Source organism: Echiichthys vipera (assembly GCF_963691815.1).
Source record: "Echiichthys vipera genome assembly, chromosome: 20".
Lineage (NCBI taxonomy): Eukaryota > Metazoa > Chordata > Actinopteri > Perciformes > Trachinidae > Echiichthys > Echiichthys vipera.
Window position 1 is genome coordinate 16,218,111 of NC_139845.1, and position 134,437 is coordinate 16,352,547.

At 41.0% G+C, this 134,437-nt stretch overlaps 9 protein-coding genes across 9 annotated transcripts; 4 read left to right on the forward strand and 5 right to left on the reverse strand.

The window, feature by feature from the left end:
- Positions 1-800: 800 nt before the first annotated feature.
- Positions 801-10,324, reverse strand: bcat1 (branched chain amino-acid transaminase 1, cytosolic; the record flags this gene model as incomplete). The annotated part of the gene is made up of 10 exons (XM_083935186.1): positions 801-839; positions 4,095-4,163; positions 4,793-4,933; positions 5,038-5,123; positions 5,243-5,385; positions 6,561-6,718; positions 6,821-6,940; positions 7,195-7,305; positions 7,966-8,160; positions 10,295-10,324. 10 exons carry the CDS (start codon positions 10,322-10,324, stop codon positions 801-803), a joined length of 1,092 nt encoding a protein of 363 aa, XP_083791312.1.
- A 3,293-nt stretch (positions 10,325-13,617) lies between these two features.
- lrmp (lymphoid-restricted membrane protein) lies at positions 13,618-44,454 on the forward strand (the record flags this gene model as incomplete). Its single annotated transcript, XM_083935097.1, has 40 exons — positions 13,618-14,296; positions 15,430-15,531; positions 16,582-16,762; positions 21,055-21,116; positions 21,241-21,316; positions 21,643-21,801; positions 21,886-22,003; positions 22,289-22,339; positions 22,519-22,596; positions 22,839-22,895; positions 23,132-23,191; positions 23,933-23,997; positions 24,267-24,360; positions 24,867-25,013; positions 25,655-25,756; positions 26,428-26,579; positions 27,404-27,515; positions 28,413-28,656; positions 29,723-29,775; positions 31,229-31,328; positions 32,767-32,944; positions 33,817-33,893; positions 34,385-34,398; positions 35,981-36,027; positions 36,172-36,260; positions 36,397-36,590; positions 37,498-37,582; positions 37,706-37,754; positions 37,852-37,879; positions 39,094-39,234; positions 39,745-39,879; positions 40,027-40,174; positions 40,470-40,516; positions 40,640-40,708; positions 41,225-41,283; positions 41,579-41,677; positions 42,651-42,779; positions 43,397-43,423; positions 44,010-44,164; positions 44,281-44,454. The coding sequence occupies 40 exons, from the start codon at positions 13,618-13,620 to the stop codon at positions 44,421-44,423; spliced, it is 4,605 nt and encodes a 1,534-aa protein (XP_083791223.1). The 3' UTR covers positions 44,424-44,454.
- A 957-nt stretch (positions 44,455-45,411) lies between these two features.
- On the reverse strand, positions 45,412-51,386 carry dnai7 (dynein axonemal intermediate chain 7; the record flags this gene model as incomplete). Its single annotated transcript, XM_083935098.1, has 16 exons — positions 45,412-45,687; positions 45,795-45,908; positions 46,599-46,757; positions 46,853-47,067; positions 47,145-47,304; positions 47,392-47,561; positions 47,781-47,871; positions 47,949-48,099; positions 48,230-48,388; positions 48,528-48,631; positions 48,765-48,899; positions 49,825-49,962; positions 50,109-50,213; positions 50,295-50,383; positions 50,645-50,729; positions 51,333-51,386. 16 exons carry the CDS (start codon positions 51,384-51,386, stop codon positions 45,412-45,414), a joined length of 2,205 nt encoding a protein of 734 aa, XP_083791224.1.
- Positions 51,387-51,424: 38 nt separating this feature from the next.
- lyrm5a (LYR motif containing 5a) lies at positions 51,425-53,033 on the forward strand. The gene is made up of 3 exons (XM_083935156.1): positions 51,425-51,544; positions 52,239-52,311; positions 52,407-53,033. The coding sequence occupies exons 2-3, from the start codon at positions 52,267-52,269 to the stop codon at positions 52,617-52,619; spliced, it is 258 nt and encodes an 85-aa protein (XP_083791282.1). The 5' UTR covers positions 51,425-51,544; positions 52,239-52,266; the 3' UTR covers positions 52,620-53,033.
- Positions 53,034-55,107: 2,074 nt separating this feature from the next.
- slc5a8 (solute carrier family 5 member 8) lies at positions 55,108-61,379 on the reverse strand (the record flags this gene model as incomplete). Its single annotated transcript, XM_083935099.1, is given in 18 exon segments — positions 55,108-55,130; positions 55,133-55,238; positions 55,325-55,413; positions 56,140-56,243; positions 56,596-56,810; positions 57,014-57,100; positions 57,176-57,243; positions 57,331-57,440; positions 57,635-57,723; positions 57,925-58,054; positions 58,328-58,468; positions 58,746-58,861; positions 59,199-59,237; positions 59,665-59,732; positions 59,845-59,896; positions 59,999-60,064; positions 60,730-60,849; positions 61,146-61,379. Coding segments are annotated over 18 exon segments (1,857 nt in total).
- Positions 61,380-63,698: 2,319 nt separating this feature from the next.
- On the forward strand, positions 63,699-84,460 carry utp20 (UTP20 small subunit processome component; the record flags this gene model as incomplete). Its single annotated transcript, XM_083935211.1, has 61 exons — positions 63,699-63,749; positions 64,029-64,109; positions 64,204-64,270; positions 64,407-64,539; positions 64,627-64,815; positions 64,950-65,031; positions 65,351-65,488; positions 65,687-65,842; positions 65,987-66,130; positions 66,227-66,361; positions 66,523-66,600; positions 66,691-66,869; positions 67,026-67,175; positions 67,361-67,449; positions 68,053-68,162; positions 68,363-68,509; positions 68,662-68,724; positions 68,824-68,991; positions 69,431-69,507; positions 69,744-69,823; positions 70,044-70,299; positions 70,393-70,581; positions 70,843-70,933; positions 71,195-71,280; positions 71,787-71,912; positions 72,785-72,951; positions 73,225-73,433; positions 73,939-74,082; positions 74,176-74,255; positions 74,369-74,604; positions 74,716-74,860; positions 74,975-75,062; positions 75,304-75,447; positions 76,183-76,236; positions 76,369-76,521; positions 76,671-76,826; positions 76,931-77,071; positions 77,197-77,334; positions 77,423-77,562; positions 77,697-77,779; positions 77,905-78,239; positions 78,338-78,477; positions 78,624-78,780; positions 78,880-78,978; positions 79,108-79,275; positions 79,364-79,530; positions 79,623-79,770; positions 79,862-79,978; positions 80,090-80,260; positions 80,423-80,554; positions 80,720-80,830; positions 80,933-81,082; positions 81,245-81,427; positions 81,506-81,637; positions 81,720-81,852; positions 81,957-82,141; positions 82,236-82,307; positions 82,399-82,716; positions 83,448-83,574; positions 83,987-84,132; positions 84,221-84,460. 61 exons carry the CDS (start codon positions 63,699-63,701, stop codon positions 84,374-84,376), a joined length of 8,490 nt encoding a protein of 2,829 aa, XP_083791337.1. The 3' UTR covers positions 84,377-84,460.
- Positions 84,461-84,749: 289 nt separating this feature from the next.
- Positions 84,750-89,335, reverse strand: arl1 (ADP-ribosylation factor-like 1). The gene is made up of 6 exons (XM_083934883.1): positions 89,261-89,335; positions 88,348-88,485; positions 87,234-87,315; positions 86,674-86,785; positions 86,232-86,410; positions 84,750-85,960 (listed from the first exon to the last, which is right to left on the reverse strand). The coding sequence occupies exons 1-6, from the start codon at positions 89,262-89,264 to the stop codon at positions 85,930-85,932; spliced, it is 546 nt and encodes a 181-aa protein (XP_083791009.1). The 5' UTR covers positions 89,265-89,335; the 3' UTR covers positions 84,750-85,929.
- Positions 89,336-91,006: 1,671 nt separating this feature from the next.
- Positions 91,007-100,408, forward strand: LOC310962311 (DENN domain-containing protein 11-like; the record flags this gene model as incomplete). The annotated part of the gene is made up of 9 exons (XM_083934724.1): positions 91,007-91,406; positions 93,574-93,673; positions 93,907-94,065; positions 97,749-97,905; positions 98,000-98,138; positions 98,311-98,442; positions 98,570-98,720; positions 99,647-99,715; positions 100,144-100,408. The coding sequence occupies 9 exons, from the start codon at positions 91,007-91,009 to the stop codon at positions 100,337-100,339; spliced, it is 1,503 nt and encodes a 500-aa protein (XP_083790850.1). The 3' UTR covers positions 100,340-100,408.
- A 2,332-nt stretch (positions 100,409-102,740) lies between these two features.
- Positions 102,741-109,058, reverse strand: LOC310962710 (FYVE, RhoGEF and PH domain-containing protein 4-like). Its single transcript, XM_083935250.1, has 14 exons — positions 108,793-109,058; positions 108,190-108,655; positions 107,903-108,048; positions 107,309-107,465; positions 107,072-107,210; positions 106,844-106,902; positions 105,973-106,116; positions 105,572-105,744; positions 105,258-105,288; positions 105,085-105,168; positions 104,852-104,977; positions 104,605-104,748; positions 104,355-104,495; positions 102,741-103,195 (listed from the first exon to the last, which is right to left on the reverse strand). The coding sequence occupies exons 1-14, from the start codon at positions 108,933-108,935 to the stop codon at positions 102,929-102,931; spliced, it is 2,220 nt and encodes a 739-aa protein (XP_083791376.1). The 5' UTR covers positions 108,936-109,058; the 3' UTR covers positions 102,741-102,928.
- Positions 109,059-134,437: the final 25,379 nt, after the last annotated feature.

The window sequence follows — 134,437 nt, forward strand, 5'->3', positions numbered from 1 at the left end:
AACATTGCAGCATATGGAAGGTCCCTTTGAAATAAGTGCAATGCTCAGCTGAGCATGACCACAAAAAACTTTGGGCCATTCCATTATGGTTTTGATTGTGTTTGATGTTCTCACTGAAAGCAAAGTTTGCTAAGGCATGGCCGTTGATTTTAAATGTTTCAAATGTTTCTTTTTAGTAACACTAACCAAAATTTTGAGACTCATACATGTTCAGTGAAGCTGGAAAGACTATTATAGAACCGCACAAGTTGAAAATGACATTTCAGCCCCAAAATAAATGAAATAGATAAATAAATCAACTTTGAGACAACGCACATTATAAATTCGTGTTTTCATGCCGTACTCGCATGAAGACATGCTTTGAAGTCCCATTTTGGCTGCGTTACAACTCTTAAATAAGCAACATGAAATTCTCTGTGACTATTACACCTCACACATTTCATATTTTCATATTTAATCCAAGCTGTTGGTCGTAAAGCAGCAGAATGAGCCATGGTGGTTGGGTTATTGTAAGTTATTGTGCAGTATTGCATGAGACATTAGCCTACTTTTGTTAATTACTTTGGACAGTTGTGTGTTTGTCATTAATTAAGCCTATAAGGAGGTAAAGTGGGGTGACATACTCGCCGCAGAGCCAGCATTGCAGTAAGTCTACAAATATTGCACATACATTGTTATACATTGTTTTTTTTTAATTCATGTACATGTACAGTAGTCTTTGGTTGTTGCATAATAGTGTTCTTCTTGGACAAACACTGGTCATCGTGCATGGGTGCGTGTCCCAGGCTTCTGCATCACTGCTACACCAGCATAGTCCAGTCGCTGGGCGTGCGTCCGTACTGTGAGAAAACAAAGGGTCACAAAAAGGTTACAAGAGAGACTACAGGGCCAGAGCAGTAACAAAAATCTAATGTTGCTAAGCACTAAACTTCTCTCGCACACCACCGCCACCGCCGCCTAATTGCCAGCAAAACACAAATCAAAAAATGAAATCAAATATCCGTAAGCAAATCTGCAAACTCAGCCACCAACAGAACACAACACAACAGAGCGAAGGAACTATAATAAAAATCAAAACAAAATGTTCCCCAATCCGTGACAGCCGCAGAGACAAATCCAATTATTTGCGTCTCATGTTGCAAATTTGTTCTAATGGTCGAAGTGAGAAAGTAAATAAACGCCTGCGAAGGGGAAACAAAAGAATGTGATTTCTAATTAACTTGAAAGAGGAACAGCAGGGCGACTTAGTAAACCCATCTTTCATCTGCTGCCTCAGACCACTCGTTTGTTTGTTGCACAATGTTGTCTTCAAGAGGCGCGCGAGGAGGAGCGTGTGTGTGAGTGTGTGTGTGTGGGGGGGATAACACTGCAATGCTTCCCTCCAAATGAAATGTCAACAGATTTAACAGCGCCGCGGAAGGAGCGCAGCGTTTTTCAGTGTTTTGTCGATTTTATTGTTCATTAAGCTTCACTGCCGCCCATATCCCCCACCACCACCACCAAATCTTCCTCCTCCTCCTCCTCTCCCACTTGTTCCAGGCTTCATTTGCAGCATCTTGGCTTTGAAGATCACGAAAGGCTGAGGCAATAATTGGGTTTGTGCAATTACAGCGAGCTTAATGAGAGAATTCAGGAGTTTGTCTTGCCCCTATCTCCACACTCCACCACTAGGCCGGCAACTGTCTCTCTCTTACATCCTCTCTCTCTCTCTCCCTCTCTGAAGTACCGTTGATGAAGGAAGATGTTATCGGATATCAGATGCGGTTAACACACATCATGCATGCACACGAGGCCTGGATGATGGAGAGAGCAGATATGCTAATCGCCTGACCAGGAAGTTTACAAAAACAAACACATGCAGCGCAGAAAGTAAACGAGCAAGAGGGAGAGACAAAGCAAAAGAAAAGAGGACAAAAGTCACTAGTTGAGGAGATCAAAGTGTTTAGAGGACGTATAGATCAGGAAGATTAAAAAGAAATGACACCTAAAGGCCAAAGGTCATATAATTTAGACGTGTGAGCCCGCAGGGCAACATGATGCATCATCTGCTTGTCTTCAAAACAACTAAGCACTGACCTTTATTTCTGCCCAAGGAATATTTGGGAAAACCAGACATTTGCAGATTTTAACCCTTTTGTTCAGCTGAGTTCAAGAATTTCAAACCATTGACTATGTGATTAATTTCTATAAGCTTCACTGTCTGCAGTTAAGTCAGTAAGTAAATGTACAAGTAATTGGCACACTTCATGGACTTTTATGGCTCCTTTCTAGTCTTCTGACCACTCAAGGTGCTTTTTACACTACTTGTCACATTCACCCATTCACACAGACGTTCATACACTAATGGCAGAGGCTTGCTGCCCATCATCTAATGTAATGTTATCATTAAACCACATTCACCTGCTCATGCGCAGCACAGGGAGCAATTTGGGGTTTCAGCATCTTGCCCAAGGACACTTCGAGACTGATCATTCGAATGGAGGACGGCCCACACTACCTCTGAGCCACAGCCTGCATTTAAAATGCTACTTGACTAAAAGTACCAAAATATTATCTGGAAGATATAAAGTCTTAGTACACACTCTTTAACTCACCAGTAAGGGGAGCAACGGTGCAATTCGTTAAGTAAAAATGTTGATCCAGTACTCAGTTTAGTCACAGATTTATTCAACTCCACAGCGACACAATTATCAATTATAATTTTTACACTTTTCTTTTGTAATCTTAAAATGCTCTTAATAAGTGTATGGCACAATAAAATGTAAAAAAAATTCACCAGGTGTTGAAACTCCAAAATATTCTATTCTCATATATTTCTGATTAAAGTCTGACCAATCATTTTATCCAGTCTGAATAAAACTACTTGCCGAGGGTGGGACTTTGGAGGGAGGTGGAGAAATTCATGTTCAAAGTTTTACTAAATGCTGTGCGACATGCCAGAAAGGTAAGAATTGCTTTATTAAAAAGACTGAAGACGTTATTAACGGGGTCTCTGTCTTTCAAAAAAATGACAGCTTTGACTTACGTTTCAAGGACAGATAACACTTAACCTAAGGATTTTTGAGCTTGAGCTCTGGTGCAGGTGATCTAAAGGAACATTTAAGTTTTCTATCGAGTGTTGTTGTTTGGAATTTAGTTACACCGCCTCCATGTTGTAATTTGTTGTCACGCTTGACTGGAAATGCAGAGAGATTTGGTGTACACAGTAGGCCGTACCGGGACTTTCTTAGCCCGATAATGATCTCAACCATATGTTTCCCACTACATGTTAGAAAATAAGGAGCGCATTCAAGCTCGTACCCCGTCCCCTACTAATAATAGGCTCATTACACAGCACAATAAGGGAAAGTCAGCGAAACATTACACGCTCATTAACTCAAATTTAGCCTTCAGCAAAGAAAATTATGAATCTGTTTAAACCTGTAGTGCAGCATAGAGTGCAGAGGTGGCATGTTTGTAGGCCATGTACAATATTACCATGTCATTACTCATTACCTAATACGATATTTCACTTATGTACTTGCAGGCAATATAATGCATGCAGTGGGTGTACAATGAGGGCCAGTGGGGGGTTTGTTTAAAAAATAACAACTTAATACTTTTATCTAATTGAGTTACATATTATCCACTCAGATAACAGTCCAGGAGGCCTAATGCAATTATGAGAATGCAAGAAATAATATTTGGAGGGAATATTTGTTTTTGTTAGGTCTTGCCTCTGATGGACCGTATTTTCAATTCAGCAGCAAGTCAACATTTCTATTCATTTTGCTTTTTTTAAAATGTCTTTACCGTTGGGTAGTAAATCTGTGAACACTAACAAGGCAGACATGTGACGGTATACATGTTCAACGCATTGTCTATTTTTTTCCACAATCACATCACTCTATGTATAACTCAAAGAGACCTGAGGGTGACAGGAGTAGAAAGAACCCAGATGTTTAACCAGCTGTTACAGAGATCAGAGATAAGGGAAACATCTGTGTGTGTGTGTGTGTGTGTGTGTGTGTGTGTGTGTGTGTGTGTGTGTGTGTGTGTGTGTGTGTGTGTGTGTGTGTGTGTGTGTGTGTGTGTGTGTGTGTGCATTCACCAACCTGTATATCCTTGAGTTCCTCTGCTATCCGTGAAGTCAGCTGTGAGTCCTGACAGGGGATATGCAAGTTCTAAACACACACACACACACACACACACACACACACACACACACACACACACACACACACACACACACACACACACACACACACACACACAATTTTAATAATTGAATCGTCTCTGTGAATGAACTTGTTTCAACATAAATCGTGGGAACATGGAGAATATTAAGTAAATATATTGTGATATTAAAACAAGTAGCCACAGGGTTCTGATGACCTTTTAAAGATGGAGCTGTCCATGTGATCACAAGAGACCCAGAGCCTCGGTCTTTAAAGCACTAAGCTTCTAAAAGTTTAGAAACTATTCACATATAACAACTTTGTATTAAAGCATACTTCTTTTTAATACAAAAAATGTCATCAAATATAGACAGTATAACATTTTAGAGTGACACTGAATGAAAGGAGGCTTTAGAAACAAAGTCCAACTACTTTAAAGTTATTTCATTAAAGGGATAGTTCAGCATTTTTAAGTGGGGTTGTATGAGCTACTTAATCCATAGTCAGTGTGGAAGATGACGGTTAGCACGCTGCCAGTTTGGAGAAGCAGACTTTAGCTTTAAATATCCATATGGTGAAATCAGACAGGTTTAAATACATGCAGTGTCTTCAGTTTGTCTGCTGCTCTCTCTTACCTCTCCCTGGTAATGTATGTGTCCAATGGGACAGACCGTGGCGGCAGTACCGGAGCCAAACAACTCTATGACCCGCTGCTGCTTCAAAGCATAGCACAGCTGGCTCATGGTCAGGTAGCGCTCTGTCACCTTAACTGCACCCTGGGCACAGAAGAGAGCGGAAGATCCAGAGGACATGTGATGACCAATATAGTGTAGTATATTAATCCATGAATATTAACCTTGATAGTTTTTGTCTTCCTCACCCATTCCCTGGCTAGTTCCAGGATGCTCTGTCGGGTTATACCTGGTAGTATGATGCCGTCTAAAGGTGGAGTTGCAAGTTCTTCCTCTTAAAATGAAAAAGTAGAACAAAATATGACTAACACTAATAAGTGTTAAGGATAGCTGGGAAAAAAATTGATTACTGATTACTGGAATACACTTCATTATCGTGGTAGTGCAACTCACCTCCATCCTCATTGATCCAGTACAGGAAGAGGTTCATGGTTCCTGCCTCAGTGATCTGGTGGTCCTCTCCGTACAGCCACAGCACCTGCTGACACCCATGTTCACATGCGTCATACTGGGCACGCAAAGAACATCCATAGTTCCTGCAGAAATCCAAAGCAACAAACACAATCACTCAATCACAATTAAAACAATTTTACCTTCTTTCCCCCAAAAGAAATCACCTAATGTGTGTGTGTGTGTGTGTGTGTGTGTGTGTGTGTGTGTGTGTGTGTGTGTGTGTGTGTGTGTGTGTGTGTGTGTGTATGTGTGCGTGTTTGTGTGCGTGTGCGTGTGCATGCATGTTTGAGAACTGTTTTATGTCTTTAAATACAGTGAAAAAGCGAACACAAGAATATTGTTTGCACTTATAATGCAGAACAGTCAGAAGCTTGATTGTTCTGCAACTTTCACACCCAAAGTTGAGTGCACCGATTACATTACATTTCATTTCACTGACGCTTTTATCCAAAGCGACTTCCAATAAGTGCATTGAACCCTAATGGTACAAAACCCAGAAAAGCTCAAATTAAGTAAGTGCGCTAGCTTCCAATAAGCCAAACTACAGCATGCTACATATAAGTGCAGGATGTAAGTGCAATAATTTTTTTAATTGGTTTTAATTCATTCAAATAAATTATCATCATGTGTTTTTAGCCTGCTGCGGAAGATGTGTAGACTTTCTGCTGTTCGGATGTCGATGGGGAGCTTGTTCCACCATTTGGGAGCCAGGACAGCAAACAGTCATGACTTAGTCAAAAAATAAATAAATGTATCAGTTGAGTGACTAGTTGTCCCTCGCAGTGAGGGAGCAGCAAGCCGATTGGCTGATGATGCAGAGCGGAGTGGGCGAGCTGGGGTGTAGGGTTTAATCATATTCTTAATGTAACCTGTGCTTGATGTTTGAGTAGCAGGGTAGGCATGCACCGTGCTACCATCAATACCTCGTTCAGGTTTTATGCTCCACATATCTGAAACAAACTCCCAGAAAACTGCAGGTCTGCTGCAACTGTCAACTCTTTGCAATCAAGACTGTAGACTTTCGTGTTTGCCGCTGCCTTTCAGTATAATTTCCAAATTATTAATTGCTAATACTGCACTGTAACTTCTATCCCTTTGATATTCTTGACTTTATTATCCCCAGCTTTTCACAAGTGTGAGAGAACTTATGTAGGTGAAGACCAATCGAGCTTCTGCATTCTGGATGAGCTGCAGGGGTCAGATGAATGAGTATCAGGCAATAAAAAGTAAAACATTCATATAGTATGTGTCGACCCACCCTCCCATCTTGCAGTCTCCAGTTCCTCCTTTCCAGGCCCTTGTGTACTTTGGGTCTGCCCACGTTGACAGGACCCTGTCATCGCTGAAGTAAGAGCCCACTTGACACAAGATCACATACAGCAAGGCATTGTCAGGCTTCTTAAGACCCAGAGAAGCCTACCGTGGACACATAAACACATACCAATGTATTGGTAATGTAATTTAATTAAAACGAATGCACCATTTGCCTTCACATATCATTCTCACTATCCTCCTTACCTCAGTGCCAATAAATGTTGGTCTGATATACAGACTGGCTGAGTCTGAGTGAGGAGCCCAGTCCTGGTCAATCTCTACCAGTCGCCTAATACACTCCAGAAACTCAGACTTATCAAAGGCCTGGATGAGGGAGGAAGAGAGATAGAGAGAGAGAAAGATAAGGAGAGTGGATGCTGAGTGGGAGAACAAAAAAAATAGGCAGGGGCAACTGCACAGGCGTCAACACACAGGTGGTTATTTGAATTTGTAAGCTACGAACTTATCAGTTACCATAACCGTGTCTTTTAATCGAAACCTGAACCCGAACATAAGTGAAAAGAATAGTGGGTAACTTTGGGACAGGTGCATCTATTCATTCCTCATGATCATCTTACAGGTAGACAAGCTCTTTCAGCAGAGATGGCCATTCGGTTCAAGTTCAGCATCGGTCTGAAGATACGCAGTCGGTTGTCGTCTCCACGATACGCCTTCATCCCTTCAAACAGCTGGTGAGATAGGAAGAGAAGAGGGTTAAGATCAGGGCTGTAATCAACCACTTCTTATGAGCTCATCTAGGAAACTAGGAACTAAGCCCATGAAATAAAGTGTTACAGGTTAACGTCCCAAAATTAAGGTCTAAAAATGTTCTTTCAAAACCATCTCCATGCTGCCGGGAATACACTTCTGGAGGAGAAATACAAAATGATTATTTTTCTAAGTAAAAGAAGTATCGCAAGCGTCACATAGTTAATCGCATTTTAACACTGCAAATAGCTGTAAAATACTTACCATGTGTTACCAGGACCTTGTGACCTCAGCGCCTTCAGCACTGGTTGACATCTTAGTTGGGTTAGGTTTGGTTTCTATGTATTTAAACCCACATTCTGTGTGCAGGAATGTGATATTATTTTTTAAAATTAAATTTAAAACATTTCGCAAGTTGTTTACCTTTATATTTACTTGATCTTTGCCGAATGTAGTTTGATCTTTTCGTGTTTCAAATATATTGAAAACTTCCCCCAAACTTAAATTTTTCCCTAACCTGTCTAAACTCCTTGTACTGCATTAAGACCATCTCCTGACAGAATGCAACATGAGACAACATTGATCCCTTTTAGCTAAGGAAAGGTATAAAAAAAAGTTTGAATGCTTCATAGTCAGTGTACCTGTATGCCGTAATGTAGTGACGAACAGGCTGGGTGGAGTGACAGGTTTCCAAAGGGCTTGATGTGCGGAGCTTTCCAACCCTCGCTCGCATTCCACTCTATGGTCAGCATGTGGTCAGTGAAGACGCTACCGAAGGTGAACACTTTCTGTTTGGTCTTTAGTGTAGAGGACAGCTGGATAACCAGGTCAGCTGCCTGTTTAAAGAACAGCAGAGAAAAAGGGACATCAAAAGAAAAGGTATACAAAGTTTGGGGTCGATTCCCACGAGAGACACACTTCTACCTTCTCTGGTAGGATCTCCACAGATGCCATCAGTCGAAATGAACTCATTAAGTGCGCCCACTATGCAAAGCACTAATTGTTATCCATCAGATTTGTTATTCTGCCTTCTTCTCATTTGATTTTGTTGCACTACTGCATAAACATTGTGTGTCTTCATGGGGACTGGTATGCTATGATTCCCATCTATAGTGTTCACTGAAATTTAGGAATGGGAATTGATAAGATTTTATTTCTACCAATGCCAGTATCAGTTCTGCTTATTTGTCCAATTCTTTATCGATTCCTAATCAATTTTCTGAAAATGAAATGAAAGAATATTCCATAATCCTTTTTGTTTGTTTGTTTGTTTTTGTTTACAACCTTTGTGATCCAATCTATCGCTCTTGGGGCCTCACCACTTCATCACACTTCAACATGTTAACGTGATTCTAAATGTATTTAAAGTGGGCACAGGACTCAGGACTGAATAATCCTTTTGGTAGCAAGTGAGCAAAAAAAGAGACAGTTTCAGATTTTATTACAATGGTTGCATATCGTTCGACGGTGCAGGGTGCTGACCAAAAGTCTCACTGTCTCGCATGATGTCTGCTTTTCATCATCAGATCATCAAATTTCTATCAAATGATTTCTCTTTAGGAGTTGGTAGAGAACAAAAGCCCATTCAACTTGTTGCCTGTTATTCCAATTCTTTTCCAATCTGTGTTTGTCCAGCAGGGGTTGCTGTAACATTGGTTGTCAGCCATGTTAATTCAAAGATTGCCTTAAGCACTGAGTCACAGCTAATCTCTCACTGTGCATACTCACCAGACCAGTGACACGGTAATCAGTGAAACTAAGACATACAGAAAGGAACTGTAATCAAAAAACAGGGGGCTACTTTATGTATATCTGCAGTGGCACTCGCTTACTCAACTACCCCATATAGAAGTCAAAGGTCATAGTTAGATACAGAGTAGAATAACATCCTATTAGCATGGAGAGAGGGCTGCTTTATGTCCCCATGCTTCCTTATGGTGCTGCAGTAACAGCAGGTTGTGAAACATGTGTCATATTTGTCAAGTGCTGTCCATTCCTGCTGTTCTGCAAGAATGAGTTATGCCATCCTTCATTTCAAGAGATACTTAATTTGAGTTTGCAATCTGCTACAGTTGGCTGGGATTAGACTGGCTGTTTATCCTGTCCCTTCTGGTGCAGAAGGTTACCTGCACCATAATCCTAGATTACAGTGCTGGAAAGTGGCGGGCGACCACAGTACAACACCTTGTGAAAGAATTTTTTCTACTCTAGTTCATTTTTTCTCAACATCTCTGTCTTTTCAGTAGTATCAATTTCCCATATACATATTAACACACTGGTTATATTTCTTACTGTTCCTTTTTTAAAATCCATCTTCTCCATTAATGTTTATCCACATTCTCCAAGACGAAGCCAACACTCATCCTTGTGAGTGTGTGTCTGCACATGTCCACCCTAATCTCTACCTGAGCCTGCTGTCTACTGCTCATGCATTCAGGGTTAGAAAACAAGCAAAGCTCCAGCTGCTTAGCGTGAGCTGGGAAAGTGGATTCCGCTCAGCAGACTGCACCGGGGAGAAGAGGAGGACGAGTGCAGGAGTGGACACTGATCGTTCTCTGCCTCTAAAATAAAATGGCGACAATGTGGACGTTATTCTGTTTGAAGAGACGTCAAGTGCTGAATGAAATGCCTTAGAAAAGGCTCACTCAGGTTGACGCCAAGTGGTGGATTCTATTTTCATGTGTTTATTTTCACAATAAAATCACCGTTGGATGACTGTAACTCTCAAGGCCTTTCAGTGCTGCTCATGGCAACATGAGGACAAGAAGCACTGCTGGAATATCTTCTATGTGGAGCAACAGGAGGGGAGTTTAAGTATCAGGAAGCCAAGGAATCATCAAGATGCTGCAGCTGGAGCAGCTACTGAGGGTAGGTGTCCTTAAACCATTATGGCATTTTAGATTAGGTTAGCATACCATGCACTCTACAAACCAAACCTTCAGAAAGCACTTGAATAACTTATTTCAGTACCTTAAAGCTTGGAATGCTGTTGTTGGCCATTGAAATGCTGGAAATGTAGCTGCTTCCCTGAAACAAATGTTGACAGTATAAATAGACTGTGTACAACAAACGTAAGCAAACTGTACCAATTGTATGACTAAACAAATTTGTGTTAACATTGCATCAAGAAGGTGTTATATTGGGATATAACCTGAAGACCAGGATCATGTCAATACAGTGTTTGTTTGCGCAATAAGCTTGCAATGCCATTCCTCACTGAGTTAGTTTCAGTAATTCAGTGTATAGTTTATTTTGGCAATATGTCAACTGTTGTGTAGGCTATGCCATCACTTTGTATAAGGAATGACAAAAGATATTTTTAAATGCAGGAGTTGACGAATGAATGAATGAATTATTTTTTTTAATTCCATGTCTGGTCATGTAGTCATGTATCCCATACAGGATTATACAGACAGTTCAATATGTTCAAAACAGCAAACAACAAAAACTAAGCCTTCCTGCGTACATCCACCACAACAAAAAATAAGCAGAAAAATATGAATATAGAAATAAAAAATAGAATATATAACACATAAAACAGAATAGGATATGTAGGCCTTGGTCTATGACTGGACAATATGGCCAACATTTTCTGTCACGATAAAGGTGATTTAATATCTCAATAACGATGTACAGTGTTTCACGATACAGCATGCTTTCTCGTAATTTATTGAATAGATTAATGGATGATGAAATAACCATGATTAAGCCTATTTTGCATAATCATGTGTGCATTCAATTTAAAATGAGTATGTTCTTCTTTTATTAAGAATAAAGTGCACAATATGAGCTCAAAATGTTTCACATGAGTTAGTGTGTGCTTTTTTTTGCCAATTTTGATGACGTAATTGAAATTCAGGATATCTCGATATGATAATAATCCACATACAATAGAGGCTTTGAGTAGGCCCATGTGTCCAAAAGCATCCATTTGAATACAATAATTATTAATATTGTGTACTTACACTCACTGCCGGATTACAGCACGACCTGCGTCACCAATCTTTATCCCTAACGCACACTTCATGTAGGAGCCAGATAAATTACCTTCAGAGCAGCAGAGATGTCTGTCCCGAAGGTTGCTGTGCTGAAAGCTAGACTGGCTGGGCACCTTCGGATCTTTCCTGCTAAACAGCTTAGTGTTTGCTCAGGTTGAAACCAGTTCCATTACTGTGTTGTCATGACACACTTGTAAATGAACCCAATTAATTTTTCAGCACCCATGACCTGGTGACACTGAACTGCGACGAAGTAGACAGTGACTCAATATCCCTGTGTAAAAGGGAGTGGGTTGAATGTGTCTTTATTTTATCTACAGACTATCACTGCAGTATAGAACTCTGTGTGTGTGTGTGTTTTGAGGACTAGTTATTCCAAAATCAAACATAAATAAATGAATATGCCATTTAATGCACCAACATTATTGAATGAATTGACTGATCAACGTGAGAAACTGATATCATTTCTGTTTTGATTAGATTCTTTATTAATTTATATTTGTATTGATTCCCCTAGTTATGTTTTACTGTCATTTAAATGTTCCCTTTCATATATTTATTTGTTTATTTATATCTGCATTTATTTTTAAATGTACTGTATGCGTTTTGCTTTTTATTAACAAATCAATTCTTTCATTTTTTTTCTGTATTATTTTCTTTTTACATTTCTGTATGGATCTCTTCGCCATTATGCAAATGATGGGGCTGTGTTTAAAGTGTGTTGTGGGGTAAGCTTTTGTCCCATTGGTTGGTCGGTCAGAAGATGTTAATGAGCGCATCATTTGCATTATAATTTGCATAAGAAGATTTGTTAAAAAGTAATGTATAAAGAAATGCACGATAAATAGATAAATTAATCAATTAACAAGAGAAGAAAATGAAACACATTTAAAATAAATGCAAACATTTATAAAACAGAAACACATTTAAAAATGAAAAAATGAAATAGGGAAGTAAATAAAGAGGGGAATGAATACAAGGTAAATCAATAATATTATAATATTAATTTGGTACGTTTATTGGCATATTAATTTATTTTTGGCAGGTTCAGGCCTCCATAGGTCGGGTAACTGTAGCTGAGACACTAAAGGGGGACAGACTATACTTAGGGACAGCCATTTTGATCGGTTTCTTGGACTTAAATACTCAACATACCCCCATACACGTGAGGGGGTCCCGTAGCCTGTTGACCTGGGTGTTGTATCCCCTGCAGGCCGCAGGGAGGGGGTGCTGCCTCATTTTTAGACCCGTGAACATCCATTTAGTTTCAACTCTTTCTGTCTCGAGCGCCCGCTGAGCTCCAAACTACCTGTGCGCGCGCTCTGGACGTGTGTGTGTGTGTTTATGTGTGTGTGTCTGCACTGTTGGACAAACATTTCGTCGTGGATATTTACCCCTACAAACGTAACGAGGTAACGGATACATTTTCCGGGAGCCCAAGGCTATTTGAGAGAGTAGCCTAAGGTGGGGTTTTGTAGATTTGGTTGTCAGTTGTGTGTGTGTGTGTGGGTGTGTGTGTATATATTTATTTGTATGCAAATATATTTGCGCTCGAGCAGCTGAGGATTTCATTTCGTGTAAATGTGACGCTCACTGTCGCTTTCAGCCTCTACATCTTTTAAAAGATTACCTTTGTTTTGCATTTTGTCAAAGAGTTGCCCATTTAAAAAAATGTAGCTTACTGTGTATGTAGCTTATTTATTTCAACGGCAGGGAGTTTTGCTAATCAATCAGTCAATCAAGTTGGTACGCTGTTGGATCAATTTGCTCGTTTGCACACCTGGAGCCTACGCAGGGGATGCTTTGTATTTGAACACCTTTTGCTATGATTTTAATCACATCTTTAATGTGTGCACTGGTTTGCATGGATAGTGTTCAGGGAGCTTATACCCATCTGTCCCTGTTTTCTTCCCCATTTTGTTCACTCCTTTTTGCCTCTTGTTTGTTTTTTCTTTTTTACAGTTCTCATGTCTGTGATAGGCACAGAAACTAATAATAACTATTTGGCATTGGGTGGCTTGTGTGATCCCATAGCTGTGTATTTTTCACGTCAGGCTACTCCACATTTCAGTTTCCACATTGCAGGTCTACTTGCTCATTTTCCGCCTCAACCTTGAACTTTATTCAACCGGGGGAAAGCAGTCCTATACAAACTTTCTTTAGATTTCTATGTTCCGTTGTCTCCATTTTTACAAACTTTGCATGCAATCAACAACATATTTCTGCTTCCCTCTGCTCAGACTTCAGCCTCTCCTATAGCCAGGAAGCCAGCACTGCAACCCTGCCATCAGCAGCATGGACTATTACACGCCCCAGTCCAGTCGTCGCCACAACCCTGTGGACAGCATCTGCCGCAAACTGCAGACCATTCAGTGGCGCGGTGACCGAGAGCCCAATTCACCTTTTCAGATTCCCAAACTCTCCTCCAGCAATTACGACAGCCCTCAGAGCGGCCTCCGGCGTAACCTGGAAACCATCCTGAAGAAAGGGACCCTCCACAGAGACGAAGTGGAGAAGGAGAAAGTGAAGGAGAAGGGGAAAGACATGGGTATGCCAAGTTCTGCAGCTTCTCAGAGGAGCAGCCTGGGTCCCTCTGTTCCTCCATCTTCCATCCCGGCATACACTCCCTCCATGCCAACTAACGTCACATACACTATCACTAGCACTCTGGGTGAGAGGAGAGGTGCTGATGGAAGTGACTTAAGTCAAGTTAGGACATGGCAGAGATATTGTTCGACGCCCAGAGGCCAGACCAAAGACTCCCCTTACTTTACGTTCACGCGAGGACCCCAGCCGGTGCAGCCAGAGAGCGAGAGGCCGAGCAGGAGCCCGCCTCTGAGTCGTACCTTCACCCCAAACCACACCACCCTCTCCTACAACCTCAACTTCTGCTCAGCGGACACGGGGAACTCGACGGAGTGTGATTTGCCCTACCCAGCTCTGGTTGTGAAAAGACTGTCCATGGGAGATGGAGGTAGGGCTGCTTCATTCATTCTTTATTTGGGTCCCCATTAGCTGCCACTAACGTAGCAGAGAACACATAAACATAACCTATAAACAAGACATATAACACAAATGAAAAGTCTCAATGAAAAAAACATCTTCAAGACAAATGAAAGTCAAGTGAAATAAAACAAACACAAAGGGTTTTTTAATGACTAGTGCTTCAAGTGAAATTTATTTTTCATATAATAAATAAACATCACATCACATTGCACTGCTGCAGCTGCTGGCCAGCTGGGATGTGCAGGTTGTTGTAGAAGCGTACTTGCAGCAAACACACAGCAGATTAAGCGTGAAAGTTAATTCTTGACCGTGGAAACGGCAGTTTGTCATAAAAATGTAACTTACAAGCTTGCAGCTACATCACGTGGTTTGAAACAGATGGAGTCTTCTGTTTGCTGAACAAACTCCATCCATAAGAATCCGTAAGAGTGCTGGATGAAAAAGCTCACAGTGGTCCTTGGGTTACTGTAGGAGTTATTTGTGAAACAAAATGGATCATTTGATCTAAATCTGAATTTAGTCTGCTGTTATATTGGCACCAGCAAGAAATGCTTGAAATGCTGATTTCTGGACACAAGTTTTAGGTTGTGGACTGGAAGTTTTGTGTCTTGGGAGGAAGGTAATGTTTTTATCACCCCAAACAATGGTAATCTGGTGGTAAAATTTGGGAAAAGGCCTAAAAACATGAAAATCTCACATCTCGGCCTGTGTTAAAGAGAAAAATTGATTTCCAAAGGGCTTCAGAACTCCAAGGGCCCCCAAAACTCCAGGAAGTAAACAAAACAAAAGTGCCTTAAATTGGCTTCTGCCCTGTCTTGGTGTCAGTATGCAGTTCAAACCCTATTTAACATATGTTTAATCACTGTAACATGAAAAATAGAGGTCATTGTACAGGGAACGTGATGAACAAAGGTTGGAGGGCCCTGAGGCTAGTAATTAGTTTTAGCCCCAATCTAACTTGCCTTATGTAACTTCGTAGGGCATGGTGCGTCTGGTCATCACACTGTTGTGTCTTTACGGCGAATGTGTCATGTGCTTGCTTTGCTACGTAACTCTGTGTTTGGTGTGTTTGTGTTCCATATTCATGCTGGGGATCTTCAGTGGCCTCTGATAACAGGAAAGAGAATATGGCAGAAATCAGCCTCATCTGTGAGGAGAATCTGCTCGATACCATCTTCCATGCCTGTGACACCAAGCGCAGAGGTACGGTCAGCTCACACACACTTCAGTCTTCCTGCAAGCTGAATACGGCAGCCTAGTGAGGAATTTTAAGTTGTCATTGAGCATAGCATGACTTTTTTTTTTTTCTTTTCTGTGTAGAGGGCAGAAGTAATTCCTTTAACTCCCAACAGTCACACAGTATTCTCATTGTTCGTGTCCCCGTGCCTCCGAGCATTTGCAACACAGTATCTTCCATTTTTCTCTCAAGTTTTCTTATCAGTTCAGAGTGTTTTCTCAACATCTTAAATGCTTTTCTGGAGTGAGCCATCTTATGCAGCAGAGGTATGAGATATGTTATCTTTAAAGACGTACAAGGGATCTTTTTTGAACCATTTTTGTTGTTTTCCCTTCACCTCTGCATCTGATTGTTGATCTCTTCTGTTATCTTTTTGCTCTTCAGGCGTTAAGTCTGTATTTTGCTTTGGCGTCTGTCGTCTTTGGGTTAATATTATTTCAAATCTTTTTTTTTTAGGTCATCCCCTTTTCATAGATATATTGAAAATGACAAATAGAATATGCTAAAATAATTGTGTAGGTATTCAGTTAATAATGGGTCTGATTGAACTCAACAACTGTCAGATTTGTCATGTCTGTCTCATTTGTGTTGTGTTGTTTATTGAATTCAACAGTTTTGAGGAACAGAACCACATGTAAATCTGTGGAAATAGTAGAAGACAGTACGTGGAGCATTGCCTGTTGTTTGGTTTTAGTGAGATATGATCATAGAAAGCCTTTTTTGTCAGAGGAGATAAGGTTAGTCCACAATTCAAACTACTGTTGTGATGACTGAAGGCTGTTGAGCTTTTTAAAAAGTGAAGTCTGCATTGAGAAATGTGTGAAACCAACTGCAAAAAGTTAATCATTATTCTTACCGTCACTATGGTAACTGCCATTTCTGCCTTCACCTATAACCGAACACAGACAAAAAGGTTGAGGAGAAGTGCCCAACATATCACACGGGACGATGGTAAAAGTATCTAAAGATTAGAGAATATTTCTCTTTAGTGTCTCTGTGTTACTGTCATTTTCCAGGTAAAGTGTACGTGTCTCACATTGTGGACTACCTGCGGCACACCACCAGTCGCACCTCAGAAGACAGTGGACTAGAGGACCTTTGCAACATGCTCGATCCAGAACAAAAAGATGTCTCTATTGACCTTGATACATACCACGCTGTCATGAAGGAGTGGATCGATGACTGCCGCAACAACGGGTACTGAAAAGCAGACATTATGATTACGGGTTTGATGCCTTTTTTGCATATTATCCTTTATTTACAGGGCGGGTAGCTTGGTGAGTGAACATCCTGGAACATCTGGGCCCTGTTTTCAGAAAGCAGGCTCAACAAACTGAGCCTGAGCCTATACTCTGAGTTGATCTATCCTGAGATGGGAAACTTTGGGGTTCCAGAACAGTTGATCAGACTAAGTTCAATCAACACAGAGTAGGGTTCAGTTCAGTTCAGTTTATTTTCAGACATTTCAGACAAAGACATTTCATGACAAACACAAAAAAATGTATAAGGTCTGAAAAAAGGGAATAGGCAGAAGCTAAGCTTATAACGCCTAAGGAGAACCTGGGTGAACCTGAGCATAAAAAACATCATCAATAAAGCTCCGATACTACAATTCACCATAGCAACAGGTAACCAAAAGAGAGCCTCCATATCCAAATTTATCTTTCAAACTCACTAATCCTGCTTTCTGAAACCGGGCCCTGAAGTCAAGCTTTCGTTTGCAAGTATTCATCCAGCTCAAGGGTCTTAAAGTGAAATTCCGGCATAAAATCATCCCAGGGTCTTTTTCGGCAAATACACTCATCAAATAAGCCATTGAGACAAGTTTTTCCTGTGTAACAACTATTAATGGAGAAATCACGGACAGTCGCTAATAGAAATTAAAATAATGTAATGTGGCTAACACTAATAGCTGATAGCTCGGGACAGCACGGTGAACGCATTAAAACGGCTTTTTGAACCACTAATACTGTTCATGATAACGCCAAACATTTGCAGTAGCATGATGAGAGTCCTTGCACATAAAACGAAGCACCAACAATGTAGTTGGTGAACCTGGAGTTTATTAAGAGTGTTTTGAAAGACTTAGCAACTGGCTCCAGTGGCAGCTCCTCATAGTAAAGTCCATTCAAGTCGATTACCAAATGCAATCCAAAGCGAAGGAGCTCTTTGGTGTTTCTGTTAATGTGTAGGGACTCTTATCATGCTACTGCAGCGGTTTGGTGTTATCGTGAGCAGTATTATTGGTTAAAAAAGCCATTTCATTGCCAATCAATGTTAGCTGCATTCGGCTGTTAGCGACTGTCCGGGATATCTCCGTTAACAGTTGTTATACAAAAAATTGTCTCGATGGCTTATTTGAGGAGTGTATTTGCCGAAAAAGACCCTGGGATGATTTTACGGCGGAATTTCACTTTAAACAGGATACTGAATCCATATCCACACGTTCTGTTCTAAAGAACGAACAGTGCACGTTGTGACCTTCATGGCTGTGGATGGAGGACAAACTTAAAATCTCTTTTAGGCTGTCACTAGATTATCATAAATAATCAATAGTGGATACATTGTTGGATAAGATATAAGAATTCTGCCGGCGACCACATCTTCTGGTGAGGTTTTTTGTCTTGAGGGTACCTAAATTGTAGATGTGAGAGTGGAAGATGACCTTTCAAAAAACTTAAGTGTAAAAAATGAGCTCATAGGCGGAACCATGGGAAATAAACAGTTTGTGCAGTTATTGTTTCAGGTTTTTGTGAAAGTGAGTGGGGAACAAAAGGTGAGATGCCTTTTTTCTTGCAATTCTAGTGCCACTATGACTGGATTTCAGGTCACAGTGTTGCATTTTTGACAGATATTTTCTTACAATCTGCACCATTACTAAATGATTTGTTAAATATGCTCCACCTGTTCTCTCTTTCCTCCTACACATGTGTAGTAACAGTTTCCTTCCTCTTTAACATGGCATGAAAAGGACTGGTGAAGACAGCTTGCACAGTCTTCACCAGTCCTGTGCTTTCGCTTTAGCCTTTCAAGGAAGAGTCACTCATATACTCAATATGTTTGAGTTATGCAAGTAGATATTGTGTAGGTGTGTTGTGCATCACATGAGAGATTACTGGTGAGAATGTTTCCTCAATAGTTTCAGCTGTGTGGTCTGTTTAGGTCTATGTGAAATGTGCATTTGACATCTCTGGTCTAGTTTATGATTCAAATGGAAGATAAAAAATTGAAAGTAAAAATATTTGATATTATATACTATATAAGTTTATCTCTTTTGCCTGTGGTTACATTTTGAGATCCGTTAGCGAGAGCGAGAGATGATGCCTTAGTCATTATGTTCTGGTGTTTAAAAACTGGCCTGATGTGTGGGCTGTAAATGAAGCAAAAGATTTGATACTTTAAAGCTGCAACTGCCTGCGTCAACTGTGGGTGAAGACACGCTTATATAGACAGTATTTAGCGGCTGGCCATAAAGTCACTAGTATAACTGAAATAAGTGGGCCTGTGCACCAGTCAGCAAGCTCTATTTGCTGTACTGGTTTGTACATCGTGTAGATGATGAGTTTAGGACTGAGCAGAGAGGTGACTTTTCTCAGTACTAAAAATAACCCAGTACCAAGTAGTATCGCAGTACCTACTTACTCTTTTTGGTTTGTATGGTTTGCACCCTAACGTTTAAATGCACTTATTGGAAGTCGCTTTGGAAACAAGCGTTGACTAAATGAAATGTAGTGTAGTATCTACAAAACAATCACTATCTGCATGGTCTTGGTCGCAGCCAATGACCACAATTATTCTTCAATTTGATGCAACGCGTGCTTGGCTCACGACCAAAGCTGCTACAACCGATAAAGTCTGCCGTGGTGAAGTCGAGTGCTGTGTATTATGTCTAAAATTATATTGCCCAAATGATACTTCACTGTACAGTAAGTCAAATATGTAAAAGCTGCGACATCGATGTTGGTATTGTTAATGTAGTGAGAACTACCACGCTTTACACATACACACTCTCAAAGTGAAAACAATACCAGCACTTCTGTTGCAGCTGTTGGAAAAGGTATCATATGAAGTACTCTATTCATATTGGTATCACTTCAAAGCTTATGTATGTTTTTGTCATATTTTCTGAAATCGTCACTATATCCTGATAGCATTCATCTATCTCTTTCTAACCCATGCATCCTAACTCTGCAACAGACACTCTCCTCTCGCGTCTCTGTCGCATTAGTTCACAGTGGGTTTGCAAGTCCTCCCCAGCCCCGTGGTTGTCTGACTCAGTGCGTGCTGAGAGAGAAAATATACGGGCATCAGAAAGGAAATGGCAGAAATCAAAACACCCTGATGACCTGCTTACCTATCATCTCTTCTCTCCTCCTTCACTGCCTACATCTCTGCTCCCAAAAATTCTTTCTATCAGACTAAAATTCAATCTCTCTCTACACCAACTCCCTTAGTCCTGTTATTCATTAACATTGATTGCCCTATCACAGCTATGCTGATGACACCCAACTTAGTCTCTCTTACCCCCAGTCTGACATACTCGCAGCAGAACGGATCTGCCTGTCTGACTGACATTTCTCAATGGCTGTCTGCACACCATCTCAAACTCAGCCTAGACAAGACAGAGTTGCTTTTCCTTCCTGGAAAAGGCTGACCCACCCAACCATACTATCATCCATGTGGTGTAGCCCCCACCGAGACTGCAAGGAACCTTGGTGTGACAGTTGACGATCAACTCTCCCTTACCGCCAACATTGCTGCAACAGCCCGATCCCCCTTGACTACTGTAACTCTCTCCTGGCTAGTCTCCTTGCCTGTGACATCCGACCTCTGCAGCTCATCCAGAATGCAGTGGCTCGACTGGTCTTCAACCTACCTAAGTTCTCTCACACTACATCGCTCCTCCACTCCCTTCCCTGACTTCCTCTCGCTGCTCACATCCGTTTCAAGACTAGCACTTGCTTATTGTGCTACTAACGGATCAGGCCCAGCTTACATCCAGGACGTTTTGCTGTCCTTACTCCCAAATGGTGGACCTGCACCTTGGCAAAGAAGATGATTTAAAATTTAAAAAAAGCACATATACAGTATGTGGCACTCTATATATAGGCTTATTTGAAGCTACCACGCTTACTTAAAAACTTGCTCTTCTGATTTGTACCCTAATTGTTGAATGCATTTATTGGAAGTCGCTTTCGACAAAAGCGCCAGCTAAATGTAATGTAATTACATGAGAAATGTGTTCCTCTGCCTCCACCTGGTGCTGCTAATGAAATCTGAAAGATTCCAGCATGACCAACCTTAAATAACCGATCAGAGCCGAGCAGTGTCAATGACATGCTCATAAATCCCACTGTCAAATGGTGCCGCGCTGATCACATGTGATGAAAGACACTGTTTCTGTATCGCCCAAAGTGTTTTCAGAAACAATCTTGAAAAAAAAATGATTTTGCACAGTTTGATTGTTTGATTTCCCCATTGTCTCTCAGGGAAGAGCCATCAGATGACTTCGCTCAGGAGGACTCTGTGAAATTCAGAGACAGCCTGTCTGGTGAGTGTGCTTATAATCACTCGTATGTTTGCTTTTCATTTCCTTGTATTGTACACGCATCTGATTTTTAATGATGCCTGGAGCTTTAATCATTTCTATCTGTTTTTGCATCTGTGTGTTTTAGCCAAGAGGTCCATGTTGCTAAACATGACTTCTGGAAGCTTGGAGGCCTTCGGAGGGGAGGCATCCAGAGCTGAATTGTAAGTGATGTGTGTGAATTGGTGAGAGTGTGTCCACGTTTGTATCAATAAGCGATACCATACCTTTTTTATTTTGTATTTGCCACCCACGCCTGCCCTTGATCTATAACACTCGGTTGATTTAGCCTGTATGCAGGGATTTAATTAATAATTTATGAGGAGGGAGCTTTTATCCTGCACTTGTTTGGTCAGTGTACGACAGAACGTTCCAAGCCAAAAGTGTGAGAGTTGACACTTAGCTGCAAGTTGGATGTTAAGAGGCAGTGCTGAGGTCTGGTGGTCCCAATCTATCCCATGCCTGTGTGTGTGTGTTTTTCTCTCCTCAGTGAGACATCAGAGCTGGTGTATTGTGTCAGTGACCTTCAGATGAGCAACCAAAAGCTCCAGGAGGAGGTGAAGAAGCTGAAGCAGACGGTGGAGGGCATGGAGGACAGCAACCAGAAGCTGGCAGAGGAGAATGAGGAACTGCGCAATCAGGCCAGGGTGTAAGATGTACTTTAAGGCAAATGCACGCCACAGATTTATTGTAGCACGCTGGGGTTTGTTGACTTGCCCCCCCTCTCCCACAGTAACCAGCAGCTGGCCCAGAAGGAGAAGATGCTGAAGGAGGAGGTGGAGGAGATGAAGGCCACTCTGAGCTGTACGGAGGAAGGCAGAGCTCGCGCCACTGCACACAGCAAAGATGTGGTCAGTCAAACACAGGCAGAGGATCTACAGTATAAAAATGCCTTTGCATGTTTAAGTGCATGCAGGTGTAAAGTGTCTGCTGTTTTGTTTTTGTTCAATGAAAAATGAACATGCTTGGAATTCAACGTAGCCTTGCAAAGCTGGAAAATGGATGTTCTTTTCCAAACTTTACAATATACGTATGTTTGGTAGACTTTCTTTCTAACAAGCTGTCAAACTATAGCAGGGCAGAAAACTGAGCATGTGTTTTCATAGTTGCTATTGATTGATTTTTCTTCTTTTCAGGAGAGAGAGAACCAGAGTCTCATTGCCAAGATTGTTTCTCTTCAGGATGAGGTACTTCACCGTCCAAAAACAACTTTGTCAGATGAGTTGACCATAAAATATGTTGCATTGACATCACAGCGAATCAGTTACTCACCCATTCATGGATAATTCAGAGAGTATTTTGCTACAAGTTTCTTCATAAAAGGATGTGACCAGCTGCCCTAACTCCCCTCTTGATGGCTCTGCAGAACTTCAAGGTCACCATGGAGATGGACGAGCTTCAGAGGAGAATAACGGAGCTGTGTGACATTAACACTGACCTTCAGGTACCTTTTACTGTCTGTCTATTATCATTTTTAGATTTTGCTCTACTCTCTTCTCTGCACCTTCATACTTTCCTAACTGTCATCTTATTCTTTCTTCCTCGCCCTCTTTCATTTTTGAGTGTATATCCGCCTTTTTTCCTCACAATGTGACTTGTAAATCTGTCTCAGGCACATCAGAATTACTGTGTCGACCATGCTACAATTGTGCTGTGCTTTCTTTATGTCCCTTCCCCTGTCCTCAGGTGCAAATTCACTCTTTTGATGCTGTCATAAATGAAAAGGAAGCTTTGATGCTAGAGGTTAGTGCCTTATTTTTTTATTATCCATTTTACTGTAGCTGTAAAGCTGCTTGTTCCAGCTCTGACCATTCTATGCATAAAAGACCTTGAATCCGTTCAGCTAACTGGTTCAGTGCAAACCCCTGTAAAGTCTTATTCACTTCAGCTTTCAATCTGCAGATGAAGGGAACTAACTCTTTTCTTTTTTTCTCTCTACAAAACTCAACTGTTCTTGTGTCGTTTACCTCCTTTTACAGAAGAGCAGACAGATAAATGAGCTTAAGTCAGCAGTGGAGGAATATTCCTCCATCACAGAGGTCAGTGTGTTGAACTTCATCATTATTTCAGTTGATTGATTGATTGAAATGTTTATTCTTTTATATGTAAATGAAATTAAAACGGAGAACAAACTATTCAAATAATAATAATAAAGCAAAATAATTGTACCATTGCATGCAGACAAAAAAGACATTCAATGTATATATTTGAAAAAAGAGTGGGAGGAAGGAAATTATTTAATCCCACCCCTTTTCAATAATACATATTTCATTATTTATAATGTTTATAATAATTATGATTCATAGCTTATATTTACTTTATTGCAATATATTAATTAATTTTAGCATATTTATCCTACATCTTAGTGTACAATTGAAGGAATCATATAATACAAAATAATATTGAGCTGTAGTTGATATGAGAAAACATTAACAATGAATAAATAAATACAGTAAGCACCTGTGATAGTCAAACATCTTCATTCCTGTACCTTGTGAATATCATCTCTCTGTACCTCAAATGTTAAATATGATATAATTATGCATATCAGATGTCTTCATTCAAAAATGTTTCAAGCTAAATGTGATTGTTCTAATTTCACACAGGTAAAACATCAATATTGCCATGTCGGCACTTTAACTGTGCCGACAACACTCTGCTGCGTCCAGTGTGTTTGTACAATTATCAGCATATTTGGTTTGGGAAATGAAACACCTGCTGTCCTTCAACACTTTTTGTAGTGGACTGAGTCATGTTGGTTTCTCTGTTGTTGATTCCAGCTGCTGAGGGCAGACAAGAGCAAGCTGGAGAGCCAGATGCAGATGATCCACCCAGACCTGTCTGGGTAGGTGAACCAAGAATAACCTAGGAGGGAAGGGGTTGAGGGACAACTTAGAAGAAAACAGACATTAGCCACCACTTCTTTTTTCACACTATTGATTTATGGTAGAGAAACCCTCTAAATTACAAACTATATCTTATTGAAAAGCAGATTTAATTTTGTTTTCTGGTCTGCAACTTTGGGCGAGATTTTTCCATTATTGCCTTTTCTTATGTATGTCTTCGTAACTTGTTTGTATCTAACCTCTCCAACCCCGACCTCCTGTCTCACAGGACTGGTTTGTCTCTGTCGGTGGCCTACAGGTTGAACCAGAGCAGCTCAGGATCACTACAGACAGAACTGGCTCTGGCACAGTCACCACTGGAGGTCAGCACTCCCTTACCACTGTCTTGCTCTCATTCTCATATCTCTTGTTCACCTGTTCGTCCGTCTCTAGTTTTGTCTTACATTCTGACATTTATCTTTTTTTCTCTCTGTAAACACCATTTGAGTTTCTAGTCTTTTATTTTTGACAGCGTTCATGGCTGCTGCTTCTCTTGGAACAACTAGAACATGCCTTACATAGATACAGCATTCACACCAACCTACAACTTCAAAAGACACAGCTAGTTTTACAATGCTGTACAATCACAATTTATAGTGCCCTTGAGCCCCAGCTGCAGTTCTGAGAAGTTTTATGTCTGCAAGCAAGTGATAAATCTCTAAAGATTTTTCTTTCAGAAACTCTATTCCTCACATATTTCACAATACAATGTAGTTCTTCACATGCTGTGTACTTTCCACACTCCATCCTCTCTGATTATAATTAGACTGATGGAAAGTGATACAAGTCTTTACTTGTTTGTGTAAATATATTGCTATATCTGATGCAGGCACCCCATGGAGTTGACCATTTGCCCATCACTATGAGCGTAGCCTCCCCCTTGGATGAGACACTGGACAGGGAAGTGCTACTGATGCTGCAGGGACCCAATCCTGATCACATGGCTCTGGAGTTCAAGAGCCTTCTAAATAAACTGGTAAGCCCTGAGTTGCACTTCCCCCTGTACTTTTGTGATTGTAGTTGACAACTGTCCCAAGTTTCTCTAGTATAAAATGTTTGACTTGTAAATGCCTTTGGTCCAACACAAAATCAGCATGGCATCAGTTGCAACATGTGTACAAATATTTATTTTTTTCTTGTACTATAATGTAGATTTTTTAACTTTAAGAAATGCCTGTGAATCCCAATAAATTAATATTTTGCTGATTATATTCCTGAGCTGAATGTGTCCGCAATGAACAGTGTTTGGTTTAAAGTGGTTTTAAAACAGCAAAGTATCCCGTTAAGTGAGATGCTATCATTTTTGGATGTATTTACATAGTCTCTCCTTTGCAGATATACTTCAATACTGTTGAGTTAGAGTAACTGTTGATGTCAACTTAAAGGTCATCTTAAAGTTTGTCAAATTAAGTTACTACCAGGTTAAGATTGCATAGGCTCACATATGAGCGCAGAACAATTACAGCAGTATGATGTAACATCTTAATGGGTGCATGCATGTAAACCTTGTTTCTGTCTGAAGAAATTCAGTCTTATGATGTGCATAAGACAATTTCAATTCTTGACTTTCCATCGTAAAAGTATTTCGTTCTCATGACATGCTTCTTTGTCTCTCAGAAAAGAGATTTCAGGGAAGAAGCCGACTCTGTCTTGTATACAGCTGGAGGCTTGCTGGACGGCGGTGCGCAGCCAGCGGGCAACGCAGAGACCAGCCTCCAGGTCAGACGCACTTTCGCAGACATGTTAAAATGTTGTGGCCAATGTCAGCCTACCAACAGCACTTGATGTAAGCCTAAGAAAAGTTGGAATTTCATGGTGTACTGCAGTAGTCCTATATGTTTAGATGTGCATGAGGGCTGATTTCCGGCTGAAAAGGGCCACCTCAATACTTAAAAAAAAAAATATACGTGTGTATATAACATGAATTGATGTAATATCTATCCTTCTCTCAGTCCACCTGTGGTACTCGTTTATATTTATCACTGCCTATCTGCTTGCCTTCCCACACACTATCTCTCCTCTCTGGAGATCTCTCACTTATATAACACTCCAGCAGGCCCCATCCAAGCAGTGCTGTTTAGTGAGCGTGTTGTACCATGAAATCTCTCTCTTTCTCGCTCTCTCTCTCTCTCTCTCCCCCTTCCTGCATTGTTGCTACTCTGCATTCATTAGCCACGTACTGCCATACAGCAGTAAACATAGCAAATGAGACAGAAATCATTAGTGGAGCAGAGCTGTACCAGTGCAAGTCTACCTTCTGTTGGTTCTCCGATGTGCCGACTGGCGTGGAAAGATTTTGTTTCAGTTAGGCGTCAAAACTGTTTGGAGCCGTAAAAGACACCTACCTGTTCAGGCCACGCGGCTGACCCCCGACCTTGTCTCACCAACAGACGGCACAGGCCGAGCTGGAAGCGAGGAGGGCAGACTGGGCCCTCAGCCTAGACCAGCTGGCCCAGTACACAGACTCGCTGGAGAAGGAGCTGATCAAAATGGCCAGTAACATGAGGAGGTCCCGCACTGAGATCCTGCACCTATCAGTCAGGTGAGCAAAGCTTTGTTGTCTGTAATCTCTCTCTGCAGTCAAATGTTGTGTGAGCTGCTGAAGTGAATGATGTTGTTAGAGAACCCCTGCAAATTTGGGTACCTGTGCTCTGCAGTGCTCTGTCTCAGTTGGCCAGTCAGTGGTGCTGAGTGGGGGAGAGACCTGTCAATTATTCGGACCTCAATGACCCCCAAAGGGCCCGCCTCACTAGGTCTGGATCTGTGCCAACTCTGGACTTCACTCTGACTCTGTGATGGGTTTGCCTTGAATTGTGTGTGTGTGTGTCTGTCTGTTTTTATGTGTGTTCATGGAGACGGCCATCCCCTTCACATATATAACGGAGCTAGAGTGGTTAAGTATGAGAACAGAGAGGGAGAACAGGTCAGGCTGTCCATCTTGGATTTACTGGTGCTTAGTTGCCAGGGTGAACTCAGGAACTATAATATTGTTTGGTAGAAAAAGAAAATTGAAGAGGGCTTATTGGAGATATAGTTCTACCTCATGCTCCGGAGTGTTTGAGAAGTAGACTGAGAATAGAGGGTCAGGCTGGGTCTGGATCTACAAAACCGTGAAGTGAAGTTACTGGGCCAGTCGAAGAACTGGCGCTGGTCACCCTGGGCAACAGAATGGGACACTGCATGGGCCTGCGGATTGGGTACAGTATGTCCACTGTACTGTTTTCTAGGAACTCTGTGCATGTGTTTTTCCAACTCTCTGGACAGTTAGAATGCTTTGATAATCTGGGTGTTTCTTCCACATTTCTCTTTAAGAACTTAATCCCTCAGCTGTTTTTAATTAGCTTTTTTTTGTATTGCTGCACACAGGGTGCAGGAGCAGGAGAACCAGAAGCGACAGCTGTGTGAAGAGCTGGAACAGCTAAAGACACCTCAGGACAGCAGAGAGGCCTCATGCCAGACACCTGCACCAGAGGAAGAGGTGAGAGGAAGGGGAGGATAGGCCAATGGGGCTTCAATCTATTAACCTATATTTAATTAACAACAGCAGCCGCCTTCTTCTACTTGTCTCAGAAGTAATATTTTAATCTCAGTCTGTAGTCACTATGTATTAGTTTTAGAATCTTCAATAAAATGTACACCTGGGCTGCGAGCAAATGTCACCTACAATGTTTAATTGTACACTGTGTGTGTGAACATTGGATACTGGAGGCTTCACTGGGAGAGCAGTGACAGAGCTCATATTGTAAGCAGACAGATGGAGTATCTGGTAGAGGAGAGTTGAGTGCGAGTTGGCGGCTCAAGTGGACATGTGCACCCACACACGCAGAATCACATTCGACCACACACCTACGCACTGCTCCTAGCACAAAATGCACTGACACACGCTTGAACATTTTGATTACAGCACCATTGTTTTAACCGCAAAATACAATGAGGTTGGTGCTGACGTAGGTAGATTTGCATACAGTGACAAATAATAAAGTTCTTACTTTAAAGTAATTTCTTCAGTATGCATCTGGATCCGGGGAGAACCACTAAAATATGTCGCTTATATTCATTAATAACAAAAAATAGAAAAAAAAGAAATGAAATGATGAATTGTGATTTTGCTGACAGCTTTTTTAATTTGTTGTGATTTTTCTTTCTGCACAGTTTATTATTATTATTTTTTTTTTTACCTGAAAATGCTTGTGGGTGAGCTCAGTACTTTTTCTCAGTGAATTTTCAACTATGGTGACGGTCACTGCTAAACTTGAACCTCATCACCTCCAGTTGGCTAATGCCACAGTGGGATTTTACAATCCATTTTCATCTCACTTTGCACTCTTTTATTTGAGACCTCTTCTTTCCATTTCATTTTTTTTTCTTTTTTTAGCCCGGAGATGACTTGGACTGGGATGAGGAATTTGCCCTTCAAGACTTCCTGAAGAACGAGTTAGCAGAGAGGAATAGCAGAGAGGAGGGCGGGCGAACGGACAGAGGTGAAGAAGAGGACGGGGATGAGAAGTGGACCGTAGTGGACACCGCTGGAGAGGGGAAAGTGAGGGACACATCCACTCCTCTGTCTGCCCTCTCTAGGGAGGCCAATCCTGGGCATGGTACGGCAGGAGAGGGTCAAGGTGAGTGTGGATGCGAAGGTGGACATAACAACCAGTTCAACTACTAAGGATTTAAATCTTGTTTTTAATTTGCTTTCAACAGATGAGGGCCCTGATCTGATGGAACACTTTTTAGCAGCCTGTGGCAGGAATTCAAAACAGTTTTCAATGATACTAAAGTCTTTTGCTTCCTGCTTTTACTTTGCTGAGCACATTGGGTTTTACCGCTCTATGCATTGAGTCTGTCCGTCTGATTTTGGCGCCCAAACCTCCTGATTGCAATTTGCAAAACACAATATCTGATCATGGCCTAAATCTTCAAATTGTCAGGAAAAGTTTGGAACTGAGGAGTCTTCCTTGAGCCTTTTCAATCCAGTATACACTAGAATTAGCCCAAAGCTAACAGGAACCTCATAAAGCAAAGCCAAATGGGCCTAAATACAGTAATTATGTAGCCCCATTCTGACCCCTTCTCACCCTGTTCCTACTTCTAGATCCAACATGGTGGAAACGAGCATTGAGCTATAGGGTGTGTGCGCTTGTGCGTGCGTGTGTGGTTGTGTGTCGCTCATCCCCCCTTGAACCTCCAGTACATACTCACTCTAAGGATACACACACTCTGAGGCCCTTGGCAGTAGACCCCTGCCTTCTAGGGTTGTTGTGGCCCTGGCCTTATAAAGAGGGCTTGTGTGTGCATCCTTAAGGACCTTGTATGGCCAGGTGTACGACCATCTGAGGCCATGAAGTGAGCTCAGTAATCCCCCATTCCTCTGCCTGCATGAGTGGCTGGCAGGCAGAGAGCAAGAAAACGAGTGTGAATGTGGTCATTAACGCCACCTTAGCCATGCATGGTATTTTAACCTCAGTCTGTCCCTCCTTCAACTCAGTGCCTTGCATAATAGACGGTCTGACCTTTTTTGGTTGTTTTTGGATGGCTATTAACCCCTGTAGATGAATTTAACAAGAGTCTAAGCTTTTAGTGAACAGCTCCTTTGTTTTGTCCTTTTCCCAACCTCCTCTGTCCTCCTTTCATATTCTCTTTTGGATTCACATTTTATTTTTATCTTCTTCCTCATATCTGTTACAGACTCTACAGCCTGCACTGAATCAGAGCAACAAGTGAATTGTCAGCCATTGCAGGTAAATTGAATAGGGACATTAGATTTATGTATCGTATAATAGTATATAATAAAGTATCAAAGTGTATTCAAAGTCTATCTTGAACATAATAGGTCTCCTTCTCAGTGGATTGTATCTGACTGAAATCTTAAAACTGTAACTGTTTAAAGGAAAGAACTACTCATCTTTAGCATGAAGATTTGAATCCTATAGTTTAACTGAATGTAACTTTCAAGTTGAAATGGAGTTTAAAGTGCTTTTTAGTGAAAATAAATTCCTGTCAAACAGATATTTGTGGCCCGAGCCGCACTGTTGATCACCTCCTTGACTCTGAGCCTGCTCAGAGGCCAACATTAGAGGACTGTTGTGGTGTGAGAGATGTGTCTCTGAAAGAAGGAAGCATGACCGTAACAAAACAGATTTGGTCTAAACTTACCTTGGCATGATGCATTTAAAAAGATCTTTGCTGTTTCTGGGAAATATAATTCTGTACTTCCGTTGTTGTGGTGGGAAGGAAGTAGGAAGTTTTTAAAGTTACAAATAGCATCTTCCATGGGGGTTAGAGTGATCTTTATACTAAATATTACAGAACCTCTTTTTTCAAAAACCTTTTTAATAATAATTTCAACCAAAAAGTGCTGTGTGTGTGTGTGTGTATACATATATATATTTTCCCTTACAGTAGCTGGTCACTTTTTTAAATTTCACTACTGTATGACAACTAGCTTGAAACTTACAGGGGATGTGTAATTCATCCCAGTGTGCTTTTAGTCTGCCTTTTCATCACATTGTCTTTCTTTAACTCTTTCTACCATTTGCCTACCAAATAGCACTTCACATATGATTATTCACAGCCTCTGCTCACAGGCAGCAGTCTGCATTCTTGTGCTGAAGCTGTCCACTTCCTTATATAGAATGACAGTGATGAAACGTTCAGGTCACACTGGGGTAAACGGGATAAGGGCTTGCTGTTATTGGCAAAAGAAGGGATTATGTGCTGGAATTTGAAGAAAAATATAGTCCAACAACACAAACTTGCACTAAACATATATCTTCACATTACTGAGCTATGATCTCAATGTCTTTTTACTCTCTAATTTTGGATCTTATGTATTCTACTCAATGCTTTATTAATGTCATGACTGCAAGGGTTTTAAAACTGATTTAAACACTCCCATCATTGCTGCGGCCAGCATGAAAGTGATTTTTGCTTTTGAATTCCTATGAAGATGACAGTAATTGGAGGTCTTTCCAACAATCCATCACTGATGGAACAGATGCTTTGTGCTGTCTGTCAGCTGTTAGATTTTGTTGACTCCTTATGCAATGTCTTCTCATCTAACAAGGATTTGTTTCTATTGACTGATTGTGGGCCTGCTGTTTGGTACATAGTTGATGTGTGTTGCTTATTTGATCTTTTCACCCCTTTCTGTTTTTGAATATTTAGAATTTTCAAATGTGTTTGTGTTTCCAGGAGGAGGCAACAGTGCCATTGAGCACCCACTCACAAGCTGTCAGCCTTAGACACCCAGAGGCGGATGCTCTCCCTGATCCGTCCCACTCGGAGAACAACAGTAAGACCTCCGCCTCCCTCTCTCTCTCTCCTTCTCTTTAATTCACACGATGTGGCTCACACTATCTCTCTGTTTCGCTGTCTTCTTCCTGAACTGTCAGCCAGTTGCCCTACTGTGTTCATTTACAACTTTAACAAAGAGTGAGTCATTTCCTGACTCACTTGGTATGTATACTTGAAGAGAAAACTTTACTAAATCTTGCAAGATAAAGGTCAAACTCTACCAACCTCCACAGTATGAACATCACCACAGCATTCTAAGACTAGCAAAATAAATAAAAGGAACAATAACAATACAAGTAAGCTATAAATTCAACAAAAAAAATGGGCTGTGTCATTGTTGAGACCAGGTGAGCAAATGCATGTGAGTGTATATGTGTGTTTACATGGAGGGGAGCTAAGCCCTGGGTTTGTCAGTGAGGATACAGTAAGGATACCTGTGTATATGCTTGCACCCTAGCAAGCAGATTACAGGTATACTAATCCATAACTCATGTTGAGTGAGCTGACTTCCACTGTTGAATAAGCAGTAGGCCTATCCTACCCAGCATGACAGAAGTCTGGACCCATTCAGCATGTATAGAGGAAACTGTCATTCAGGGTGGATGGATCCTCCAATCAGAATTAGCAAATGCAAAATCCTGTACCTTAAGACAGTACCATAAGACATGAGCTAATGTGCTGCCAACAGGGCACTTAGATCACTTTTAAGCTTAACCCTATACAGTCTTGAGGTCGTCCAATACATTCTGTTAATCATCTTAAACTGAATGAACTTGGTGCGAACATTGTGAAATGCATTTTATATTGCCTAGGATGTTGGCCTATTTTTCTTTAAATGTAGTTCCAAAATCTGTTTCCCACAGTTTTCAAGGAACTATGTGGTATATTTGTGCAATAGCATAGAGTATAAAAGTGACGCTTCATGGCCCCTACCGAAGCTTGAAATAATAAAGGAATCAGTGCATTTGGGCCGAGGGGCTTTTAAAAGTTCCTCTCAGCAAACTATGGATTTGAACATACTGCCAGTATTGTTTGTCTAAGTTAAATTTGGCATATACGTACAAAGGCAAGGATTGTACTATATGCTAGCTTGTGTCCAGGAAGTTGGTCAGTTATTAAATATAATTTGTTTTTATTGAATATTTATCCTTGTCATTTAAATTACATGGAGAAAGAAAGTTTTTTTAGATGTTATAAAATGGGTTAAAATAATATCTCTCTACAATAAATAAAATATTACAGCTAATGTATGCCATTTACATGCAGGTCACACTAAACTTACTGCATGTTTTATGGTGTTGTCAAAATGTACCCTGGGAAATGTAGTAAATAATTGTAATACATTACAACAGCTGATAACTCAAGAACCTGTTACCCTGGTAGTGCATTGACCATTACACATGGATATCACACTGATTCTTCTCTCGTCTCCACAGATGCAGAGGCTCTGGAGACTGCTGAGCCTCCCTCCTGTGGTCCAGCCCAAAATCTGAGCGACTCACCTGAACAGGACCATACGGTCACACATAGTAACACCCCTCCCACAACAGCCCAGGAGGTTCCTCCCAACAGCACATCACCTGGATCAGATGAGACCATTACTCAGACTGAGAGGTGAATAAATATTGTATTTGTATTGTATTGTTGTATTATTTGACTGTGTATGTAATCAGACTATACGGCTGCATTTCTCCTTGCGGAAATAACAATAGCATATTGCAAAACTAGAGTAGTTTGTTTGAGTCACATCAGAAGAATATACAAAAATATATATGCGACTAAGCCGTGAATATGCTTTCACTCTATTTCTGGACAGTGGATTTTCCAAAGGTGACGCAGCAGTTCTTCCATCATATGCGTTCTGGATCATTCTCACTAACCATGACACATCTGACATATTTAATGTCTGACAAAACAGGATTTACCAAAACAAAGAATGCTGTAAACAAGGGCCCAAAAGAAAACAGGATGTTTACTCACTACAGATGACGCATCAGCTGGTGAACTAGCTGTTTAATAGCATTAATTACTAATGAGATGGTTCTCTATTTTTGGTCTTTTTAATAAGTTTATGCCCTTCCATAGTCAGGCCACTAATTACGACACAGCCTAACCCCATTTCCTGACTCATTTTCATAGCAGTAAAAATGATCCTAGCTAGATTGAAAGGCAATAGGTGTTAGACACAGTTGAAGTCACCATTTTGTTGACTTTAGTCATTTCCCTATGACTTGGCCCGTATTTGCTAGTCAAATGGGTGGTTTCCTCCCTGTGGGAGGAGTGTGTAGGCTAATTAGTATCTCTACAGCCATGCTTTGCATAGGCACAGTCCACCTACAAATATACAAAGGCTGTTCCTCATCTCTTACAGTTCCATACTGTTAAAGTTGTCATTATTAAACAGAAAACCTATCTAATGTACAAATTAAGAATGAGAAAATGGCTAGTACTTGACAATTGACCTTTGACCTTTCACCTGTGGTCAGCGCCCAGCCGACCATTGTGGACCACAGGGAAGAAGAAGAGAAAGAAGGCGAGGCGGATTCCAGCACAGGAGCCATGAGTATTTCTAAGGTTAGTAGCAGAGTAGAAGTATTTTAATGCGTAAGGGAATACAACTTCCTCTATTCTCTTAGCACCAGCTTCTCATTGCTTCCCCTTCCTCTTTTTGACCCTCTCTGTCTATTTCTCTCACTGCATGTGTTTTTGAGCTGAGTGAGAGTAGATGTGTTTTTAAAGCGGGTGGTGGTGGGGGGTAGAGCAGGGGCTGGCTTTCCTTCAATGAGGCTGCGAGGGAGTCCTCGCCCTTGGCAAGGAGGAGAGCGAGGGCATGATCAGACAATCAGGCAGCCATCTTTCTACTGAATGCTCAAGCCTACTGTATGACTTAGGGAGGATGGGCTTTCCATGAACTTTGTTGCCAAAGGAGGCAAGCACTAAATACTTTTCAATATAAGTCAAGTTAACTGCAGTAGTGCTTCACAAAAGGTAATAAAGGAATATATCAATTCAGAGCAGATCATCAATTAAGAGAAGAAATGGGATGATGAAAAGACTTAATATTTGTGGTAAGTACTAACTTAATCAACAAGTTGTGGTGTTTGATTAGCACTCTGAAAACAACAGATATTCAAGTTAGAATTATATCAAACTGACAATTTAAGGTTTTATCAAAATTGTCAGTTTTCTGTCCATTGACTTACCGATTGTGATTACATCCAGTTATATAAAATCATTATGTTCCAAAGACCATTAGCAAAGGCCTTGACACATTTTATTTGACTGTATCTTTTGTCTGTCTGGACCAATTAGTGTTTACAATGAGTTGCTTTGATGTGTGGTCTATACAATAAAGATGCTTCATGGTAATTATGCCCAGCTGCAGATGGGTTTGCAGTGTTTTCGTGTCAGAGGCTCACTTGTTGTTGTGATGCTGTATTACCAAAGTCTGGTTTCCATCCTGCTGAGAGGTCGATCAGCTTGGTTTATTTAGTATCCTTCCTGCTGAGAGAGAGTCTGAGGAAGCTAGGAAAGGCTGGCGGTGGTGTGTGTGTATGTGTGGTACATCAATAAAAGAACCCTGCTCCAGAAAGGTTTGTATGATTTAAGACTCTGGGTTTAATCTGCCAGCAAAAAGGAGTCAAATTTCTTTTGAACAATATAATTTGGATATATTCAAATAGTAGTTTTGTTTGCTTGTAAGTAAAGATCTTTTCATAGGAACTCTCTCTATATTTATGTTAGAGGCAGGCTGTATAGACAGTGCATTATTCCACTATTAATATTTTTAAGTTATACAACATAGGATTGCATAAACTCATGTTTGTCCCAGTGAAAGAAATGGAGTGAAATTCAAAAGTTTGAAGTCAGTTTTTTTTGTGATTTTACTACATATTAACTATTGACATAACTAAGATGTTGTCCAGGGATATGATTATGCAGGAATAAACGTTGTTATGGATTGTCATGGTTTTATTTATCAAAGAAAAACTTGATGATTTCAACCTTTTTTGATTATAGGAATACCGTTGAATAAACAATGAGTTGGGTTTGAATCTGATACCAGTTAATGGTGCTGTGAAGAAGTAAAAGCAGCAGTTTTCTTTTGCTTCACCGTTTCTCCAGATTCTAAACGACATTGAAGTTTCCTTAGGTTTTATATTCAGTGAAAAGGTAAGGCAGCCCTCTCCTATTTTGAAACGGGTAAAAAACGGATATTATGCACACACTCGTTACACAATATCCCATTGCGTTGCTCTGAGCGCTCACCTTGCTCCATTGTGCGTGTGTGTTTTTTCAAATGACTGTGTATGCACGCAGTCCACCTCCACTACTTAGCACTGCGCCAGTGTTAACGTGTTCTCTGAGCACCCCTCTCAGCAACACACACACACACACACGTACAGAGCTGCAGGGCTCTCCATGAAGCAACACATTATATAAGGAATCAGTCCAATCGTTCTCTTCGTCACACTGTACAGCTTAGATAGCATTTCACTGCCATGGGACAGGTACGTTACATGTATGTGAAAGCCTGTGTGTCTTTTAATCATTGACAATTTCTTGTAATGTGGGGCAGAAAAATGTGCTGCAAGGCCATCTGTCTTTTTCTCACCCCGTCCCTGCTCCTTTTACTTTTGTCCATCACAGAGCCTGAGCAGGAACCCGTCGGTAGACAGATCAGCAGCGGAGGACAGGTGAGAGTCAACTGTTAGCTCAGGGAACCTTTTGAACTCACAGGGTTTTCAACCTGCGTTACTATCCAACAGCGTTATTTTCATTAGGACATTAAGGTTTAGATGAGTTTTTTGCAAATGCTGTATACTGTATGTGTGTTCCAGCACGTGTCTGCTACCTGTGTTGGTTGAAGAGGAGGAGAGTGTGCAGGACTCTACAGCCGAGGTGCCAACAGTAGCCGGCAGCATGGAAGGTAGGAAGGAAAAATTCAAATCTGTGCGCATGAAGATGAAGAGAGAGAACTTGATATTTCTAAGCAGACTGTTTGTTTACGCCGTCTTACATCTACATGTAACTTTGACCACCCACACACCAACGCTTTCTTCCAGGAACAGACCAGCTCATCAGAAGCGGAGCGACACCCATCTCCGACAGCAGTTCTTCTCAGCCAGGATCGACCTTCACACCTGCCAGCCAATCGGGGAGCGGCATGGGCAGTGTGACCTCTGACCCCAGCCAATTGGAGGATATTGCAGCCAAGAGGGACTCCCTCCCCCTCTGTGGCAAAAATAAGAGGCAACTGGTAAGACCTGCTCTACTCCCACTTTCTTCTCTACTGACTGTTGATTAGTAGCTGCACATATAATGTTGACAAAGATTTAAAGTCTTTTGTCACTTTTACTGTGTAAATCAGTGTCATACTGTAAACTATGGACTGTTGTTGCTTTAATTTTTTATTTTTTACTTGAATACAAGGTAGCAGTCAAATTTTATAGCAAATCTAGTCTTTATTTTCATCATAACTTACATCTACTACCAGACCATAAATGGAGTTCAGAACAGAGTTGGTATGCAAAATAAACAGTTGTCACTGAGTAAAAATAGCCATCCTTATACATAAGAGAGATGATTACAAAAATAGCTTTTTATTTTCTTTACAATTAATCATTTTTATTCATGATTTGTTTTTCTTTTCTTTTTTTTAGTCTTTTGTGACACTTGTTATATTCTTAGTTTAATCTTAGCTTAAAAGAAGCTCAGACTGGATTTGATGAAACACCAGGCTCAAGTTGAATGGAGCTGGTGTCCATGAGATTCAATTTCAGTGATAAGATTGTGCCATCTTCATTCAGCATGACATTGCAACCTGAAGAGAAATGCTGTTTTTCCAGCTATGTGAGTGTTTTGTGTGTGTGTGTGTTTGTATGCAAGAGAAAGGAGGAGTGCATAGTGTCATTTAGCTCCACTCAGGATCAGATCATTTACAATTAAGAGCCAGCTACACTTGCAAGCTGCTTCAAATCTTCATATTTCACCTTTCCACCTTATTATGTAAAAAGCGTTGGAGAATGGAGAGTAAGGAGGGAGCGTGTGAGCGGAGCAATATGGATGTTGAGGGCAATGTTAGCATGGAGAGATCAGAGTTGAAAGGAGTTCAGGAGGGGGAGAATGAGCAGAGAGAGGCAGTAATGCTTGTCGGGACCTTGCAGGAGCTGTCACATAGCATGGAGGCCATCGAGGAGCACACGGTTCAGGAGGACCAAAGTGAGACCAGTGTGGCCACTGAGAAGGAGGGTAAGAGAATATATTTATAGTATATATAATAATTATCACCTGTCTTTTGATACCAAATTTAATTCCAATTTTAAAACTGGGTATTTCATGTCAGACACCTGCTTATCATTCCCTTTTTTTTAGCTGAGACTTCAATGATCTCGGACACCAGTGGCACGACCAAAGAGAACAGGTAATAGAAATTAACTTTTAACTTAATACTTGAATTCACAATCATCCATGTGTGCGTGTAACAAAACATGTCCTCATTGTTGTCTCTTTATCTGCAGCCTGTCACCTAATGACAAGGAGATTGAGGTATGTATACGGTTAGATCAGAGCTGTATTCTCTAATTAGTAACGCAAACAACTGTTGTGTTAAGCCCAGTTCAGACCAAAGATTGGCAACAAGACGAGTTGAAACATGCAAGTACTTGCAGGTCTGCAACGTTCTGAAAAGCTGCCGGTTAACATCAGTAAGACGAGACGGTGTATCATCTCCATAGCAACACCCCTCTGTACTTCCGTTCTAAATTCTGACTTTTCAGGCTTTTTTTGTAGCTGGATTTAATTTGTAGCATCATAAAATATAAATGAGGACAGAGATAGTGAGATACTTGCTACAGTTGCATTTCTAGTAGTGATGAAACGGCGAGAATACCGTTTTATTTCCTTGATTCACTGCTTTGTTCTCAATTACCGCGGTCCCTCTGAGTGTTTAGGTCTAGCTCGACTGAACTTCTCTGTCTCTCTCTTGCTTTCGCTCTCTCGCGCGCGCTCGTTGAGCCTCGGTCCAAAACTGCCATATCGACCAGCTTGACATTACAAGTGTCTTTGCCAGCAGACTTTTGTACGAGCTCATTGGCTGCCGTACGTTCCAAAACCAGCTGCTGGAAACTTGCGGCAACAACATCAGCTGGTTTGAGACGAGACGGGTCAGTTCACACCGCTCCAACGTTTACCTGCAACATTCTAAAACGGTGTCGTCTCATCGTTTGTTTGAACTGGTCTTTAAGAACACTTTTTGTTGTAGAAATGGGAAACTTAACTTCTGGGGTTAAGTTGTGCTTTGAAAGAAGATTTTAGAAGCCACATTTGAATCTGTATTACTATCAATCTCTGTATTCAAAATTAGAATCTATACATCCAACCTCTCATGAGTTACAAGTTGGGTCATTCTTTTCTTGCACAGCCGTTTGTCCTTTTGTGTGCATACATTAGAAATATACAAATCCACAGTTAGTTAACCTGTTAGTGAGTTTACACACTACCCTCACAACAAGCATTCACATAGACTGTTAAGGAATCACTTTGTTAATGCACTGATGGGATTCTCTTGATATGTGAGGGTTTTCTACAGAGAAGTGGTGTGACTTTTTCACCAGCAAAAAAATGCTGTCTTTGATAGGGGAAAACTCTTAGCCTAATCAAACAAGGAAACAATAGAATTGGTCATCCTATCTGCAGTTGGCACAATATAATGCGTCCAGCAGTCAGTGCCAGGAGTCAAGTGTCATTCTTCATGTTTTCAGGCAGAGTTCCAGCGTCTGGCTTTAGGCTTCAAGTGTGACATGTTCACCCTGGAGAAGAGACTTCGACTCGAGGAGAGATCACGTGACCTAGCGGAGGAGAATGTCCGCAGGGAAGTGTCTAGCTGCCAGGGCTTACTGCAGGTCAGTGTGCATGTGTGGGGAACCTTCCTGCTTTCTGTGGAGGGAGAACTTGCTTAAGAATATTTGTAGCGCTTTTGTGCAGCTCCTTTTTATAATACTATAATTTGTCCCGCGCACCTTTTTGAGAGTAAACTAAAGTTCAGCTGCATGAATTTTGCAAACAGTAGAGATGGACATCTTCCGAACGGAACTGATGAAGCCTCTTAGATAAGAGGTTAAACGTCTTCCTAGACAAATAACCAAGTCCAGTTGCTTTTGACGGAAATTGCTTTAGGGATAACGATGACCTGGACAAATGAGAACATTCACAGGCATAATGAAAGCTCTACAGCTTTCTAGTTGTTTAGATACAAAAATATGGATAAGAACCGAATAAGCCGTGGGTTAGTGAGTGTAAAATTCTATATACAATTATTTCTCTTAAGGCGCAGTCCTGATTTTTTTTTCTTTTCCCCCTTCCTGTTTGTGTCTCTCGCCAACTCTCTCCTTTTCCTTTTTCTCTCCTCCCAGGCTCTGACACCTCTGTGTGAGGACGACAGCCAGTCCATGGAGATCATCCAGAGGCTCCAGAAGAACCTTGACATCCTCATCCAGTCCATGACCAGGGTGTCCAGTCGCTCTGAGATGCTAGGAGCTATTCACCAGGTGGGATAATGTGTGTGCGTGTGCGGTGTGATTTAAAAATATGAGCTACACTCAATTTTTATTCCTGCACCAACAACGATACAAACACTACTGTCTGGTGATTTGAATTCTGTTTTCTAAATGGAGCCTTGTGTACGCAAATGTCAGGAGAGTCGTATCGGTAAGGCTGTGGAGGTGATGATCCAACATGTGGAGAACCTGAGGAGAATGTATACCAAGGAGCATGCTGAGCTGCTGGAGCTAAGAGAGGCACTCATGCAGAACGAAAGGTCGTTTGGATCACAAACTGAAAGAGGTAGAAAAAGGGTTACATACTGTGAAGGTACAGTACATTTTTAGAATCTTGTTACAGTAAACTGTCACTGTTATTCTGACATTTTTAGATTTGACAGAAAATACTGTAATAATAGCATCCACTATCACAATTTCCTTCTAGAAAAATGAAATGTTATGGTTGTGGTAATGGCTAAAAGACTCTTGAGATACAGTATTGGTATTTGAATGTATTTTCTTGTGCCGATATTATATAAGATAACATGAACTTTATTGATCCCACACCATATTGGTAACTAAACCGCCCCTCTTTCCAGACGACTTCCGTGGCAAGAAGCAGCCAACGCAGTACTATGGTACTAAGGTCAGCTGAAGCTAGGTTACATATGATCTCATCATTCTCCTTTACTCAGGACTAATGTTGTTCATAATCTGTGTTTATAAAAGAAATAAATCCTTTTTTTTTTTATTCCCCCCTTCGCAACAGCCGTCAACTCGGCGGGTTAGCATAGCAGGAATCCCCCGCTCTGGTGGAGGCAACTTGAACTTTGACATGGTGAGGACGATGCTGCCATGACTTTTGTCCCAACAAAAGAGACCAGATGAGATTATGCTTAGCGCCCTTTTGGTTTTGTCAGTGAGAGAGATTTTTGCACTCATAATATAATTTCCAAAAGCATGCTTTGCTAAAAAAAGTCAGCATCCTAGTTGCAGTGTAGATTGCTCCAAAGGTTGATGGAAAATTTTTATCCTCAGTTTCCAATGTATATCTTTTCATAAACCGATTGATTGCCTCCCCCATAATAAGATACCCACTTTTAAAAGATTTTAATGCTATAATTTCCATGTTCTCAGGATTGCTCTCAGTGTCACCTACATAAAGTGCAGGTCAAAGCATGAAATACATTAGAGGTTATAGTTATGGCTCATCAATGTAAAATGGAGGACAGGCTTTAGTATTGTGAAAAATGGATCCAGGTTTAAAATATTTGTTGTTATGCTTCATGTTGAGCAAAGTAAGTTCTTTGTTTTAATGAATCCTGACTCAAATTGTTTGATTTTCCCACCAAAGTCCAAAACACAAGACTGCTCAGAGGCTGAAACGGAGAGACTGACCAGGCGATCTCCATGGTAGGTATCTGTACGTGTGTTGATGTGTGGGTTAAATCTGGCTGGATAATAACGTAGAGCGATGTCAAACAAGATGTACTCTGTATTTGAAGTTGGAGAGTGCGCTTAAATTACAAATAAGAGGAAGGTTTAAATGACTCTAAACACACCAGCATTGTTTCTGGTGTGCAAGAAACTACTGGCTGTGGCTGTCTTTCTCAAGCCACCAAAGCTTGCTGTATCATGACACTGATGTGTGACATGTATCATGGGATGTTGTTGTGTTATGCCCCTATGTGATAATGATGGTTTCCAGGAATATGCCAGGGAAGAACACTGCGCGCCCCCCACTAAAGCGCTTTGTTAGCTCTGGGGCCTGGGTTGACACTGAAGAGCCCTCTCTCTTGATGAAGGGGTAAGACATGCCAAGATGAAGCGTACCAGGCTGGCTGTGTCACATACGTTTTTCACCATGGCCCCAGATGCATAAAGATGGCAGCTTTTTGGGGTAACATCATTACCACTGACGCTGAAAAAGACGGGGATCTTTCAGTCCATTTACTTCTGTTGTGGTCACATTTACATTACATATCACTTTGCAGTGGATTGAATATTTTAAATAATTTTTAAAATGCCATCTTCACAGGGTAAAACAGAGATTGTGACCAACTCTTAACTGGAAAAAATATCAGAAAATTATTTTTGGGAGTGGTAAATGATTGACAGAAAGCAGTGTAACATAATGCAGCACTAATACACAAAAAAGTGTAATTATATGGCAAACCTAAAATCTGAACAATGCATTTTTTATTACTAATAGCTGTAACTACAGTGACTGACTCTTAAACTCGTAAACAATGATGACATCAGAGCTCACAGCAGCTGTCTTTCATGCATCTGGTCGCTCCTGGCATGGGGAAGTGTTTATCAGAAGCAAATCTCGCACGTTTTCTCTGTATAAAATGTAAAGTTGGAGGCTTGGTTTTCTATTTTTTTGGTTCATCAAGTAACTTTCAAGTGTTTGGATGAGCAGACTAGAATTGACCCTATTTGACTAGCTATAGCTGAAACTGAAGCTTAGACATTAATGAAGCACTTCTAATGCTCTCCAAATATCTGAAAGGTTGTGAAATTGCTTTGTGTGTTCATGATATGATATTGGAGCATGTAAGTTGAGTTGCTGGGCACACATCGTTGGAGGGATCTCTAGAAAAAAAAAAACCTTTGTGTACTGCAGGGGGGTTAATTAGTGAAAGTTTGTCGGCTGCATATGCATGAAATGTGCACTTGTGCATGTGCACATGCAGAATATGTGTGGTTATGTAGCCTTGCTTGTATTTGCAACTGATGAGTGTGTTTGTGAATGCCTGATCCACGCATGCCCACAGGACGGCCTACGACAACACCGACTGCCAGTCGGAGGACGAGCAGAAGGAGGAGCCTGTGGCAGAGAGGAGGAGGTCCAGTCTCAGTGAGCTGGGCAGTAAACTCACCTCCCTCATTCTGCCCCACAAGACGTTAGTCCAACCAAATACCCACCACTAGCCTAATGCAGCACTACTTTCTGCCAGAAAAGCAAAGAGGCTAGCTGCATAGTGGAAGAGTTCATTATTTAGCTTTATTGAGGTTCTAGTTTTAATTTAATTTAAATTTGGTTTTCTGCTGGAGACTTCACCTTTGGTATGTGATCTCTTGTAAGAGCAAGCATTGTGTATATACAGTAGAACCTCCTAAGTAATGAAACTCTTTCATTATATGGGTCTGTGCTGGACTAGCTTCTTCTTTGCTCCAGTTCAGCAGCTTTTAATCAGGTTAACAACGTTTTACTGGAAAAGGCCAGAAATCAATCCTTTCCTTCTACTGTTAACTGTCTTGAGATCAGTGTATCTCAGTGTGACATGGGATTCTGGAAGCTGATTTGCAGTGTGCAGCTAACAAAGCATCTATCTGATCAACTAATTCATCTTTTCCCCGGCTTTTAGAATTCTCTCATTTACTAACATGTTCTGCTGCCTTAACATTTTCCTGTGCAAACTACTACATTTGGACTATTTCCTTTTATTTTTGTGGGGTGAGCAGATCATGCAGTGTTCTGAACTGTCCTTTCCTTTTTTCCTCCCACCACATTGCTCAGGAGTCAGGATGAGCTGTTTGTAATGCTGTAAGTGTGTAGAGAGAAGAGTCCAAAGTGGAAGTGCTTGTGGATTCTGTCTAAAAAAGCATGTATAAGGCCTGTATTTATCAAGTAGGAGTGCCAGTCAGAGGCCACTCCTGACCTCGCACTGCCTCTCTTAATGACTGTAGAGTGATTTGAAGCAGCGCTCCTACTGTTGACAAATTCCAGGCCAAAATGATCATCTGCCTTTGCCTTACCAGTTGATGCTCAAATCCACCCCTATCCAACTGCTATTAACTGTGCTGCTGACAGCTTTTTCATAATGCTGATGTGTATGGCTCTGCATCTTTGAAACTGTTTGAGACAGGTGGTAACATGCGCTTAATTGAAGCCAATTTCAGATTGCAGCTAATCAACTGCCTTCCATCTGTTGCATTAGTTACCACAAATGACCCACAGGTTTGACTAAAAAGGATTTGATGGTGACTTATTTCCTTCCCTATGAGTCATTTTTGGTAACTTATTCAATTTCTTGCTTTATCATGGATCTTTTTTTTTCTTCATTCTCTCATGTCTCATTTTCTATCCATCATGTGGTAACATATAATTCTCTTTCATTGCCCACCTCCAGTCCGACCCCTTCCTCCAGTCCCACGTCCACAGACCCAGGAATGGCCCAGTCTCTGTCCCACAGCCTGACCTCTTCCCGGACGGCGGCAGCAGCAGCAGTAGCCAGAGGTGGAAGGGGTCTCTGGCTTTGGTTGGCGATGGTGGTGGTGCTAGCAGGTAAACTTTTTCTATTTATTTTGTCCGATGTACTTATTTGATAATTCTTTTCAATCTCATAGACCATAAAGAGTTACGTCTCATTCTGTGTGTGAATATTAATGGTTCACCTGTAGGTCTTTTGGCACTGCTGGCTAGCCTGGTGATGCAGCCAGCGGTAGATGCAGCCCCTGTGGGAACTGGGGACTCCTGGATGACCATCCAGCAGCTGCTGTGGCCCTACACAGGGCTTCGGCATAACGGACAGCCACCCGTCTAGCCCCCAAGACCCAGGGTGGATGGTTTTACCGCCCGTCAGCCCTCTGCAGAAATGATCTGTGCACTGGGATGGTGATAAAGAAAGTACAGTGTACTCCTGATCGGAGGCTGATAGGATTTTTACTGGTGCCTGAAGATTCCTAAAACGAGACTTTCATTGACGGCATAGGCCAGGCCCCAGGGGATAGTTAACCCTGCGGAGGATTTTATGCATCACATCACGTTTGCTAAATTAATTAGTCGTTTGCGTGTGTGTGTATACACGTGTGTCGAGAAGAAGCAATTACAGTTGTTGGAAATCAGTGTCCTCTTACAGATGGCTGCTCAACATCCTTAACACTTTATGATGCCGTTTTGCCATCTGCCCTGTCAAATCAGGCTCGATCAGTCATCAGACCTGGGACAACGTTGACCAATCATGTCACAACTTCATCAGACAGCACTGATCCACCAAGTCATACAATGGGCCGCTGTGCAGATTTCCATTGACAAACATTATGGACGATGGCGCCAATTGTGCCACATGGCTTTGTAAACATTTCGTGCACTTGAGGAAACGGGGAAGTGCCAGCCTTTTTAATGGAATTTCGCAGTCGACATTTTCTATGCTTTTAAATCTATAAACACTGGTAATAAAACTTTTATTTTAAGTGTTTTACATTTTTGAAATATATTTATGAGTTTAGTTTTGAGTGGGGATATTTGAATGTATTTCTGTTAAGTTATGAATCTACATCGTTACAGTCTTAACACCAAAGGTTTTTTATTTTCCTCTAAGATCTTGCTGTGGTTGTCACTGTTTTCAATTTCACTCTTTTGTATGTTCCAAAGAAGATGCGCGAAACTTTGCACAAATAAAGTAGCCAATTCTAAAATAAAAGCTGTGTGTTCTTATGTACATTCAAATGTAAATTTCGAATTCAGGTGTTTGGAATGTCTTTAATTTGTTGTTTTAAAAAAAATGCAACCCCAAGTTAATTTAACACAGGTTATGAATACACCAAGGGTCTGGTGGCACAGAGCAGGCTCTGTACTGCATCAACAAACAGATAATTGGTTCCTCTGGTTCTAGCTATGCCATCAGTGCTCATGGTGTCCTGGAGCATGTGGATGAACGTGGAGTGAAACTCGCTTCCAGGATAATGGTCTGGAGAGAAAGCCTCACTCTTCTCTGTGATTTCCAGCTTCTGACTCCTCTGAGCGCCCAGCAGGTAGAGACTCCATGAGTCCTTAGGCACCGGGGCAGGGCCAAAGTGCTCACACACCTGGTAGAGGAAAGGGAAAAATGTACAAACAGGCTATTCCATGGTGGGGCGGGAGAAGGGGCAGAAGGCTGAATTAAATAGCTTCATCTACATGTGAACGAGAATACCTGCACGACTAGATGCTCAGCTCCACATTTGGCGTTCCACTTGCTCCACGAGAAACCACAGGCAGAGGCGAAGAGGGCCATCTGTTCGTACGCAGCGTGTTCTGTGAGTGGGTCCTGAAGAGCAGAGAAACCACACAGCACATTTAGAACTGCGGAAAATGTTGGACTGTAATTTGGTGAAAGATGAATCAAAAATAAATTCCTCATTATGGTCCCTCTCAGTTGTAGATAATGAGTAGGATGTAAGTAACTAAGTTGTGGCTGGTCCAGGCAGAATTCTATCCATCTACTCCATAGTGTTGATTAGCTTAAGCTTGAGAAATTTTCCTTTTTTTAATGTTTCCATCTCATCTTTTAAACAATATAGATATGTAACACCCACCTCTGCTAAAGAATACCTTTTCATAAATCTGATTTGTTCAATTCCTCTTAAGAATCACCTTAGCAGCGTGACGACCACAATGAAGATTGGGTTGGTGCAGGCTGAAATACCTCAACAGCTGTGTGGTGCCATTGTGACTGCTCCTGAGTTTTCATCTAGTGCCACAGTGTGGTTGACTTTTTGTTTTGAGGGAAATTCGTATTGGAAGGATTGCCTAGACATTTGGTGCAGACATTTACGCCCCCCTCAGTATGAATTTTATTCACTTTATGACTAAACACAAGCAAAACTAGAAACATTCCCATCAACCTCAGCTAGTGATGTGACGTGACTTTGGTAGCAAATACAGCTAAACCTGGTGCAAATCTATAATATATTCTTGTTCTTCTATTCTATAAGCCAATATGTAAAAAGATTCAGACCTTGCCGCAGGTGCTGACGTATTTTTCCGTGTACTCATTCACAAAGATGTTGATCCCTGCGTTAAGCATGGCTCTCTGCAGGGCGGGGCCACTCATCCACTTCCCTATGAGGTGAGACAGCCCTCTCTCTTGCTCTGACTGCAACATACACTGATTACCCTGTTAATCAGATAGGCACAAGCACAAATTAAAACAGGTTGCATCTCCTGATATTTCTCCTGTTTTGTACGTACAGGTACTTTTCAGTCTCTGACCTGAATCGTGATACTGAGGGCGATGAGTGCCCCGTTGACCGTGTAAAGAGCTGAGTCTTGACCCAGTGGCCTGAGCTCCCAGCTCTGGAAGGGAAGGTTGGCGTACGTTTCCTGCATCAGCACAAAAGCCTGGAAGGAGTCCATCTTGAAGGAGATTTTGACCTCCGTCTCCTCATAAGACACATCAGTGATACCGTCCATCCTCCACTGCTTATCTGGATGTGAAAACAATTGTAATGCGTATACATAGTCTTATATAGCTTGTGTTGTATACTATATTACATGTCCAAACCTGTAGCATCCCAGCGAGCCACTTGGGGAGTTTCCAAGAAGACCACAGAGTCTGGCAGCGTCACAGACACACCAACAGGAGGGCAGGTAAGAACTTCACTGTTGTCTAAGTTAGACTTCTCCATAGGGTAGGGGAACACCTGGAGCCCTTTGTCCAACAGCTAGAAAAACATGGGTATGAAGCCTTGATCAACTTTAGCTGCTGGGCTTGGTGTAAGCGGCAAACACTGAAACACTTTTCTATTTACCTGTCTAATTTCCCAGCCATTGACTTGGTGGGCTTGTGGCGGGAGGTGAAACACATCATAGTAAAAGACCCCACCCAAAGGCGTGTACTGCATTAAGTCCACCACCTGGACACATTCACGACGGTTCATCGTTGTCAGCTGCGCTAGAGGAGAAGTCAAGTCCCCTTCTGCTGGAGAGAAAAAATAATCATCTATTTTAACAACAATTATTGACGTAGACACATCTTAATCTACATTAGAAAACATTACAAACGCAGATTGAGTTGTTGTATGGGGCTAGTCCAATGTAATAAAAGACCTGTCATTTTGAGTAACAGCAGGTTTACATCGTGTGTGGCGGGGCTTTTCTTTTTGTTTACGTTTGGAGTGGCAGGAATCAGGCATCTTACCACTGAGTGCCTCCATCTGTGTCTGTATCTGGCTAAGTCTGCCTTCTGCAGACTGAGCACTGCTTCTACGGGACTGTACACTGGCCGCACTCTGTGAGAGACATACTCAATAAGAATGAAAACGTCACATTTAATCTAGCAACCCAGATCCATATTCTTTCATTTTACCTTCCTCCCTTCCAACCCTTGGATGGACTGCACCTCCTCGTCCACTCTCTGCTGCTGGATCTCGCTGTCTTCCTTCACTTCCCCCTCTCCTTTTGTCTCCCCCTGCTCAGGTGCATTTATCTCTGCTGGAACCTCACCGCCTGCAAGAGACCTGCGACCAAACACGAGGAAAGGCAAGAACACAGGGCAAAGAGAACATAGTCAGTATTACCTGCTTTATTACATCTGTAAAATTATCCCTGGTAGTATCAGCAGCAGAAAGAGCACTATCACATAAGTACCTTTGGCTGAGTGTGTGTGTTCTCATGTAAGCCATCCTGGCCAACAAGGACAGGTGGTCATAACGTGTGTGGAGGACCCGTACAGCGATATTGCTCACAGCCAGCTGTTTGGGAAGCTCGAAGCCCAGGCCCGCCTCCTCAAAGTTTAATCCTTTGAATCTGAATGGACCCGAAACAAAGAAACATCGATACTTGCGCTTCCTGCTAAATATGAATGCTCACAATATGGTGTTGTGACTTGTGAAGGCCACCAGGCAAGAGTTTAACATTTAAGGCAGCAGTTTCCTCCTCCACAAACCTTGGATTTTTCTTGAGGTTGGCCCAGAGACACAGTGTTATGTTGTCATCTTCGACAACAGTCTGCATGTTGCCTGTCTCAGTGTCGATGTCCGCACTGGCCCTCTATGACCAGAGAGACACACAACACACACACAAAAAAGAATGGGTGCAACATACACACAATAATAAGCATTTCTATTATAGCACCTTTTTTATAGTTACAGAGCGTCACAATGTACAACTATGATTCTTGTACCTTGAGGATGTCCTCAGTGGTGAGGTGGTGTTTAGAGTGGATTATCTCCTGCAAATGTACAAGACCCTCCTGGTACTTTGGGCCCTCTTGTGGATCTGTAACATCTCTGAGCAGACCCTCCAGCTCCTCCATCAGCTATAAAGCCATACATTTATAATTCTTAAATTGGCTAGTTTTTGGCACTGGGCACAATACTACTTTCAATCAGTTATTTGGTTTTAGTTTTTCCAGCAATGGTCCTGGATACTGCAGCTCAGACGATTGTATGTAGTTTAGGCCATCCATGTAAAAAATGCATAATGTCAGGATTTTACAACACTATGGATAAAAGTCAGGAGTTAAAGGATTTTAAAGGATACACTGATTATGATTTGCTAGTAGCATAGAGGGAGCAGCTTAGAGACACTATTTAAAATAGATAAAAATAGAAGACTTACGTCTTATCTACCACTACACCCTTTTCTCACAGTGCGTGTTGCGGAGTCGTCAGGAGAGTCTGCGATTGCTATGTGAAGACCGAGATAACTTACTATGTTTTCTAAATATATCACCATGACAACCATTACTGTTCGACTGCATGTTTGAATGACTTTGCTTATAGGACTTCCCTCAGAGCATGTTGAGACACTGGTGTACTTTATGCTCTCTTCTTGTACAAGAATAAATACATTTTTTTATCATAACTCGATTCTGGTTCCGAACTGGTCCTTGTGTCACAAGTTTTTCTAACAGATGGACAAACACTTACATGTCACAAAGCAAAGTCTGCGTCTTCTCTATTCTGTATTGTGTTAGTGGGGCTATCATAAGATTTGGATTACACAATGTGTTATACATATCCTTAACTAACTTCCTTAGTCCAATTAACTGCTGGAAAACAATATAAAATTCCTATTTTTGATAAATCAATTAAAGAAAGCAATTTGCCCCATGCAAAGCTGCAACTAGCAAATATTTGGTGTTTATATCTGATAAATAGCTGATCATTAAAACTGGAGTCGATTTACTCCTAATGTATTAATCAACTTAGTGCATGACAAATACACTTCTACATACAGACCTGTAGAGCAAGGTTACATTGCTTGAGCACGAGAATGATGTTGACCTCTGGATCATCTCTCCATAAGCTGATGAATGTGTTAATATCCTGCTGTACTGCTGGGTCTGGGGTGCCGTCACAATGCATATATCTCTCCCACTGGACAAGAACAACAACATGTGTGTTAATATCAATATCATTTATTGAGAATATTATTTGTTTTTTATTTAGTCTTGATAGGCACAAAAATATATAAATATGCTTTGCCCAATCTGGTGTCTGCTTGTGTATGTGGGAACACACACCTTGGCTTTCTCCACAGCATCAGTTTTCCATTTGGTCACTGCACTATGATTCTCCTCCAGTAGATGGCGAAGTTCGTTTAACTCGTCTTCTCTGCGCTCTTGGTCCTGTCAAAAAGACACCCATGATCACAGCATGCCCATACTGACATGAATGGCATGGTAATATATTCCATAAGGATAGCTTACCTTTAACTCAAGCTGTTCTAGCTCTTTCTCCTTTCTCTCCCTTTCCAATCTTTCCTGCTCTTCTTTCTCTGCTTGCAGCTTTGCTTCCGCTATAAAGCAAAAGCACATATGATGTGTAGGTGTACGAGTACCTCATCACATATCCTAAAACTGCAGGAATCTTTATTCCTAAACAGTGATTGGTACATGAGCAAACATATTATTAAACAGATTATGTCCTTGTCATTGGTTTTCTGCAGAGTTGAATGCATACTAACCACTTACATGGCATGATCGTCAGTGCTTTCCAGCAAGTAACACTACATACTTTTGCCCCACTTTAAATAAATAGAGTAAGATATCTGGATTACCTTCCTCTTGCAGCCTCCTCTCCTCCTCCTCCTCTTGCTTCTGCTTTGCTTTTTGAGCCTTGGTCTGTTTATGTCCCTTTGATGACTTGAAACCAGCAAAACATTATAAATAAGTGTTTAATAGGAACAGCTCACTTCTACATGTGTAGTTTTCAAAGGGCACATTACTGAGGAGAAAGGTAATCAGTGACTGCACAAGTGTGTTGGTGACAATTAGTGTATGATAGCATACTCTGCCTGGCTGCATAACGCTACATCTTCACCTGCATACCTATGGTTTCATCAGATTTATGTAGACACTGACATTTGCTCATACCTTTCCTGTCTTGGGTGGCTATCATTCACAGGAGAAAACATGGAGAGAAAGTTAAAGAAGGTTTAAAACATGAACTCAAGGCACCTGGAAAGAAATTGATTTTAAAAAAAAATGAAGGGTGGAAAGAAATGCATCAAAATAAGGGTTCTTCCTGCTGATGCTAACTTGAAAACTACAAGGAAATGTACTGCAGTGTTCTATTTACTATCCTTAGTATGTTGTTTTGTTTTTAGCTTTACTTTCCAGACTTTAAACAAAATGATTTAAACAATACTATAGTTAGTGTTCAACCATGCGGTTTAAAACATTTGAATATGATAAGTTTTAAGGCTAAACGGGGGTTATTTATTCGGAGACATTGTAAAAACTCACCATGCTGAAACCGAGCTCCACAGCGTCCAAGTAACCATAGAAACGTTCACGCATGCGTGGTTATCTGTTTTTATTTGCGACATACTGAAGCGACATACGGCTGCGTGTGTGCAGCCGAGCTGTCCACAGGAAGGACAAAGAGAAGGAGACTTCTCTTTCTATTCGTCTATTATCCTAACGCGGGTGTAAAGTTACCTAACAGAAGAACACATGTAAATATAAATGCACTGTTTTATATTTAATTTTCGTGGAGTCCGTGAAAAATGTAGTTCGTGTTAAATGCTAACGTACAAGCTACCACTTAGCTGTTTAAGGGCTAGCTTGTGTCTTCACGCACACTTAGGTGGCAGCCACATTTCACCTCATTTATCAACAACAATGTTTTAAAAAAGTGATTTGTTTTTTTTAAAGACTCCTTTGACCAGATATACAGCAATATTTGTGAACTTGTGATATTTACTTTTCTTGTAGAAATGTCAATGTTAAATCTTAATGTCTTAAATGTTTAATCTTAACTGGAATGTTAAAACTATTTAGATGTCACGTTTAATTAGAATTCACATTTAATATTTAGATTTAACATGTAGCATTTAGGTTTAACATTTAGTATTTATATTTAACAATCGACATTCAAATTTAGGTTTAATTATTAGATTTATCATTTAGCATTTGGATATAACATTGAAATATTTTTACAAGTAAAAGTAATGATCAAAAAGTTAACAAATATTGCTGTAAAGCTGGTCGAAAGTGACTTTAAACAATTCACATCACTTTTTTGAATGCTGTTTGTTGCTTAATGTGTTTATTTCAGCATGCACCACTTTACAACCATCTGTCCTGTCTCTGCTGTCATTGTCTTCCCAATTAACAGACAGTGTATCATTCAAATCCTTTTTGTTTCAGAAGTGTAAAAGGCCACCTCGTTTCTGACATGGCCAACCCTGTAAGGGGTGAGGTTATCAGACTTTACAGAACTGTAAGTAAAGAGTTAATTACACAATTGACAACACAGGGGTCGGTTGTGTCCTGTGCTGCATGTGGTCTTTAATGCGTTTCTCATCCTCCAAAAAGCTGCTGTATCTTGGCCGTGAGTACCCCCAGGGAGCAGCTTATTTCAGAGAGCGCCTGAAGTCAGCTTTCATGAAGAATAAAGATGTGACAGACCCTGAAGAGATCAAAAAGCTGGTGGCCCGGGGTGACTTTGTCATCAAGGAACTGGAGGCTCTCTATTACCTCAGGAAATATCGAGCCATGAAGAAGAGGTATTACGACCCAGAAGAATAATTACACACATGGCTGGCACTGGATTATCCTTCAGGCTGTGAGGAAAGTACAGTCGACATTATCATATTTTGTATTATTTTCACATACACACTTCTATTAATGAGATGCAGTACACATAACTCAAAAGGGACATGGAGGATTCATCTGTAAGAAGTGCCAGAAAGTAAGCATGTGTGCCAGTGTTTTAAGTCACAAATCTGTATGTAAATATCATCGGTTTTCTTCCAAAACAGTTCTAAACTGTGTAAGTCTAGGTATCAGTTTGACTGAATCATATGTCCAATTTATTTCCTATATTTGTAAAAACATGGTCAAACTTCTAGAAGAGTGAATGTACGTGACTACTATCAATGCACTATTAGATTAAAAGAAATAATTTTATTGCCTTTTGTCATAATAAATATTATAAAATCAGTGCAGTGTCCACCAACTCTACTCATTTACTGTCATTGCTTTTATGAGATTCTACCACAAATATATTTGTTCTTTTGTATCAGGAACCTGCCCGAAGAATATGAAAAACGTATTGATGTAAACATATTTTCCTTCAATTCTCTCCAATTTCAAGGTCTAGAACCTCTGTCATACCAGTTACCTTGAGAACTACAGACATCATTTATAAACTCAAAAGAAGTTTCAAATTTTGCTAAAGAGCAGAAAAGAAAACCTGTTCATGCAAACCCCAAATAGTCTTATAGGATCATATTTCCTTTTGTTTTAACTGACACATTTAAAGTGTAATATTAAACTCCAGAAATGATTCACAATGCTAACTTGATGTTACATTGTTCTGCTTTTTTGCATCTTAATTTGTTTACCTCCATGTTCACATTGCCCTTTTACAATTGCAGATGCAAGTAATATCAAACTAGTTGTGTATTTTGTTCCAACACAACAATTTGGTGGCCTCTTGCTGTCACAGTAATCTCATGAGTCAATCATTCATCATAGACAGTCATACACATAATTGTCATCCCCTTTCTGTCCTGAGGCTGTGGTTTGGTTAAAGCTCTCTGTAGTGGTGAAATTATAGCCCTCAGTGGTCAGTGACAGGTCATCTCAGGAGGGAGGGAGGCGGTGTATATCAGTGCCAAAATACCCACCATCAGACATGTAGACACATAGTGTAATTTTGATTTGGTAATCACATTTGACATGATATTGGTCCTGAGTTTGCTTCAAATTTGACCAATATATTGCTCCTAAACAATTCTTATATGGATTATTTGTAATGTATACTGGTCTTTAATCTGTTTTGTTGTATCACCAACCCAATCATGTGTATATATGTTTACATCCAGGAGCAATACATGAGCCCACAGCACCACCTTCAGACCACCCTATAACAATGTAGACTACAAGTAGGTGTTATCATGTTATCTCCATTTAGAATCAGGTATCCAGAGCAAATTTCAAGCACATCAACCAATCAGGACCGCCTTCTGGCTGTGAGATATATTTAAGCTATATGATGATGTTACATTTTGGCCATTGCTCCCTTAAGACAGCTTAAAAAGTATATGCTATTTTTCAATTAAGGTAGGGACATTTATATGAAAAAGTATTAAAGCAGATTCAGTCCAGGAATATCTGCACCAGTTTTTGGTATTTGCTTTTAAAATCCCATGCACTGCAAGTCAATCCCTTGTGGAATATACATGTATACAGCAAAACAGGTTTATTATAATGTACCACTATGCAAGAAAAGGTAAAGACAACACATGTTGAAATTACTGCATCAGTTACTGGAGAAAGAAACAGTGGGAGACATCCCATAGTAGTCCATTGTGTAATGATGTTTACTTGACTCAAACCAGCATACCTTGGTTTAAAGCTATGAGACATAGTATAGATGATTCCAGTATAGAAGATGTGTGGCAAAAAGAGAAATAATACAAAAAAGGTTCTTGTTAAAATAAAAATAAAAAACATCATTCAGCAGGCTGGCTCAGAAACAAAATGACCTGTCAGGAAGTGATTATTTTTGCATTCCTGCATCTTCTGTAACCTTACCTCGGTTGGGTTGGCCAGAACTACGATGGCTGACAAGTAGCTGGTGGTCAGGGACAAGGAGAACAGTCAGATGTAAGGGGTTCCCTGGACCTCCCCTGGCCCCTGCTCAGCCAGGCGGAGTAGACTCCAGTGCCAGCAGACATCACCAGCATGAGAACAAAACACCACATACTGTAGTCTCTTACCACAGAGGAGCCCTTACATTTTTGGTGGAAGTCAGACCAAATCTTCATATAAATGAGTTCTTTGATATCTTTTTTTTTTTTTAATTCAGCAATGAAGAGTAAAAACAGCCTTGGCACCATTCATCTCCTGTAAATTTGTATGTTTCCTTGTTTTCAGGCCACACGCACATTAGGTACTAATTATCTAGAAGGTAACAGTATGTTTAGCCATACTCAACAGACTCCACTTTTTTCTGTGATTCAACTCCACTGACATTTCTTGTATTAGAACAGTATTCATGTAACATGCATTAATTGCATTTCATGTGTGAACGCTGCCTTTTGTCAAGTCCAGCTCAACGTCACAGAAAGCAGGATTGGCGTTGCCGTTTTTCTTCTCTCTGTCCCTCGTCAGGTCAAGCTTTCCTGTTCGTCTCATGACCTCAAAAGGGAAGGGCACAAAGCAGAAAGTCAGCAGCTGTTTTAAGTCGATAGCATTTGACATTATTTCACTGCTGCAGCACTTACTCTGTCTTTAAAAAGCTTGAACAGGTGATAAAGAGTTGTGTCTTCTTTCATAAATGTAAGCTTTGATTCCACCTTCAGCGTCCAGCCTCCTGAAATGTATATTAAAGTGTAATTCCGGCACAAAATCAGCCCATGGTCTTTTTTGACACTTACATCAAATAAACCATCGAGACAGTTTTTGTCGTGTAGCAACTATTAACGGTGAAATCCTTGAGAGTCGCTAACAGCCGGACGTGGCTAACACTGATTAGCTTGGTGCAGTACGGTGAAGGCATTAAAACGACTTTTTAAACCACTAATATTGCTCAAAATAACACCGAACCTCTGCAGTAGCATGAGAAGAGTCCCTACACATAAAACGAAGCATCAATGGGCTCCTTCCTTTTGGATTGACTTTGGTAATCGACTTGAATGGACTTTACTACAAGAGGAGCTGGTGCAGGGGCCAGTAGGTTTTAATGAATTCTGGGTTTGCTAACTACGTTGTTGGTGCTTTATTTTATGTGTAGGGACTCTTATCATGCTACTGCAGAGGTCTGGTGTTATTTTGAGCAGTATTAGTGGTTAAAAAAGGTGTTTTAATGCCATCACAGTACTGCCCCGGGCTAATCAGTTAGCCACATCCGGCTGTTAGCGACTCCCGGATTTCACCATTAATAGTTGTTACACGAAAAAAACTGTCTCCATGGCTTATTTGATGTATGTGAAATGGAATGATTTTGCGCCGGAATTACACTTTAAATTAACAGCAAGATCTGATTTCCATAACCATAGTACTTAACAAAAAAAATCAAAAAACAAACTATGTTATGTACCTGTACACAGGCTGACTAACAGCCCCACACTGATAGCTATGATGGTTCCAATAGGACTGAAGTAAAGGTAGGACAGAGAGTACCAGCTATCAGCCAGCAGAGACCTGAAGGGGAGAGAAAATAGTACAGGAACTAAAAAATGGTGCACAAAAATTTGAAAAGTGTGACATCAACATACTGCTCATACATGTATAAAAGACTGACCAGCAGAGATTTAGACAAACAAGGAGGTTTATTCAGGTAGGGTAGGGTAGTAATTGAAAATTTGTAATAGTTAAAGAGATGCAGACTTTGGGACTTGGACCTGAGTTGACTCAAGTCACTGATTTGATGGCTAGCAACTTCCGAGTCACATGTCTGGAAGGACATAGTAAATACAAATCGCTGTCCATGGACACTGTTATCTTACTAACTTGATATCACAATGTTTACCACTTTGCATCTCTACACACTCACTTGCCATCAGTGTAGTGTACTGGGGCTGTAGTGATGGTTGACTGTGTTGACAGAGCAGTGGAGGTCCAGTTGAGGCTTACTGCAGTGGTAAAGTTACAGCCCTCAGTGGTCAGGGGCAGGGGTCGCAGCATCTCAGGAGGGGGAGGGTATATCTGGGCTCCAATGCCCACCCACAGTGACACAAACAACCCTGACACCAGACCAGACAAAGCTCCCTAGAATACATGTTAGTCACTGAAAGTAAGTGAGAAAATGTGATGACGTATCGTTTATGTAGTTAAGCTGCTAAGCTATATAAGGAGAAATTCAGATATATTTCAGGTATTTCAGAGATAAAACATTTACAAAGCTGAATTGATGTCTCTTTTTTATTTGAACATGGGTTAGTGGAATCCCAAAGACAACAAAAAAGGCTTACTTTGGAGTTGGCAAATGGACAGAGGATACCCAGTGTGAACATGCCAAGTAAAGGACCCCCAAGGATGCCAAATACACTGATGACTGCCTGTATAAAGAAGCATGTTAAGTTAAGTTAAATAAATAATAGGTGATCGTCTTCTGCTAAACAGACCCACTCTACCTGCAAGATCCCTCCCATGAGTGAAGCCAGTCCAGCCATTCCAATGCATAAAACCCCATATATGAGACCTGCAACAGGGAAAACATTGTGGAAGAGTTTGATTACCATCTAACAGATTTGGCTCAAAATACTATGCGTGAGGACAATGCACTCACTCAGTCCTTTCGAAATCCAGGCCAGGTGTTTCTCAGACATGTAAGTGTATGGTTTGATCAGGTCCTCTACAGTCACTGCAGCCAGTGCATTGATGCTGGAAGACACTGTGCTGGGGTTCATATAGTAACACCCAAACCACACAGTTTAGTCATACAAATACTTTGCATATACGGATGCAGAAATTGCAACTTCAATCCCACTTTTTTAGTACTGAACATAAACTGATATGCTGATGGAATAAATTTAAAATGATAGCGTCTGTTGGGTGAAATAACTTTGATGTCAAGTATTGCATTTATTAACCTGAGAGAGCCACTATATGCGGCTGCAACAAAGAGTCCAGGAAGGCCAGGGTAGTCTCCTAAGATGTCCATTGCCAAATATGGCATCAACTACAGAGGAAGGGTGACACTGTATTAACACATGTGATCTGGAATTGCATATACAGTATATATACCATATATTCATGCATGCTGTGTATAAACCTGACTTAGATGTTAAAAACAGAGAGAGGACAGACGTGGAGCATACAAGAAACCCACAATATGTATATGTTTAAACCCCAGCACAATCTTAATTACTCTCCATCGTACCTGATCAGGAGCGGAAACCAGTCCGGCGGTCCATGGGTCGCAGTTCTTATAGACAGAGAAGAGGCACATTCCTGCAAATACTGAGCACAGCAAGATGGAACACAGGCCTAACAGGTTGATGTACAGGGACCTGCAAAATGGAAAAATCACACATGAAAAGCACCCAGGTGAACAGGTGCCAGGTGACTGAGAGCTGAGTCTCTTCGACAGAGAGCTGAGTCTCTTCGACAGTGGACTAATCCCTGTATGATTGACAAATGAAAAATGGTACCCCTGAAGATATCACGGTTTGTTTTTGTTTTTTACATGGAAATATAAAATTATATAACAACAAAACTCAAAAGGAGCCAAAACAGCCAAGATGTATCATGTGTCTCGTGTCTCCCTGTAAATCAGGACTCACAGTCTGGCATGAGTGATGCTCTTGCAGGAGATGTATCTCTGAACCTGGGCCTGGTTGATCCCGTAGATACTGATCCAGACGAATGTCCCTCCAACGGTTATGGTCCAAAAAGTGTGTCTCCTCAGGGGGTTTGTGTCAAAGCTTGTGAAACAGAAAAAGAAAGAAGCAAGAAGCAACTTGTTATGGTGCATTTGGTGTAGGAGCTCAGGCTTGAGAGGGTGCAGCCTCTGACTTGGGGATACAGTTTGAGATTAAACGTTTCAGCACCATGGATAGAATCAGACTGAACAAAGGGTTTGAATGTTTCAGCAGCACAAACACACAGCAGATTGTTTCTCATAGCTGGAAAAATAGCATGAGTTTAATCACGCACCGCCGTTAAAATAGACAACTTAATATCCTTCAAACACATACTCACTCCCAAAGGTTGAGTCTCCCTCCTTGTTGCGAATCTGAAATAATAGGGAGTACTCCACCTTGTACGACCACAGACTTGATGATGACAGCCAGGAAGCCTGCAAGCATGAGACCAAGCTGGAAGGGGACATTTTGATCATTTAGGTTGCTCCTTTCCCTGTTTGTTTGTCCCATGAATGGTTCTTATTTCAGTTTGTTGCACATGGATAACATTAATTATAATGCATTTAACCAAAACACAAGACAAAGTGTTGGTGTTTTGAGTGAAATGTTGCCAATATGTAATGACTTGGTGTAGTGGTCTACAACGGCTGGTAAACAGCATTGTCACAAGCAAACACAAAAAGGTATGACACATGCACAGTAATCCTTGATTGGTCGAATCTGATGGTAAAGTACCAGTGATACTGTACCAACCACACATTATGTTGTTGTTTTCCATCCAGAGGCTTACCTGAAACACATCTGTCCACACCACCGCCTTCAGACCGCCCTGTGTAATGATGCAGACCACAAACAGGTGTCAAACAAACAAACAAATTACCGAATTTAAAGAATAAGAATTCTGGGAAAAACCCTGACGTCAACACTTGGCAAATTAAAAGTTTATTCCTTTTTAATCACGAGAAAGGCTCAAAAGTCCATCCTCACTCCTGCCATCCCCATCTGGTAGGACTGCAGCTTATGATTCACTCTGCGGAGAAGGTGATTGGCTGCGATCTGCCGTCCCTCTGGGAACTGTACGCCTCAAGGACCCTGAGGCGGTGCAGGACTCTTTGAACCTCCATCAGGAACAAGAACAGTGTCTCCATGACACCAAGTTGGCCGCATCAACCAGGCCCGGGACCCCCAACCCCACTTACATGCAAATAAAAACCCATTCTGATACTGATTCTAATTGAGCAGATTTAGTTACATACCATTGTACAGTAAAAGGTACAGACCACGCCTGTGGAAATAACTGCACCCCACAGATCCATCCCAGTGACTGCAGAGAGAGAAGGAGGGCTTCAGACATACTCAACTGGGCAAAAACCAAGCAGCTTTAAGTGCCCTCATGCAGGAATGTTTCACGGATCTGCAGACTGAAAACAACTTACCTTGGTTCAAAGCCAGAGCTGGGGCATAAATGACGATTCCAGTGTAGAGGATCTATGACAGCCATAGAGAAATTATACAGATACTGCTGTTCTGTTCTCTACTCAAGAGGTTAAAGTCATGTCATGATGCGTTGACTAGCTTCTTCTTACTCACTGTCTGAACAATGAAGAGCACAGTTCCAAGCAGACGGGTTGCTCTGCTGAAACGCAGCTCCAGATACTGAACACAGAAATGAACACATAATATTTAAGGTCAGTATCGGAAAGACAAATTTCACATTTTTTGATTGTGTCATCATACGTTATTATCGCAAAATAGACCAATGGCCTTGCTTTACACAAAAGTAATGGTTCACCCCCCTTACTTTGGATCCAGTGGTTCCTCAAGGAGCTCTGACTTCTGTTACCCTCTATTCATAATGTCTAATCGCTTTAACTCGCTGCCCAAAGTTCCAATAATGTGTTTCAGAAATCAGAAAATGGACTAAAATCAGAACTAAGACACACTTTATCCTGTGTACCACACAATCCAACTTTTAACCCTAACCTTAGAACCCATGCCTGTAGATAAAACTATACAGTACATCACTTCTGCTGATGCGGAACCACGCTAACAGGCAGTCTCGCTCTGTCTGAAGAAAAATTGTATAAAGAAGAACAAGAGCTCACCTATCCTTCTCTACCTGACTCAATTTCCATATTCTTGTTGGAGCAGAGCCATAATCAACCTCAGACTACAACAAGGAGGTGCCCTTTAGTGTATTATAATAATGTCTTGTTCCACTACACTTGTATTTTGCAGGTAAACAAAACATATTTCACAACTTTGTGAATAGAACAGAAAAGAATAACCACATAATAATTCAAACACCAAACCACACTCACCTCATACGTGCTGGTGATGGCCAGTCTGTAAAAGACTGGGAGAAAGACCTCAGATGTGACCACCATTGTTATTACGTAGGAGAGTCCATAGAATCCAATACTGGCTCCGTAGCGGTATACCTACAGAGAAATCATATGTTTATTTTCTATAATTTGGGCGAAATGATCCAATGATCCACTTACTTGGTGTGTTCTTTGCACACATTGGAATGATGTATCCATGAGTTACCTTTATAATGGCATTTGCGTGATGAATAACTCTTATAACAGCTACTAAGTTTATGCCCCATGTATGTATCATTGTCTCTTTCATTATGTGTGTGTGTGTGATTAAGTAGAAAAGTCAGGGAAACTGCATTGTCAGGAGAGATGTTTTTTTGTATTATTTGTCTTTAGGGAATTTGCTGTAACCTTACCTCAGCTGGGTTGGACAGCACTGTGATGGCTGACATGAAGCTGGCGGTCAGGGACAGGGAGACGGGCAGGGCGTTCAGTCTCTGACCCCCCAGTAGGAACTCCCCCGAGCTTCGCTGGCCCCTGTCCACCCAGGCGTAGTAGACCCCAATGGTAGCTGACACCAGGAGCATGGCAGCAAACACCACATAGTCCGCTGCCACAAAGGAGCCAATGACCGGAGAGTTCCCTGACATTTTGTCAGACCAAAACTAGAAATCAAACTTTTCAGAGGTCGATTCAAACTGTCCCATGTGTTTTGCACTCAGAGTAGGAATAAACAGATCCTCTGCGGATGAATGGAAGTCCTGATACATCACTCTCTCACTCAACACTGAGCCGAGGACAGAACCACAGACCGAAACCTTTTATGTGTGTGTGTGTGTGTGTGTGTGTGTGTGTGTCTGTGAGAGAGAGAGAGAGAGAGAGAGAGAGAGAGAGAGAGAGAGAGAGAGAGAGAGAGAGAGAGAGAGAGAGAGAGCACATTCCAGACAGGTACATGTGGAGTCAACAGGCGATGAGAATTAATTGTTCTCCTGACCACAGGATAAAACCATCATCAGTCAAGATGTCAGACTTTGAGCTAGTGATAAGGAACAGACTTCTGAAATGTAAACAATTAAGTAAAGGAGGTAGAGAAAAGAGGCAGCACTAGAGTAAACTGTTGTTTTACGTATTTAGTGAATGGGGGGAAAAGGTTTGAGAAGTTGTGGCACTTGATTTTCTGGCTTTAGAGGCCATTTTGTGGTGAATGGCTGCAGAATTGTACTGAACATTTTGTCCTTTTCTACAAACACGAGTGTTTTAGCCCTTGTGTGGGATTCACTTTTGATCCCATACATGATTTTTGCTGGGTCAACTGACCTAGGACATGCAGTAATCATGGCCTGAAACTAATTAAACTTGAACAGACTCCGCATATTTTCATCAGTACACATAGTCGATAACATTTTTTTTTTGTTTAAGTATACTGTATGTTTACCAATGATTTGTTACTTGTTCCTTGCCTAACTCTTCTGAAAATGTCTCTCTCTCCTGGAACTTTCCAAGGGGCTAACCTGGGTTTGCTGCCATCCAGTTACTACTACCTACTTATGAGCATCACATTTTTGTTCCCACCATAGTAGAGCTGTAACTAACAATTATTTTCATTATCCACTGATTTGTTGATTATTTTTCTTGATTAAACGTTTAGTTGTTCGGCCTATAAAATATCAGGAATGATGAAAAAAATGTCTGGTTACCAAAGCCCAAAGATGACGTCCTCAACTGTCTTGTTTTGTCCACTACGTAAATATATTCAGTTTATTGTCATAGAGGAGGAAAGAAACTAGAAAATATTAGCATTTAAGAATCAGAGAATCTGGAATCAGAGAATTTGTACTTATTTTTCTTGAAAAAATGACTCAAACTGATTAATCCATTGTCCTAATCCGCATGATGTGAATGAAAAAAAAAAAAATTATAAATAAAAATGAACCTTTAACCTAGGGACACACAAGTACATTGTACATATGTTATCATTAAATGATCATTGAATAATGATTACCATGGACAGTTGCAAATAAACACTATCATTTTGTGTAATATTTGAGAGACCAAAATCCCAGGTGGGTGAAAATGCATTTCAGTGCAGGTGAAAAATTGTTACTGTTAGTAATTTTGATGTCTTATATTATGGCTATTCGAATAATAATAATAATAATAATAATAATAATAATAATAATAATAATAATAATAATAATAATAATAAAAAATGTAGCATATGATAGACCACGTCACTCACATAGAGAAGATACAGAATAGATCACAGCAAAATAATAGTCTCGCGAGCACGCCGGATGTCAGCCTTTATCCCAGCACTGCACATCCAGTAAACCAGACTAGCAATACAGGCTAATGATATGAACACGATTCATTATTCTACCATTAGTGCGTTGCCAAGGGTTCATAAAATATATACTGTAGCTGTATAATGCCAACACAATCATTGTTTGTTTTTCATTAACGGGTTTTTAAATGTATATTCACTTGTCAAAGACGTTCAAATTAAATAAATAAATAAATACAAACATATAAACAAATACAAACAAATAAATACACAAATTGGAACACATTCATGAACACACACAAGGATTTAACCTAATTTGTTTGGTTAAAATTACAAGTTTTGTTTGTTCAATTAAAAAAAGACGCGTATTTACATGGTCCATGGTTATTTAAATACGAGAGTAATATGTAAACGAAGTTGGAGGGAGGGCGGGAAGCTTCAAACGAAGGCGGAAGTGAAGGCAGGATTTCTCTCGCTTCTTCGCTTCTCTTCGCTTCTCTTCGCCCACCACGCGGAGGAAAAGAAAACCCCACAATGCACTGTTGGACATGGCTGCGCCCTGTAGTCGGCGTGTGTGTAAACAGTTGTAGCAAAGAAGAAAACAAATTGAAGCTTTGATGAATTATTTATATCTCACGACGACATTTGGAATACAATTAATCACGCATAGAGCAACGAGACAAAGATGAAGATTAAATCCAAGTCGTCGTATCACAAATCTGAGAACACCTTCAGGGTGAGTGCCCAAACTTACTGCAGCATGATGCTAACAGAGACGCAGGGGTGTAGTGGACATACATCACTTGTAGTTAGTTAAACCCACATTTTATGTTACTGAAGTTGTGGCTAAGCTAAAATAGGCGTCTGCTGTTCATTTTAATCAGTTAGCACACTTCAATAAGTTATGGCATTTCACCTGAAATCCTTAATATAGTGTCATTACTACATTATTGTTAAATGTGGTTGTCACCCAACTCTAGCAGTTTGAAAAACCCTTCTGACTTGTGTTTTTCAGTTTCTCACTTTTGCTGAAAGACTTGCCAATGTCAACATTGATGTCATCCATCGGATTGACAGGACTGGATCTTATGCAGAGGTTTGTATTTTGGCAACATGACTATGCTTTTTCTCTTTTACACAGTGGTGTGGTTTGCACCTGATTGGTAATGACTTGTTTGCTTCTTACGCAGGAAGTTGAAACCTATTTCTCTGAAGGACTGACAAAATGGAGAGACCTCAATTTGACAGAGCATTTCAGTATGTATAAAATATAATACATAATTAGCTATATCATCACCTGTAGGAACAAAGATCTTAACTGATCTGCTGCTAAACCTGAGGGCAGGTGCTGTGTGTATGTAGCCAATGTAAAATGAATGCCTTTCCTCCACAGCTACATTTTCAAAAGAGGTTTCCAGCCAGAGCCAGTCATTCAACCTGCTGGTTTTCCATCAGAAGTCTATCGTGGAGAGTCTGAAAACGCACCTGGCTGTCAAAAACAGTCTGGCCTACCAGCCGCTGCTGGAGTAAGTTGTCTTGTGTGTACCAGATGAGTTAAATGGTTGTATTATTAGGTGATGTACTAACTGCGTCTTTCCTTCTCCTTCCTCCAGCCTGGTGGTGCAGCTGGCCAGAGACCTGCAGACCGATTTTTACCCCCATTTCCCAGACTTCTTCATTCTGATCACCTCACTGCTGGACACCAAGGACACAGAGGTCCTGGAGTGGGCTTTCACCTGTCTCTCCTACCTCTACAAGTACCTGTGGCGACTCATGGTGAAGGACATGACCAACATCTACAGGTGAGAAATAAAACAAGTCAGACTGTGGATGTTTTCACAGGTGAACCTGTGTGTCTCTTTTGTAGCACTCACCCATTTATTGATGTGCTCTTGGAGCGGTTGGTGAGATGTTAATACCTGTTTTCACCCCGCAGTTTATACAGCACACTGTTGGAGCACAAGAAAGAGCACATCCGCAAGTTCGCAGCAGAGAGCTTCTCTTTTCTGATGAGAAAGGTGAGTTATCTGCAGGTGAACAGTAGGGCCTGACTGATGAGGGATATTTTTGAGGCCAATACTGATTCTTATAAGGGGAAAATATACAGAATTTATAATCTTAAAATGCTCCTAATAAGTGTATGGCACACTAAAAAGTAAAATAAATCCACCAGGTGTTAAAACTCAATTCTCTTATATTTCTGATAAAAGTCTGACCAATTATTCAGTTTGAATAAAATGATTTGCCGAGCTTCCTGCCTGTCATCCGTCGCTCTGCTTCACTTGCGCTGTGACTTGCGTTGTGTTTTTTTCAGTGATGTCTCATTGTGTCTCACAGGTTCCAGATCTTGACGCCCTGCTGAGTCATGTGTTCTCAGATCTGCAGCAGCACCCCGACAAGGCGGAGGGAGCGGGCCAGCTGCTGTTTGAAATGTGCAAAGGAGTCCAAAACATGTTTCACTCCTGCGCTGCAAATGTGAGTTTTATTTTCCAAGGAAGCGGAACAGAGTTGTCCAGCACAACACTGTTATGTAGAGTTAATGACATTGAAGTCTGTTGCTAAGAAATGTAAAACCTTGTAATAATGTGTGAATGTCACTGAACTGAGGACGGAACAAAGCTGTGTAATAATAGACACGTGAACGCTCTGTTTCTCTTCACCCTGTCTCTCCAGGCTTTCCCTGTAGCTTTGCGTAAGCTCGGACCCTCAACTAACCCGGGAGTCTCTCTGCCATGGGACACTGTCAGGGACGCTCTGGATCACATGGCCCAGGCTGCGGCCAATCACGTCGAGAGAGAACACTTCCTGGTTTTGTGGGAGTCCTTACAGGTGGGCGAGATGTTTTTACTTTCAGTCAGAGCATTTGATAACGATGTATCATCATCTGTGATCCATCTTTTCTCCATCCTCCAAGGATTTTTTTTGTTACTTTCCCCCGCCTTGTGTCCGATGGTGTCTTGTCTTCACATGCAGGTCAGTGTGGTGGAGGTCCTGGGTGTTATGGAGGCGAAAAGAGAAGAGGCAACACAGCAGCTGGAGAGGCTGCTGTTCATTCTCCACACCCTGGCGTCCCACAAGGACGGAGCCAAGATCACAAAGCCGGAGGCCGTCTGCCAGGTAAAAGGAGAACGCTGACTTGTGCGACTTTATTATTTTTTTTAAAGGCGTCTTTTTACTGTATGTGTTCATCATCTTCTTCTCTCATGCCCACAGGCGGTGTTGCAGCTGATTCAGTGCTCGTCTCTGTCGGCCTCTTGTTACCGTCTGCTCCTCCAGATCACTTCCTCTCTGCTCCTCGGGGAGAACGTCACCCTGCCCAAAGCACTCATCCAGGAGATGGTTCAAAAGGTGCGTGCCTGTGCTAAATGGGGGTTGGGGGGGAAGAACGAGATTGCATATATATGTTTGAGAGTTTTACACATGTGCAGGGTGTCGGTAAGACAATGTACACGTGAGGAAAGGTTTGTGCGTGTGCATGCTCCCCTCTGACTTTCTGTCTTCTTTGCAAGGTTTTTGACAGCACAATGGGGCAAGATCTGATTCTGGAGTTCACCAAGGAGATGTTCACCATGAAACAGTTTGAACAGGTGAGTTGCCACCAGACTAGAGTATTCTCCTCTGTTTCGGTTCGCTTTTCCCACTACAGATCCACGATTGTAACCTTTCTCTTCTTCCAGCTCTTCCTGCCCAGCCTGTTGCGCTTCACCGCCGGGTTGTTCAGCTGCGGCGATCCCCTGTCTCGCCACTGCGGCCTGGATGCACTGGTGAGTCTGATCCTCGCCAAAGCCCCACCCCCGACAGACGGCTCCATGGCCTTTGAGACCTACCCACTGCTCTTCACCGGACAGACCTCAGGGTGAGATACTGTAGCAAACATCATATGTTTACACTTAAAAGCGGCCCGAGTAGTTCTTTGGTTGTCTGATTAATGCAGTTATCCTTTATCCCCTCTTGTGTTTACATTTTAATGTATTATTTTCTGGGAGGTAAATGTGTTTTTCTTGTTTTTCAGTAAGGAGGAAGGTCAGACCAGCATTTCATCACAGCAGCCTGCTCTGCCAGACCTGGTGCTGTCGCTCATCCAACTTCCTGAGGAGCCGAACCAGTCCATCACCGACCTGTCACTGCCATGGTCTGCCCTGGTGCTTCTGCCACACCTCAGGTATCACACACAGAGTTTCTTTTTTGAGACATGCATTCCAGAAAGGGAAGGTCCGGGAAGTTGGGGGAAGAGCAAATTTGATTTTTGAAATGGAAAGTCAGCGAAATCTAATCTGATTTTACAGCAGGGGTCTTGACTGATCTAATGTAGTCACGTTTTTTTTCGTTTTTATTTTCATTTTACAGGCCCATTGCTCCAGCTAGTGTGGTTCCAGCCGTGACTGCTTTCTTAAACTACCTCCTGTGCGAGATCGAGACAGAGAAACTGGGAAACGGTTTGTGATTTTGTGTTTTCTTTTTAATACAGTGTATGAAAATAGCAACTGTTCATCACATATAAAATGATTGTGACGTACGTATAAGGGTTTAAAAGAGTAGGCTAGTAAATCAACAGAAATATATCTGTGACCCCATGACAATTGATTAATCTCATCAGTTGATTAGCTCTTAGCACACAGAAATATCCCATAATTGCCAGTTACAGCTTTCCAAACTACTTTTTGGCTAAATGATGATGTTTAATCTATAATGATAATGATCAAAGGCAGCTCCATTATTTAAACTCGACAGACAAAGCATTAAAATGATATTAATCATTATATTGTTTTCTTAGTTTCTTATTATTATATGAAAACTTTCACCATCAAATGCATGTATTTAAGTTGGGTGAAGGTTATATGATGATCAACAGCAATTGAAATGGAGGAGGGTCTGAATTCCTCATGAAGCCCCCATAAATCTGTCTCCCTCTGGAGTCTACCCAACCAGTGTGAAAACAGAGCCCAGATTTTGAATTGTGCATGAAGATTTGCTGTTCTCGAGACTGACTGAAGCCCTTCTGTTCTCGTTACCACTTCCTCCACCTCTCCACCCTGCAGCTGGTCTGTTTGTAGCCAGACAGGCCCTGAGCTGCCTCCTCACTCTGGACGGCTCTGCCCAGCTTCTCTCACTGGTCACTGTGGACAAGATCAACTCAATCCTACGGCAAGTACTGCACGTGTGTTAATGATTTATATGTTGTGTATTTCGCGACAGATTGGTAATGATCGCATAAATAGAAAGAAAACCAACTACTTACTGATATAAAAACACTTCTATTGCTTGTGTCTATTTAAAAAGAGTCTAAAGAGCTTTCTCACTTCCAGGGTTTAACTCATAATCACCGTGTTCATTATGGTTTACAGGAAGTTTCCCACAGACCTGTCTGCTCTGCTGCTAGGAGACCTGTACTACACCCGCCTGTCGCTCAGTGGCGTTTCCGAACACCTTTCCCACAACGCGCTGCTGGAGCTCCATCTGATACTGCACGCGAACCTCTCCTCCAACATCTCCAAGGTATGTCTGCAGTCACAGCAGCAGCAGATAACTTAAACACAGAGTTTGCATCTTTCTTTCAAGCTGCATTTCTACCTATCCAAGAACTACTATGAAGAATATGTTGATATTATGTACCACAAATTTCACCAGTCTATTGCTTTCTCTCTCAGATCCGCCTGCTGACTCTGAGGATTCTCTCTCAGTTTGAGGCAGAGCTCCCTCCACAGGCCGAGGTACGACCGTCAGTCCAGATCCTCATGAAACTCCTGATCAAATATCGCAAACAACAAGCTCATGTGTTTAATCGTGCAAGTGTCTGCCCCTCTTTTCAGGGTGAGGAGAATGTGGATGTGCAGCCGGTGTACGCTGTGTGCCTGCAGGCTGAGCTGGTGCCCGCCTCGGTGCAGGACTACAGAGACAAGCTGCTTCACCTACGGAAGCTGAGACACGACCTGGTGCAGCGCAGTCTGCCTCAGGGGCTGTCCGGCAGCTTCAAGCAGGTACAGAGGGCACACTCTTGTTATGTTAAGTGCAATTATTATTATTATTATTATTATTATTATTAAGTATACTGCTAGTACTGTATACAAATATGTAGTTAGTAGGAAAACACATGAAAACGCACCTTGAAATGCTTGAAATTTGACTTTGGAAAAGATGTAGGAACCCTGTAAGTTCCTTCAAACTTCACACATTATGTAAGTCTGGACAATTTGAATGTAAACTGCGACTTGGCTGGTTGACGTAGGCATACAACCACAAGGCGGCAATTCTTGTTTCTGGGAATGGCAACGCTGTGATCTTATTCAAATGGAGATGTAGACGCAGATCCAAATCAAAGAACAGCATGATATTAATCATTTTTTCCTTTTGACAGGATTTCTTATATGAGATTTTCAACATAAACACGTCCTGCCTCTGCTCATTTTCCATTTTCAGGTGCCTCTGCGTTACCTCATCGCAATGCTGTTCGTCAATTTCAGGCCACTGTGGGACGCCGTCATTGAACTTCTTGTGTAAGTACAGAAGGATCCTGCCAATATAGTTCAGAAGAGATCTACACACTTCTGATGCCTTAATTCATTGAGTCATTTACTTTTTTCAGCCGTGCACTTTTCATATAAGGTGAACATCTCTCAACCTGTACAGCACCATAGATTTTGGCATTTTGCGGTCCCTTTGCACATATTGATTTTGAATGAGGAATGCTAACAATGCTAACAGACTCTTTGTTTCTCTTTCTTCCTCACAGGAGCCATGCCAGAGGGATGGACAATAAGGACTTCTGGAGGGTCTACCATGAACATCTGGAGATGGTAGCGGGGTTGGCTGGTAAGGCTGCCTGCTGTGCTGCAGGATTCTGGTGCATCATGTTGTTTATTCTTTGTTCAATGTCAGGCTTGGCAGGTTTGGACCCACAGGTGTGGTGCTTCTGCTAAAACATCAACACATTGCGGTCACAGAAGATTTATTTAGTAGCAATTGTATCGTACTCAGGGAAATATGCAAAGGAAATGTGGCAAAAGTAGATCTTCCTCTCTGTCTGTAATAGAAAAAGAATTGCAGGAGAGCGGCGAGGATGATGAAGAGGAAGAGGTGGATCTTCAGGGAGAGCCAGGCTGTGACGTCATTGAAAGTGGGGACGTGGGGGTGCTGTTCCTAGAGCAGCTCAGGTTGACCTGCAACCCCAAAGAGAGGACAGACTTCCCCAACTTCCGCAGCCTGATGTGGCGCTGCATGACCCAGTTTCCCGACAGAGTGGAGCCGCGCAACCGGGACCTGAGCCCTCTGCTGCTCCGGTTTATCAAGTCAGTGTTGATCAGTTTCCAATATTTTACTACAGTATGACCCGGGCCTTCAGAGCGCAAGTATCTACCCTTGATGTCTTATGTCATCGTCAGGAATGAGTTTTTCACCTCCGACCTGCTGGTGGCTCCCACTCAGGACTTGAGGAAGGTGAATGAGGCTGCCCCAGAGGAGTCCGGGATGGCCGTGGAGGAAGAGGAGGAGAGAGAGGAAGAGGAGCAAGAGGAGGCAGCGGGGGGAGGCAAACAACAGAGGACGGCTCCTCCTAAGAGAGCGGCCGCCAAGTAAGATCAGATCAAACAAAGTAGAAAAAAAAAGATTTTCTGACCAGACTTTTGATACCAGCTTTAATACTATACTATGACATTCTTCAATACAGCAAACGTGCTTAGGTTTGATACCAGGACCAAAACATTATACATATTTGTTTGTTTTTTTTTCTTCATGACCAGTCCTCCGACCCCCTACGGTTACAGGCGGAGTCTTGGTGTTACATAGTCTGCAAGTATAACTGAATTCTGTGTGGGTCTTTTTTTCTCTTCCAGACAGCTTATTGCCCATCTGAAGGTGTTCGCCAAATTTGCAGACCCTCGCTCTCTCTACCTAGAGAGCAGCCTCAGTGAGCTCTATAACCAGGTAATCCTTAAAACATCACACACACACACACACACACACACACACACACACACACACACACACACACACACACACACACACACACACACACACTTTGTCTCAAAGCAATACCAACATTACAGCTGGGACCTCAATATCACATTTTTTCTGTGAAAATTAAACTGTTTGAACAGAGTTTTGGACGCCCTCTTCTGATGTCATATAATAATAATATTGAGTATATAAGACAAACCAGTACGATATATTTCTCTCTGTTTTCAGTTGCTCTGCCATCAGGACCAGCAGATCCAGCGGGTGGCACTGGAATGTCTTCTCACGTACAAAGACTCCAACATTGTACCATATAAGTAAGCAAATGCCCTGAAGAGGTGGACTGGAAAGCAAATATAGAGTAATACTTCTTGAAGCAAAAATCTCCCATTCTTTATTTTCCTCAATGAGGTCATTGTGAGCATCTTTGATAGGAATCAGAGCTCTCATCCTCCAACCCTCTACGGTTACAGGGGGAGGAATGTTAACTTCCAGATCGCGCCCTCTTATTGCCTGTTATCAAGCTATCCCTTTACTGTACCTCCAGCCTACTCGAGGACAGATGTGTATTTCTGAGGAGGTTTAGCATTACGGAGTGTGTGGCTCTTTGTTCGGGATCAGGCTGCCATACTGACCTGGTTTCAGGAGAGTGACAGACAGCAGTGAACAGATAATTTTGGTATTCTGTTCATCAATCCACCCCTTATTAAAGTGGTTATCAAATACACATGTAGTATCATTATGAAAATAGATTATGGGGACTTTTTTTGTGTTTTGACACGTGTGTTTGTGTGTGTGTGTGTGTGTGTGTGCGTGTGTACAGGGAGAATCTTGAGAGGCTACTGGACGACAAACACTTCAAAGAGGAAATTGTCCATTTCAACATTTCTGAGGAGACAGGAGTGGTGGATGCTTCACACAGAGCCAGACTCATCCCACTGCTCATGAGGTGTGTGTGTGCTCTAGAGTATTTGCTTTTGTTGCCTCAAAGGAATAATTAAACATTTTGATGAATTTGATATAATTGACATCTCATGTCTGTACAGTTAGCTTAGCTTAGCATGAAGACTGGAAACAGGTGGAAACAGCTAGCCTGGTCCAAAGGTAGCAAAGTCCACTAGCCAGTACCTGTAAAGCTAACTAATTAACACCTTATAGCTCTTTTGTTTCTGTACAAAATGTCAAGACGGCAGTGAGCTTAACCAGACTACCGCTGGTTAGCTTAGCATAGTATGAAGACTGAAAGCAACGGGAAACAATTGGCCTAATTGTCCAAAGTTTAGGAAAAAGGCCTACCAACACTTCAGAACTATGTTTCTTTGTTTAAAGCCTTTATGCTAAGCTAAGCTAATGTCTCCTGACCTGTAGCTTCATATTTAACAGGCAGACAGGAGAAAGCTATTTATCTTAAGTAAATAAGTACATTTCCCAATATGTCAAACCATTCCTTGATCCATTTACTGCTCAAAATGGGATTCTTTATTTTATTGGAACTTTAAAACAACACACATGGGTTACATGTTAGCTAATAAGACAGTTCATAGCTAAACTGCTTTTCATCTGCCTGAGAGCAGCACCGGCAGGCTTTTAAACAAGAGCAATGTGCTTTTACAGAATCTCTGTCCCCAGCCAGTCTGTCTCCCACACCTCCGCTGTTGACTTTTTGTTAATATAATACTAGTTCTGTGTTTCGTTCATCCGGGGGTTTGTGTGGACCCAGCCTGTATGAAGCCCTCGATGTAGCACAGCTTCACCAGAAGTAGCTAATACTTTGATTCGATGTCTCAGTCACCAGCCGTGTGTTTGCTGTTTATGACACAGGATCCTGTTCGGCCGTCTGCGCAGTAAAGCAGGCAGTAAGTTTCAGGGGAAGGCAAGCGCCGCCACCCGGTCCTCCATTATCCTGCGGTTCCTGGCAGGTTGCCAAGCTGAGGAGCTGGGAATTTTCATCGACCTATTGCTGGAGCCCGTCATTCATCACAGCCAAGGTAGGACACAGTCGAAATTGTTCTGAATACTTTCTGAAGCCACCGTTTAAGTCTACATTTTTAGCTTTCTATTTGAGCTTCAACCCTAATCAACATAAAAGTTAATTTTGTATCTCTTTTATTAAAAACATGAATGTGCGCTCTGGTAACCTGTAATGGGCATTTGTCTTTATTTCTGTATTATTTTTAAAAATACATTTTAATCTGATCAAAGACTCTGATGTAAAGACAGCATTTCAACAACAGATGCCCCTCGTTAATCTCTGTCCTCAGGTTCCTGCCTGGCTGCAGTGAAGAAGGCTGTCGCTGAGACGGACGTGGGCGCCGTCCTGCCGCTGGGCCGTCAGCACAGCCTGCTCAACATCATCAATGTGGTGATCCAAAAACTGGGCCACCTCATCCACATCTACCTGCCCAAGGTGCTGCAGATCCTGCTGTGTGTCACCGCCTCTGTGTCCACTGTCCTGGACAACAGGGACCAGGTAATTAGGAAAGTGGGAGTGATATGATTACTTGCTGTATTACTGTGTTTTTTAAGTATTCTTGCCTCCAAAAATACTCTTAAACATGCAGTGTGTGCAATTGACTTTTACGTTGAAATATGCCATAGTGAGCCTAAGGAAGAGTATGAGTGAACCTTGTCAAACATTGTGCTTTTTATGTCATCTAAAAATAGCACAGGAAAAGTGAGAGTTAAAAATGCAAACATGTCGGTTTTGTCATTAATAGAACCAGTTCTGTGACCACAACCCTTTTACTAATAATCGACAAACGTGTGGTAAACAAGAAAACATTTATCATATATTAACATCAGTCTCTTTATCACAGATATTTGGAGGTTAAAAAATTGGTTTTACTGCAGTACCACATGAGATTACAGGTGTAAAACACACAAAACACATTAAAAAAAGTCTTTGTTAGAACACAAGACAAACTTCCTCAGTGTCCTGCTTTCTCAGTTTTGAGTTCTCCCTCTATGATCTGCAGCTGCGCGCAGGTTGCATCAGTCCTCTGAAGAACCTGAGGCGTCTCGGCATCCTGAGGATCCAGGGCTTTTTCGACGACTTCGACTCCTACAGCTTTAGTGGAGACGAGCTGGATGCTGTCTTTGAGGCTGTGGTCTGGCCTCAGGTCCGTGTTGCAAACAACTTTTGTGTTTTTATGGGGTTTTGTCCATAAAAAAAAGCCAATATAATCTGGTTTGCTTTTTTTTTGTTTGTGCAGGTGTGTCGTCTCCCTACAGAGAGCCCTTACTCCCCCACCCCTCTGCTGAAACTCATCCATGTTTGGTGCAAAAATGCCAGGTTAGAGTCTTCCTCTCGTCTATCTCATCTATCTACCAGAGCGTCTTTACCAGTTTATAGCACCTTTCATCCAGAGTGAGTTTAAGGTCTTTTTTTTTCTCTATCTGCCTCAGATACTTCCCCCTCTTGGCCAAGCAGAAGCCAAACCAGCCGGAATGCGATGTCCTCCTTAACGTCTTTGCCCTCCTCTCTGCCAAGAAAGCTTTCCCAACAACCATCGCCATGGTAATGGACATTGCCGACTCCCTAGCAACCACTGAAGACTTTGTTGCCTCAGAGGCCGAGACAGAGCTGAGCGTCAACGGCTGTGTGTTCCTGCAGCCTAAAGAGGGCGCTCTTGTCACTGCAGGTTAGCAGCCTAATTTTATCCTATAGATATCTCTCTCTTCAAACTCCATCGTCAGGCTAAATGTTGCTGCTGGACAAAGTAAAAATGTGCACGTTTTTGTACCTTCTCCAGACTCATTAAGTCAGGGTTCCAGAGTGCTGCTGCCTCACATATCCACCCTGCTGCAGTATCTCAGCGGAGTCGTACGCAACACAGACAGACTCAAGAAAAAGAAGTTCAGGGCACAGGTCGCCAAAGAGCTCAACATCCTTTCCAAGTTAGTGTTTTCATTTTTATTTACACTGTATGTAAGATTTATCTGTTAAAAAACAGGCTGTATGCAGTTGTCTCGTCACACTAACGTTTTTATTTTTGACACTTTCTCTGTCAGGATCAGTCGATTTGTGAGTGACAAGGAGCAGAGCTCTGTGCTCATCAGTCTGTTGCTTCCGTACCTCCAGAAAGGCCACAATCCTCAAGTAAGACTTTATTTTGAGTGATGGATTTGATAGTATTCAAATATTTTATACAAAATGGTAAACATTAGGGTCATTGATTTTGGTTTTGAAATAGTGAAGGAGGGGGGATTTACAGCCATCCAGAGAAACATCTGTGCCTGGGATGCTCAACTCTGGACAAAGAAATGTTGTTTAGGGTCTTTGTTATAGATTGTTCATCTTCATGCTCCCCATGAATGACCTGACTGTGTGTTTATTTCAGGAGACTGAAATTGACACCCTGGCCACAGTGCAGAACCTGCTGCGACAGTGTGTGCAGCCCTCCGCCTTCCTGCGGCCGCTCAGCAAACTCTTCTCCATCATTCACAACAAGCTGCCCAGGCAGGCCCTCACTAGTGTCTTCCAGGTACAGCAGAGGACCTCACAAAACTATTATGTTTGTAAAGTGCAGCGACCCACTGTGATGAACTGGTGGAATCTCACCCATGGTAGCAGCCTGATCTACGTAATAGATCACTGAGTGCATGAATCCATAAAGAGTGCTGTAGGGATGACGTACTGAGTGATATATGATGCTACTAGCCTCTGTGTATTTTTAGTTATCACTTGCTGCTGTTGTTATGGTAACCGAAAAGACACTTTTCATTTTTATTGGATTTTCAAGCGGGGTTGAGACTTATGTTTGTGCAAATAATAGAAGTATCAGAGGGATTCTTACCTTTCTTGCATGTCTTAAAGCCATTCCCTCCAAAGTCCCATCCTCTTTCCCCTGCCTGACCTCTGACGCTCCGACACATGCGCTGAGAGAAATACTGCGTTCGAGTGCAATGGGGGAGATTCGGGGTAGATCGACCTGCCCCGAGTCCGCTAGTAGGAGGTTCCACTTTGACAGGCAGTTCAGTGGACTTTGCCTTGTTTGTGGTCTGAAACTTCGGACTTCCCATGGCACTGGAACGCAGCATTAGCAGCACAAGTGAAACGGAGCAAAGGATGACAGGCAGGAAGCTCTGCAAATCATTTTATTCTGATTGAATAATCTGAATGGTCAGACTTTTATCAGAAATATATGAGAATCTATATGAATGAATGATATGAAGTCTGGATTTACCTTGAATGATTGAATGAGCTGCTCTGCTTTCAGACTCTGTCAGATCTGGAGCCTTCACTCATGTATATCACCGATTTAGCAACAAAGGTAAGAGCATTTTTAACATTTACCAGGGAGATCAGAGATGTTTTCTTGAATAATCAGTCCTCCTGACATTAATCTCTGGTGTCTGTCAACACAACCAGTAAGAACACACTATCCGTTTCGATCCTCCTGTAGCTTAACGCGTTCGACAGTCGACACTTGGACGAGATCCACTTTGACGTGCGTCTGACCGGTTTCCAAGAGGCCACCAGGCGAGTCAAAGACATGAAGACTCTGGACCTGGACTACATCAGCACCATCATGCACAACTGCTTCCACACGTTTGAGGTAAGAAGATGTATGATACAGATATGTGGTGTCTCCCAAAGCGAACGAAAATACATACATGAATTCACGGTCCTAACTTTGGGGATAGACCGATCTAAAGTAATACTACTTTATTACTATAACAGCTTTGATTCATTTCTCCCCTCCAGATTGGTGACATGTCTCTGGGAGACAACGCCACCTTGTGTCTGTCTGCAGTGATCACCCAGCTGGCGGCAGTCGGGGCCGGAGAACAGCTCTACAAGGACATCGTGCAACACACTATCCTGGACGCCGTACACAAGGGGCTTTGCAGCAAGACAGACGTAGGAACACACACATTTCCAAACGCATCGGCTGAATCAAGAGTTATTCTCTGGAAATAGTATGAAGCATGTTTAAAATGTGGTCTCTTCCCTCACTCTACCAGAGTGTACAGCATGAATACACCACCGTATTGGCTTGCCTGGTGAAGACTTTCCCTACCAAGAAAGAGTTCAGAGACCTGGTACAGCTCACCAACTACCATGACCTCGAGTCAGACTTCTTTGAGCACATGAAGCACATCCAGGTAAGCTCGTTGCTATCTACCTCTTCACCGGACTTCAGAATAAAACCCGAATGTATGACTTTATTGAATCTTAGTTTACACACAGAAACAGAAGTGCGCATATCCTTTTTTTCTTTTTGGTTTAGATCCACCGTCGAGGTCGCGCCCTGAGGAAGTTGGCCAAGCAACTGACCGAGGGCCAGGTGGTGATGACGCCGCGTTCTCTCCAGAATTACATCATGCCGTACGCCATGACCGCCCTACTAGATGAAAAGATGCTCAAGGTGACTTTGGACGTACATTCAAAACTTTGCGAAAACACACAATTTGTTTTTTTTGCGCGTCTTACGCTCCTCTCCTTACACACTGCAGAATGAGAACATGATCTCAGCATCGGTGGAGGTGGTGGGTGCAGTGTGTCGCAGGCTGACCTGGTCCAAGTACCTCTACTACCTCAAACATTTCGTCCACATCCTGCAGACAGCGCAGGCCGACCAGAAACTGGCAGTCAGGTCGATGGACCTTCTTAAATTTTAATTCATGACACTTACTTTAACATGATTTATTAACGCATTTTGTTAACTATGTGTTAAAAGACTCCCTCTCCTCCTCCTATCTGTCTCTCCGTTGTGTTGTATAACTCCAGTTTGCTGGTCACAGTCCTGGAGGCTTTCCATTTTGACCATCAGACCCTCACCAGAGAAATGGAGGCTGCCAAGACCAGAGAGGGTGAGTGACTAATCTTATTTAAAAATCTGCTTGTTTGAAACAGCTCTGACTAATTTAAACAAATACAAAGTCTCATAAATTTAATATTAATGATACAAAACATCCATAAACATATCTTTATTAAGCTGAGAGTGTAGCGGTGGAAGCAAATGATGATGATGAGCAAGCTGCAGCTGACGACCCAGATGCAAGCGACGATGACGAGGAGGCAATGGAGATAGACTGCAAGGCCACTCCATCTGATGTTCCCATGGAAACAGACGCCGCCCGTGGAGAAAAGGACGTCACCTCTAATGAAGCAGCCACCGCCGAAGCCAAGGGGCCGGCAGCTCCTAAACCTGTTGCGGTGGCCAGCGGGCTGCCGCAGAGCAAAGGGGAGCTGGAGTCTCTGATCAGCTCCATCCACCAGACTGTTAATAACAGCGTGCTGCCTCGTCTGCACAAGTGTCTCACTGCAAAGGTACACACACACACACACACACACACACACACACAGTCTTAATCTGTTCTGAATGCTCTAAACAGCAGTATAATAGTAGGTGTGTGTGTGTCGTCTAGATAAAGCGCGATGATGAGCACAAGGCAGTGAAGTCGAAGGATGTGAAGGATGAGGAGGTGGCGAGGATACCGATAGCCTTCGCCATGGTCAAACTGATGCAGACTCTGCCTCCGCACATTATGGAGGCCAACCTACCTGGGTATGCTGTCTGGATGATGGATGTGTTTGTGTTGTTTACCAACACTTTACAGAATTTTTACTGCCTTTTGTTTTCTTATAAAATTGTATGTTTGACATCATGTCTTATATATATCGGACCAATACATATTTGTGTGTGACATCCAGGATCCTGATCAAGGTGTGCGTGGTGCTGAGGAACCGTTTCCAAGAGATCCGCGACGTGGCGAGAGGAACCCTGGTCAAGATTATCGAGACTTTAGGCTGCAAGTACCTGCAGTACCTGCTCAAAGAGATGCAGGGGCTCCTGGTCAAGGGCTACCAGGTAGGAGCTCATACATGGGGGCGCAAACTCGAAAGCTTGTCAGCGTCGTCTTTTGAAAAATGCTAACATCCACGTTTTTCTGCGCTCCAACTTACACAGGTCCACGTGCTGACATTCACAGTATACCAGCTGTTGTCGGTGCTCAGTCCGACTCTGAAGAGTGGCGATCTGGACTCATGCATGAACATGCTCATCGACGTAAGAACGCTTCACAGCACAAACCTTCCAGGCCAATAAAGATGACTTAGCAATTATTCAGTTTAAAGCTTTACGTTTGTACGCGTCTTTCTCTCCCGTCTCCCCCCTCCCTTCTTCCCTGTCGGTCAGATCTTCAACAACGAGCTGTTCGGTCCTGTGGCCGAGGAGAAGGAGGTGAAGGGGATCGTCTCCAAGCTGATGGAGGCTCGGCACAGCAAGAGCATGGACTCCTACGAGCTGCTGGCCCGCTTTTGCAGCAAAGAGAGCATCACTAAGTTAATATTACCACTGAAGGAGGTGAGGGGGTTACATAAAAACAGGCTTTAGTAGACTCAATATATATTTAAACTAAGAGTGACATAAAGCATTGGATTTGATTTTCAAGACCCTGGAGAATTCATCCAGCCTGAAGGTGTGTAACCGGGTGAGTGCCGTGCTGCGGCGGCTGGTCCTGGGTCTGCTCGCCAACGAGGGCATGACCTCTCAGGACATCCTACTGCTATGCCACGGCCTGGTCAGCCAGAGTCTGCCGCTGCTCACCAAGAGAGACAGGTACACATACACACACACACAAACACACAAGCTCACACCAATCATCTTTGATGCTTCCATCTACGACACTGCATATGTGTTTTTATTTGTAGAGAGAAAGCTTCAGCCAAGGCTCCCCCAGACCCCAGACTGCCTCCTCCTAGCTGCCTGCTCCTGCCTCCGACTCCAAAGAGAGGGGGTCGGAAAGCTCCGGTCAGCAGCCGAACCAATGTGCACATCCTGGTGGACGCCGGCCTCAAGGTGCTAATTGAAACACTCTTAATTGAACTTTCAATAAAGTTTCAATAAAGTAATTAATTGGGGTTTCAATGCGTGTCCTTCTATCCCTCAGCTGCTCCACCTGAGTCTGAAGAAATCCAAAGTGACTTCGTCCGAGGCGTCGGCTCTTGAGATGCTGGATCCTTTCGTGCTGCTGCTGCTCGACTGCCTCGACTCCATGCACGTCAAGGTACCAGCATTTAATGTTCATGCAGGTCACCCTGATCTCTCAAATAAATAAAATGGAGATTATAACCTCATCTATTCTCCACCCAATTCCTCTGTCTCCCCTCCTTCCCAGGTGATCACAGAGGCTCTGGTGGCGTTCACTTGGCTGTTGAAGTTCCCTCTGCCAGCAGTGGAGCAGAACGCCGACCTGCTGACCAAGCAGCTCTTTGTCCTACTGAAGGATTACTCCAAGGCCGGAGCCGCCCGCGGGGAGAACTACCACCTCGTGCAGAACTGCTTCAAGGTATAACAAATAATAATAAATACACACGCATGCACACAACTGAAGATAAACAGGCAGCTTTTTGATGATTATGAGGCTTTTTTTAAAGGGAAGGAGACGGGCAGCAAATGCCATTAAAACGGCCGATTTGATTTATGAAGTTCATTCTGTTTTGTCTCTCAGGCCATTACCATACTGGTGAAGAATGTCAAAAGCAACAAGATCTCCGAGACACAACTGCAGGTGCTGCTGGGATACGCTGAGGAGGATATCTACGACCAGTCTCGCCAGGCCACCGCCTTCGGCCTGCTGAAGGTAGTAACCAGTCAGATGTTGAACCGAGTGATTGTGGTGCTGTGATTTTTACGTGCAAAGCGAATCTGATGATCAAACATGGGCAATATAATTCACGCTTTAGCAAACAAAAACCGCCCCCTGAGCTTTGTGTTTATATGTGTTCTGTTTATCTGTCTACTCTAGGCAATACTGTCCAGGAAGCTTATTGTTCCAGAGATGGAGCAGCTGATGAAGAAAGTAGCCAAGCTGTCCGTCACCGGCAGTAACGGTATGATAAGGATCCACTGTCGACAGGTACGTTAAAAAAAGACGAGCTGCGTTTTTCCTCTCTGCTGTACACACTGAAAGACGATGTAATGTTTAAAATATCCTGTGTTCATGTTTTGTGTTTTGCAGATCTATCTAAAATACCTGCTGGACTACCCGCTGGGGAGGAAGCTGAGAGATCACCTTGACTTTGTGGTGGCCCAGCTGCACTACGAGCACGACACAGGCAGGGAGTCTGTGCTGGAGATGCTGGCCTACATCTTCCAGACGTTCCCTCAGGTCAGAACATTTCCTCTCAAGTCCACACGTACAAGAAAACCTGGAAAATTTGGTTAATACTGCGTGCATATGACAGTATCACATCCTTTCACCTTTGATGCATTATCATACAAACAACTGCAAGATAAATGCATCAAATTATTGCTTATTTCTTCCGCTCAGAACCTGCTGTTGCAGCACAGCGGCTTGTTCTTCGCCCCGCTGGCTCTGGTCGTGGTCAACGATGACTCTGCGCGCTGTAAGAAAATGGCTGCCATGGCCATCAAGACCCTGCTGGCCCAGCTGGACTTGAATCACCAGAACACTTTGTTCTCCCTCACCAACACCTGGATGAATGCAGACAAGGTACACACACACAGATGTGAGATGTTAGGTCTTAAATTATTTTCAATAAGATCTCATTTAAACCTGTAACTTTCCCAGGCCAGTCTGCGGCGTCTCGGGGCACAGATTTGCGGTCTGTTCGTGGAGATGGAGGAGGAGAAGTTTGCCCGTCGCATGGACGACCTGCTGCCTCTGCTGGAGAAAGAGATAAACCCTGACAACTACGAAGATGTGAGGCAATGCATTCACATCATCTTTGGCTACGAGTTTGAAGCCTGAGGAAAAAGAAGCATCTTAACTGTGTGTCTTTCAGATCGAGGAAGAGCAGGATGAGAGAGGAGCAGACAGGCTGTTGTTCAGTTTTCTGACGCTCGTCACCAAACTGAGCCAACACTGCGGCCTGTTGGAGCTTGTCAAGCCTCAGGACACACTCAGCCGTATCTGGGGTAAAGGAGCGACATGCCACCTCTGTTTCACTTACACATCAACTTACAGAGAGCTTACACACTTACACACAGAGACATACACTCAATTTTTGGCTCTCCTGCAGGTCACATTGAAGCCCACCTTCGGTACCCTCACTGCTGGGTGTGGCTGACCGCCTCGCAGCTTTTTGGTCAGCTGTTCGCAGCCCATCAGGCGGAGCAGCTGGTCGCCGTTTGGAGAGGAGAGGAAGGAGATGCTTCACTGCAGTCACCAGCCACAGCCTTCATCACCAGCGGCCTGGACAAGAAGGTGAGTACTCGCTTTCCCAGCTGTGATCTCATTTCTGAATCTTACTCTCATCGTTTGAACAAATGTTCTCTTTTGCCTTCTTTGTGACCTTTAGATGAGAGAGTTGGCGTTATCTTTCTGCCATCAGCTACAGTCCAAGTTCCTAGACACGGCGTCAGGAGAGCAGGTGCCTAAACACCGCCAAAACACACCGTATCTGAAACGCATTTCAGTCAAAGCTAAATTCAAATCCCATATCAAATTTTATCCTCCCACAGGTGATCAAGAACTTGCTGTTTGTCGGCAAGGTGATCTACCTCATCTCCCCCGAGTGTGACGTCACTCCAACGCAGGAAGAAGTGAAAGAGGAAGAGCAGCAGACGGAGAACGGAGATGACAAGCAGAGGGAAAAGGAAGAGGATGAAGATGACAAGGGGAGGGGAAAGGAAGAGGAGGGAGAAGAAGAAGAAGAAGAAGAGGAGGAGGAGGAGGAGGATGACAAGGATGATCGGCCTCCTTCCCTGCTGTGGTTGATAAAGAAGCTGTCACTGATGGCCAAGAGAGAGGCAGCGTACACTCCCAAAGTTCCTCTGAAGGTATTCCTAAAAACCAAGAGTTAATGTGACTAAAGAGTCTTGACTTTTAGTCTAATGTCAGGGTGCCAAAATGTAAACCGTAGAGTGCTGCAGGGATGAGGTATTTTTGTTGGCCGACCCAGAAGTTAGCATCTCCCAACAAGAATCTAATTGGATTTTTCCTTTGGATTATTGCAGAAAATGAACTCTGTGGTGAACAAAAGTTTTACTTACACGTTTTGTTCAGCAAAGAAAACACCACTTTTACTATTTTTGAAATGTAAATACAATCTCCAGAAGTAAAGAGCTAACATTATATAGCTATAGTATAAATGCTAATATAATGAACTACATCACCCACTTCTGGCTGATTTCACTGGACCAGCGTGATGATGTTTGTAGTCCCGTTTAGCTACTTGTTACCTACCACCTATTTTAAGACATGTACAAGCTTCAAAATTCACAAGTGGGGCATTTACTGATATATTTTATGTCATAGAACAAAATGTTAAAATCTCTTAAGTCTGTGTATACCATAGACCTTATTAAAGGCCTCTAACTAAAAACCCATTAAAAAAAAAAACGTGAGATGTGGGAACCAAAAGTGCAAAAATGCTGACACGCTTCATGGTTAAGACTCATTCCTGCCGCACTCTATTGTAAGGGTACATTTTCTACTACTATTTATGACACCATAACCCAAAACTGGCATTTCAAATTCTAATATTACATTTTTTTCCCCTCCCCCACAGAGAACCTGTGTGTTTAAGTTCCTGGGAGCAATAGCCATGGACCTGGGAAAGGAGCGACTGGGCCCCTATCTGACCACGATCATCACTCCTCTGTACAGGGAGCTGGACAGCACCTATGCAGACCAAGGTAACCGCTCCTAATCTGTTTGAAAATGCTTAAAAATGCTCTTTGTCAAGGGTCCAACTTGTCAAACGGGAAAATAGCAGAACAGTGATTGAGTTACTACAAAAAGAGCTAGTGATTGCACTGAGCTAGTGATAGACGGACGGCTGATATTATTGGACGAGATTTGCGTTTTTCAGGTGTATCGTATCGCCCGTTGCGGGCTGCTTAGTTTGCAGTTTTTTCTTTTTGATTTGTAATTTTAATGATGTAAATTGAGGGAGCATAAGTAGTATCGGCTCTAAAACAATCGGCAGTCCGTATCGATCATCGGCTAAGGCTGATGAAAAAAAAATCAGTATCGGCCTCCGCCCTAAAAAATAAAATCCATATCAGTCGATCCCTACACCTAACCGCACTGACACTCTATGTCCAGATCCCACACTGAAGAACCTGGCACAGGAGCTGATAGAGCTGCTGAAGAGACATGTGGGGCTGGAGAAATTCTCTCTGGCCTTCTCTGCTGTCCAGAGGGAATTTTCACAGAGACGAGCGGCACGCAAACGACACCGAGCCATGCAGGTATGATGACCAGAGCCCACACACAAACACACAAAAGCAGCCACTGTATTCCTAGCAATCGATTTACATCTGCCTCCTGTTTTCCCAGGCGGTGGCTAATCCAGAGATCGCAGCCAAGAAGAAACTCAAGAAGCACAGGAACAAAATAGAAGCAAAGAAGAGGAAGATTGAGTTCCTTCGGCCGGGATATAAAGCCAAGAAGCACCGGAGCCACGCGCTCAAAGACCTGGCAATGGTGCAGTGAGCCATGTTGGTGGCTACATGAGTTTATTAAAGGAAGCTAGTTGGGAATGAAAGATGGCCAGTTGACCCAGGAAAGGGACTCCTGTGATTCAACAGGCAGGCGTTAGCTGGACATCTTGTGGGTTAAATGACAGCAGATTCCACAAATCTCACTTCATGTTGTTACGTAATGGCTTTTATTATTCTAATAAATGTCAATTGACAAAGCAAACATCCCTTTGGGGCAGGAAAAGGACAGAAAACAGATGTTTCCCCCTGGTGGTTTGCTTAGTGTGTGAGGAACAAGGATGTTGTGAAAACCCCAACTAACCATGCACCTCTTCTGTTAGTTTATCCACCAGACATCATGTAACAGCTGTTACACAGCAGGACGGCTCTGTATTGCTAATGACATCAATTCACACAAATGTGATTTTTTTTTTTTTTTTACTGCTGTGAACAAATTGTCCTCAGATTTATATCCTGTGCCATTACAACTTTTTGTAATTTAAAAAAAAGATAAATTTTTACCAGTTATCTGTCTTTTGGAGTCAAAATCAAACACTCGACACAGAATGGTACAATCACTGATAGCAATCTTTACTGTGAATCATTTTCACTGTACAAGCAGATATAAATATGCAACCTTTAAACTTTGAGCATACAGTTAGTGTTCAGTAACTAAATGACTAATATGTCAAAGCTGCAATCAAGGATTGGAAAAAGGCTTTAACTACTAAATTGTTTCTTTTTTAAAAATAGTGGGACAACACAAATGAACAGGAAGAAAACAAAACAATAGAAATCCATGACACTGTATCTGCCTGACGATATAGTACAAAAACAGCCCAGGCTGCAGTAACACTTGGCCAAAGGAGGTATGGTGGATGAGTATTTCTTTCTGGTATCCCTGTGTTTTGGGGCAAAATCCCAAAACAATGTTGTTTACAGAGGTGTTATATGAGGTTGGATTTAATATTTTCTGCACCATACACAGAAATTCAGTATTATATGACTAGTCCAGCATTCTAATCAAAACTTGTCGAATAAGTTGGCAATCGGGCAGCTGCTGATCTCAGTGATGTGTCCTTGTCTCTCTGCTCAGTTCAGGACTAAAAATTTGTAGCCTGGAACTTCTGATAGTTGAGCCTTTGTGGGAAAACACTGCCACCCAGTGGATCTTCATTGCATCTTGCTGACATTGGCTTCCATCAACTACGGATCATCTTTCAGCTGTTTGAGTGGACTGGCTTTTCAGGACACAAAAATGTAGATACCAACTTGTCCATGACTGAAGTTGTACAGCTCTCTAAAACTTTCACTTGTGCCAACAGCATTGGAGGAGCGGGTGGCGTAGTGTGTGTGCCCAGTCCACTCATTACTGCAGCCTTCACTTGTAAATCCCAGGCTAGAGAGGAGTTAGGCATGGGAAGGGCTTGGCCAAGGCTTCAGGTGGGTTTGGAGATTTGGAGGGGGGGAGAGGAGTGCAATGGTTCAGTGGGGAGGGGTCAGTCACAAGGCTTCACACAGCAGGGTCAAAGGTCAGGAGTATGTACACAGAATAAGTGGGAGCCTTTACTGTCGACTCTTCAGGGAATCCACCAGCCTGAGGACAAAGAAAAATACAATTAAACCTCGGTAAACACAGAACCGATAACATCTTGTGCAATATGAACCAATACTGAGGAGTAATAAAATGTCTTTATGAACCTTCCACGTTGTCTTTTGCTTTAAAATGGTTTGCCATGTTCACAGGTGACGTTTCACCACAGCAGATATCAAATAAGATGTTGAGTTTTTCCTAATTCATACAAATTTTAAAATAATCTTCAACTATTTCTATTATTTCTTCATACAGCAAGTATAGTAATGCCTACCATTCCATTGCCTCATCCAGGCCTGTGCCTTTTGTGGCCGAGGTCTTAAAGATCTGCCATTTTCTGTCTTTGAGGGCAGGGAGGCCCAGAGAGTTGGCCACCTCAGTTGGTGTCATTGCCTGGTCCATATCCTGTTTGTTTGCAAATACCACCAGGATGGCTTTCTTTAGCTCTTCCTCCTGGATAAAAAATACAAAGACACAGAATGACATCATGAAAAGAGACAGAGCCAGAGATTTGCCATGTGGCAGGCAGCTTATAAACAGGGTTCCTACACATTTTCCATTTCAAAATTCCATACAGTTGTTTTGTATTTCACTCTGGACAAAGTGTTGGAATTGGCTCTGCTGCTAGTATGATGGTTGGATTTTGTAATGAAATATCTTCACATCCTTCTAGGCTCAATGTATAGGAGTGTATAGCTGAGAATAAGTCTACGTACCTCCAACATGGCCACCAGCTCAGATTTTGAGATGCCCATTCTGTCGCGGTCGCTGCTGTCTACGACGTAGATGACGGCATCTGTGTTTGAGTAGTAACATCGCCAGTAGGGCCTGTCATGCAGACAGAGGAGCAGTGAGAACATTTGAAAAGTGAGGGGGAAATAAATTCACCTATTATATATACACGCGTATAAACTATTTTTTCTGTTTATACCATAGAAATAGAGAGAAAGTTGAATTGACATTCAAATCAGTATATCAGGATGGTCAGAGCAGTGGACATTTTTATGTGTGGCATAGCAAAGAATTATGACCGTTGTATAGTGGGATAACGCATTCCATTTCCCTGGTCAGTGCACAACGCTGACGGCCCTTTTCTTTTGAACTAGTTCAATTATCACAGAAAACAGTTTAATTTCTGCTCTACTCTCATTCTATTTCTATAGTTTTAACAAAATCTCCAAGGTTCAGTTTGGAGCTAGGCCCATGTTCCACACATATACATTTCTACGCAATATCTCTCGCTGAAGCACAGCCACCATCTGCCACTTACACCTACCTGATACTCGTCTGTCCTCCCAGATCCCACACCTGGAACTTCAGATTTCTGTATGTGACTGTCTCAACATTGAAGCCGATTGCTGTTTGGGAAGAAATCCAAAATGGGTACAATGAAAGCGCAGAAAGTGAGCCGGATTAAAATCCACTGTCCACTGAGTACTACAATTATGATATGTACTGCGGTAAACATTAATGTGAGGGGTATGGAAGCAACATGATGCTTGTTTTTGTAGCGCTGGAGTAGCTGGAGAGCTACTACCATGTATGTTTTAGGTTTCTCCATACTCATTAATAATAAAACTTCAACTCTACAGTATTACTGTATTCCAAATAAATGGTGCTCATAGATTGTATAAAATGGTGCTCAACAAAATTGTCAAATTAACAAACCACAGTGACATGTGCAAGGAAATGTTTGTGCTGTCATGGTAGAAGTGTTCATCATAGTTACTCCCCCAAGTGGAAAACATGCAAGTATTCAGCATCTGCACATTCACATGGACAAATAACGAGGCAAAGGCTGCTAAAATTGTAAAGAACTGTTGTGTGCGATCGGCTGCACACAGAAAACAGTCAGTATTTTTGGATGCAACATGTAATTAAATCAGCATTGTTTGATTATGGCCAGAACATCTTTAGAAGTCCTCATGATTTTAATAAGGCAAACAATCTTGCCTTAGATGTGTCCCTATACATTATTTTACTATAAAAAAGAATTATTTTTATTTTGTTGGCCTTCTAATCAAGCTAATCTGGTTTTCTCCTGGTATCGCAGCTGGCCTTGCTGACATCAGTACATACTTTATCAGCTGGAGTTAATTTAATTAAAGCCAGTGAAGCTTCTCTCCAGTCATGTGTCAAAAAATGGATGTTGATCAGACCGGTCGCCGGTGTTTATCAGGCATTTGCCTGCAGGATTACTGGTCAGAGCCACTCATGATCTAGTTACTGTACATAAATAGGTTGTTCTTATACCACTAATAGTGAAATGGATGTTAATGCCAGGTCTGAACTGGACCTTGAACTGATATTAAGGATTAAGGACATTTTGTAAGGAGGAATAAATAACAAATAAGTATGTAAAAATAGAACTAGAACAAACCAGTACATACTTGGGATTGTGGTGACCACCTCTCCAACCTGCAGCCGGTACAGAATGGTTGTTTTTCCTGCGCCGTCCAAACCCAGGATCAGGATCCTCATCTCCCTGGTGCCAAACAGGCCAGAGAAGATACTAGAGAAGAAGCCACCTGAAGAATGCACAAAAGGGGAAGAAATTAGTGCTGGGGAAAGTATTCTTTATTTATGTATCATCTAAAACAACAAACATTTGCTTGCTTCATCTTCATTATGAATCACATACTTTGGATTTGTTGCCTCATCACTGTGGGCTCGTCAAAACAATTGGCATTTTCCATCGTTTTGACTTAGCATACATTTAATGAGAACTCAAATAATCAAAAATAAAATTGTTCATCAATGGAAAATCAAGTGTCAATATAGTAGTTACTTTGAGGTCCAGACTCGCAGAACCAGAGAGAAATGTGAAAGACTTGTTCTTCACCTGGCGCTGTTTGAAACCCGGCTCTTTTCCGCAGTTGCATGACAGTGGCCTAAATAGCTGTCAGTGCCCAGGTGGTTGAGCAAGTTAGCTGATGTTAGCTTAGCTTCAGTAACTGGCGATATGACATTATGGAATTAACTAAAGACCGCAGGGTGTCGTGTTTGTTCTCTTGTGTCCTATACGGATGTAAGGAAACAGCTAGCCCGAATAGCTCGGAAACAAAACATTAGGAGCTATCCACACCAAACACTGGACAAAAACATACGGTATTCTCACAGTAACGTTAAGTTAAATAAAACTGCCGTTAGCTAAGTTAGCAGGCAGCAGTCGCATTAAGTGTTTAATGAAGCAGGAAGGTACATAACAGAGATATACCGGTGTCTAAACATAAACACGCACGGGGGCTATGGGTACTCAAGGAGAAATGCCTGTTTTTATCGTCCAATAACGAAAATACTCACCCATTTCGACAAGAATACGGTCCTTCGAGCAGCAATACAGTCCTGTTGGTTGGACAGACACCTTCTTCCGTGTGGTTGACGTGTCGCTGAGTCACTAACTCTCGTCACCAAGTCTCGCGTTACTATAACCACATTTATTTATTAAATAATTCCGAATTCAGTACATTGCATGTAGTAAAGTTAAACTAGTGAATTACATGCTTGCATGTGGAAACACAAGACAGACGTAAGATTTACATATAAGGGAATTCACTAATTTATATTCGAAGTGTGTCGATGCAGCATTGCATTCAAATATCACAGATAATTGTAGAAGAAAGGGGGCTTAGTAAAAGTTAGATAACCTATATTTGAGTATATTTTTTTAAACGGTTCTCTCTTAAATACTAGAAAGTGAGGGAATGATTTTAAATATCTGTTTCTATGATTTGAAAAAAAAATATCCCCAATATAATCACCGCATTCACCAATTCCCCTTGTGGTGCCAAGAATAATTTCGTCAGTTGTAAAACTTGGTCAAGAAATTGTCAACCAGTTTTTCACCGCCACCCAGGAACTTTGTAACTAAACAGGTAGCCTACTAAAGTTACGTGTAGTGGTTTAAATTGCCTTTTTACAAAACGCACATAGAGCTAAGTCAATGTTAAATTTGTAGTGTAGAAAATCTTTAGATGGCTACACTTTATACATTGTTTTAAAATGCACCTCTTTTGCTTTGGGTGGTATTGGGGATTTCAGATAGATAGTTCAGAGTGTGGCTGAGGCTGAGGGAGGTTTTAATTTCTTTACGGTCTCACAAGGTGAATTTAACTTGACATACTACCCTCCTGTTATATTTTTAAAGATTCAGATTTTATATCAAATGTGACCACTAAGGAAAAATTAAAACTCAAAATATAAATTCTATTCTAATAGTAAATAAATAAATTGGCAAAACTATTAGATTATCTGGGCATTTTAAATGTACTCCCTTAGTTTAGCAGACCGCTAAATGTTGTTGTTCCTTTTTACGTTTTACTGTCTTTGTACATTTTAATTTACGTTATTATTATTATTATTTCTACACATAAATACATGTTTGCCGTTGTGTATGACTCTGGAAAATGTAATAAAAGTCATGTTTCTATCGAATCTTTTTAATTAAAAAAACAACACTCGCGTTCATTTTATTAGGCAACATTCGACATATCCAAACTGTGATGCTTAACTGTAAAATGGACAAATATCAATTAATAAAACGAGTTTAAAATTTACAAAAAATTTAGTTGACACATAAATAACCATTCAAAGTATATACACATGAATCTGATTTATAAAAACATATATTGTTTTATCGAAAGTGCTGCTTGTGAAAAAGGATTCAATGACGTTGTGTTACAGGGTGCATTCAAGAAGTCAAAACGGTGTCGCGTTCCCAAATGTTCACTAAGCATTCTTAGTAGAGGGAGTTTGACAGTGACTGGTGAAATGTTTTTGAATGCAGCTCACATCAGACGAAGGAGTTGCCCTCTCTCTCAACAGCATCACATTTATGATCACCCCAGACAATAAAGATTATTAAGATAGACGTAAAAGCAGCAACGCGCAATTGGATGTAAACATGCAGCCGTTCGGAACAGTTTAGAATAACTTTACAATGCGGGGCTTGCTCTGAGCTATAATTCTCAACGGATGGACCTGGTGCCTGTCGGCTGAGACATCATTTACAATCCGCTGTGAGACTGACGAGGCGGGACCGCCGACAGGATGGTGGAGCGGTCGGACCGAGCCCCTCTGCTGGACTGGGAGGAGGTTCCGTCCGCGGAGAAGCCCGGCGGAGCGGCACCGGCGGCACACTGCAAGGAGCGACTGGCGAGCCCCTCCAACAGCCGCACTTCATCGGGGTGTTCCGCGCCGGGGCTTGGGTGGAGCAGCGGTCCAGGGGGTCCCACTCCCAGTAGGTCTGTCTCCAACACAGACGGCTGCAGCGCCCCGCCACCCGCGACCTCCACCCCGGCGGGAAAGGATGAAGCCCTGCATCCCGACAACGGGGAGCATCTCTCGGATGCAGGGTCGAGGGAGGTGTCGCTGGAGGACAGGATGGTGAAATGGGAGGAAAAGGACCAGATTGTGTCGGTCTTTGTGGTTACATTCAATACCAGATCAGGTGGGACATAAAAATAATATGCAACATGGAGTTATCATCGCTCTAATAAGCAACAGAGGGAGGGAAATGTCCATGTTTATAGAGAGGAAAAAAGGAGATCAGATGGAACCTGCCTCGTCTAATGCAAGTAATTCCTGTGTCTGACTTGACGCCCAAAAATGAAGAGCGCATGTTTGTACCAAGTCTGCAGAAGCTTCTCCTACAGGTGTGGCTTTTTTTTTTGTCTGGCCTGACCAAAAGGTTGGAGACATAATTAAAAGCCATCTGTAAGCCTACTACAGAACAGACATGTCAAGATGTCAGGGTGAGTTCTGAGGTGGAAATCAATCAGCTGCTCCTTTCTGCAGGGCAGGCCTTTACATTTTTAATGAGGGGCATGTTGAAGATAGGGTGAGCCCCCTGCGAAATAGCAGCCAAGGCAGCTTACTTACCTAGAGGGGCTAATCATTTTAAGATGCATAAGATCTTGTGTTTTCAGAAATGATAGAGGAAATACCTGAGTGAGCGAGCGACCGAGGAGATTCCCTACAGGGTGGAGCTGGGTGCTTTAGGATTTTGCAGCATGTTAGAATGACATGAAACCAGGAGAATGGGGTATGGTTATAATAACAGATTATCATAAAAATGCTTTTTTAAAAGGTTTGCTCAAGGGAAGGGTTACTGATATTAGAACTCCATCTGATCTTTGCAGGGAGTGCCTCAATCTGAAGCCAGTAGTCAATAATATAACACCTGGACATTCAGTCCACTAATGAGCTAATGCTGCATGTTTCCTTAATACCAGAGACGGGATTTACAGGGTTACTTGTGATGAGATAAAACAGGAAACATTATTGTACGCAGTGCACCTGTATAGGATTTTAACAGAATATTTAATAGGTATAACTGTGTAATGAAATATTGCAAAACAGCTGGCTGTGGTGCATCATTATATGTGTACCTGTAGAGGAAACCATACCCTTTTTTATTCAGTACATCATTATATTTTTCATATTTGCATTATTTTTTGTCACTCAGGTGGCAGTCTAATGTTAAACACTTATGTTACAATATACCTTTGACTTAGCATCACGACACAATGTGGATTATTAATACAGTTGTGGTAGTGTTTTGGCAGGAAATAACAATAATAATAATAATAATTAAAAAATGGCCCTATTCTCTACACCCACAGATAGTAAGCTAGCTTCCGCTTACTTATTACTGAGCAATCCACCTGAAAAACAATCAAACAAAATCAGGTTCAGCTTCTGTACTTAGCTGCTGCATGTTGGTCTTTGAGGATAATATTCTGGATGAAAAAGTTCTGTGTTTTTGAGAGAATTGAGGGAATTTAATTCTTACCCTTTTTATTAGAGAGTGCAGCAAAGAAGTGACAGGAAATGAAGCAAGGGAGGGAGAGCAGATCAGGACATGCCGACACTTCCTTGCTTTTAAGCGAAAACAAATGAGACCTGAAGATTTCCTAAAACATTTCTGAGCCTGTACTGTACTAGTGCAAGAAGAGGATTAATTAGTACTAGGAGGAATTGAAGCACTTCCCCTGTAATATAGCTGAATCAGTCTGACAGTTAATATTGATTTTGAGGACAATTTCTTACAGAATTTCGTCAAGCATCAAGAGCCACATGATATATCACATATCAGAGATGATTTTGTGCTTTAGTCCACAAATGGGATGCAAAATATGTAATGAAAAAGTATTGGAAATAGCTTTTTATAGACACTTTGCACTGCACAGCACTTAAAGCTGAATACTTAAAGTCAGTGACATCTGTGAGAGTGGTCCTAGAGTATCTTTGGCGTTCAGGCACAGGCGGAAGATACAGACCTGTAAGGCTCAGTCTAGTGTCTGAACTCATATTGCTGCAGAAACTCCACAGACTGATACGTGTAGCTAAAGATTAGATTGAAAAACCACACCGGCTGAGTCACCTTCTCTGTCTCCCTGCTCCTATCAGACCATATTTGCTCAGCTGCCGAACGAGCGTCAGTGCTCAACCGCCACATAATGAATTCCAGGGAACGCAGTCGGGCCGTGCCACTGTTGTTTCATGAACATGAAATGAAACGGTGATAATACATTGACAGTCCGGTCTTGTATCAGCTCTCGCCTGTTCGCTTGCATGTTTTAACGTCATCTCCTGTGTTGTGTTGGGTGTGATAGGAAACATGCTGGAGTGGTGTCTGCCCAAAGACATGGACCTGGAGGGGGTGGAGTTCAAAGCCATCGCCAGCGGCTCTCACCGGGTCTCCACAGACTTCATGTAAGCATTTGCACAATAGAGGAACTTCTTTGCATCCTGAAGGACATAACCAAGGGGAGGGAGCTCATTTTCAGTATTAGGATGCGGCCCCATGTTTTTCTTCTGGCAGGACAGAATGACACAAAGTGTTGCCTGGCAAAAGAAACCCCAAAACAAACAGCCATCTGGCAGAGCTTTTGCCTTTCATGACTCATGGCTTCGTCTGTCTCCCTCTCTCCTCTATCCATCCACAGCTACTTCCGAAAGGGCTGCTACTTTGGCCTCGCCTGCTTTGCCAACATGGCGGTGGAGAGCACGGTGGAGAGGGGGGCGAGGATGAAGTCGGTAGGGATCCTGTCTCCTTCGTACACCCTGCTCTACCGCTACATGAGCTTCCTGGAGCACCAGGTCAGGTAAGAGGAGCCAGTTTGATACCACCGAGCGGTCCGCATGCACACGGCAGGAGCTGTTACATTCACCAAACAACAGGCTTAAAACAACTTCTTTCATGTGTAAAATGTCACAAAATAGTGATTTTCCCACAGCTCAAAGTGACAACGTCAAACTGCTTAGTTTGTCCAGCCAACATACTAAATCATAAAGATATTCAGTCAACAAAAACAACCCCCCCTCAATGTCCGTTTAGAAGCTGTGTGGGAGTTTATGATCATACCACAGCTTCTTCCTCAGGAGATGATAGTATCATCGGTGTTCAAATTTGACTTTTCTTTCTGACTTTAAAATTCAGATTGAAATTCAAAGACACCTTCATTTTGAGAAGCTGGAACAAGTGACAGGTGCATCAGAGGAAAGTGTCATCTTGAAAATATCGTTGTACCGCGCACTGTCCGCTTACAGCTAAAAACTTTCATAATAATCTTTCAGACGTTCATCAGGTATAATGAGCAGCATTAAAACATTTCCATTTATATAATATATTAATATATACATAGGCGCTGCCTCAATCAACCAGTCATCCCATTGGAGGACTTTGGATGTTGGTTTGAAAAGTCATTCAGTGGTTTGCTTCAGAAGTCAGAAAACAACAATAATGAAGTTAGAAAAGTATATAAATAGATCTTAACATTTCATTATCTTTTCTTTCCTTTAAAATGCAGCTGAATTAAACAATGTCATCAAAATGATTTAAAGGAAAGAAAATAAGAACAGAAGTAACAACATGTCACTTTTGAGTGTCATACATTTAACACCATTTACATCGTAAGCATTAGATTCTAGTCATTTACAGTTGTAAATAAAGAACATAGGGGCCCATTCATCAGTTAGTATAAAAATGTCCCAGTGTTATAATTAAATAGTAGAATATATATATATATATATATATATATTAGATGCTAGAAATAAAGTGCGGAGGACCAATATTCATTTGTTTTATACGTAACTCCAGAATACACCAAATGGAGAGAGAGCTTATTATCTAATAAATTCTACATGATTGACCTTTTTTAAAAAAACATTCAAACCAACAGTTATAGCATGACATTCAGCAAAAGTTCATCATTTAGTCTTTTGGGAGACTTTGGGTCTACTTAAAATGATTCATTGTTTATCAAATGAAAGTTAAAGTTATTTCATTTTTCACTCTTGTCCCATGATACTACAACCACTACTACAGTACTACCACTAGTATGAGGCTTCAGGCATGGCAATATTAGTCCACATGGAAGTTGACATATGGCCACTAGGGGCCAGTAGTGGACCCTTTTGACTGTCCTTAGCCTAGTTCCTCTTCTCCTCTCTTTTCCCCTCATCTCAAATAGATCACTCTCACACTATCTGTGATTCCCTTTTCTCTGCTACACTTACACCACATTATCTTTAAACCCGGCTGGTGTGGACCGGCCCGTGTACTCCAGAGTTACATCCCATGATCGGTCACACCCGTCACGCTTTCTCTTTGAACATAGCTCTCTCTATAGTCAGTCCCGCTTTCTCTCTCCTTTCCTTGATCCCTCTCCACAGTTCCCACACTCTGGCCTCCAGTCACACCGCGGTCACGCTCCTTACTCATCATTCCCCACGTAGCTTGCTCCAGATTCCCCATCTGCTGACTGCTACGGCAGTTATATAAAGGGATCACTGTTGGTCATGAGGCGGCTAAGAGACATTTAGAAATTCCTGCCCCCCCACCCTTTTCCATTTTCTTCCTCCTTTCTTTATTGTCTGATCTGTCTTCTCCTGGCACTTTCAGCTTGTGGAACTCATTAGCTTTACAGGGACATGCTAATGATGCTAACAAGAATACATAATCACTTAACTGCTCAAATAGTTGATTGGAAGAAAATTAACATACAGTACTTTTGATAAGTAATTAAATGAAGTCATTTATTCATCCACATTTGCTGGTTCCAGTTTCTCAAAAATGAGGATTTGCTGCTTTTCTTGCAAACTTGTAAACTGAATATCTTCCATTTTGTCAGACAAGACATGTGATTTAAAAGAAAATAAGATTCAAACCCCATGCATTCAATTAAGCAATGATAAGGGTGAAATAACTTAGAATTCAATAACACACTGTATCATATAAAACTGCTGCAGCAACATTTTTTCTGTTCTCCTTCCTTTGACTTCTACTTTATTGCTATTTTTTCCATCTTTATGTTTAGTGTAGTGTTTTTTAAGGCGAGGAAAGTGTGTGAAATTCTTGATTTGTGATATGATGGAAAAACTATAAATAAAATATTGTTTAATTGGGATTTAGATGCCACTTTAGGGCTTGAAATTGTGATGGGATTAAGGCTAAATAAATAATGAATGATATAATAATGACAGATTAATCACAGATGAATATGATAGAGGCAGTCCTGATCAGATAGTATCCAAGGGAACCAGGTTGAGGTGCCAAGAAACCCACACATCCCGTCTGGATTATTTCAGCTGAGAATAATTAACAAAGCCTTATTATAAAAGCAGCACATTCTCAGGGTCCAGCTATGTTGAGCAGCGGTCTGTCCTCTGTACTTTGGTCGTATACTGTATGTTTTCCCAGAATGACATCCAGCCCACTGCAGTTCAGGATAGTCCATACTATTGTTACTGAATGCGTTTCCAAGCCAACTGACTGTGTATTACAAAGAGCAGCGGCTGATCTTTTCTATGCTGTTTCTGCACTAATGAGTGACTGTTCATTCCACTTTTTCGGTGTCAATTTAACATGGCTCTCTGGGCTGAACGTCTGTCCAAGTCATTTTGAAAACCTACTACTTAGAGGAAAAACCAAGCTATCTGTAAATAAACTATGTGCATTAACTAAAAAGCAGTGGCTGCCTGATGCACAGCAGTACTCTAAGATGCTGAACAGGGAAAAGACAATGTAACTAAAACTAATATTCACAGTGTACAGGAAACTGTGTTTGACTAAACATAATTTATTTACTGTTTATTTACTTATTTTGTTAGTGTAAAATTGAAGGGATCATATATTAGAATATAAAATAATATTGAGTTTAATATTAGGTAATGTAGAGTTGTAGTTGATATAAGAGAAAAGAATAAGATGAAATTGGTTTGTATCTTGTTATAAAGTAAAGATAAGTGGTGATTCAAATCTTATGAATGATAAATAAAAATGCTGAAATTAGTTTATAACTTTTTTAATGTAAGGATAAGGGGTGATTAATATATTTGAAATATAAATAGGCTAAAATGAATCTATATATTTTATAAAGTAAAGATAAGTGGTGATTCAAATGTTATGAATGATGAAGAAATGTGCTGAAATTAATTTCTATCCTGCTATAAAGTAAAGATTAGTGGTGATTAATATATTATAATTTATAAATAATAATGCTGAAATCAAGTTATATATTTTAATAAAGTTAAGATTAGTGGTGATTAATATATTAGAAATTCTATTGACTATATATACTATAAATCATGAAATACTACTTATTATGGAAAAGGGGTGGGATTAAATAAGTTATACTTCTTCCAACTCCTGTTCCCTGTTTCCTATAAGTAAAAAGTAAATGAACGTCGAAGAAAAATATGCTTATATATTTATATATTAACTATTTTAAGAATTTTACAGTTTTAATGTCACTGGTAATAGTATTTTCTTGTCCCCCTGCTAAAGGCTCCAGCTTCAGTCCCCAGGCCACTACTCTCCCCTGGAGGCCTTCTACGAGGACAAGAGAGCACTTCTGCCCCCCTGTGGTGACGTTGTTGTTACCGCATGTCCAGCCAATGCCTGGGGAGCTGCAATCAACCACAGCATGCACCCTGAGATGAAGGTAGGGAGGCACATTTCCACTTCTACCACTATGTCAGCTGGTCTTTTCTTTACGCTGTATGACTCAGTAACCTTTTTGAATACCTCTGGAGCAGATCACGCACCCTGCGGGCTGTATGTCCCAGTTCATCCGCTTCTTTGGGGAGCAGATCATGGTGCTGTGGAAATTGGCGCTCCTCCGCAGACGTATCCTCATCTTCTCTCCTCCGCCCGTTGGCGTGGTCTGTTACAGGGGTGAGAATGGACCTGTATGAATAGAAGTTTAAAGGAATACTTCAACATTTTTGGAGTTCAGTGTGAAGATTGAAGCCGCTCTTGTGTCTAAGAGTCATGCACACACACAGTCCTGTGTCACTCTCTTTCTCTCCCACATCATTGGTCTGATTCCACCCTCTTTCCGCCTCAGTGTACTGCTGCTGTTGCCTGGCAAACATCTCCATCCCGGGGATAGGCGTAGCCGTGCCCGAATTCCGCCCTTTCTTCTACGTTAACGTGGCCGATATCAGCGCCCTGGAGAACGAGCTCTCCTACGTGGCGTGTGAGTGGATGCTCAAAACATGTTCACATTTGTGTCCAGTCCCTGAAGGAGTTGGCTCTTATACATCTTTGCAGGTATGATTAACATCTTGTGTATCATAACCCTGTGTGTGTTTGTATACTTAAAGGTACTACTGAGAAGATCTTTGAGGAGAAGAAGGATCTATACGACGTGTATGTAGACAATCAGAATGTAAAGACCTACAGAGACGGCCTGAAGCCTCTGCTCCGCCTCAGCACCGCAGACAGGGAGAAATATCGCAAACTCACAGAACAGAGGTAGGTAACGCTGGTAGCAACCGGATTACTGCTTGCATTCCGATCTACTACACTCTTGGCAGTCAGTATGTGAATCGAGAACCGTTTCCAGTTGAAAACCGGTAACTGGAAATAGGTTTGTATACCTCAGAACACATCAGTTCCTTTAACCGACAGTTGCACATTGCAAAACAATGTCAAACTCATACGCCTACGCTTCTGGAAACTTGCAACAAGGAGGCGTCATGGTGTAGAGAGAGAAACATTCCAAAGTGTGGTGTTATAATAACATTAGTCCAGCCTTACCAGAATTTTTCTTTGAGAAACATGAAAATCGAATTAAAAGAGAATTCTGTACAAATATTATCTCCATGAACCCTGTGTTCAGACTCAGGTAATAAAAGAGGGTCATTGACGCTGAAAAACCTGTGTAGGAAGACTTTTTTTTTTCTACACAGAAAGAAATCCATGAGGTAATTGATAAAGAATCGGACTGATAAGCAGAATCGATACAAGCACTGGTATCAATAAACTCATATTTCTGCAGAAACGTATCAGTTCCCAGCCTTACTTGGCAGGTGTATCGCTGAGGATCCTTTGATGTGCATTGTCAAATTTGGTGCAATTTAGACACGCATTGAGTTCATTAATCAACTTTGGATAAAGGCGTGAACAGCTGTGCAGCAGAAGCAGGGACACGGCTTCAGGGCTCTGCACCTTCACAAGTGACCATAGTAACCTTTATATCTGCTAACTTGAGCATAATTTTGTCATGCTCACTGACAGTAAGCATTCGGCTCACAAAGCTGCTAGCACAAAGTGTACCATAATTATGTCGGTATACATCACAAATAGTGCACTCTGTCCTGTAGGTCAAAGGAACAGCTAGAAATAAGTGTGTCTCTGTGTTTTTGTATGTGTGTGTGTGTGTGTTTGTGTGTGTACAGGCAGATGCTGCTGTACTCCCAGGAGGAGAATGGAGACTGTGTGTCCAGTGAAGAGGATCTCTTTATTCTGTAAGTACAACATGATTCATTTAACCAGTCAGTGAGTCGTAAACTACTGATTAACCACTGTACGCAGAGCAGACACAACTTGATCTTTTTCACGAGGCGACACAATGGCAGCTTAGACAAAAATTGAATTAAAGAGGTAATGAGCCTGACAGAATTCCCCGTTCTCTCTCACAGTAACTGTAGTTAAATCTCACAAAGGGCAGTTTTGTGTTGCTTAGTGTGCTTTTTCCATCTTATCACTGCAACTGTTGAGAATAGAGACATGAAACGAAAACTGTGGGGATGTGGGAGGAAAGCATACAGGACAAGGGGGACAAAACAAATGAAAAATTCAACTTTGCAGATATTTTTAGGTGTGGAGCTGAGTAAAAAAAAACAAAAAAACACCTAACAACTATCAACTTACGTCTAAATCTTGACTTATCCAGGTTTTTCCTGGAGCAAAACAACAGGATTTTCCAGACCCTCAGCGAGGTAGCAGGGAGCCCCGATCCCACTCTGACCCAGGAGAGCGTGAGGGCCATGGGTCTGGATCCCCACGGAGACAGGCTGTTCCTTCTCCACCTGCTGGAGATCTACGGCTATGACACCCTGCTGGTGTCGGAGCAGCTGTGCTGCAGTTGAGAGATGGCGGACGGGCACTGCTGGTTTGAAAAAGGGGGTTGATTTGCCTCGAGCAAACTTCGAGTGCTGCACTACTGGCTTTTGGGAGTCTTCAGGACTGTTTCTCTGGTATAACTTTGTTGTTGTGTATTCCTGTTTCTCTTTTGTTCACCGTGGATCTGCTCCCTCACAACCTGATGGCAAGGGCAACAACAACGGTCAGCGCTCATGTATTAGGAACAAGAGTAATGTGATCAGAGGCTTAAGATGGATTACTTACCCTTGGCTGACTAAAAGTGATTATCTGGATCGGATACAGCTGCAGTAGTTCAACACTGAGCCATGTTTGAATGCCACGGATGGCAGGTCCAAACTCAAGATGATAAGATCAAATTAATACTAAAGTGGCTTAAACTGCCCTCGGACATCAAGTTGAATGAGACTTGCTCCAAGATGAAGATTTGGAGATGGTGGAATGAAGATTGATGTATGAAAGTGAAAAAGAGAGGTAGCCTTCCTGTAAATAATCCTGTTTTGTTCCCCCTTTATGTATAGTGTGTCAGCGTATGTGTGCCAGTGTTGCTTTCCTTGTATCAAGTGCTGGATTTAAATATCTCATTTTTAAGCCTCTATGTCCAAATCGGGGGCCTCCTTTCTTGAGATCTAACCAACGTCACTACAAGCAGGTCAAACCACCTTTGTCTTCAGGAGCCACAGCTGTAACCACTGCTGTTTAACGAGACAGAATGACCAGTTTGCCATTTAATGTTACTATTATTATTTTGGCCTGAGCTCATACCAAATCAGATTTTCTAATGATGTCATTGTTCGACAGACAAGAGTGACATCCACGTGGACATAGAGGCTATTTCAAATGGCTTATTTACCTTTGCACGGTCAGCTAGGGCTGTAGGTCAGATCCATAAGCTGTTAACACAAAGAACACTCTTTAGTCTTTAATGCTTTCCACAAATGTTCAGTAGCGTTTGCAGCTCCAGTATCACAACAAAGACAAGCCTTCATGGTGCAAAACTTCTGACAATTCAGAGACACAGTTGATTTATTTAGCAGCTGTCATCTGCAGAATACATCATAGAGAATAGGTTAAGACACTGTACTAAAACTTTTAAACTCTGTACAATTTGAAGCACACTATAGCAGCATATGCTTTTGGCTTCGTCAACAGAGAGGTTGCACTTTTTTGTATTTTATATTGTTTTTTGCTGTTGATACACGAGGTAGTGCATAAATGACATAAGGAAAAAAGTTTCTTGGTTATTTTGAAAGGAAGTGAGAACTTAAAGCTGCATTAATCTAATTTTACTACAACTAATAACAAAAAATGGCAGATGCAAAGCCACTACGATCTCACTAGCTTACATTTGAATTATTACTTAATAAATACACATTCAGCAAACACAAAAAAACATTAACATTCACTTGGGGTTGTGTTTTTGTCTTTTTTCACTGTACTTTGGTCTTCACCAACTCCTGCGAAAAAAAATTGCTTTTAGCTGCTAACTTTCCTGTTGCGCTCGATAGTTAGCATACAGTCAGAACTATTGGAACTTTTTGTCAAAAATGACTGAGCTCCATAAAGCTACAGCGATTAGCGATAAGTTTGTCAGCGACCTCTCATAATCCATGTAGTCATTTGAGTCTATTCATATAACAAAAATCCTGATTAATACAGCTTTAAGCAGGTTTCCCCTTTGACGGGACATTTATGATTTTAGCCTGCATAGATCAGGAATACTTCATCACTGTGTGGATCAGCAAGGTCAGTGTTTTGGGGAATTTCCTTTAGACTAACCTTTATTACATAACTGCAACTTGAAAATACATGCGCTGAAAAATACAAATTCTATGTGCCCTTAATGTCAATCATGTTGTTAATTTGCTTCTGTAAAGAAGGTTTTTTTTTTTTCTATTCCGATTGCACACAAAGCTAAACTTGTGATTTGGTTACTCTACACATACCAGATCTGATGTTCTCTACACTATGACAAACTAAGGGTTATTATTCTGTTATTTTATCTTTTACAGTGATCATTTTGATCTGTTTTAAATGTATTGTTTAGTTTGTTTAGCTGTAACTCGTTTTGAGCGTAAATATTCATCTGCTGTAACATCATCTGTGAAGTAATGGGATCAGTTGAATGTGTTTTATAAGGCAATTATGATCCCACAGAGCCTTTGTGTATCACTGAAACCCTCATGTAATGTCTGCTGTAAGAGAAAAAAAAAAAAAAAACCTTGAACATATTTTCACGCCACATCGCATGGCATCTTAGACCACGTGTACAGGTACAGAGCTGAAGCAACTATCTTTGTAGATGAAGAGATAGTCCCACTCATGTTAAAACAACTTCACTTTATTTATTTTACTGTAAACCATTTCAGAAATAAAGTGCATCGCCACTTGTGAGGAAAACATAGTTCTCAGTCTGAATATTGTTAATAACCTTTACATTCCTGCATTTTACCTCTAGATTTCATTCGTTTTCAATCGAATGTTCTGTTCAAAGCTATCATCTTTAACATCATTGGACTTTCATCTGTTGCTGTGTGTCTGTGTACATGCTTTCCATATTGCCTCATCTCCAACATTCAGGAGTGGATTTCCTTGTTGCCGATGATGATGAATTCCTCCCCATTACAGGTGGTAGTGTCATAGCCACTGAGCACGCACTGCCTGCCCGTCGAAGCAACTTTCAGAAAAGTCAGCCAGCTCTGTTTGAGGTCCAAACCGTCGCAGGAGAAAGTGTGGGTGGTTTTGGATTGGCTTAAACAGAAACAAAGCTGACCCTGGAGCTCCTGAGGGGAATCCTCCACACTGCAGCCCAGTAGAGTTATACTTGATAAGGGCTTCACATCCTGACAGAGATAGAAACGGAGGTGGAAGGTTGAAGCTTTGATAACGTTTTGTAATCAAAAAGTAGCAAAGAAGAGGTTTTGGACAGTGACCAGATTTCAACCCAAGGGAACACATACAGTAGATCAGAACATCACCATAGTGTACTTTATATTGGTTTGTTCTTTAATTTGCTGCAAAATTACGGTTTAAATTGCTAAAGATTCCCTTCCAAAATATGTCTAAAAATATACTTATCATGAATCCAACATATTAGCGTATATGCAAACATAAATTGGCCCATTTGTGAAAAAAAAAACCATTTAATTTCCACAACATTGATTATAGTCTTACTGGCCTATAGGTAAGATAGCCATCCACAGATACAGTATTTAAGGATTCAGTGTGTCTTCCACGTGTATGTTTATAATTCTGATTTTAATACTTATTGTATGCACCATAAAAAGGTATGTGTATATGTCTTCAGGCTGCCCTACATATTATAGGCCCAATTTAATATGCAACTCAATTGTATAAAATATGTAGCGGGGGTCCCTGCTCCCTTTCTCTTTCAGCTAAGGGGTCTGTGGCCCTGAAAAACATTGAAGACCCCTGACCTAAAGTATCTGTGTATGTAGTCTTGGTAAAGTAGTATCACACTAAACAAAGCCCAAGGGTATTTGCTGTAAGTCCAGGTTTAATGCAGCATTTCCTGCTGGTGATGTATTAAAATCAGGACTTCAAAGAATGTTCTGGTGTTCTGTGGATATGTAAAACACTGGATGTTATTAGGGTGCATTAATAAAAGAAGCAGGGGTGGCAGAACTGTAACCTTTAGCTGTCTGAAAAAAAAAAAATCTGGATGTGGTTTTGCAGTCCATTGCACAAGATGTCGGCACGATTTTAAGCAGAGGTTCCCTGTTTTTCTATATGGGTGCATGATTGCAGCTGGTTACTATGGTGTCGTGTGTTTTGTGGGGGAGTAACTGTGGTGACATCTGGGTGTGACAACATCAGCTGTGTGTCCTACAGAGACAGTCCCACTCAAATCACAGTGACATTCAAACAGAAACAAGTTTGTGGCACTAAAAAAATAAAAATATGGAATGAAATAAAATAGTCTCTTACTTTATAAACTCAACAATACAGTACATCACATTGTTACATTAACATACCACCTACCTGTGGAGCATTATAGAGGTGGAGCATCAGAGGTTCAGTCCGGGTTATAACAGCCCACACCTGTTGCCATGTCTTGGGGGTGTCAGCATACAGCAGGAAGCCACTCATTAAGGAGTCGCTGGACACTGGAGATACTTCCGACTGGGAGAACACACACACAAAAAACACAATGCTGTTAAAGACTTAGTTCCATGTTGTATTATGTGCTCCTAGAAAGGCAGACTTCCTTTTAAAAACGTGCAACACTCACCCCCAGTATCCTTCTCTTCTTTCCCTCCACCCTCTCCCCTCTCTGAGCGGTCAGGATGGAGTAACAGGCTTTACACACTTTGTTCAACTTGTTGCCGTCATACTCTAAAGCCACTTTATTGTCAGAACACTTCCAGCACACCACCTGGGGGAGCAGGGGAAACCATTAATGCCACCTTGATCCTAAAAAGAGCCTTTGTCTGTGTTGTTGTGTGTTTAGTACAAAGCTACCACATGGCGTCACTCACGCAGCCACAGGCTCTGCAGTGATGTCTTCTCCTGGTGAGCGCGTTGAAAGGGTCCTGACATTTCATGCACAGGGTCACCTCGTTGTCCCTGATCCAACGAGGGGCACGTCGACCGAGTTCCTCCGCCTGTAAACCACATGCACATCAGTTGGGACGTTTTATAGGCTTTATAGTATTTTCTGAATAGATTATACATGCATACAACACCCCTTCTGAAATATTATCTAACTTACTGGTTCGTCTATATTTAGCTCCTTAGAAGCCAGTTTGAAGGTTTCATTTTTCTTGTGAAAAACGTCGATGGCTTCCTGAATTACCTGGAAATAAAACTTGTTTAAGAAAAATATTGAATATTCTCCTAATTCATGTAATATTTACTGTGATGTAAACAAAAATACCCCAGTACCTTTATCCACTCATCTCGGTCTTGTTCAGAGCTTGAAAATAAAAAAAGAAACAAACGAGGAATTTCACATTGAATGCACTTACTGTATATGTACTGAAGTTTAACAACACAAGATTATGTTCAGACTACAATATGTTGAGAAATCTAACATGAAAACAACTATTAACACCTTCCACAGGCTGCAGTCCTCTAATGTGTGTGACAGATGAGTTTACTGTCAACAAACGAACAATAAGAACCAAAAGCAGATCAACTGGTATGATTCCCCCCTACACTTTTACTACAAACACACACACACACACACACACACACACCTGGCCTGCAGCTCAAGTGTCCGCTCCTTCCCGGAGACCTGGAAGGCATATGGGTGATCTTCATTGGTGGTCTGCTGCACCTGCATGCCATCCACTCCGATCCTGCAGCGGACAGTAAAACGCTGCCCAACTAGGCTGAACTTTGGAGTGCAGCACAGCAGAAAGTTGTTGAACTGAGGAGAAAAGTCATACACCATAATCTACGATAATCTCTGATATTTATATGGTGGACATCTTAGCCAGAATGACTTAGAAAAAGTGCAGTATACTTTATGATAGAAGGTTAACAAAATAATTAGACGGGAAGATAAGCACATCCAAAAAGTTTCTCAGCAGAGTAATATGGATGATTGTCAGTACAAAGTGCCCAAAGAGGTAGTGCGTCTGCATCCGTTTCTAACCAGGAATAGGTGCCTCTCCATGGCAGATGTGTTCCTGGCAGCAAGCTTGAGCAGACGACCTTCCCTGAGGAACTCGTTGGTTGGGTTGACCACCTCCTCCTCTCCAACCATCTCATAGATCTCCAGCAGCCGTTTCAGGCTCTCCTACAGGGAAAGACACACAAACAGATATGGACACAATCATATTATTAAAGCTGCAGTCTGAAAGTCTGGCATTCAAGTCTGACTATTTGAATATGAATGAATGAATGAATGAAGTCTGAATATTTGACTGAGTCAAATATTGAATGTTTACAACTCTCACACCCCTCCCCCTCTACCACCAAGCTACTCCTCGCTATTCCCGTGAATGCGCCCATCTCGTCTCCCATCTATAAAGCACATGCTACATGGAGGTAGGCTTGATAACTTACTCTTAGATAGCAATTGCTAAAATAATTTAGCGTATGTGGCATGTACAAGAAATGTGACTGACAGTCAGCTCTAACAGCCCTGCGCTGAGTGGACAGGATGATATGGGCGAGGTGGATTTTTGCAAATCAAACAGGTTTTGGGTTCACGTAGAGGCACGTTTTTTTTTTTTTTTTAATCCATGTTGTTCTATCTAGAATAGTGTCGGTTTCAGTGAATATGATCAAAAAAATGTCGCTGACTTCAGCATTATTGATTGTCTCCACAATTGATAAAACCAGGACATTCTGGCATCTAAACACTACTTCATTTAATTTCTATCAAAATAAATTATATCATCCATGAATCAAAAGCACAAAAGCAGGATAACTTTTGATAATATAATACAGTTAATGTCTTGCATAACAGTGATGAAATCTTATCACAATGGTAAATGGTTAGGTGTGTAATGGTAACATACGGCTTTATGGATGGCGCTGTTTGAGTGGGTGGCTGCCATGGAAATGGTCTGCAAGGATTCTGCGGGAGGAGACAAAGGAAGGGGTTCATTACCGACATACGTCCCCATCAAAGACAGACGGGCACTTTATGATGGTAAAAGGAGGTACCATACAAATCTTACACAAGCACAGCAAGGATATTGGTAGACTGACCAATTCAAATCCTAATAATGGTACAGCAAACGTACTGTGAGCAAGATCATAATCGGGGTTATCCTTGGGCAGCTTCTTCAGGTAATCCTTGAGCAGCATCTCGTAACGTGGGACCCTCTGGACTGGTTCCAACATGTGGTGCTGCAGGGTCAGGCTGCCACACACCTCCTGACTCTAAAACAGGGCAATAATATAACATCCCGCCCAGACCTCATGGACTTTTAGGTGCACAAGAATAAGCACTGACACATATGCTGCTGAGTGGGTCTTACTTGGATGTCCTGGATGATGTTTCTGAAGGCAGAGGAGCGTTCGGTCCAGGTCCTCACCAGCTCCATGGCCTGGTCAAAGTTCCTGACGTAGTCGGCGTACATCCTCAGGAAGGGTGCGTGTTGCAGCAGAACTGTACCCAGGCCCGGGCTCTCACACCTAGAATTGGTAGAAATGGGAAGGTTCACCACATTTTTGAGGGGAAATTGAAAAATGAGAACATGGCAATTAAAAAATGATCAGAGAAATGTAAGCCTTACTATTAAACGTTTTGGTAGCATGTGTACTACAGAAACACAAACGTGCAGCATCTTCCCTGGAGATGCTCTGTCTACAGTAAAAATATGTCTTGTGACTGATTGAACTGGTCAAGAATGGTCTACTTTCTTGCCTTAAAGAAGGACTCATGCTGCTATCACAGCCAGCTGAGGCATCATCAAGATACCCCACCCACCGCGTTTAAACAATGAGACAGTGACGGTGTTCTGTAAACGTGAACACAACTAAATGTAGTAGTTTCATACAGCAAACTTTGACATGACTGTAAAAGGCAGGACGGGCCTGAAGTTGTCTGTGGTTAGGACGTGAATACCCACCAGTGGCTGATGCACTTTTCCAGGTCAGGAAGCAGAAACTGGCTGTGGAAGGAGTAGATGGAGGAAATGTTGGAGAAGATATTTCTGATCACGTCCAGAGGAAAGGAGCCTCCAACCGCCTCCTCTGTTAAGCGTGAGCAGAACACCTGTGATGGGAGACAGGCAATTGAAATTAATTTTACACTTCACCCTACATAAGAAAAGGAATGTGTTGAGATGATCCATGTGCCCAACATCACACATTGTGCTCATGCATTCTCCTTTAGGAAATAGATTAGCACACTGACCTGGTCCAGCAGGTGGAGACGAGCCACATAGGCTCTTTCTGTCTGCAGGAGTTCATTGGCTATCTTGAACAATTTCTGCTCTGTGTTCTCTCCGTCTTTTGGCTCACCTCCTCCTCTCTCCATCATCCTTTCATCACTTTGCTCACCTTCAGACTCCTTGTGAATCCTGCCATCGTCTGTACCTGCCTCACTCCACTGGCAGGAAGACTTGGAGCCATATCTGATGGATGTCTTGCCTTCTTCCATTTTGTCGCTCATCCCATTAACAGCTGTGCAGTCTCTCCCCTGCACTGTGCCATTCATTTGAAGTGGGCAGTGTTCTTTGCCCTTGCTTGATAGATTGTTTTCGCTTTTGGCATGACTGAGTCTACTGTTCACTGGTACTATGATGTTGATGGCTGGCCCATAGCAGTTGGGGGACCGCAGCAGTTTCAGAGGAGAGCGTTCAACTTTTTCGATGAGAATCCTGCAGAAATAAAGTGCATCTGTCATTTAAATGAAAGTGATATTCAGAAGTGATTGAATTCTATATTGTGCTATACATGCTTCAGGAAGGTGTTCATGTAATCAATGTGCAGAAACGGGTCAAATTAGAAAGCCAACCTGTTCTCATTCAAGTAAACAGTCAAGTCAGGCACGCTCAAAGATTTCCCCGCTCTCTTCTCTTGTCCTTCCATCTTGCTGCTTGGGATTCTGTGCAGGCCTAGCCAGGATTTAGAGCTCCGGGCAGGGCTGTAGCTCCTCATTCTCCCTTGCACAGGGCTGGGGGTCCGCAGTAATCCTGCGAGAGGGCTGTGGTTCCTTGGGGACAACTTAGAAGGCCTGTGCCCTCCTTCCCTCAATGGGCTACAGCTCTGAATGCCCCTTTTGCTTGGACTCGGAGATCCTAGGAGTGGACTGCTTGTAAGACGTGAAATCCTGGCAGGGCTGATGTGTGCTCCAGACACTCCATTAAAAAAACAGTTCCCTCCTCCTCTGATAGGACTAGGGGAGCCTAGACAATTCTGTGTTGGGCTAAAACAGTAAACAGGAACTCCATAACCTCTGTTAGGACTCTGATCTTTCTCTGTGCCGCTGACTTGTTGAGGTAGTAATTTCCCTGTAGTGGGACTGTAGGCTTGAGCTTGTCCTGCCCTCAGAGGACTCTGGATATGAACTGGTTTGGGAGGCACTGCAAAAAGATAAACAGCACGGTTTGACAATTTATTATTACAGTACGTCTTGCAGGAACAGTATAGTCTACAAAAGTTAAGAGACAACAGGTAGTTATCTCAAAGAATAAGGAGGAATTCACAGTAATCAAACTTGGATTGATAGCATTTATTTTTCAGGTTGTGTATACTGAACTTCAGCCTACCCTGTGGCTTGAAAGGCGATCTCTTAGCTGGGCTCCTGTCATTGTCTTCCTCCGCACAAGGTTTAGAGCTTGGTTCTGATCCACAGACTCTGTCAGAGGCGCTGCCACAGCTGTACGAGCCACACACTCCACTGCTCACTACTAAAAGAGAGTTACAGTTTTAACCATACGTATTCTTCCCCACAGTGCATGGTAATGTTTCCCATTTACAGTACTTCTTTCACACTTCACTATAGGCGTTATCACAGTATCACTGGGTGAAATATTTAAAATAGAAAAAGCTTAGTCTTGAAAAACCATTGTACACAAAGTCTTCAACTAAAAATAAAATTTACTAGATTTGAACTTCGAGGACCTATTTTGCTGAGTTTGCAGGGAACATTTCTTAAACTTAAACCATTTTGAGAGGATGATTCAGAGGTCTTGTTCCTCCTGAGCCTACACGCACATTGAAAATCTGACCTTAGTGTTGCTAATCTCTTGTTCGTGTATACAAACATTATTCTCTTGCATTTTTCACTTACATAAGTGAATATTGCTGTATTGTTTTTTCCGCCTCTATGGTATGATACCATGTATTTATTCTGTCATGTGGGGGCCATGATTTATTTTTTATTGTGTATGTTCGTTTTATAGCATCTATTTCCCTCATCTATTCAACCCTTAGAACCAATTGTTTTGACAAATTTGCCTTCGGAATGAAACAAAATAATACTCTATAGTCCATCTTCATGCATCTAAACACAAACTGCAGCAGTATGGCAGCTATTCTGAAGATTTAAAAAACTCCTGCATGCTACATCTTAGACCAGGTAGTGAATTAGTTTTGTTAGTTAAATAAATGTGTTCAAAAGTACAGAATGTTCCAGGTGGGGATTACTTTTATTCCAGAATCAAAAAGATAAAACAGATTTCTCTTGGTTTACACTGTTTTTGTATTTGATCGGACAAAGATCCTCACAAAAAACATGCAGTTTGCAATTTTCCCCCCCACATTCTTTCTTTCACATTTTGAAATCACAGTTTGACTGACTTCACAGCAACATGTTACTTTCAAATTATGCAACGGTGTGTTTTCTTACCTGCGGTTTAAGTCCAAACGTAAGCTAGATTATCCACAAGACTGTAGAACAAAGTAAAGCTTGTTGTGATTTCTGTTCACTCCTCGCTCCGCACATTTGTCGGTCATGTGGAGAGGGCTAAAAGCTTACTTTCTCAACACTCTGATACTTCTCCTTTCTTACTTCTCTCTTTTCTTCATTAAGTCTAACCTTGACCAGTTTTACACGTTATTTCAGGGTCTCAGATGCAACATTCAGCACTTCTCTAAATAAATGGAGTACTATCACTCCCACAGAGTATTGCAGTTGCTAGACAACACTGACATCTAGGTGTATCAAAACCTTGAGGCAGGAGACAGATGTATGTTGAAGGATACAGCTAGGCAACCGCTTTTACAATTATTCATAAACCGCTACCATTTGAGGTTTTTTTCCCCAAAAAACTGAGACAAGTTGAAGAGGTATCGGAAAATAAGAATATGCTGAAGATGTGTGCTTTGACATTAACCATACGTGGTTATATAAAGATATGCAGAGGAATGGAAAAAAACCCTCATAATTCTTACAGCAAAATGCTTTTTCCTATGCTTATGCCACCGCTTGGAAGTCACTACTCCCAGTCAAGAAATAGTCCGGCACATAACCCACCATAAACCACAACAATAAACACACATTTTAATTAGTGAGCTTTGGAGGTACTATAGGACATATGAGGGCAGAGCCGGGCTCGCTGTTTCCCCTTTCCAGTCTTAATGCGAAGCTAAACACTTGGAGCTTCATATTTTAAAAAGGACAGGCATTATGGTGATATCAATCTCCTCATTTGGCTCTCTGCAAAGATTAATGAATAATAAGTGTCTTTCCCTAATTGAGCTGAAATTAAAAAAACACTACTGTGCAGAGATGTTATGAGACCAGTGTGTTTAAAAAATGTTAATACATATGTATAATTTTAACAGCTGTAAACTACTAACCCTTTATGGATGTGATGATTGCTATCATTGTTGTATGGCCTGGCTCAGGTTAAACATACAGAGATGGATGCCATAAAACTTGATTTTGTAATCTAGTTTGACAGTCAGTCATACCAAAAAAATAACTACTTCAGGGCTAGATTATTTCGTATTGGATCAGTGCATAGACTTGTGTACTCGCCAATATTTTAAACAGTATCTGAGACTTTTCCCAATGCTGGTATCAGAAAACCCCTACTCAATTTCAATCCAAAGGTAGAGTGAAGTTTTGAGATGTATTCATTAAAAAACTAAAACTGAATTATTGGCCATACTTTAAATAGTTTATAAGGCAGCTCATTTCAACAGTCTAACACCAAACCAAAGAATAATTTGCATTAAGTTCAGTGAGATGAATGACACTGTTCTGACAGTACCATTGGAGCAAACATACTCCTCTAATCTAAACAGATAGCTCTGCTGCAGTGGGGGAACAGAACGGCTTTGTGTGTGTGTGTGTGTGTGTGTGTGTGTGTGTGTGTGTGTGTGTGTGTGTGTGTGTGTGTGTGTGTGTGTGTGTGTGTGTGTGTGTGTGTGTGTGTGTGTGTGAGAGAGAGAGAGAAGGATTGACAAATTCTGGTTTCAAGACACGCAGGCAAAGTCCAGGCTTACTCAGGAAAAAGATTTCACTGCAATAATCCAACTAGCTAAGAGGCTAAGAGGCCAACAAAATAAATGCCTAACAAAATTCAAAGGCATACATATACACACACACCAAGTGCTGTAAAAGCATTATATTCACAAAACTGACTAAAACAGCATTTACTGAAGAAAGACAGGCTCAACATGGAGTCACCCTTCCCTGGTCACCCTCTTACAGGGCATTTTGAGCCTTGAAAATCTAGTCAAGGTGGTTGGAGTGAACACAGACGGCTTCCTGACATACTGGAAAATATTCAGATTGTAGTTTGATAGCCCACAGCCAATTAACTATTCACATCCATTCTGTCTTTTGGCTACTTGATTTATTCTGAAATACTGCTATATTTTATTGTCCAGAATTTGACAGAATATCCACCTAGACTTTACCACAGCTGTACTACAATGGTTTTTTTTAATATCTTCAACCAAAATCTTTATTTTTTTGGAGAAAAAAAAACAAAATGAGTGAGCAAAATTAGAGAACAGTTGCCATTGTGTCAGAAGAGAAGATTTAAACAATGTTTTCTTCTCTAGGATTAAAAAACAGGAAGTGTAGAGGCCACAGCTTTGAATGACTTCAGCACATCTGCGCCCACAGGACATCACTAGTTTCTCACACTGCTCTGGTTTGATCTTGGTCCATTCTGACTCAGTCTCTTCCACAATTTGGTAACTGTAGTGGGTTTCTTAGACATTACTTTGTTGCCAAGGATTTTCCAGAGATTCTCTATGGGGTTTAGATCTGAACTGGCCATTTCATTTATTCAATATACTTAGCTTCAAGGTTTGGGGAGTGTTCTCAGCTCACAGCTTTTTTTTCTTCTCAAAATAATGTTTTTTTCTTGAAGTGCCCTGGTTGTTTAAAATAACATGCTAGTACAGCAGTGGTATAGCCACAGCGGATATTCTATAAAATTCTGGAAAGTAAAAAACTATATTTCAGAATAATTCAAGTATTAATACTTTGTCCTCTAATTTTGATCTCCAGTGTAAAACACTAGCAACAGGGACTGATAGCTCAGAATGAAGCTACTACTGGTCCCTTTTGATGCTCTTTAGCAAGTATAACAATTGCATTCTGCATGTGCTAAACATTGACTGTAAACAACACTGTAGTCAGTACAATATTAGATTTTTTTTTGAACCATTACTTTGATAAGAATTCATGGAAAAATGCTACTTTTAAATGAGAAGTCCCTCACCTGTGTGTGAGGCGAGGCACTCCACCGCAGCACCTTTCGTCCTCCGCCTGACGGCCACTCGTCTGAACTCCTCCGTCTCGCTGCTGTTCAGAGTCAAACTGCTCCTCTTCTTCAAGTCAAACATACTTGCAGATAAGGACAATGACGCGCTGCGACCCCCAAACTCAGATGTCCAAAATTTCACGTGCTCAATCAATCGCCATTAACACGTCTCTGCAGCAGTTTGACAAACCCCGCCTCTCGGTTATATCCCTACGCGCAGCCCGGTGAGCCCACTGAAGACACTGACCAATCAGCGGCGCGCACAAAACTGACCGGAAGGCAATGGAAAATGAATGAGACCGAGACGAGATCGCTTTATACTCGATTGTATACATACAGTACGTATGTTTTACTCTCCACGGGCATGCATTAACACAAGAGAGTATTAGGGCCAGGCATTCAAATAAATGAGGGGCACGTTATTGTTTTTATTTATTTTATATGTAGAGAATAAAGTCAAACTCCTGGCTTTTACGCATCTCCAAGATGTCTGGTGTAGATTAATTGGTGAAATTTTTTACTTCAAATGTGTTAAATGCTTTCTCTTTTAACGTGTATAAACACAGTGAGATATTACGTTGTAGGACTGTGAAAAGATTGTGCCGAACGTTGCGTCCGTTCGGAAGGAGGAAGCACACAAACTGGGAAGAGGTGGTCGCATTCGTGCAAACTGAAATAACTGGTAATGGAAAGGTGCATGGGTATCCATGGTTACACCTCCGTACAATACAGAGAGGATATGTTGCATCACAAGACACAATAAGGCAGCTGATCAAGTTGATTGACCCTGAAGGTGTGGAGCTCAGGTGGGGCCTGAGACGCATTACGCAGCAAAGGTCCCAATGCGCTTTGGCATATGGATTCATACACAAGCTGAGGCCGTACAGCACCGCCATCAATGGTTGTATTAAAGGTTTAAGTCTATATGTTGTGTGGACGGGGCGTGCAGAACTAACAACGACCCAAAAGTTATAGCTGACTACTTCATCACACCGCGCGCGCGGGAGGATCCCCGGAGATCGCGCGCAGAAAAAAAAGTGCACAATTTTAGATCAAACTTCTTTGTTTTCTCTGGATTCAATCCGCTGGTTTGCTGCGTCAATGGATGAAACTTGGATCTCTTACAAAATGATCTGTGGGATTCTTGCGCAAAGAGAAAAGCCTGTTTTCGACGTGCGCATTTCCCGCGCCTCTGTCAGCGCGCAGTCTGCGTGCAGGGGAGGCACTGCGCCGTAGTTAATGGGGTGATATCCATCGGATATGGCTCCAAGTCTTCCTGCCAGTGCAGCCAGTGGAGTGAGGCAGGGACAGAAGATGGCAGGACTCACAGGGATCTGAAGGTGAGTGAAGTGATGAGAGGATGATGATGGAGAGAGGAGGAGGTGACGGAGAGAACACGGGAATGAACTCCTGCAGACAGAAAGAGACTATGTGGAGGCTCCTTTCCTCTGCACGTGATCAGAAATATCTTCTCCAACATTTCCTCCATCTACTCCTTCCACAGCCAGTTTCTGCTTCCTGACCTGGAAAAGTGCATCAGCCACTGGTGGGTAACCACAGACAACTTCCGGCCCGTCCCGCCTTTTACAGTCATGTCAAAGTTTGCTGTATGAAACAACTACATTTAGTTGTGTTCACGTTTACAGAACACCGTCACTGTCTCATTGTTTAAACACGGTGGGTGGGGTATCTTGATGATGCCTCAGCTGGCTGTGATAGCAGCATGAGTCTCTCTTTAAGGCAAGAAAGTTAATTTCTTATTTTAAAAACAGGAAGTCTCCATTTTATGATATTATTAACTGGTCAATGAAGAATAACTCAACTCAACATTGAATGTTATCTCTAAACACACAATTATAAGACTTTGTATACAGATTAAGTTTTTAAAAAAGTATATTTGTTTTAAGTTTTTAAAAAAATCTATTGAACTGAGTATTTTTATTTCTTTTATTTTATATTAGGTTGTGTCTTGTGCATGGGCTGATTTCATGATTTACATAACAGATCATAACAAATACCCAGGTTGAAATGTGCAACCATTGAACAACATACAATCCTGTTCTTTTCATATGTGCCAACACACTGACTACAAATGCAAACACACAGTGTAACTTGTCCTATGAATTCTTGTTTATTGAAGACAGAAATCAGGTGTTATACAAATCTTGACATTGAAAGGATGCATTCATCATCATTATGCCTGTACAATGTTTACATGTAGTTATTACATGACATAACATTTCAAGAATGGCCTGAAAATCTTTCTTTGTTCTGTTAAACTTAGTCTTTATGCTCCTGTTTGTAATCCTGTTTTTAATCCTGTTTTACTCGGTAGCACTTTGAGATTGCTTTAACAATGAAAAGGGCTTTACAGAAAATGTATTATTATTATTATTATTACTATTGTTATTATCACTTTTATTGTTATTATAATCACTATTATTATTGTTATTATTATAACTTTTAATGGTATTATTACTATTATTACTTATTTTATTATTACTATTATTATTATTACTATTATTATTATTATTATCATTATTTTTATTAATATTATTATTACTATTATTAATATTATTATTATTATTATTATCACTTTTATTGGTATTATTAGTATTATTATTATTATGATTACTATTATTATTATTATCATTATTTTTATTAATATTATTATTATTATTATTATTATTATCATTATTTTTATTATTATTATTATTATTATTATCACTTTTATTGGTATTATTACTATTATTATTATTATTACTATTATTATTATTATTATCATTATTTTTATTAATATTACTATTAATATTATTATTATTATCACTATTAATATTATTACTATTATTATCATTATTTTTATTAATATTATTAATATTATTATTATTATTATTATTATTATCATAATCATTATTTTTATTAATATAATTATTATTATTATTAGTAGTAGTATTAATACTACTATTATTAATATTATTATTAATATTATTATTATTATTATTATTATTATTATTAGTATTATTAGTATTATTAGTATTATTATGATAACAACATCATCATTATCCACAGAGAGACTGAAGCCAACAAAGAATGTTTTCCCATTTGTTCACAGTCAGATGTTTCCATTAGCCGTGTTCATCATGTGGCTGCACCAACAACACTTGATACATTCTTTGTTCTTTATCTATATTGTGTTTTTAGTTCATAGGATTTCTTAATAATAATGAAATAAAAATTACATTAGTGATATTTAAATATTGCTGTTACAGTCACAAACAGACGTTTGTTTTAGAGACTATGGCTAAGCGTGTTAAGCTGCTTGACCTTTGTACATTTTGGGGTCTTTTTTGTCACATTTCCATGATTAAACTGACGTATAACTGCAAAGTATCTTAATTTCTCAAAAGATGATGTGACTAAAAATGGCAACAGGGTTTTGAGTTTGGGCAACCAAAGGCTGTCACCTGGTTGCCAGCCTGGCAAACCCTTTTAGAAGTTAGCGCTGAGCCCTACACACTGATCATCTTCAGGACAGTAAACTTGTTCTCTGTCGTTGATGGTCTGGCTGCAGCAGATGAGGGGGCATCACTGGAAATGGAAAAGACAGACAAGGTGGAATAACAGTTAAGAGAGTGTTCATCAGAATACTGATAATAACATTTAATAATTGTATCTGTATCTTTTTTAGGTAAGAGGGTTCCCAAAGCGTGCTCTGTCCTCTCTCACCTGCTTGTCCCGTCTGGTCTTTCCTCCCAGGTCGTTTCCTCTGCTCTCTGCAGAGTTGTTTCTTCTTCATGTCCTCTCTCTGAAAGACAAATGGCAGACAAGGACTTCAACAGCCAAAACAACCATCCATCTGTACGGGACACGGTAGATAAAAATGGACACTTAGCTTTTTTAAGATGAGGGTTCACATGATGTCTCATCTGGACTCCTGTTTTTATGAAAGGTCTGGGTCCAGGTCTGGTTGGCTGGGAGAGAAGGGCAGGTGGGGTCAATGTGTTCTCGGCTCTCTTTCAAGCTTGTTCCCATCTTTTCCTGCTTCTCCTGTCAGCCTTCCTCGTTGACCGGCCTGCTTTTGTCAGACCAGTAGTGTTGTTGGCTCTCACTCTGCTCCTGCATGTTGCATTAGGTCTTCCAGTTCAAACTGACATCTTAAGCTTCCGTTGAGTCCAATTAATGAAATAATGTTGCATGTATTTCTACATTCAACGGTATTTAAAGAAGTCCGTTTGAACTGCTAATGCTGTTCAAGGCTGCAGGGTTACTGGTGTCTCTCCCAACACACACTGTTGTGGGGCGAACCCTGGAAGGGCACAATTTAGAGTTCCCAATTCATCCTGTATGGAAAAAAAGTCAGTGTCTTTCGAGAAAGCTCCAATCACAGGTGATCCTCATAGCTCCCTCAGTTCTCACCATGTCGTGCAAACAGGCCGTAAAGAAAGGTGCAAGACGCACAAAAACGCTGACCTGTGTAACACAACTATGATGAGACCAACTATTTACAAATGTTCAGTAATGGCCCCTCAGTATATACTTCATATGGGGCGGCATGTCCGTGGACCTTGGTGCATGACGCTACCAGGGGTCCACAAGGCTCAGAATAGTCCAGTAATCTTAATCTATGTTAAATCCACAAGGGGCCAACAAAAAGCTGCAAAAGAGCCAATGTCCATGGCAGTCTCTCTGTACTCGACTCCTCACCTTTTTCTGAAGAAAACACAGGAGAGAATGAGTTACTAACTTCATCAAAATGGTGTTAAAAGAAGAACTCTTGATCAGTATATTCTTCTGATAATAACCTATAATAAATGCATATTTATCTTTTTCTACATAAGAGAAGGGACTTACCAAAAGAGGCAGCAGAGCGAATGTACATCACAGTCTCAAGTGTTTCTTAGGAGGAGACTGGCTGCTGCTGCTGTCCTCTTCTGTACTCTTTCTCTTCTGCTGTATCGGAGAGTTGGCGTAGTGCGCCGACCTTTTGACAAACTTACAGAGGACCGACAAGATAAGTTGGCCACTTAGACTGTAGTCTGTCACTCTCCAGCAGTTGGTCAGCTGAGTGTAATCTGAGCAGTACACTAAGGAGAACACTCTGTACAAAGTAACGCCCTGATGCTGAAATTGGTAGGCAGTGTTTCTGCCGTCCGCCTTCAGGCCTTCAAGGTCCATCTCCTCAGGAAAAACTGCAGTCAGAATGTTTGGAGGCGAGGAGCTCGAGCCTGCCGCCGGCACAATCACACCTGCTGGAGCGTCCAGCAGAGGATCTGGTGTGTTCTCATCGTGGTTCGCTAGGGCAAAGGGTGTGGATACCTGCCGTGCACGGAAGAATCCCTGGTATGCAATAAAAGGGAACTCCTCCGAACCCGTGACAAGGCTGTGGTACATGCTGAGGACGGCCCCTTGCATGGATTCCAGCATTTCATCACTCAGAGGACGGTTCCTCAGGTTTGTAATAACCATTTGAAGGACTGGTCGTCGCCTCGGCAGATCAACTGAATGGAAAGAAGGAAAACAGGAAAACATTAGACATGACATTAATGTACTAAAGCATTTGACTTTAAAACACAGTTAACGCCACAACAGGACTTATTGTTAAAAACGTATTTACATGTACAGTTATTCATGAATCAGAAACACAAAGACAAAGTCAGTAGGCAGCAGCTGGCAAATGGCGTGGAAACAAAACACTTTTAAAAGTGTTTGAAATGTATATTTACAAAAGGGTACAGTATATTATAAGTTATTAGTGCAACATTATGACATTACACATCGGTCCAATCCAGTCCAAGTTAGTAAATGAGCATTTTGTCGACTGAACAGGTTCTGCTGTTTAGAGTAGGACAGAAATACTTTATTGATCCCAAGCTGGGAAATTGCAGAAGGACTTTGGCACTGCATAAATGAAATACTCTTTAAGTGTCATTCTGATTGGCTGTGTGCTTCTCTCACAATAAAATGTCACTGATGATTTTCAAAATGATTTATTAGCTGCATTTGAATTCAATTTGTAAGTAGCATAAAAATGCATTGTTCCACAGTTGACTGGTGTGTTGCTGCAGAGACTTTCAAATGTCTAAGCTGCATGTTTCCAACAGACTAAATACAGGAGGAGTCAAACTGTGCCACATTATTAATAAATGAATCATTATTATTGAATATGTAAGACAGTGTGAGGGGCTTTGATGACCCACAAGGTCGCATTTGTTCATATTTATTGCAATAAACATTCATATTCGGTTCAACTCGTCCACTCTGACGTCAGACGTTTTTCTCAATCTCGTTCCAATCCCTGACGTCGTTTCCATGGCGACTACAATAAATACACATTTGAGCATTTTCCAAAAAAAGGCCCAGTCGCCATCTTTGTTTGATACTTTTAATGTTAACTCGACGACCCTGCTGCACCAAATCCAAATGAAGGTGTTTCTTAATCACTAGTTACATGAATATCCACACATGTTTGCACCTGTCACCTGCACATTTATCAACTGTCATCATCTTTAATCATTGGACATGGAAATAACAGGTGTGAGTCAGCTGTAGGCTTTTGCTTTGAATGCGGCATAAGGACCAATATTTTTCACCCAAACAACATGAAATCACTCCTCTGTCACTTTGAATGATATTATATTGGATTGTACTCTATATGATCTCGCGCTTCATGTAATAACCCTAAAGAGGAATCCTGTTTCAAAGTGGTCACCAGTGTTTTACCATAGTCTTCATCGAGCACACGGATGACGCCTAAGGTCAGCACGAATTTCTCTCGGTGTAAGACAGCGGAGGGCATTTCTCACACTCCCACAGGTTGTTCCTGCAGATGTGTGCAGTTCAGAGGCCGTTGGGTTGATTCACAGTTCAGCAGCTTCTTTCTCAGACAAACAGTCAAGTTGCAGCAGTTCAGCTCCCGGTCAGCGCTCAGGTGCAGAATGAAGAAGAGGTGAAGTGCGGCCTCTGCTTTTAGAGCTGCGGCTCAACACGTCACTGCTCAGCACCGTGACTTATTATTATTATTATTATAACTTTTATTGGTATTATTGCTATTATCACCTTTTTTATCACTATTATTATTATTATTAGTAACAACAACAACATCTGCCCATTCATATTGGAATATCATGAATGAATGAAGGCGGAAAAACAGGTGACATGCAGCCCTACACCTGGGCCTTTTCTTCTAGCTGTTTGGGAAATAGTTTTTTTTTTTTTTGAATGTTTTTTCTTTTCTCTTTCTTTATGTTTTTACAATGAACAGTTGATCATTTAAGACTATATTTAACGCAGGACGCAGTGTGTATTCATTTTTATTAGAGCTGAAATGAACGATTCTTTTTTATTATTAAAGGTGTAAAACTGTTGAATTCCCAGGAGGATGAATTAAAAAGTTTTTTCAATTTAAAAGATTGTATTTACTAAACTTATTGAATCATATAAACTAGATGACTAGCTTGATGTAGGTATTGTATAAACTGTTCTATAGGTTTAGTATTTAATTTGGTGAAAATGTGCGAGAAGGAAACAGGGGAGGTCCTCACATGTTTGTGTTCTGTTGAAAAGAGGCAGACACATTTAAGAATTGAATTCTTCTCATCTGCTCCTTTCCATTCATGTAAATGTTTAAATGTATTGTAATTGTGAATTGAGTTCATCATTGTGTGTTCAATGTAATGAATAGGCCTTTTCATGAAAGGAGGAGGAGCGCATTTTTACGAAATCATTGTCTGTAATGTGACCTATTCATCGATCAACTAGGGTCTAATATGGCTATCATTACTATTATCATTATTATTATCATCATTATTATTATTATTATAGTTATTATTTACCTATTATTAGGTATTAGTAGTAGCATCAGTGTTACAGTTGCCTAGAAATACAGAAATAGGCTACAGATATATCCTTAATAGATGTAGCAGAATAGAAATGAGGAATTATTTAAATACCTACCTAACTATTTATTTTTCGTTGATGTCTATATCTCCTAATTTAACAAATGTAATTATTTTTGTTTTTGTTTATTCTAAATTATATTTTTTTATCCATGTTTTTGAGTTATTGAGTATTGATTGTGTACAGCCTTGAGTTCTGAGAGCGCGTCAATCTCTGGTTAAAAAAATGTTAAAACATTAAAAAAATACATATATTTGACATACTTGACCAAAGAAAACAAAAACAGTGAAATAACCACTGTAACTTAGGACAGTACGGAAGAGTAATAGGGCCAGGCATTAAAAACAATGAAGGGTAGGATTATTGTTTTTATTTTACGTTCGAGAATAAAGTCGAAATGTCGAGAATAGAGTCAAACTCTTGGCTTTTACGCATCTCCAAAATGCCTGATGTAGATGAGTTGGTGATATGATGGGCTACTTTAATTATGTTGAATGCTTCTCTTTTAACGTGTAACACAGTGGGACTGTGGGAAGAGGGGGCTGCATTCGTGCAAACTGAAATCACTGATGCAAGGGTATCCATGGTTACACCTTCGTACAATACAGAGAGGATATGTTGCATCACAAGACACAATAAGGCAGCTGATCAAGTTGATTGATCCTGGAGGTGTGGAGCTCAGGTGGGGCCTGAGACGCATTACGCAGCAAAGGTCCCAATGCGCTTTGGCATATGGATTCATACACAAGCTGAAGCCGTACGGCACCGCCATCAATGGTTGTATTAAAGGTTTAAGTCTATATGTTGTGTGGACGGGAAGTGCAGAACTAACAACGACCCAAAAGTTATAGCTGACGACTTCTTCCCATTGCGCGCGGGAGGCTCCCCGGAGATCGCGCGCAGAAAACAAAGTGCACTATTTTAGATCAAACTTCTTTGTTTTCTCAAGATCCAATCCGCTGGTTTGCTGCGTCTATGGATGAAACTTGGATCTCTTACAAAATGATCTGTGGGATTCCTGCGCAAAAAGAAAAGCCTGTTTTCGACGTGCGCATTTCCCGCGCCTCTGTCAGCGCGCAGTCTGCGTGCAGGGGAGGCACTGCGCCGTAGTTAATGGGGTGATATCCATCAGATATGGCTCCAAGTCTTCCTGCCAGTGGAGTGAGGCAGGGACAGAAGATGGCAGGATTCACAGGGATCTGAAGGTGAGTGAAGTGATGAGAGGATGATGATGGAGAGAGGAGGAGGTGACGGAGAGAACACAGGAATGAACTCCTGCAGACAGAATGAGACTAGAGGCTCCTTTCCTCTGCACGTGATCAGAAATATCTTCTCCAACATTCCCTCCATCTACTCCTTCCACAGCCAGTTTCTGCTTCCTGATCTGGAAAAGTGCATCAGCCACTGGTGGGTATTCACGTCCTAACCACAGGCAACTTCAGGCCCGTCCTGCCTATTACAGTCATGTCAAAGTTTGCTGTATGAAACAACTACATTTAGTTGTGTTCACGTTTACAGAACACCGTCACTGTCTCATTGTTTAAACACGGTGGGTGGGGTATCTTGATGATGCCTCAGCTGACTGTGATAGCAGCAGAGTCTCTTTTTAAGGCAAGAAAGTTAATTTCTTATTTTAAAAACAGGAAGTCTACATTTGATGATATAATTAACTGGTTAATGAAGAATAACTCAACTCATGTTTGAATGTTATCTCTAAACACACAATTATAAGCCTATGTATACAGATTAAGTTAAAAAAGTGTGCACTTGTCTTAAGCAAAAACAAAAAATCTATTGTACTGAGTATTTTTATTTATTTTATTTTATATTGGGTTGTGTCTTGTGCATATGCCGATTTCATGATTTACATAACAGATCATAACAAATACCCAGGTTGAAATGTGCAACCATTGAACAACATACAATCCTGTTCTTTTCATATGTGCCAACACACAGACCACAAATGCAAACACACAGTGTAACTTGTCCTATGAATTCTTGTTTATTGAAGACAGAAATCAGGTGTTATACAAATCTTGACATTGAAAGGATGCATTCATAATCATTATGCCTGTACAATATTTACATGTAGTTATTACATGACATAACATTTCAAGAATGGCCTGAAAATCTTTCTTTGTTCTGTTAAACTGAGTCTTTATGCTCCTGTTTGTAATCCTGTTTGTAATCCTGTTTGTAATCCTGTTTTACTCTGTAGCACTTTGAGATTGTTTTAACTATGAAAAGGGCTTTACAGAAAATGTATTATTATTATTATTACTATTATTACTAGTATTACTACTGCTATTGTTGTTGTTATTGTTATAATTATCATTATTACTACTACTCCTATTATTATTATTATTATTATTATTATCACTATTATTATTATTTTTATCACTTTTATTGGTATTATTTTCATTATTACTTTTTTATTATTATTATTATAATTAGTATCCCTATTAGTATTATTATTAGTAGTAGTATTAGTATTATTATTATTATTATTAGTAGTAGTAGTAGTATTATGATTATTATTATTTTTATTATTATTATTACCTTTTTAAATGATTATTATCACTATTATTATTATCATCACTATTATTATTATTATTATTATTATTAGTAGTAGTAGTAGTATTAGTAGTATAATATTATTATTATTATTATTATTATTATTATTATTATTATTATTATAACAACATCATCATTATCCACAGAGAGACTGAAGCCAACAAAGACTGTTTTCCCATTTGTTCACAGTCAGAAGTTTCCATTAGCCGTGTTCTTCATGTGGCTGCACCAACAACACTTGAATCATTCTTTGTTCTTTATCTATATTATGTTTTTAGTTCATGGGATTTCTTAATAATAATAAAATAAATGTTACATTAGTGATGTTTAAATATTGCTGTTACAGTCAGAAACAGACGTTTGTTTTAGAGACGATGGCTAAGCGTGTTAAGCTGCTTGACCTTTGTACATTTTAGGGTCTTTTATGTCACATTTCCCTGATTAAACTGACGTATAACTGCAAAGTATCTTAATTTCTCAAAATATGATGTGACTAAAAATGGCAACAGGGTTTTGAGTTTGGGCAACCAAAGGCTGTCACCTGGTTGCCAGCCTGGCAAACCCTTTTAGAAGTTAGCGCTGAGCCCTAGACACTGATCATCTTCAGGACAGTAAACTTGTTCTCTGTCGTTGATGGTCTGGCTGCAGCAGATGAGGGGGCATCACTGGATATGGAAAAGACAGACAAGGTGGAATAACAGTTAAGACAGTGTTCATCGGAATACTGATAATAACATTTAATAATTGTATCTGTATCTTTTTTAGGTAAGAGGGTTCCCAAAGCGTGCTCTGTCCTCTCTCACCTGCTTGTCCCGTCTGGTCTTTCCTCCCAGGTCGTTTCCTCTGCTCTCTGCAGAGTTGTTTCTTCTTCATGTCCTCTCTCTGAAAGACAAATGGCAGACAAGGACTTCAACAGCCAAAACAACCATCCATCTGTACGTGATACGGTGGATTAAAATGGACACTTAGCTTTTTTAAGATGAGGGTTCACATGATGTCTCATCTGGACTCCTGTTTTTATGAAAGGTCTGGGTCCAGGTCTGGTTGGCTGGGAGAGAAGGGCAGGTGGGGTCAATGTGTTCTCGGCTTTCTTTCAAGCTTGTTCCCATCTTTTCCTTCTTCTCCTGTCAGCCTTCCTCGTTGACCGGCCTGCTTTTGTCAGACCAGTAGTGTTGTTGGCTCTCACTCTGTTCCTGCATGTTGCATTAGGTCTTCCAGTTCAAACTGACATCTTAAGCTTCTGTTGAGTCCAATTAATGAAATAATGTTGCATGTATTTCTACATTCAACGGTATTTAAAGAAGTCCGTTTGAACTGCTAATGCTGTTCAAGGCTGCAGGGTTACTGGTGTCTCTCCCAACACACACTGTTGTGGGGCGAACCCTGGAAGGGCACAATTTAGAGTTCCCAATTCATCCTGTATGGAAAAAAAGTCACTGTCTTTCGAGAAAGCTCCAATCACAGGTGATCCTCATAGCTCCCTCAGTTCTCACCATGTCGTGCAAACAGGCCATAAAGAAAGGTGCAAGACGCACAAAAACGCTGACCTGTGTAACACAACTATGACGAGACCAACTATTTACAAATGTTCAGTAATGGCCCCTCAGTATATACTTCATATGGGGCGGCATGTCCGTGGACCTTGGTGCATGACGCTACCAGGGGTCCACAAGGCTCAGAATAGTCCAGTAATCTTAATCTATGTTAAATCCACAAGGGGCCAACAAAAAGCTGCAACAGAGCCAATGTCCATGGCAGTCTCTCTGTACTCGACTCCTCACCTTTTTCTGAAGAAAACACAGGAGAGAATGAGTTACTAACTTCATCAAAATGGTGTTAAAAGAAGAACTCTTGATCAGTATATTCTTCTGATAATAACCTATAATAAATGCATATTTATCTTTTTCTAGATAAGAGAAGGGACTTACCAAAAGGGGCAGCAGAGCGAATGTACATCACAGTCTCAAGCGTTTCTTAGGAGGAGACTGGCTGCTGCTGCTGTCCTCTTCTGTACTCTTTCTCTTCTGCTGTATCGGAGAGTTGGCGTAGTGCGCCGACCTTTTGACAAACTTACAGAGGACCGACAAGATAAGTTGGCCACTTACACTGTAGTCGGTCACTCTCCAGCAGTTGGTCAGCTGAGTGTAATCTGAGCAGTACACTAAGGAGAACACTCTGTACAAAGTAACGCCCTGATGCTGAAATTGGTAGGCAGTGTTTCTGCCGTCCGCCTTCAGGCCTTCAAGGTCCATCTCCTCAGGAAAAACTGCAGTCAGAATGTTTGGAGGCGAGGAGCTCGAGCCTGCCGCCGGCACAATCACACCTGCTGGAGCGTCCAGAAGAGGATCTGGTGTGTTCTCATCGTGGTTCGCTAGGGCAAAGGGTGTGGATACCTGCCGTGCACGGAAGAATCCCTGGTATGCAATAAAAGGGAACTCCTCCGAACCCGTGACAAGGCTGTGGTACATGCTGAGGACGGCCCCTTGCATGGATTCCAGCATTTCATCACTCAGAGGACGGTTCCTCAGGTTTGTAATAACCATTTGAAGGACTGGTCGTCGCCTCGGCAGATCAACTAAATGGAAAGAAGGAAAACAGGAAAACATTAGACATGACATTATTGTACTAAAGCATATGACTTTAAAACACAGTTAACGCCACAACAGGACTTATTGTTAAAAAATGTATTTACATGTACAGTTATTCATGAATCAGAAACACAAAGACAAAGTCAGTAGGCAGCAGCTGGCAAATGGCGTGGAAACAAAACACTTTTAAAAGTGTTTGAACTGTATATTTACAAAAGGGCACAGTATATTATAAGTTATTAGTGCAACATTATGACATTTCACATCGGTCCAATCCAGTCCAAGTTAGTAAATGAGCATTTTGTCGACTGAACAGGTTCTGCTGTTTAGAGTAGGACAGAAATACTTTATTGATCCCAAGCTGGGAAATTGCAGAAGGACTTTGTCACTGTATCAATGAAACACTCTTTAAGTGTCATTCTGATTGGCTGTGTGCTTCTCTCACAATAAAATGTTACTGAGGATTTTCAAAATGATTTATTAGCTGCATTTGAATTCAATTTGTAAGTAGCATAAAAAAGGCATTGTTCCACAGTTGACTGGTGTGTTGCTGCAGAGACTTTCAAATGTCTAAGCTGCATGTTTCCAACAGACTAAATACAGGAGGAGTCAAACTGTGCCACATTATTAATAAATGAGTCAATATTATTGAATATGTAAGACAGTATGAGGGGCTTTGATGACCCACAGGGTCGCATTTGTTCATGTTTATTGCAATAAACATTCATATTCGGTTCAACTCGTCCACTCTGACGTCAGACGTTTTCCTCAATCTCGTTCCAATCCCTGACTTCGTTTCCATGGCGACTACAATAAATACACATTTGATTATTTTCCAAAAAAAGGCCCAGTCGCCATCTTTGTTTGATACTTTTAATGTTAACTCGACGACCCTGCTGCACCAAATCCAAATGAAGGTGTTTCTTCATCACTAGTTACATGAATATCCACACATGTTTGCACCTGTCACCTGCACATTTATCAACTGTCATCATCTTTAATCATTGGACATGGAAATAACAGGTGGGAGTCAGCTGTAGGCTTTTGCTTTGAATGCGGCATAAGGACCAATATTTTTCACCCAAACAACATGAAATCACTCCTCTGTCACTCTGAATGATATTATATTGGATTGTTCTCTATATGATCTCGCGCTTCATGTCATAACCCTAAAGAGGAGTCCTGTTTCAAAGTGGTCACCAGTGTTTTACCATAGTCTTCATCGAGCACACGGATGACGCCTAAGGTCAGCACGAATTTCTCTCGGTGTAAGACAGCGGAGGGCATTTCTCACACTCCCACAGGTTGTTCCTGCAGATGTGTGCAGTTCAGAGGCCGTTGGCTTGATTCACAGTTCAGCAGCTTCTTTCTCAGACAAACAGTCAAGTTGCAGCAGTTCAGCTCCCGGTCAGCGCTCAGGTGCAGAATGAAGAAGAGGTGAAGTGCGGCCTCTGCTTTTAGAGCTGCGGCTCAACACGTCACTGCTCAGCACCGTGACTTCCAGCGGCTCCTTCAACCCATTTCTAATCACGGATGGATTTCAGGCCAACAATAATAACATTATCATTATTATTATTATTATTATTATTATTATTATTATTATTAATATTATTATTATGATGATGATTATTATTATTATTATTATTATCATCACTATTCTTATTCTTCTTCTTCTTATTATTATTATTATCACTATTATTATTATTATTATTAGTAACAACAACAACAACAGCTGCCCATTCATATTGGAATATCATGAATGAATGAAGGCGGAAAAACAGGTGACATGCAGCCCTGCACCTGTGCCTTTGCTTCTAGCTGTTTGGGAAATACTTTCCTTTTTTATTGAAAGATTTTTATTTATTTATTTATTTATTTTTACAATGAACAGTTGCTCATTTCAGACTATATTTAACTTAGGACGCAGTGTTTATTCATTTTTATTAGATCGGAAATGAACGATTCTTTTTTTTTATTACTAAAGGTGTAAAACTGTTGAATTCCCAGGAGGATGAATTAAAAAGTTGTCTGATTATTTTTCAATTTAAAAGATTGTATTTACTAAACTAATTGAATCACATAAGGTTGATGACTAGCTTGATGTAGGTATTGTATAAACTGTTCTGTAGGTTTAGTATTTAGTTTGGTGATAATGTGCGAGAAGGAAACAGGGGAGGTCCTCACATGTTTGTGTTCTGTTGAAAAGAGGCAGATATATTATAGGATTGAATTCTTCTTATCTGCTCCTTTCCATTCATGTACATGTTTAAATGTATTGTGAATTCAGTTTATTATTGTGTTCAATGAAATAAAAAGGCAATTTCATGAAAGGAGGAGTAGCGCATTTTTACGAAATCATTGTCTGTAATGTGACCTATTCATCGATCAACTAGGGTCTAATATGGCTATTATTATTATTATTATCATTGTTATTATTATTATTATTATTATTATTATTATTATTATTATTATTATTATTATCATTATTATTGACCTATTAATAAGTATTAGTAGTAGCATCAGTGTTACAGTTACCTAGAAATAGAGAAATAGGCTACAGACATATCCTTAATAGAAGTAGCAGAATAGAAATGAGGAATTATTTAAATACCTACTTAACTATTTATTTTTCGTTTCATGTCATACTTCCTAATTTAACAAATGTATTTGTTTTTGTTTTTAGTTACTCTAAATTATATTTTTTAAACATGTTTATTGAGTTATTGAGTTATTGTGTACAGCCTTGAGTTCTTTATTGAAAGATTTTTCTTTTCTATTTTTAATGTTTTTACAATGAACAGTTGCTCATTTAAGACTATATTTAACGTAGGACGCACTGTTTATTCATTTTTATTAGAGCGGAAATTAACGATTATTTTTTATTAATGATTATTCCGCCGATTATTTCCCAATGTATCAATAAGACACATGTTTGGTCTCTGGAAGGTCAGAGTGCAGAGGAAAGCCCATCACATTTTCAGGCCATTCTTGAAATGTTATGTCATGTAATAACTACATGTAAATATTGTACAGGCCTAATGATGATGAATACTTGGAATGGCATTATTTACATCAGATTTATATCTTTAGTAAACACGTGTTCACAGGACAAGTATCAATGTTGGTTTGCATTTGTAGTCAGAAGTGGGTGTGAGACTGTGCTGTCACACATATGGAAAGAAGATGATTGCATGTTGTACATGTGCATGTTGTACATGTGTTAGTGTGTCTGTTGCACAAACAGAAATACACACACACTTGGGCCCCCCTGGTAGTCACATGGCTCCATATTGACTGGCAAACACACAAGGTTTTCATAAGCCTACTGTGGGAAAATGGTTGAATCTGGTGGAATACAGTAAAATGTCAAATATGACTACATTTCTTAAAGATGCATTTATACTGTAATGGCAGTGAGATTTAAAAAAAGGGGTTATAATGGAAGTCAATGAGCCACAAAGTGAGTCAGCCTCTTAAAAAAATACTCATGCACTCAAATCAAAAAAAATTTTTGCTAATCTTTGACAAGTCCAAGACTCTAATCACCAGCAAAGTTTAATCTTCCTGCTATTATTTATATGGAAAATAATACATATGTTGTGGATTTTTATGTGATAAATCCCTAAACATTAAGATAATAACACTGTCTTCCAAATGGTTAAAATCCTGAAAATTATTGAATATTTCGTCGCTTTGAGCAGGTTTTAAGTTGTTTAAGAGATTTATTAAAAAATGAAGAAACTATAAAAGCGATGATGATGATTTTATAGTTTTAAAGTAGTATACGTATATATACAGTATTTGTATTTTATAATTTTGTTTCCAGCCACGACGGTGTCCAAAGGGAGCAAAATGCAGGGTATATAAGATATGTCGGAGAAAAAGACATTGGAGGTAAAAAAATAGCTAAAAAATATTATGCAATAAGCATAATAATAATAATAATAATAATAATAATGATAATAATAATAATAATAATAATAATAATAATAATAATAATAATAATAATATTAATAATAATAATAATAATAATGATAATAACATCGCCAAAATGATCACAAAAAGGCCCTTTTCGCCCGAGGGAGGCATAAGGGTTAAAGAGAGACTCGTGCTGCTATCACAGCCAGCTGAGGCATCATCTGTGTTCGGTAACTGTGAACACAACTAAATGTAGTTGTTTCATACAGCAAACTTTGACATGACTGTAATAGGCAGGACGGGCCTGAAGTTGTCTGTGGTTAGGACGTGAATACCCACCAGTGGCTGATGCACTTTTCCAGGTCAGGAAGCAGAAACTGGCTGTGGAAGGAGGAGATGGAGGAAATGTTGGAGAAGATATTTCTGATCACGTGCAGAGGAAAGGAGCCTCCACATAGTCTCTTTCTGTCTGCAGGAGTTCATTCCTGAACAATGTCTGCTCGGTGTTCTCTCCGTCACCTCCTCCTCTCTCCTTCATCATCCTCTCATCACTTCACTCACCTTCAGATCCCTGTGAATCCTGCCATCTTCTGTCCCTGCCTCACTCCACTGGCAGGAAGACTTGGAGCCATATCTGATGGATATCACCCCATTAACTACTGCGCAGTGCCTCCCCTGCACGCAGACTGCGCGCTGACAGAGGCGCGGGAAATGCGCACGTCGAAAACAGGCTTTTCTTTTTGCGCAGGAATCCCACAGATCAATTTGTAAGAGATCCAAGTTTCACCCATAGACGCAGCAAACCAGCGGATTGAATCTTTGATAAAACAAAGAAGTTTGATCTAAAATTGTGCACTTTGTTTTCTGCGCGCGATCTCCGGGGATCCTCCCGCGCGCGCAGCGTGAAGAAGTAGTCAGCTATAACTTTTGGGTCGTTGTTAGTTCTGCACGCCCCGTCCACACAACATATAGACTTAAAACCTTTAATACAACCATTGATGGCGGTGCCGTAGGCTTCAGATTGTGTATGAATCCATATGCCAAAGCGCATTGGGACCTTTGCTGCGTAATGCGTCTCAGGCGCCACCTGAGCTCCACACCTTCAGGATCAATCAACTTGATCAGCCGCCTTATTGTGTCTTGTGATGCAACATATCCTCTCTGTATTGTACGAAGGTGTAACCATGGATACCCTTGCATCAGTGATTTCAGTTTGCACGAATGCAGCCCCCTCTTCCCACAGTCCCACTGTGTTACACGTTAAACGAGAAAGCATTGAACATAATTAAAGTAGCCTATCATATCACCAACTCATCTACATCAGGCATTTTGGAGATGCGTAAAAGTCAGGAGTTTGACTTTATTCTCCACATTTCGACTTTATTCTCGAATGTAAAGTAAAAAAAATAGTCCTACCCTTCATTGTTTTTAATGCCTGGCCCTATTAGTCTTCCGTACTGTCCTAAGTTACAGTGGTTATTTCACTGTTTTTGTTTTCTTTGGTCAAGAATGTCAAATATATGTATTTTTTTAATGTTTTAACATTTTTTTAACCAGAGATTTAAGCGCTCTCAGAACTCAAGGCTGTACACAATAACTCAAAAACATGTTTAAAAAATATAATTTAGAATGAACAAAAACTAAAATAAATACATTTGTTAAATTAGGAGATATAGACATGAAACGAAAAATAAATAGTTAAGTAGGTATTTAAATAATTCCTCATTTCTATTCTGCTACTTCTATTAAGGATATGTCTGTAGCCTATTTCTGTATTTCTAGGTAACTGTAACACTGATGCTACTACTAATACTTAATAATTGGTCAATAATAATAATAATAATAATAATAATAAAAATAATAATAATAATAATAATAATAGCCATACTAGAACCTAGTTGATCGATGAATAGGTCACATTACAGACAATGATTTCGTAAAAATGCGCTACTCCTCCTCCTCCTCCTCCTTTCATGAAATTGCCTATTCATTACATTGAACACACAATGATGAACTCAATTCATAATAACAATACATTTAAACATTTACATGAATGGAAAGGAGCAGATGAGAAGATTTCAATTCTTAAATTTGTCTGCAACTTTTCAACAGAACACAAACATGTGAGGACCTCCCCTGTTTCCTTCTCGCACATTATCACCAAATTAAATACTAAACCTACAGAACAGTTTATACAACACCTACATCAAGCAAGTCATCAACCTTATGTGATTCAATAAGTTTAGCTAAATACAATCTTTTAAATGGAAAAATATTCAGACAACTTTTTAATTCATCCTCCTGGGAATTCAACAGTTTTACACCTTTAATAATAAAAAAGAATCGTTAATTTCCGATCTAATAAAAATGAATAAACACTGCGTCCTAAGTTAAATATAGTCTGAAATGAGCAACTGTTCATTGTAAAAACAGGAAGAAAGAGAAAAGAAAAATCTTCCAATAAAAAAGGAAACTATTTCCCAAACAGCTAGAAGCAAAGGCACAGGTGTAGGGCTGCATGTCACCTGTTTGTCCCGCCTTCATTCATTCATGATATTCCAATATGAGCTGTTGTTGTTGTTGTTACTAATATTAATAATAATAATAGTTATAATAATAATAATAATAATAATAATAATAATAATAATAGTGTTGGTGATAATAATATTAATAATAATAATAATAATGATAATGTTATTATTGTTGGCATGAAATCCATCCGTGATTAGAAATGGGTTGAAGGTGCCGCTGGAAGTCACGGTGCTGAGCAGTGACGTGTTGAGCCGCAGCTCTAAAAGCAGAGGCCGCACTTCACCTCTTCTTCATTCTGCACCTGAGCGCTGACCGGGAGCTGAACTGCTGCAACTTGACTGTTTGTCTGAGAAAGAAGCTGCTGAACTGTGAATCAACCCAACGGCCTCTGAACTGCACACATCTGCAGGAACAACCTGTGGGAGTGTGAGAAATGCCCTCCGCTGTCTTACACCGAGAGAAATTCGTGCTGACCTTAGGCGTCATCCGTGTGCTCGATGAAGACTATGGTAAAACACTGGTGACCACTTTGAAACAGGATTCCTCTTTAGGGTTATTACATGAAGCACGAGATCATATAGAGTACAATCCAATATAATATCATTCAGAGTGACAGAGGAGTGATTTCATGTTGTTTGGGTGAAAAATATTGGTCCTTATGCAGCATTCAAAGCAAAAGCCTACAGCTGACTCACACCTGTTATTTCCATGTCCAATGATTAAAGATGATGACAGTTGATAAATGTGCAGGTGACAGGTGCAAACATGTGTGGATATTCATGTAACTAGTGATGAAGAAACACCTTCTTTTGGATTTGGTGCAGCAGGGTCGTCGAGTTAACATTAAAAGTATCAAACAAAGATGGCGACTGGGCCTTTTTTTGGAAAATGCTCAAATGTGTATTTATTGTAGTCGCCATGGAAACGACGTCAGGGATTGGAACGAGATTGAGAAAAACGTCTGACGTCAGAGTGGACGAGTTGAACCGAATATCAATGTTTATTACAATAAACATGAACAAATGCGACCTTGTGGGTCATCAAAGCCCCTCACACTGTCTTACATATTCAATAATAATGATTCATTTATTAATAATGTGGCACAATTTGACTCCTCCTGTATTTAGTCTGTTGGAAACATGCAGCTTAGACATTTGAAAGTCTCTGCAGCAACACACCAGTCAACTGTGGAACAATGCATTTTTATGCTACTTACAAATTGAATTCAAATGCAGCTAATAAATCATTTTGAAAATCATCAGTAACGTTTTATTGTGAGAGAAGCACACAGCCAATCAGAATGACACTTAAAGAGTGTTTCATTTGTACAGTGACAAAGTCCTTCTGCAATTTCCCAGCTTGGGATCAATAAAGTATTTCTATCCTACTCTAAACAGCAGAACCTGTTCAGTCGACAAAATGC

Excerpts from the sequence above, each read along its gene's own strand:
- lyrm5a (XM_083935156.1), top strand. The coding sequence starts at position 52,267 with ATGGCCAACCCTGTAAGGGGTGAGGTTATCAGACTTTACAGAACT. Across the intron at positions 52,312-52,406 it reads TTATCAGACTTTACAGAACT|CTGCTGTATCTTGGCCGTGA; the intron begins GTAAGTAAAGAG and ends TCCTCCAAAAAG.
- arl1 (XM_083934883.1), bottom strand. Across the intron at positions 87,316-88,347 it reads GGTGGTCACCACAATCCCAA|CAATCGGCTTCAATGTTGAG; the intron begins GTATGTACTGGT and ends CTTCCCAAACAG. Across the intron at positions 85,961-86,231 it reads CTGGATGAGGCAATGGAATG|GCTGGTGGATTCCCTGAAGA; the intron begins GTAGGCATTACT and ends CTTTGTCCTCAG.
- LOC310962710 (XM_083935250.1), bottom strand. The coding sequence starts at position 108,935 with ATGAGGAGCTACAGCCCTGCCCGGAGCTCTAAATCCTGGCTAGGCCTG. Across the intron at positions 108,049-108,189 it reads GTCTCCACCTGCTGGACCAG|GTGTTCTGCTCACGCTTAAC; the intron begins GTCAGTGTGCTA and ends CTCCCATCACAG. Across the intron at positions 107,466-107,902 it reads GAAAAGTGCATCAGCCACTG|GTGTGAGAGCCCGGGCCTGG; the intron begins GTGGGTATTCAC and ends TACCAATTCTAG.